The sequence below is a fragment of the Durio zibethinus genome, chromosome 12, assembly GCF_047325235.1.
Source record: "Durio zibethinus cultivar Kanyao isolate XHJ-2024 chromosome 12, ASM4732523v1, whole genome shotgun sequence".
NCBI classification, from domain to species: Eukaryota; Viridiplantae; Streptophyta; class Magnoliopsida; order Malvales; family Malvaceae; genus Durio; species Durio zibethinus.
Genome location: NC_143173.1, coordinates 14,050,471 through 14,171,060, shown reverse-complemented (window position 1 = coordinate 14,171,060; position 120,590 = coordinate 14,050,471). Strand labels below are relative to the sequence as shown.

Here is a 120,590-nt window from a genome sequence, read left to right as displayed (position 1 = left end):
ACAATTTTTACAAATATAAAAATATAAAAAACACTTTTTGAATTTATCAAAGTTAATAATTTTTGATAAAATTTTAATTCATATTATTTTTATTTTTGTATCATCGCATTATTTTATGTCGTGTTTTAAATTATAAGATCTATTCAAAATTACGAGAGAGTGCATTGAGTCGAATCTCAAAACTTAGAGGGAAAAATATACAATCTCAAAAACAACTAAGAAATATTTCCCTTCAGCTGTGGGATATCATGAGGCCCAAACTACAGCATGAATTTTGGGCAGGAACTAATTGGAGTTGAAATAAATGGTGAATCAAGGAAATATCTTAAAAACCAACGAAAAAAAAATGTGGGAGAATATACAGGCATTAATCACTGTCACCTTCATAACAAAATTGGGATGTTAAATCCACAGTGTAATTAGATTCAAAAGACCATGCTCAATAAGTCAGTGACACCATTTCCAACTCAAAACAGAAGCAGCCAATATACCTAGACAAAGAGTAATTGCACAAGCAAATAGCAGGAGAAAACATCATTTAATTTGTGTAGCTTCTAAGTGGTACCTATCCAACTCAGCATCAAGATCTTCTGCAGATAGTTTTTTACCAATCTGTCCACGCGGTCGATTTCCCCTAGCAAAACCACGGCCAGCACCACTGGTGTTAGGTCCGTTACCACCACCACCACCACCACCACCACCATCACTGTGAATCCATGCCCTACCACCAAAGGACAAAGAAAATCATGTTAGTTTGAATTGGAAGTATCAGTCGACTGCAGCCTGCACCCAGGAATGAAGTTGAAGCTGAGAATAATATATGAAAGCATGCTTTCCGAAATGAGCATCTGATGCCCATCTCCTCTCTCTTGATTGTTGCCTAAATGAAATCAAAAGGGTCAAACAGAATATTCAAGTTATCATTCATCAGATTTACGATTTTTGTTGAACCAGCAGAAATAAGTTACATGAACACTTGAATCAGAATCAAGAGATGGGAAAAATGATTATCATGCAAATAACTAGGAATAACTCAGACCTTTTAGAGGCCACATTGGGGTTTCCCATAATGCCGCTTTTGGTTGGAGGGACAGGAGCAGAAGACATAAGAACATTTGCTCCCACAAGCTCAATTGTCATTGGTTTCCCATCAAGTTGAACATTGTTGTATCGCTTGATAGCTGCCAAAGCATCTGTCTGTCGGAAAAAGACTACTTCCGCCGTTCCCTAAAATATATTAACATTTTCAGCAGCATAAAAAAAAACCATTTCAAATTGGCTTCAAACTTGAATAAGGGTAGATACCTTTGATCTTCCACTCTTATCATAATTAATAGAGTACCTCTTCAAGTCACCAACCTCAGAGAATAGCACCTAGCAATCAAGATGTTGACAAAAGGTAAAAAATAACTCTATATTCTCTAATTTGTTACAGACAGAAGAGTAATAATGGTACCGCCACGAAAGGCTGATCAGCAAGAAGAATGAGCCTTGAAATTAGTTATATTACAGAAAGGAGAGACAAAAAATGGATACATAACACATTTAAAGGAGCATTGAAGTTTCTAGCACAACTTCCACTAAGATATGGCATTGATAGGCTTTTAACAGAATTTCAATCAATTCACATTCCTATTATTCTATAAGGATCTCCAGAATTGCAACCGCCATATACTTCAGTCCCATGCATTATCATACTAAACCGTCACAGATCGTTGACATTACAACCGATTAGTAATATTAGTATCATAACCAGTAATCAACTTCCACAAAAGACTGTCCACCTTTCATTCCACCAAAACTACATTATTGTTCATATAGAAATACAAGCAGAACTTCCACTAAGATACGGCATTGATAGGCTTTTAACAGACAATTTCAGTCAATTCAAATTCATATTATCATAATGATCTCCAGAATCACAACTGCCATATACTTCAGTCCCATGCATTACTAAACTAAACTGTCACAAGTTGTTGACAAATACAACTGATCAGCAATATTCATATCATAATCAGTACCCAACTTTCATAAAAAAGACTGACCGCCTTTCATTCCACAAAAACCACATTATTGTTCATATAGAGATGCACTCTTCGTCTGATAGTTAGACAGAAGAGCTAGAGTACTAAATGCTTAAGGAAAAAAACATTTGGAATGTGCCAAATGCATATAAAGACATGCTCATAAATGTAAAGTAAAGTAGATGGGGAGGAACAACAGCTCATTACAAACATAACTACAGAAATGTAATTCAACCAGTCAACTACCAAAGACAAACTTTTAATCGTGATCACACTTTTATGCTTACACTGTTCTAGGCAAGTTAGTCAAAAATCATTCAATCGCATACAAGAACACCAAAACTAATTTGATCGCATACAAGAAAACCCACATTACAGATTCTCTGCCACCTCAAAATCGACCTCTATTGTTTCTTATGGCCAAACAACTAATCCATTCGAACCCAGAGTTTAACTCAATTGGTTCATATCTGGGGTTCGAATCCTAACACCTGCAACCCCTTCCCTTATCCCCAAGCTACGGCCTCCTATGTACCAAAAAAAAATCTATTCCAAATCCAATGTCATATAAATCATGTTCTTCTAGCAGCTTTAAACAAACAAATCCACATATTTTCTTCAGTAAACAACGTGATTCAAGATTACTCATTCGTCCTTTACTAATGAAACAAAATCAAGATTATAACAACAAATGAATCAGCATACAAAGAATTGAAAAAAGAACAACCTTAATATCCTCATTAGAAACACCGTAATCCAAGTTCGATACATACAGCTTCCCCTCCATGTCAGATCCTCCACTCGAAACCAACTGTCCCTGAAATGCTGGTACCTGTATTTGCATCTGCGTTTGCTGCATTAACACGCGCGTGAACAACACGTTCACAAGCGCGTGGACAAAATAACCGCTTCAATAAATTTCCATGTAACAAAAATAAAATAATTAAATTAAATCATTAAATGTATATATCCATATATTTCAACGTCAAAATACTTTTAAAAAAATTATTTTTCTTTTTTTTATTTATTTAAAAAGTTAATAGTAAAAACTCAGTCTTTCATTTCCCTTTTTCTGTTGGAGCAAAGGAGCTTACAGGTCTAACCGGGTACGGGTTGGTTCTGAGCGGGCCGCGAGTGGGGGCACGACGATCAGGGCCAGGACCGGAGAGACGGGGTTTGCGTCTGGAATCACGGGAATGCCCTTCGGATCGGCTTTTATTACGGATGATATCGTCGAGTGACATGTCCAGTGAGCCGGACATTTTCGGAAATTCACGTCAGTTCTTGATTTTTCCTTTTTTTTTAGGGTGAAATGCTCTTAGGTTTTCTTGAGGTTTTTTGAGAGTGAAGCCGGAGAGTTAAGATTTGTGCAGGTAGTGAGGAAAACGTGAATGGGTTTTATCAAGGCACGAAAATTTCGTTCAACTTAGCTATTTACGAGACACGTGGAATTAAGTGGGCTGGTGGGTTGAGCCCGGCTTTTTCTATAGTGTGCCCCTTGCAAAATGGAAATTTTAATTAATTGAGTACAGAAAAATGGAAATTTAACTAAAAAATTCAAAAAATACCAAGAATTTTATAAGCATTTTGGCCAAAATTTAATCATCAATAACAAAGGTATAGAGCATGATAATATATGATTTTATTTGGAAATTTGTAATATTTATTAATATTTATTATTTTTATTAAATAAAAAAATATACATAAAATTATAATTCATCTCAATTAAATAAAAAAAAGTAAGAAAACGGAATTGGAAGAATGCAAAACGATAAGGGTAAACACGTCAAACAACAAGAAATTACTCTAACTAGGTTTGGGTTGGGCTATAGTGAAAGATCCCTCCTTTTTGCAAAGCTTAACCCAGCAGCCCGCCTCCCCCCAAAACCCTAAATCCAGTTTATTACTCTTCAAATTTCCGTTTTAGGGTTTTTCTGGCAAAAATGAAAAACTTGAAGCTTTACTCTGAGATTACTTCTACTCTTCAGTTACAATCGGAAGGCGAAGTCTTACTGTTTTCTGCATATGATATCGAGAGAAATAGTTTCTTCTTTGCTTCTTCGGATAATCTCATTTATACCCTCTATCTTTCTTCTTTCGAAGTATGCCCCTTTTCATCTCCTTTTCTGTTTCTTTTTATTTTTTTAATGAGTTAAAATCAATAAATCATGTGTATATTTTTAATTAGGGATGTTTATGGTAACCGAGTCCTGTAAAGATTAATTTTTTTTTGGTCTCATGTGTGTTACATGTTAATTATTTGCTCATTTTTAATCAAATATGTAATTTTTTTTTTCATTTTCTTTTGCTTTTTAGTAGCTTTTTTTTTTTTCGGAAGTAAAAAGCAAGTAAGCAAAGGAAATAACAAAATTTTCATGAAGTGAAATGGGGATTTGTTATAATTCTATGTGAGCAATGCTGTTGCAATTTGGAATTTTTTTATTTAATTTTATTTTTAGCTGAGAGAAACTTTGATAAAATGTTTAGGAAGGAGGAAAGGAGTAATGATGTTTATGAAGGTGATTCTAAGAGACAATTATTGAGAAAATGAAGTATTTACTGTGACTGTAAATTTAAATGGGATTGTTAATTATGCAGTATTTTATCGCATGTATACTTGCTAACATGAGTAAAGGGATCTTTCAGAATGAAGAGGCATGGACCAAAGGTCCGTTACAAGCCGAAATTGATCCCTTGGGTTTGGAGCCTGAGGATGTCATTACTTCCTTTGATTATCTTATGGAGAAAGAAGCACTGATAGTGGGAACTTCTAGTGGGCTTTTACTGCTGCGTACTGTGGATGGAAAGGAAACGGAAGTTGTTGGTCGGGTGGAGGGTGGAGTCAAGTGCATTTCTCCCAGTCCAGATGGAGACCTGCTTGGTGTAACTACGGGTTTTGGGCAATTACTGGTGATGACTCATGATTGGGATTTGTTGTATGAGACTGCACTGGAGGACCATCCAGAAGGTGTTGACGTATGTAAGGACTTTTCTCCATTGTTCTCTGATTTTTTTTAATGCATTTTTCCATCTCCTATTAATTTCTTTGTCGAGTACCCTATCTTGCTATTGTGGGATAGGGAAAAGAAGAAAATTTCCAGTTATATACCTTAGTATTCTTGTCTGTTATGTTGGTTATTTATTGGCTGGATCCTGGGTTCAGGTGAACCAGATTTGTCATCCACAGAAATGTTTGGAAGCCCCATCTCTTGGAGGGGTGATGGAAAGTACTTCGCCACTCTAAGTGAGGTGTCAAATTCTTCTTCTTTGAAAAAGAGGCTTAAGGTCTGGGAACGGGATGCTGGAGCAGTACATGCTTCCTCAGAACCAAAGGAATTAATGGGGTCTATTCTAGAGTGGATGCCTAGTGGAGCGAAAATTGCAGCTGTTTGTGACAGGAAGGCAGAGGAGGAGGGTCCATCAATAGTTTTTTATGAAAGGAATGGATTAGAAAGAAGCTCATTTCACATTGATGAACCAACTCATGCAACTGTAGAACTTCTGAAGTGGAATTGCAGTTCTGATCTTCTTGCAGCCGTTGTCAGATCTGGAAATTATGACTCTGTTAAGATCTGGTTTTTCAACAACAATCATTGGTATCTAAAGCATGAAATCAAATACACTAGGAAAGATGGAGTTAGATTTATGTGGGATCCGACAAAGTCACAGCATTTAATAAGTTGGACTCTTGGTGGGCAGGTTACAGTTTACAAATTCATCTGGGTTACAGCTGTCATGGATGACTCAACGGCTTTAGTTATTGATGGGTCTAAGATACTTGTGACCCCCCTTTCTTTGTCCTTAATGCCGCCTACTATGTATTTATTCAGCCTTAGTTTTCCAACTGCTGTTCGGGAAATGGCTTTTCATTCCATAAATGGTAAGAATCGTTTGGCTGCATTATTATCAAATGGCTGTCTGTGTGTTGCAGAGCTTCCTATGCCTGATACTTGGGAAGAACTAGAGGGTAAAGAATTTAGTGTGGAACCATGTTTGTCTGCAACTTCATTGGGATCCTTTGTACATCTTATATGGCTGGACTCACATGTGCTTCTTGCTGTTTCTCATCATGGATTCAATCACAGCAATTGTTCCTTCCAAACCTCTTCAATGGAGGATAGGCTTCTTGGTTTCTATTTGCAGGAGATTGAGCTCACTTGTTCTGAGGATAATGCCCCAGGTTTACTGACATGCTCTGGCTGGCATGCAACAGTTTCCTATCAAAATTTGTTGGAAGGACTTGTAATGGGTATTGCTCCCAATCCTGCTAAAAAGTGCTCAGCTTTTGTTCAATTTGATGGTGGACAAGTTTTTGAATATACATCAAAGTTGGGAATTAACAGAAGAGATTTGAAACATGATGAGATAAGCTTTTCTTCATCCTGCCCTTGGATGAATGTGGTTCTGGTTGGTGTTACTGAACCATCAAAGCTTTTGTTTTTTGGTCTTGATGATATGGCTAGGTTGCATGTAGGTAGGAGAATGCTGTGCAGCAACTGCAGCAGTTTCTCATTTTACTGTAATTTAGCTAACAATGTAATCACACATCTGATTCTTGCAACAAAACAAGATTTGCTTTTTATTGTTGACATCAGTGATATATTGCACAAAGAATTAGAATTGACATATGAGAACTTTATCCATGTTGGTAGCAAACGAAGAGAAGAGGAAAATGTTAACTTTATAAATATTTGGGAAAGAGGGGCCAAACTTGTTGGTGTCCTTCATGGAGAAGAAGCTGCTGTCATATTGCAAACAAATCGTGGAAATCTGGAATGCATCTATCCAAGAAAATTGGTTCTAGCCTCAATTGTCAATGCTTTGAACCAAAGGCGCTTTAGGGATGCACTTCTTATGGTGAGGCGACACAGGATTGATTTTAATGTGATTGTCGATTATTGTGGATTGCAAGTATTTATTCAATTAGCTTCAGAGTTTGTCAGGCAGGTGAATAATTTGAGTTACATAACGGAGTTTGTTTGTGCCATTAAAAGTGAAAATTTGACCCAGACACTTTACAAAAAGTTTCTCTCTCCACCTAGCTGCAAGGAGCACAATGATCTACAAGCTAATGATTTCAGGGGTTCTGATGCTAGTTTAGATTCTAATAACAAGGTGTCGTCTGTCCTTCTGGCCTTAAGGAGGGCGCTTGAGGAACAAATACCAGAAAGTCCTGCAAGGGTGCTCTGTATTTTGACCACTCTGGCTCGTAGTGACCCCCCTGCTCTTGAAGAGGCTTTGGAGAGGGTAAAAGTCATCCGAGAGATGGAGTTATTAGGTTCTGATGACTCAAGACGAAAGAATTGCCCTTCTGCTGAAGAAGCTCTGAAACATCTCTTGTGGTTATCAGATTCAGAGGCCGTCTTTGAAGCTGCTTTGGGCCTTTATGATTTGAACCTTGCAGCTATTGTGGCACTGAACTCCCATCGGGACCCTAAGGAATTTCTTCCCTTTCTCCAGGAATTGGAACGGATGCCTTTTCTCTTGATGTGCTATAGCATTGACCTTAGGCTGCACAGGTTTGAGAAAGCTCTCAAACACATTGTATCTGCAGGTGATGCCTATTTTGCTGATTGCATGAACCTTATGAAGAAAAATCCTCAACTTTTTCCTCTGGGACTTCAGCTGATAACTGATCCTACAAAAAGAGGGCAGGTCCTTGAGGCTTTGGGAGATCATCTTAGTGATGAAAAATGCTTTGAAGATGCTGCTGCAACTTACTTGTGTTGCTCCAGTTTGCAAAAGGCTTTGAAGGCATATCGTGAATGCGGTAATTGGAGTGGTGTTTTGACAGTTGCTGGGCTTTTAAAGCTGGAAAAAGATGAAGTATTGCAACTGGCTCATGATCTTTGTGAAGAACTCCAAGCTCTTGGTAAACCTGGAGAAGCTGCCAAGATTGCTTTGGATTATTGTGGAGATATTAATGTTGGGATTAATTTGCTAATTAGTGCAAGGGACTGGGAGGAGGCTTTGAGGGTTGCTTTTTTGCATGGCAGAGAGGATTTATTCTCAGAAGTAAAAAATGCATCGTTAGAATGTGCAATAAGTCTAATTGATGAATATAAGGAAGGGTTGGAGAAAGTGGGAAAATATTTGGCTCGCTATTTAGCTGTTCGACAAAGAAGATTGCTGCTTGCAGCAAAGCTGCAGTCAGAGGAAAGGTTGATAAATGATCTTGATGATGATACTGCTTCTGAAGCTAGTAGTACATTCAGTGGAATGAGTGTCTACACCACAGGGTACGTGTTTTGGTAGTCTAAGTTAAATATGTAGCTCTATAGCTTGTTGTGTTTCATCATATCTCTCGGTTATATTTTACCTATGGCATTGGAAGTTAGCTATTTAACATATTATATCCACTTATACATGTGCATCAATTCCTTAGGTTGTTTACATATTCTTGCTATTCATTGATTCTTTTTTTTTTCTGTTCTTTCTGGATAAATGAAGTTTCATATTTGATTGAGACTTTACCCATTTATTGTATCCTTTGATGAGTGAACTCTATGTAGTTCATAACAAGTACAAATTACAATTATTCGTAACTGTAAAAAGCCACATAAGAGGACAATTTGTGCTTGTTGAATGTTTATCATTATTCCAACTTTTAATTCTTTGGAGATTCAAGATAAACCTTTGCCCATATATGGTCATTTCTTTACTTAAATCATAGTCATAAGTTGCATACATTTGTATGCCACTACAAACTATATAGATTTATTTTCTACATTTGTTTGATGGCCTTGCCTAATGTGCTGCAAGGTGCATGATTAATAAATGGGGTCAGAACATTTGTTCTGACTTCAAACAACAAATACAGATGGTCTTTTTTTAGTCTCATTCATGTCTGAATGTGCTGTTTCCTTCTTGCATGAACAGGACAAGAAAAAGCTCTGCTGCTTCAACTGGCTCAACTTTGGCTAGCAAGGCTAGAGATACAAGACGTCAGCGAAGCAGAGGAAAAATTCGTCCTGGCAGGTATGTGTTCATTCGAGTATCAGGATCTCTCTTCTTTCCTCCTTGCTATATCTACAGGGACATATTTTACTGAGACCATATCTTGATATTGTAGCCCTGGTGAGGAGATGGCTCTTGTAGAACATTTGAAAGGCATGTCTCTGACAGCTGGGGCAAAGCGGGAACTTAAGTCCCTGTTGGTTTCTCTTGTAATGATTGGCAATGAAGAAACTGCACGGAAGTTGCAACATGTGGGAGAGAACTTTCAACTATCTCACATGGCTGCAGTCAGACTAGCTGAAGATACAATGTCAAATGATAGCATAAATGAGCATGCACATACTTTGGAGCGTTATTTACAGAAAGTAAAAACTGAACAGCAGGATTTGGATGCTTTTTCATGGCGCTGTAGAGTATTCCTTTCTCATTGACAGGTTAGCTCATTTCTTACAAAATGACCCCTTACAGTTCAAACTTCTGGGTTGTTGAACTGTATCATATATTATTTGATTTTTCATCGATTACTTCTAACATCAAGAAGATTAAATTGGCGTGGAGTTTGTACCTGAAGCTTCCTGATAATTTATGCTTGTTTTAACTTTCCAATATTTATGGCACCTGTGGTTTGCACATGGCTTAATATAAGGTTCATAGCATCATGCGTGCGCTATATCTCCTCTCTTGCGAACATGCATTCCTTGTTATCCACAGACATGCATAAAACAAAAATGTGTTACATTACTTTTGCTTGTCTACATGATTAGTTCTTTAAAAATATAGCTTCTGAATCCATGGCATGAGTTACTATTGTGCTTAACCTCTTCAAATTCATTGTCCTTGAAACTTATGTTTGAATTTTCATTGTTGCATGTTGCCAGGCATCAAATGTCATAAACACAATAGCTGGTGAAGCATCTGTGTCCATTTTGAGATTAAGGAGACATAGGAGGAATTATTCTGTCAAAGTAGCTTTAGGAATCTCCAGTTCTTATGTCTTTTAACATAAATAGGTTTCATTGATTTTTTTCCAGCTTTTCCATTATGTGTTTAGATCATGGTTTTATACTTTAAGTCTCTTTTGAATCATTGGCTGCTAAAATTCACGTGTTTTTGGAAGGAAATAGAATAATTACTTCTAAAACCTCAATTAAATTGTCAAATTTGTATGTGACACTAAAGTCACATCATTGCATTCAAATACAAGAACCAATCTTAGCTTCTTTTTTTGATTGAATACTACAAGGCAAAAAATTTGGTACTTGTTTGAAGCAAGGCAGGAGAAAATAGAATAGAAGCTTAAAACTGACAACAGCCAACTAATGAAATTACAGGAAAGAATTGTGGCAGGGATTGGAGTTTTGATTTGGTTAATACAATTGGACTTAGGGTTGTATATAATTCAGTTTTAATAGAATTAACCAATCGAATCAATTTGATTTGATTAATCGGTTGATCATCGAATTAATTTTAGTCAGTTAATGAAAATGATTTTAAATGAATTTTGATTTTTAATTAATTTGGTTTGAAAATTGAATTAATTGAAATTTTAATCAAAATATAACTAATTCAAATATAAAATAAAATATATATGAAATGGATCATTTAATTTCATAAGTTGTTAGAATTTTTAACATAATATTTTAGTATTTGAATATTTTGTTGGATAATTTTATTTAATTTGTTTAAAATATCAAAAATTAGGAGTTTAAAATATAATTTAATTTAAATATATTTATTATTCAATTAACCAAAAAATTAATTAAATTAATTGAATTTAATTCGATTAATTTTTAAATTTCATAAATTTAATTCAATTAACAAAAATAAAATAATTTAATTTGAAATTAATTGGACCAACTGAATAAACATTCCTAATTGAATCAAGTGATGGTCTTAAAACTAAAAGTTTGAAGAATTTACGAAAATCAAACAGAAAAAAAAAAGTTCTCTATTCTCTTAAAAGGGCCCAACCGGGTTCGAACCGGTGACCTCTTGATCTGCAGTCAAATGCTCTACCACTGAGCTATGGACCCTTTTGCTGAGGATGGGGTGACAGTTATTATTTCATCTTTATTCATTTAAACAAGGAACCAACCGTCATTCCTAAGTGCCACCCTTTCTTCTTATCATCCAGTTTTACAGTACAAGCTCAATGTATGAGTTAAATCAATAGCTTCAGCAAAATCATCATGCATACAAGATATTGTTATGAGAAGAAAAACTGAAAGAACTAAATTTGAGGAAGATGATGCTTGATGAACTAAGGCTCAGATTTCTTCTCTCCTAGCTTTTCTTGGTAGGAAAGAGTTAAATCTTACATCAGTAAAAGCTGGTGTCATTGTTTTTTAACAAACAAAGCCATGAGAAAGGGATTTAAGTGTTGGGATTTGAATTTTAAACTTGTTCGATGCCATCTTTTTAGATGACTACATAAACCAAGCTAAAGCTTCAGGTTCGACGTGTCCCAATCTTTGCTTTTGAAGAAGTTTGAATCCAGACAAACATACTAGGATACCATGGTAGTTTAGACATCAATTGGCAATAAGAGCAAACATGGCAGGAATTATTCAAACAGAAAGTTAAGCAAGTGCCAAAGATGAATAAAGTAAAGGTACAGTAAGCCATAGAACAAAAGCTTCTTTTCATTAATCCAATTACCAATCCACAATGACTAAACTGTAAAGAAACTGATGCCATTATTGTTCATGAAGATTATATATTGGAACTGACTAAAGGAGATAATAGCATTTTATCTGTATTTTCTACTCTAACTGGGGCATCAGCTTGCCCCCAGCACTGTGAATTTGTAAAATATAACTGCAATCAGTTCTTCCTGGGGACGCCAAGCCTCTGACGGAAATCCTCTTCCATAAGAGGAAGTCCATGGCGCAATTTGACTGTTGGTTCCCATCCTAGCAGCTCCTTTGCTTTGGTTATGTCTGGCTTCCTTTGACGAGGATCATCAGGAGTGTTTTCAACCATTGATATTTGCACCTCAGGATTGATAAGCTGCACCACACATGGCCAAGAATTTGATTGATCAGTTTCCTGAATATATCTATGAATAGTTTCCAGCCGGAAAGTATTCATGTTGAATTCGGTTCCATATTGACTTGCCTCAGGAAAAGAGAACTACATTATAATACAGTTGAGAGCAGAGACGGATCTATATGTTGAAGTAGGATGTTCATGGACATTTCCAAAGATTGAAAAAAAAAGAAAATTTTCCCATGGACATCCCCAAAATTTTTCTGAGGACACTCTTTCCATTGACAAAAATGGTAAATCTGAGGACAATTTTTTATATATATGTATATTATAAGTGAAAATCCCGAGAAAAAATCTTGAATCTGCAACTGGTTGAAAGGACAAAAATGAACGAAAAACTGACCTCTTTCACAGCCTCTGCAAGTTCAAGCATTGTAAATTCACCTAAAACATAGAAAAAGGAAATCTACGTTAATATTGGACAAAAAGGAGCTTCTAATAAGATAGAAAATCAAGAGAAAGGCCTGCATAATCACCTGGATTCCCAATGTTGATTGGCCCGGTGTTCTCTCCCTCCATAAGTCGAATAAGGCCATCAACCTTCATCGGTTAAAATGAAAAAAGATGAGCAGCAGACACGTTAATACATTGTAAAACAGCTTGATATTAACAAGATTTCCAGCATACCATATCTGAGACATAACAGAAACTCCTTGTCTGTGTTCCGGGTAATTGAACAGTCAAAGGCTCATTACTGCACAATGAAACAGTTAAAAGGAAAAGGGTGTAAGTATAGGGAAGGAAACAAGGAAGAAAACGAATCATCATACACTGGAACCATCACTTACCGGATTGCTTGGGCAATGAAATTGCTGACAACACGACCATCATCTATATTCATGCGTGGTCCATAAGTGTTGAAAATTCTAGCAATCCGAATCTCTGTTATCATGAAAAAGAGTAAGAATCCTCAAATAATGAGCAGTAAACGCTGCATTCTTTACCTATGCCATGCTGCCTGTGGTAATCAAACATCAACGTTTCAGCTACTCTTTTTCCCTCATCATAGCAGCTCCTAACTCCTGTAGCATGTAGAAAAACAAATTAATAGAAAGTCATATGCGGGCAAATTTCTACTTAGAACTGTGCCAGCCATCAATGAATGATAGATGCTAAGAGGAGTAAAACCATAGATATATACAGCAAGAGAGGGGCCAAAGACTGTCAGGGTTTCTACATATCCACACGACAATAACTGAAAACCATTCTCAACTATCAAAGTAGAAAAGAAAACATACCAATAGGGTTAACATTTCCCCAATAGCTCTCATTCTGGGGATGCTCAAGAGGATCTCCATACACCTCTGAAGTCGAGGTAAGCAAAATCCTGTTGTCGACAATCATACAATGAGAATGCAGGAATATATTTATAAAAACTATATCATAGAGATAAGTAACAGTCTCATACCTCGCTCCAACACGCTTTGCAAGTCCCAACATATTCAATGTACCAATCACATTTGTCTTTATTGTCTGTTTTATGTCATAGCAACATAGTCTTCAGATAGAGGTTAAAAGAAAAACAAAATAAAGAGTCTTTACAACTGATATCTCATCCAAGATATAGCGTTCTGCTGCGGAGGAATCATACCTTCACAGGATTGTATTTGTAGAAAATCGGAGAAGCTGGGCAAGCAAGATGGTATATCTGATCAACTTCAACTAGCAACGGCTTAGTGACATCTGCATGAAAAATAAAGAAAACATTAATATTCCAACAAAAATTCGACATTCTTAGCTTGCCTTACAGAACATAAAAAAGTAAAGAAGAATACCATGACGAATAAGTTCAAATCTTGGGTGACCAATCCATTTCTTCAAGTTGTCCTTGGAGCCAGTAAAGTAGTTATCAACAACAATAACCTGCAGCATCAAAACCAAAGACTGTTAAAACGCAAGCAAAGCACAAGTATCATTCAATGGACATAAGCATACCAATCCAAATATCTGACTTTGAAAAATATATAGGCCTCAGGTTTCACCATTCATACTTACCTCATTCTTTTCGTTCTCCATCAACTTGTCCACTAGGTGGGAGCCAATGAATCCAGCTCCTCCAGTAACCAGAATTCTCATGTTGGTCTGCGTTTAAAACAAAAATACGATATAACACAATCACATATTATAAGTAATTAAGATCATACAGAACTCTATTCAGCAGAAATTATAAGAAATATTTAATCCAAAGAAGAAAACTCGCCAACAAACGAAAAGGCAATCCAAGGTCAAGTACAATGAGGATTTGCATGAACTTGAATTAAGGGTAACAATGCATATATCATTCCCACTTTGCAAACAGCTTAGTTGTCACCATCTCATTCATTTTCACGCCAGATTCACCCATAACCAAGGTTTATGAGGCATTTAGGCTTGAATAAACAGAGATTGTTAGCAACAAAATCTATCCATAACCAAGATATTTACTCTTACTAATTGATTAATCTTACCTGAAAAAACTTGGAAAATCTCAAAGGAGATGGACTTGGAGGCTTCTTAGAAGCTGAGTTGTCAGTTCCATTTGCAGACATTTTTTGGGATCCTTTCTTGAAATCCTACAAATAAAAAAAATCGAAACAATCAAAATTCACCATCAAATCTTCCAAAACCAACCAGATACAAAACACTTAAAAAAAAAAAAAACTAACCAAACTCAAAATTCCAAAATTTTTCTATTTCTTCTATGCCTATGAAACGAAGAGATTACAGCCTAATATATGCAATGGAATATGATCTAAAAAGAATTAATTAAACACTTAAAAACTTAAATTAAAATCAAATAAAATCCACTGACCAACCAGAGAGAGAGAGACAAAGCAGATAGAAACTTAAAAAACAAGAAAAGTGAATAACAATCAAAACCTTCACATTAACAAAACTACAGCCCACACCAAACTAAAAAAAAAAAAAAAAAAGGTTTTTTTTTTTAGATCCCAATCTGAACCCAATGGCCTAAAAGACCACAGAATTAAAAAAGAAAAAATATACCTTGAGAATAACAAGGTGAAAATAAAATCTGGGGTTTGTTTAATTTAATGAAATCCTGCAGAAATTTAAGAACTTTAAGGATTTGAAGAATACTAGACCAAGATCCTTCAGGGACCGGACTTTACAACTGGTTTTTATAATGTGTTACTTTCAAGGTTGTTGAGTTGAATTTGTTAAAAGAAAACGAAACCTGACGTGGCAATGAGGTAGAAATTTGTCTTCCAATTATGGAGTGCCACGTGTACTTTTAAAAGGATATTTCTCATGAATCGGCCACGAGTTGACGTGTTCGGTTGGGTTACTTCGGGAGATTTTTGTTTGCTGCGATTAGATGTAGTGTAACCGTAGAATTCCTCTTGCAATAAAATTCTTTCACGTTTATCAACCATCTAATTGAGAGGAAAATCAAATTTTAAACGATTTAGGAGATTTTAAATTTTTTAATTAATAGTAGAATTATATATATATATATTATATTATAACATACATAATTATCAAATAATAATTATTGACGTGAACGTTTATGTGAACAATTTTTTTTTTACATATAAAATAAATTTTAAAATTTTTTATTATGATGACATATAAAATATTTATTAATTTTAAATTATTTATAATAAATATTTTTTAAAAATTATTAAATTATTTAAAATTTTAAAATTTAATAAAAAATTAATTTAAATTTTAATAAAAGTATTTTATCTGTATATCATTTTATCTTAATTTAAAATTAATTTTAAAATAATTTATCACTATTAGATGCACGATATTGGTATATAATAATAGATTTGGTGCATGATACAATCTATTATTTTTCTGATTTTATCTGTTGAATGAAGTCTTATCATTTTCTGATTTTGTGAATCGAAAATGTAACTGCAATTTTTTCTTTTGTGACTTTCATGTTTGTCTTTATTTTTTATCATAATTAATCTATTTCATGATCTGTCTCTATTTTTGATAATTTCGCCTATTTTTCATAGATGATAAGGAATTTCATGGATGCAAGAAAGATCTTTCCGGAGAGGCGTTGCTTATGTGATTGCAATGGTTGCTGAATTTGACGAGTACACAAATGATTGGCTCTATCTTAGAGAGGGGACAATCTTCCCAAGGTAATCAGCTTTCTGATCTTTTGGAATTCTGGCTCTGGCGGAGCATTATGTTAGCATATTTTTGTAGTTTGAAATTTTCTTTTTTTTTTTTTTTCACAGCCAGGCCCTCTTATCGCAAGAAAAGTGGTTCTGAACCAGAGTACTCTGTTGGAGGACTTGGTGGCAAATTCAATTCTACTTCTGGTGAAGTACCTGCAATGCTTGTGCCAAGCTTGGTTCATTCGGTATCAGTTAGAGAGGCAATAAATGAAGTGAAAACGGTTCAGGTTGGTTTCAATTATGCAACAGGTTTTGGTCTCTCTGCAACTGATTGCTTTTTTGGTTTTATTAATACTGGAATATGGTTTGATCGGTAGTATTAACAAAAAGAGTTCCTACCATGAAACAGACCATACACTAAAAGAGTTGTAAGGAAATGAACATTGACAAATACATCTTTCTGATCTTTTACTGGTTACGGGTAATTGGCCTGAAATGTAACAGATTTGGACGAATATGATGAAAACTTGTGAAATAAGTGGCAAAGAACTATTGGATGCTGATGTAATAACTGCAGTGGACCTCTGTGAATGGTTGAAGGCAAAAAGTGGTAATGAAGCAGCCATTATTGTTGTTGGCTTACCATGTTATTGTTTCTTGCAGAGTCTCCTCAACTCTATCAGATCAGGTTCTAATGGTTTGTTATTGCCCGATGGCGTTGAAATAAACCATTTGATTAGGCCAAAAGACAAACTGTTAGATTGGTTCTTTAATCCTATAATGGTCCTGAAGAAACAGATCAAGGTTATATAAAACTAGGAGACAGTGAAGTTAGGCTGTTGGAGAAGTTGGTTCTTTTTGGCAACAATACAGAACGAATTGATGCTTGGGACAATGGCAGTTCAATCCCTCAAGATTCTCTCAGAGCTGCTCAAATTGAAGGCATAAGTAGAAGATTTGAATTTCCTTTATTTTATGCTTAATACTGAACTACAGATTGCAAATTATTTGAGTAAATTTTACCATAATATGATCTTTGTTCAATATTTCATTTCATCCATAAACTTTGAAAGATAACTTAAAAAATCGAGTTCCATGAATTAAAATGAAATATTATACAAAAACCACATATGACAAAAATAATTATTAATTTTAATTATTTAAATATTGATTCTTGATTTTTTATCAAACAAGAAAAAAGTAATAGCAAAATTTTTAGTATTTAGCAAATAAATTAAAAAAATATATTTTTTAATGAAAAAAACTATTATAATTCTTGAAAATTTACAAAAGTTTAGATTTCTTTTAGATGAACAATATCATATATATATATATATTATATTACAATATACATAATTATCAGATTATAATTGTTGACATTGACGCTTATGCAGATTTTTTTTTTTTTTCGACACGTAAGATAAATTTTAAAACTTTTTATTATGATGACACATAAGATATTTATTAATTTTAAATTATTTATAAAAAATATATATTTTAAAAATTATTAAATTATCTAAAATTTTAAATTTTAATCAAAAATTAATTTAAATTTTAATGAAATTCTTTTATCATGTATATCACTTTATCTTAATTTAAAATCAATTTTAAAATAATTTATCTTTTCTAATTTATTTACAATTAACATGAGTATTTAATTACTATAACAAACTTAAATTAAATTGTGAAATATTAATGCATGTAAATTTAGGGACAATTAATCTTAATATGTATTATATATGTTTTCATCTTGCATGTACCCATGAAAAGATATTTTATATGTTTTATTATGTCAAAAATAAAATAAAATTTATGTTTTTCATGTTAAACAAATAATAAATCTTTAATCATATTATTCATGAGCTGCTTAAATAAAAAATATATATTTTATTGTGATAACTTTTAAAAATAATACACTTACTTCTAAAAAAAAAATAAAAATAATGGGCAAAGTATGAACTTGTGTCGAGGCATAGTCATTTTGTCAATAGAAAAGTAAGTGTATTATTTCTAAAAGTTATCACAATTAAGTAAGACAAATATTTTTTGTCATAAAAAAAGGCTTAAAGAAAAGAAGATAATAGTGAGCATTGTAACTTATTATTTTTAAATGGTTATATGTGATAATGACTAATGTAATATAAGATAAAAGTATCAAGATATAAAACATCAAAAAAACTTTCAGATAAAGATATAAAATACTAAAATTTAAATATTATTATTTGATTAAATATTAGATAAATTTATTATTTAAATAAAATATATTTATTATATAACTTGATTATTTACTGTCTTCTCATTCAATTTATTTTTTAAGCAATACTCTATCTTCTCACAAATTTTAACATTATTCTTTTATTGCTCTTTCATTTTAGGTGAATTTATTTATTTTTTTCATAGGCTTTGTATTATTGTTATTTATTATTTTTACATTATGTTATTAAAATGCACATTGCTTTCTTTCCATGGGAATGAAGGTTACAAATTTTCTTATGTTCTAAATAAATTAATATTTACTGTTTACTTGACAATTTTGGCAAAAAAAAATTGTAATTTTGAGACAACGACTAGAGAAGTTACAGGAAAATCAAATAAAACTTATTTTAAAATTACATAAATTTACAAGTGTACAAAAATGATAAAAGAAGCTAGAGATCATGCAAATTAAATAAAGTTTATTTGAAATAATAAGACTTTTAGTTTCTATTTTAATATTTTGTTGGCATAATTAATAATATTTTTTATAATATCTTCTGGATATTTTTTCTTCATCTAATATTATTTACCATATATTTTAAATTTTATTAATTTGTTAATTAAAATTTTTATTTTTATTATGATTTGATATTTTAATTATAATATTTATATTATATATATATATTTTAAACATGTTAATAATTTAATAATATTAATTTTTATTTTTATTTAAATTTAAATAAAATAAAAATAATCCATGCATCGCACGGGTAGCAAGCTAATTTACTTATATATATATATATATATATAGTAGGGGTAAGAAAAAAAGTTTAAAATTTAATTTAAAATTATAATAATTGATTCATTTGAATCAATTTTTTAATTTAATTTAAATTAAATTCAAATATTAAATATATATCATGTTTAGATTAAAAATTGAAAAACAAAAAAATTTAAATCGACTTAAATTATATATTTTTATTAATTTTTTAAATTTTTATAAAATAAAAACAATAATTTTATATTAAAATTTATTTAAATATATTAAAATAATATATATAATTAAAAATTAAAATTAATAAACTAAATTAAATGGATAAAATTTTATTCACTTCTTAAATTTAATTATATAAAAGATCCGTTTAAATTCAATAAAATTTTAAAAAATTCATAATATTATATAATATCTAAAAAAAATTATATTAAATCCGATTCATTTGAACCGATATCATTTATAATACATATTTCTTTAGCACATGAAAAATTATTTTTTATCATAGATAATAAAAATAATTATTTTTAAACAGAGCCACGTCAATGGTGATATTTATCAGAGCGTTCTTTAGAAATACAAGTCGCATGCTGATTGGTTGATGTCATTTTTTACTGGTCCTCCGCGGACCATCTGATAACAAGCGGCCACGTCGGAAGCAGCTAATGTCTAGTTTGAAGGGAAATTGATAGGTTCATGTGGAGTGCATGATAGTCTACGCTGCATCATTATCCTGCCGCGTCAGATCCAAACCATCAACTTTGACCTTATCATCCAAAAACGCAGTCGTTTGGCTTATGAAAACCGTACCTACAACAATACAACTATAATGCAAAGACTTCGAGTCAATAGAAACGTAGGCTTTCACTTTTCAGTTCCAGATCTCCTCGTCGGCTCATTTCTTTGGCTCTTTGGCCTCTCCTGGCTCCGGAAAGGTACGCCGTTTCTTCTTGGATCCCTCCCTCTTCTTGCCTCTGTTTTTCTCTCTTAATCATTGTAGCAAACATCACGATCTTAAAGCAGATCGACGATTTCTTTTAGATTCACAGTCTACATGTTGATTTAAATTTTTTCCCTATTTTTTTGTTTGTTGATTGGGATATTTTAGTTTCCGGTTCTTGAATTGTGAGTGCTAGAATTGAATAGTTGTTAGTAAAAAGCAATCGCATAGCGGAGTGGATATCGCTTTAGACTCCGGATCTAAAGGTCGTGGGTTCGAATCCCACTGCGATCGCCATCCAATCAATTCCTTTTGCATTTTGAGCCTAGTGAATTTTTTACTAGTAATTTAGGGGTTTTTTTTTTAATAAAATTTGATGAGGAAGGTATGTTGAATTGAAGCCCAAGGTATGTTGAATTGAAGCCCAATGAGGTGCCTATCGATGACTTAAAGTATTTGGAACATTTTCTTTGTGCGAGCCTATGGTGGTTCGATTTTTGAGATTTTATGTGTATAGAGTATATTTGGTATGAAGAAGGTCGTGGTGCAGATGTTGAGATTTGAACCCGGGATGTCACCTCTTAAAGGTGGCTGCATGAACCTCTTGACGGTGGATTTGAATTTTGATCGTATGAAAAATTGGCTGAAAACCTTAGCGACTGGAATATTGTCGGTTAATGAACTACATTATACAGATTAGTCACTTCATCTTAACGTGAACGTATCCATGCCCAATACTTCTTTGAGCACTTTAAACTTATCTTTGTATGATGATTGATTAGATTATCAACATTAACATACAAATTGCCACAAACATGACATTCCCATGTCAGATACATACTAGCATGACATTGGATGATCTTGAGTCCATGTAACATAGGTAATGAATGTCTATTGTTAATGTTAGGGTTGGAGAGTAGAACGCTTAATTGTGATTGAATTAGATTCTTTTTATAGAGATATATGCAAACGTCCTCTCAGTTTACTGAATGCTGCTAATAGCGATGCATAAAGCAGTGTGTAACTAATTCACGAAGTAATAGAATTAGATGAATTGAAGTAACTATAGTGTGGAAGAAATGACTGGCCTTTCAGCCATTCTGCATCGATTGTTTATAGCAACCGTTCATACAGAAGAAATGAAGTAATTTTAGTCCGTGGTTGTTTCGAATAATCGTCCACATGTAGATTACTTTATGCAGGTGTTAAAACTGTCAATAGTAACTTGTAATTACTGCCAGATGCCATTGTTGCTTTTATTAAGATTAGAGTCAATAAGTTTTATTAACGTTAGTTTGCCATGTGTTTTGTCAGCTGTTTGGCTTGCCTTAGGGATAGAACTTATCACCAACAATTTATGCATTTATTCTACCATTGAAGGATAGCTACTGGTTGAAGTTGAGGTAGAATGAACACGAGTTAATGTCACCAAATGTCTGGAAAATACTTCATAGTATTTGGAGTTTGAAACTTTCTCATAGGTTATATCACCTATACTTGTTAAAATCATAGCACAATAAGTTTGTGATGAGCTACTGATTTGTGGGGATTTTATGTGTTCATGCAGATGATTGACGATGAACAGCTGGGATTTCTTGCCAATTTTCTAGGCATTTTTATATTTGCACTGGTAATTGCTTACCATTACGTGATGGCTGATCCAAAATATGAAGGAAACTGAAAGGATATGCTGAGCTAATGTATGCACTTTTAGATGTGAACCTAGATTATATTTGTACCATGTTAGTTTTGTTTGCACAACTGTTGTTTTCATCAATCTTGGTATTTCTACTAATGATTGACCTATAATTCAATTTTCTTAAGATTTGATGCATATAACATTGTTCTTCGATGCATTTAGTGATACTTCATTAAGCAACCCTTATACATGCATGCACATACATGACATGTTCCCTGAAATTCTTCCTGTTGTTAACATCTTTAACAATACTATGGACAAATTAAACATTGAAGATTCATTCATTTCCTTCCAAGGGAAAAAAAAAAAAGGCTCCCAACTTCTTAGAATACTTGTGCTGGTGATGTTGAAATGCTGACTTTCAGTACATGGCTACCATACACACACATGCACCGACATGACATGTTCCTTGCAAGTGGTAGTATCATATCCGCTGCGTTTCATTGCTTTCATTCATTCCTTGCAAAGCAAAAACAAAGGCACCCACCTTGTCAAAGCTGCTGTTCTTCTAATGTGAAATGCCTGATTATTAGTACAGGACTACCATGATTTGCTCTTTTTGTCCATTATGCTTTGGACTGTTCACCACTTTGTAAAGCCTTTTGGTGGCCGCATATTTATGATCTGCTTTCATCAAACCCACCAATCTACATATTTTGCATTAGCAGAAGTTATTGTGTGGTTAGGGCCCCACCTGATATGATTATGCAACTACTTCTAGTGCTTATTCAATAATTATGCATAGCATGGAGTTTTTTTGTTTTGTTTATTCATTTATTGGTTGATTTGAGATGAGCATAAAACTTAAATGGAGAAATTAGCTACCATTTGCTGTTCCTTGAAGAAATAATTGAGTAAAAAATTTATAATATCTTTCACTATGAACTATTTTCTTCAATGATAACTTTGCTAGAGCCCAAAAACCTACGAGCAAATATGCCTTTCAACTTCAAAATAGATCTAACAATTTAAAATATGATGATATGATGCAAATATAATATGAATAAAAGATTCAAAAAATATATTTTATATTTTTATGTTGATATAAATAATAACATAATTTACGTATAAAATATAATGAAATACATTAATTTTAATATTTGGCATGTATCATTGGATCTAAACAAAAATTTGGCTTTCATATTTTAGTATTAGGATTGGATTCTAATTTTATAAGATAAGATATAATTTTTGAAAAAAAAATTGATTCGAATTTTAATTTTTATCAAAAATACCCAAAGCCGACAAAAACTTGTGTTAAGATTACAAATTTTGTTTAATTAATTTAAATTTTAATTCAATTAATTTATTTAATTATTGTTATTAAATAATATTTAACAAATTTAAAATTTAAATTTCAACAAAATCTTCCATCTTTCTTCTTTGTATAAAAAAATAATTTATTTAATTGATTTATAGAAGATACATAGGAATGGCATGCCACATTTACATACTGCTACAAAAGGAAATAATTTCATTCAAAGCTTGGTTAGCAATAAATAAATAAAGAATACAACAACTCTCATGTATACATCAGTCCATTAGCCACGTCATCAAGGTAAAATAAACACAAATCAGTAAATCACCTATTATCATCATTACATCAATTAAAAAGAAAATATCACAGCGTACGGTGCATAGTAAAAGGCCTAAACCTTCACACACCCAAAAATATTCTCTCTTCCTTCTAAAATCTACAGATGAAAACGAGAACCGTTTATTATATAACAGGCGACCCGAAAACCCGACAGCAGAGACGATAACCCGAGAAACAGAAATCCGGCGAAACCCAATGCCACGGAAATATCTGATTGTACGCAGAACGAGTTCGACGTCGTACACGTGGCTGTCCCTTTTAACGCTTTCGCCAACGCCGTTCCGGCCGAGTCCGCCGATAATAACAAATATGCGAACACCTGGTCGTGGCCAAAGTCGAACCAAACTTGGAGGATTTCGGGGAAGAGAGTGGCTCCGGTGGAGATCTCCCAAATAGAAACGCCCATTTCGAAAAGCGAATACAAAGCCACGATTGCGTTTGCGGCGAACACGAATCTGCGGTGAGATTTCCCGTTTTGCTTTTAATTTTCAAGCTTTTATTTTTTTTGAATTTCATAAAATAAAAATAAAATTTTATCTTTATTTGAAAAACAAACAAAATAACCGCGCGTTTTCAACTGACTTGAAAGCGTCAAATTCAAAATTTAAAGCATTTTAGGTTAAATTCAATATTAAAAAAAAGGAAAATTAAAATTAAAAGTTTTTTTAAAACTAACCTGAAAGCGTCAAAATCGAACCAATGAGGGGAATCGGAGCCGCGAGAGTTAGTGACCATGAAAACGGAGGAAGCGAGAGAGAAAGTGAAAGCGGCGAGTCGGAAGACGAGAATCAGTGAATGGAATCGTCTGAGTTTACGGAGAGTTACAGTGGAGTGAAAGCGAGGGGTAGGGATTCGGTGGTGAGGGGAAGGGGTCTCGCCATTGTGAACAGCCTGTGGGGACCTCATGATGAACGACTGTAATTATGGTGATGGTGGAGATGGCTGTGATTTTGAGATGGAGGCAAGGAAAAGAAGGGAAAGAGAGAATCATGAGTGAAATGGGGAGGGATTTGGGAGGAGGAGGAGAAGAAGAAGAAGAAGAAGAAGAGGTAGAAGGGAAGGGGAGTCACGGGGGAGAGATATGAGAACCATGGGATAAGGGAGGAAATGAGAGGGAAAGTTATGTGAAAAGAAACTAAAAAGAGAGGAAAAGTGGAAAAAGATAGAGAGAAAGAAAGAGTATAAACACTATTTATACAAATATTGAAGATACGACTTATAAATAGAAATTTCAATTATTAAGACAATTCTTTTATTATTTGGAGAAATGAAAATTTAAACTTGATTTTTAATAAAAAAAATTATACATCAAATATTAAAATTATAAAACTATTGATCTACTGTAGATTTTTTATTAAGACAACTATAAAGATTATAAAGATTAACGGGGTCATTGAAGAATCGAATCAATATAATATGAAATTTAAATTTAAATTTAATTTAAAATTCGTCATTTGAAACTTGATTTATATTTGATTAAGTTTTAATTAATCGAATTCATTTGATTAGATTCGTATATTAAATAAAAAATTTTAATTATCATATTCAATTTTAAATTTAATTATCTATATTCAAATTTAAATTGATAAATATATGTAAAAATTAAAATAATAATTTTTAATTAAAATATAAAAATTTGATTAAATTTATGAATTATTTAAATTAAATATTATGATTTTTGAATTGGATTCGATGATTTGAATTATATTTAATAATGATCAAATTAAATTTAAAATTTATTTTAATTGAATCAAAATAATTTATGAGTATATCATTTACGTCTTTAATTAAGAGAATTAATAGGGTCTATTATAGAGTGGATACGTAGAGGAGTGAAAATTGCAGCTGTTTATGACAGGAAGGCAGAGGAGGAGGGTCCATCAATAGATTTTTATGAAAGGAATGGGTTAGAAAGAAGCTCATTTCACATTGATGAATCAATTGATATAACCGTAGAACTTCTGAAGTGGAATTGCAGTTGTCAGATCTGGAAAATTTGACTATGGTAAGGTCTGGTTTTTCAACAACAATCATTTGCATCTAAAGCATGAACTCAAATACACAAGGCAAGATGGAGTAAATTCATGTGGGATCCGACTAAGTCACAGCAATTAATCTGTTGGACTCTTGGTAGCCAGGTTATAGTCTACAAACTCATCTGGGTTACAGCTGTCATGGCTCCAAGGTACTTATGAACCCCCTTTCTTTGTTCTTAATGCCGCCTCCTATGTACTTGGGAGGAGGAGGAGGAGTGATCTGAAAAGAAACTAAAATGTAGGGGTGAAAAAAATATTAATAAAACAAAAAATCAATTTAAAACTATAATGTTCCGTTCGTTTTAATCTTAATCGATTTTTTTATTTTGTTTAAATCAAATTTAAATATTAAATACATATAAACTCAGATTGAATTTTAAATTAAAATAATTTTTAAAAATCGAATTAAATTGAATTATATATATTTTTAATTTTTATAAAATAAAATTAATAATTTTACATCAAAATTTATTTAAATATATTAAAATTTTATATTATAGTTTGGTTTGATTTGAATTTGAATTGAATTTTAAATTTTTATAATATTTTATAACATTAAAAAAATAAAATTATATCTGATTCGATCACGCCGTTATCACTATTGTTAAAAAAATGAAAAAAAAAGATAAAAAAAAAAAGAAAGATAAATAATATAAATACTATTGAAAATTGTTGAAAAAACAAGTAGAGAGATACTATATATAGAAATATATTGAAAATATGACTTATGAAGATATGACTAAATCCCGAATTATTGGAAGCAATAAAGCAACCTTCAGTTTAATTATTTTATGAAAACAATTTCATGATTTGTTCTGAATTACTGTTATTAGTGCATATGATTTGCAACCCTTCACACATGTATGCTTGATTTGTTTGATCTCAACTGTTAGTTAATAGCTGAGTTTACCATCAGCAAGCTTTGATAAATCAACTAAATGTTAAAGTGATCGATAATGAATCTATGTAGAAGAAAATTTATAGAAATATTGCTCAACATTGTAAGGATCGATCCCAACAATGTTTTTTAGCTATTCTATAATCACAAGGTAATACTCTTTTACTATGGCACACAAACAGTGAGATGTTAGTGACTTTTTGGTCAAGAGTGTTTATTCATCAATTTGGTTAATTTTGAATCGAATTATTTTAAATTAAATTAATTAAATTATTTTATTTTATTTTCATTAATCGAATAAAATTTATTAATTTTAAAAATTAACTAATTAAATTTAATTCAATCGATTCGATTAATATTTTCGGTTAACCGAAAATAAATATATTTAAATTAAATTATATTTTAAACTCTTAATTTCTCATATTTAATACAAACTAAATAAAATTATCTAATAAAATATTTGAATATCAAAGTATTATGTTAAAAACTATAATGATTTATGAAATAAATGATCAATTTCATGTATTTATCATTTTATATTTGAATTATTTTATATTTCAATTAAAGTTTTGATTAATTCAATTAATTCGGTTTTTGAATTGAATTAATCGAAATTTGAAATTCTTTTAAAAAAATTTTTGTAACCGATTGAAATTAATTCGATAACCAAACAATTAATTTGGTTGAAATCGAATTATAAACACCCTGCTTGTGGTGTATTTCTGCTGCCATTATTCATTTACTGCCTTTAGTTAACACAACAAGCAGATTTACTGCCTTCCATGCATTTGATCATGTTTCAACCAGCCAACTTCTAGAATATATAACATTCCCACAACTTTGAGCCATGAATCACCTGAATGGAAAGAAACCTTTCCTATAATCTATAAACCTTCAGCCCTAAAGTAATGCATCTCATACATTTTTTTTTGTTTTTATTAAATTTATATATAATTTTTTATTAAAATTTTAAATCATATTATCTTTATTTTTTTTAATTTTATTTTCATGTTGTATCATTATATCATATTTTAAATTATCATAGAATAATCTTCACATTTACAATTACACCCCTAAAAGTTAATACCCTAGCAAGTTGCTAGCTTACTACTTCAGCACAAGCTTTCCTTACTTTTTTCTTTCAAATATATGCCATTTGTTGGTGTTAAAATTAAACCATTGAAAGGGAAATTTAAATAAAATTATCATATGAAAAATATATGGGATTTTTAATTAAAGGACCCATATTACATTTTTAAGAAAATAAAATAAAATTTATGAGATGATCATATATTACTTATAATTTTCTCTTTTTTTTTTCTAATTAAGGATACTTTATAGTATTAATTAATCATTTATTTGTTTTTCCTTTTTGTTAACCAATTAAGGGAAGAGTTCAAATCATCAAACATTGAAAATGACCCTTTCAACTTTCACATAAGCAACAAAATCTAGTTCAAATATTCTCATGTCTCTTCACAATTGTGGTTAAAAAAGCTCCCCTTTTTATTCCTCAAATAACACTCTTTTTTATATCAAGAACTTGGATATGTGCCATACAATATGCTAAGGCTAAGCCCTTAGCTAGGGTTGTTGGATCCTAAGCTTGAAATATGGAATAAGAGGCAAAAAGATTCTCATCAAGACGCTGAAGATTTGGTTTAGATTTGATCATTTCTCTTGCTTTGCTAGAGTTCTAAGGTAAGGGTCACCTTTATTCTTCCTTTAAATCCACATTGTTTTGCCCTTAACATGGGCACAAATAGCATAAGAAGATTTGGAGATTTAGTTTTTTAATTAAAAAAATGTATTAATCATCGAATCAAACATTTTAATATTATTTAACTTATTTAATTTTGTATAAAAGTAATGTATTTTGATAATAAATGCATGTTATCGTAAAAAAAAAGATACATTTAATGATTTATTTATTTATATTGTGCAAGATATAAAAATTTTATATTCATATCGTATTTTATATAAAATTTACTTGTGACAATTACATTAAGAACTGATGAATTAAAAGGAAAAGAAAACAGTTTATCAACCAATTGAAGCCAATACCCACCTGGTTTCATGACTTTTCCAATCCCCAGTGGCAATGTAATAAGGCAATTCACACAATGAAAAACGAAATTTTTTGGTAATTTTTTCCTGCTCATGGAACTTGACTTTCTTCTTCTTGGAATCCCTTTCAATTTCAGATTTTATTGTGGATTTCGTGAAAGGAATAACAACAACAAAAATATATAACATTTTTTTTTATCTTAGATTGATGTGCTTAATTTCTCCTTTATTGTCAAAAAGATTAAAAAATTAAAAATAAAGGCATACATGCCAAAAATTAAAAAAATAATTGGGTCATCTTTTATAGTAGAACTGTTTAAAAATCAAGTTATCTGTTAAAATTTAAAAATTCATTCAAATTTTAAAAAAATTTAAATAAAAAAATTAAAACTTATTAAGCGAATTTTAACATAACTTTTAAATTTATTTAAATTTTGAATCGAACTTTAAATAAAAAAATTAAAACTTCAGCTTGGTCCGACTTTATTCGAATAAATTATATAATTAAAATATTATAATTATATAAATATATTTTTTTGATTTTGATTTTTTATATTTTATTTAAAATTTTTAAAAAATTATATTATATAAATTAAATTTAATGAATAAACTTAAATTTTATTTTTTTTAATTTAGATTAAACTTGAAAAAAGTTTAAGATCCAAAATATCGTGTTGAATCAAATTTAAATAAACATATAAATTATTTATATTAAAAATGAATCCAACCCGAACTTTAACGCAGCTCGTAAACATTTCTACCTAACAGCTACTCCTTCTTGGGTCCTGAATGAAAAAGCCTGAAAATAGGAAGGGGCATAACAGTTAAAAAGAAAATGAAAAGTTAATAGTGGGGCACTCCGAGAATTGAACTCGGGACCTCTCGCACCCTAAGCGAGAATCATACCACTAGACCAAGTGCCATGTGATGGAAAATTATTAACAATTATTCTATAAGTTTATTAAAATGAAAACTTAGGAGAAATTTTATGTTACTAAAAGGGATCCAGCATTTGCAAATGTTGAACATGATTGAATCTTACAGCTATGAAAAAACCATATGAAACTACCAAAATTGACTCTCCAATTGCCATATTCAACAATGGAGGTCCAACAACAAGGTTAGCACAAAAAGAGCCACAAGCATAATAGGAAAATCAGAAGAAGCCAAAGCGACTTTACTTTGAAAAGCCCTATAAATGAGATTGCAATCAATTGCCTGGAAACCTACAAATTTCCAGACAGAAAATTCCATAGTAACAAGTGGTAAATGCTATCATTACAACTTGTCTCATTGGAAGGCCAATGAGGCATGAAGAATAATTATAGATCCTGGTTTCAAGAGGCCTTTTCTTTCTTTTTCCCCTTTGCCAAGTGGTGTCCCACTCTTTAGCAACTTTTTCTTAATGATTTTGCAATGAAAATTTAGAATGATAATAGTTAACGTCGGATTAGATTTGATTCAATTGTTTTTTTAATAATATATAATATTATAAATTTTTAAAATTCAATATAAATTCACACCAATATTTTTCTGAAACTAATACAATCCAAATCAAATTTTATTAGTTTGATTCGATTTATCAATTTTTAAAATTTATTTATTTTTTATCTATTATTTTAATAAGATTTTAATATATTTAAATAAATTTATATGTAATAATTATTTTTATTTTATCAAAATTTAAAATATATAAAAACTAATAAAAATACATAATTTAATTTGATTCGTTTTTTTTTTTTTTTTTTACATCTTGATCCAAAATCTGATCTAAACTTAATTTATACATTTAATTAATATCTGAACTAGATAAAAAAAACTAATTCGAATCAAATCAAATACTATAATTTCGAATCAATTTTTAATTTTTTTAATTTTTTTCTCATCCTCATAAAGACCCCATTAAGCTTTTGCCTAAACACTGTAGTTCTTGTAAGAGCTGCAAAAGCTTTACAAATGCTGATATTACTATGTTCTAGTGCAAGCAATGAAGCAAATTTACCAGGCAAAATGTTAAGGCCAGAGAAGTTCAGCTGAGGAACATACATTTTAACGACAAAGACTGTTACTCTCGTTGAAGTTTGATCTTTCTATCTTTTGTGTATACAATAGAAAACTTTTGCTGACTTATTAAGTTGGGGGCAGAAACCTGATTTGCCTTGTCTGTTAATGAGAAATGAGGTGTGTTCAACAGTTATAGCCCCGTTAAGAGTCTGCATATGTCAAGTGGCTATTACACTTTTCCTGCAAAATTGGATTATTTTCATTTGATGTCTTTGAGTATTTGATGTGATTAGGGATGTCGATCGAGTTCAAATCGATATAATATTAAGTTTAAGCTCGAGTTTGATTTCAAATTCAAAGTTCGAAACTCAACTCGAATTCGATCAAATTTTATTTTTTTAATTTGAGTTTAACCCAAGATAAAAATCGAGTTACTCGAACTCACTTAATTAAACTCAATTAATATGTAAAAATAAGCTCGATTCTTATATTCGATAAAAGTTTGATTATTTATACTCGAATTCGAGATATTTTATCAATTAAAATAATTAAAATTTATTAAAATATAAAAACTTAATAAGACTCACGAGCTACTCGAGTCGGGTATAAAAATATTCGAACTCGACTCGATCGAATAAGTCGAGTTATTCGACCTCGTGCTTAACTCGATAATAATTGAGTCAAATTCGAATTTTATTTAAGTCGAACCTAATAACTTGCGAATATTAATATATCATTGATACTCCTAGACATAACATTTTTTTCTATCTAATTCGGTGATGCCTTCGTCACAACTGCAACCTTATTTACTGTCATTTTGAGTGTTAGATGTAATTAGACTTTACCACCATATCTTACCCGAACACCTTGTTAATTGGCTAAATTGGCCCATCTTACCTAACCCAACTAGAAGGTTTGGTGTAAAGTTAAATGAATCAAAAAGTTGGTTCTGATACCATTTGTCACATGATCATTACTCTCTTTCTATAAAATTGATTTCTTGAAATATATAACATTAATGCTTATACATTCAACGACCTTCTTTTTTCTATCTAACATGAGATTAATGTATCCTACCTACTTTCTTTGAGCATTTGGTGTGACACATAATCATGATAATTTGAATATTCATGTTTATTTATTTATAATATAAAAATTATCATATTATAATTTGTATCAATATTTTTTTATTAAATTCATATAAAATTTTTATTAAAATTTAAATCATATCATTTTCACATATTTTTTATCGTTTTCGTATCATATCACGTCACTATATTATATTTAAAATTACGTAAATATAATCTCGAAGTAACCATTAAAGGCAAAAGGCTTTGAGATTAGAACACTTGAACATTTGGTCACGGATGGTACAATCTTCAACTTTAAGATCTAACTTAACAGGTTCTTTTCCTGCAAACACATGTTTAAGAGCTCTTACAAACAAATTTTCACCCAACAACAAATCAGGTACTTTGGATTTGCATTTTCACGTTGCAAGCAATGATTTTGGACTTTTCTATTACATGATTAGAAAATCAACAAAACATTCCCAGGCACCATACACCAGCTGTTGTAATCAACTTTAGGCTGGAGAGACAGACAGTGGGATAGCTCAATCATATGGTTTGCCTATCAGCTCAAGTCAACGTGAAATGCCAAGAAAAACCCCACACGTTAGCCTTATATTAATCCGAATCTGTAAAAGGCATTGGATTCCCAGACAGCTTTAACAAGAAATCACCTTGTTTTCAAACCAAGTCATGATGAAGTAGTCAAATTGTCCATCATAAATATGAAGCTCTCCTTCTTCATTTTCATTAAGATCACCAGCCCCAAGATGAAGAGAATCGAAGTTTCAGCCCATCTGATCATTGCATTTCTCCTTCTTACAACTTCACAATCTCAGTTCTCAATGGCCATAAGGATTGGTCAAGCCATGGAAACAGGTAATGATATAAAAACCATTCTAGTTTTTTATTAAAACAAGACAAATTCCATTGAGTTTCGGATTCTTTTTCTGCAGTTGGTGATGACATAAAGATGATCACAACTGCAAAACCAAAACCAAATTCTGCCAACAGGCTCTTGTTAGCTACTTGGGTGAGTTTTGCTTATTGCATATGATTTGATGCTACACTTTGTTTGATCATATGATGAAATGGCTGACATGAAATATTGCCTCTGTCTTCAATTCTCTTGTGAAAAAGGAGCCTGGAACACAGTTCAAAGGTAGCGTGAGAAAAGCTCCATCTGCCCCAAATCCCATTGGAAACAAGCATCCACCATCCAAGCCATGAAAATCAAGGAAAAAAAAAGCAAGGGTTTCTCATGTGCTGCAACTAAAGAAGATTGAGCTGTGATTTGTTTTCTCCTGTTTGTTGAGTTCAATCAAAAGTTTTGCATCTGTAATATTATTCAGTGCTTCCTATTTGTAAGAAGGGCTTCATTATTTCAGGAATTCAATAGCTTCAGTCAGTTCTAAAATCAGTATTTATGTTTTATACATATATATATATATACATATATATACATATATATATATTTGTTTTAAGTACTTTTTGAAAATTGTGTGAATTACTAAAATTATCTTCCTGTTAGGGCAATATTAATTCAATATTTTCATCCTTGATATCATAAATTATACCAAAAATAAAAATAAAAATAAAAATTTCCAACTTCCTGGATTTTGCTTAATCTGTCCCATTAGAATCTCCTTAAACCATTTCTTTGACATTGCAATTGGAACTATTATAATCAATGTTTAGGAAAAAAGACAAAAACTTGAGTGGGCAAAATTTAGATAAAGTTTTTCAAGTGAAGTTTGTGAAATTTTTTATTAAAAAGATTTAATGAAAACTTTAATAAAAAAATTCAAATTGATAAATTGATAAAGTTCAACAAAAATATCAATAATATGAAAAGGAATTATTGAAAATATTATTTATAATTCAAATTTGACTAGTAATTATTCAACCATAAAAAATTTATGAAAATTTTAAATAAAAATGATTATTAAAAAATTTACTAAAATTTATTAAAATATTATCAAATTTTACATATTTGATTTATATAATAAGACATTTCAATATATGGGTTTTAATTTTAATTTAATTTAATTGTTTTTAATAATTTTTTAATTTATGGTTTTTTATTTTTAATTTTAATTTAATTATTTCTAATAAATATTTTCCCAGTTTTGACCTAAAAATTTTCGTCTAAATTTTTTCCTAAATTTTTTTTTCATAGCCAAAATTGACTTTGGCAAGTTATTTATTTAGATTGGATTGTGATTCTCCTTTATCATTTGGGCTCCCAGTTTTGGGCATCAATCTTAAACTCAAAGCCTCTAGTAATGGGCTTTTTCTTTTGAATTTGGGCTTCAATTTTTTTGTCCCACCAAAAAAATTTACTTTTACAATACCTTCATGAATTTTTTTTATTTTTTATTATTAAAAAGTTTAGGTGAAAAAAATCAAAAAAATTGAAAAATAATTTAAAATTATATTATTTGATTCAATTTATATTGATTTTTTAAAATTAAATTCAGATATTAAATATATATGTATATTAAATTTGAATTGAATTTCAAATCAAAAAATGAAAAATTGAAAAAAATGAATTGAATCGAATTATATATTTTTATTTATTTTTAAATTTTTATAAAATAAAAATTAATTATTTTTCATCTAAATTAATTTAAATATATTAAATTTTATATTAAAATAATATAAAAATAAAATAAATTTTAAAAAGTTGATAAATCAAACCAATAGAATTTAACTCAAATCAAATTAAATTTTATAAAAATTCATTTCTAATTCTAATTAAATTTTAAAAAATTATAATTTTATGTATTATAAAAAAATTTTAATCTAATCCAAATCGAATAATTATAATTATGATGCTAAGTAATATGACATATATATATTATATTACTAGGTATAAAGTTATTGGATAAGATATGCTAACATGAACACCAATGTGAATAATCTTTCTTCATGACACGTAGGATAATATTTATATTATATTATTTATCAAGTAACTCTATTTAATAAATTATTTAAATTTTAATATGTTTGGATAATTATGTAAATTTAATATGTTTCAATAATTATTTAAATTCAAATCAAAATCTATAAAATATTAAAAATTTTACATAAATTTTAAATTTAAATATATTAAATTATAAATTATCTTTTTTTAATTTAATCATAATTCCTAATATATAGGCTTAATAAACTTTTATTTGCTTTCAAATAATTTTATTTAATAAATTATATAAATTACATATTTTTGGATAACTATTTAAATTCAAATAAAACTTTATCAAAAATTAAAAATTTTATATAAATTTTGCATTTAAATATATTAAATCATAACTTATATTTTCTTTTCGAATTTAATCATAGCTTTACATATATATATATATATATATTATGTGTATGTGCAAGGTTAATAAATTTTTATTTGTTGAAATCAAAATATCAAAATAAAAACAAAGAGCTCATAAAACTATAGTATCACTCCCTAACTAATGTTATGTTATTCGTTATTATTAAAATTAAAAATTGAAGAGTACAATCTTTTTTTTATTTGACGACAATGGTTTATGAGTTTTGATAATAATGATTAAAAATTAGAAATAATAATAATCATATCATACTCATGAACAAGTAAATTCATTTTATGTCTTTATTTATTTTTATTTATTTTATTGTTTTTTTTTTGTTTTAAAAATAAGTTTGTGACGGTGTTGGATTGTTTTTTCTTTATTTTTATAATATTTATTTATTTATTTTTAGATTTCAATAATGAAAAAAGAAATGAGCACACATTTAGATTAGTTTCAACTAAGTAAGTGGTATAGTTCATTATTTTTTTTTCTATTCTATTTCTTTTTTTTTATTTTTTCCTTTATTTGTTTGTTTCTTCCAACTTTTTATTTGGTTATATTTTATTTACTTTATATGATATATACATTTAGATTTCATTTATTCTAAAAAAAATTAGTTCATATATATATATAGTTAAACTGAATATTTACTATGCACAAGTATAAGATATTTAAATTATATATACATTCTCAATTTGTATATTTAGTCAAATCAAAATTTATAAAATATTAAAAATTTTACATAAATTTTAAATTTAAATACATTAAATTATAAATTACCTTTCTTTTTTAATTTAATTATAATTTCAAATATATATAGACTTAATAAATTTTTATCTGTTATCAAATAATTTTATTTAATAAATTATATAAATTAAAATTTTTTGGGTAACTATTTAAATTCAAATTAAACTCTATCAAAATTATAAATTTTACATAAAATTTGGATTTAAATAGATTAAATCATAATTTATTTATTTTTTTAAAATTTAATCATAACTCTATGTGTATATATATATATATATATATATATATATATATTTGTGTGTGTGTGAGCTTAATAAATTTTTATTTGTTGAAATCAAAATCTCAAAATAATAATAAAAAAATGCTCATAAAGTGAGTGCATAATTTTTTAAGCAATGTTATTTTATTTGTTATTATTAGAATTAAAATTTGAAGAATACAATCTTTTTTTTTATTTGATGATTGTAATTTATGAGTTTTGATAAAACTTGACAAAAGGTAGAAAGAATAAAAACCATATCATACTCATAAATAAATAAATTCGTTTTATGCCATTATTATTCTTTTATTTTTATTTTTTAGTTTTAAAAATAAGTTTGTGATGGTGTTGGATTGTTTTTTTTATAATATTGATTTTTGTTTTTGATTTTTTGATTTTAGATTTCAATAATGAAAAGAAAATGAAAGCATTTTTGGTTGGGTTTCAACTAGGTAATAGGTATAGTTCATTACTTTTTTTATATTATATATATATATTTATTATTTTCCTTTATTTGTTTGTTTCTTTAAACTTATTATTTGGTTTTATTTGGAATATACGATATATGCATCTAGAATTGATTTGTTCTAAAATAAATTAGTTCATATGTATATATATATATATATATAGTTAATTTGGATATTTGTTATGTATAAATACAATGGATCTAAATTATTTATAATTTTCAATTAATATTTTGGTTTATGTTCTAACAAAAAAACAACTATGTATGTTAAAGTATATATGTAAAAAATATAAAAAATTAATAAAAAGCAAATGGTTATGAGCAAATTAATAATTATGTTTTGTAGTTCAATCATATATTATTATTATTATTATTATTATTATTATTATTATTATTATTATTATTATTATTATTTGATGTTTTATTTTTGGTTTAGCTTCATAAGATTTAATAATTTAAGAGTATTTTGCTAATATAAATGTCTTTTACAATTTAATCCAATGATATATTTTTATATATTCATATAAACATACAAATAATTATTAATTTTGACTATTTTCTTTTTAATAAGCTAAAGTAAAATTTTATTAAGAGTAGTGAAATGGTTATAAATATCCAACCACAATTAAAAGTACAATAAGCACAAAAAGAATATAAACCCTAAAAAAATTATACCAACTTCACGTGAAAAATTTAAAAGCATAGATAACAACATTTTTAACACTAAAAAAACATATAAACCAATAATAAAAATCTTGATTATTTAAAACTAAACTTTATTTTTTTAATCAAATAAAAAAAATTAGTAAAATTTTCGTTGTTTTGAAAAATGAATTGAAAAAATAATTTTTATGAAAAAGAAAATACTTTTACAATTCTTTTAAATTTTACAAAAACCTTTGACTTTGAAAAAAATATTACAATATATATAAACTCTTATTTAGTTTTATCGTAATATTTATGAATGTATGATTATATATAATAAATTAATAAATGTTTATTTTTTATTAAAATAATATAAAAAAATTAAATTAATAAAAAAGTTTTAATTATTAAAAATAATTTTTAAAAAATCCCGTGCATGGCACGGGTTATAAAACTAGTGGATTAATGTAACTACACCCATTTTGTTGGACTGGAATATTTTTTAATAAATAAATAAAAAGAAAAGGAAATTCTCAGAACCAACCAGAACCCAGATGTTTTAGTCAAATCTGACGGCTAAAAATTCGCTTATCGAACTTTCTAGAATTCAAACCCTTTAATACAATTTCTTTATAAAATCCCTCTTCCCTCTCATTGTCTCTTCATTCGAAAGAAGAAACCCTAACAATTTTCTTTATCTCTCGGCCGTCTTTCTATTTTATTATTTTTGATTTTTCAAAGTAATTCATATCAATGGCCGGAAAAGGAGAAGGACCAGCCATCGGGATTGACCTAGGGACGACCTACTCCTGCGTCGGAGTATGGCAACATGACAGAGTCGAAATCATCGCCAACGACCAAGGCAACCGAACGACGCCCTCTTATGTCGCTTTCACAGATTCCGAGCGTTTAATCGGCGACGCTGCTAAAAACCAAGTCGCAATGAACCCCATCAATACCGTCTTCGGTAATCCCTACTTCCCCCTCATTACAATTTTTTTTTCCAAAAAAGTAACATTTTAGTTTAGATCTGAACGTTGCATGTGATTAGATTTAGATCTGATGATTTTCGCTTGGTGTAAAATATTAAAATTTATATGTTTATGTCGTATTTTATATAAATTTACGTGTTATAATTCGTGTCTATACAAAAATAAGAAATGTGTTTTTTTTTGTTAAATTCATATATCTTAGATTGTCTAATTGTTTAATTAGATCTGAAAAAAATCTAATTTTCTCGTTTTATTTTTTTATTTATGACGTCATTATATTATTGCGAGAATTTAGGAGAGTTGACTGAAACCTCTTCTTATTAATAATAATAAAACAGATGCAAAGCGGTTAATTGGGAGAAGATTTAGTGATTCATCGGTTCAAAGCGATATAAAACTTTGGCCTTTTAAGGTTATAGCCGGTCCTGGTGATAAGCCCATGATTGTTGTTGCTTACAAGGGTGAAGAAAAGCAATTTGCTGCTGAGGAAATTTCCTCCATGGTTTTAATCAAGATGCGTGAAATTGCTGAGGCTTACCTTGGTTCCACTGTCAAAAACGCAGTCGTTACGGTTCCTGCTTATTTCAATGATTCCCAAAGGCAGGCCACGAAGGATGCCGGAGTCATTGCTGGGCTTAATGTTATGAGAATCATTAATGAGCCAACGGCTGCTGCCATTGCTTATGGTCTTGATAAGAAAGCTACCAGTGTTGGTGAAAAGAATGTATTGATTTTTGATTTGGGTGGTGGTACTTTTGATGTCTCTTTGCTTACTATTGAAGAAGGGATTTTTGAAGTTAAGGCTACGGCCGGAGATACCCATTTGGGTGGTGAGGATTTTGATAATAGAATGGTCAATCATTTTGTTCAGGAGTTTAAGAGGAAGAATAAGAAGGATATTAGTGGGAATCCTAGAGCATTGAGGAGGTTGAGGACTGCTTGTGAGAGGGCTAAGAGGACTCTTTCGTCGACTGCTCAGACTACCATTGAAATTGATTCTTTGTACGAGGGTATTGATTTTTACTCCACCGTTACTCGTGCTAGGTTCGAGGAGCTTAACATGGATCTTTTTAGGAAATGCATGGAGCCTGTTGAGAAGTGTTTGAGGGATGCCAAGATGGATAAGAGCAGTGTCCATGATGCTGTCCTTGTTGGTGGTTCAACTAGGATTCCTAAGGTGCAGCAGTTGTTGCAAGACTTTTTCAATGGGAAGGAGCTTTGCAAGAGCATTAATCCTGATGAGGCTGTTGCATACGGTGCTGCTGTTCAAGCTGCCATCTTGAGTGGCGAAGGAAATGAGAAGGTTCAGGATCTATTGCTCCTTGATGTCACCCCTCTGTCCCTTGGGCTTGAAACTGCCGGTGGTGTTATGACTGTTTTGATTCCAAGGAACACCACGATTCCCACCAAGAAGGAGCAGGTGTTCTCTACCTACTCTGATAACCAGCCTGGTGTGTTGATCCAAGTTTACGAAGGTGAGAGAGCTAGAACGAGGGACAACAACTTGTTGGGTAAATTTGAGCTTTCCGGTATTCCTCCTGCACCCAGGGGTGTTCCTCAAATCACTGTTTGCTTTGATATTGATGCAAATGGTATCTTGAATGTCTCTGCTGAGGACAAGACTACCGGCCAGAAGAACAAGATTACTATCACAAATGACAAGGGCAGGTTATCCAAGGAAGAAATTGAGAAGATGGTTCAAGAGGCAGAGAAATACAAGTCTGAGGATGAGGAGCACAAAAAGAAGGTTGAGGCCAAGAATGCTTTAGAGAACTACGCGTATAACATGAGAAACACTGTTAAGGATGAGAAGATTGGTTCAAAGCTTTCCCCTGGTGACAAGAAGAAGATTGAGGATGCCATTGATGGGGCTATTCAATGGTTGGATGCCAACCAGCTTGCCGAGGCAGATGAGTTCGAGGACAAGATGAAGGAGCTTGAAAGCATTTGCAACCCCATCATAGCTAAGATGTACCAGGGAGCTGGCCCTGACATGGGCGGTGCTGGCATGGCTGATGATGTTCCTCCGGCGGGTGGCAGTGGTGCTGGTCCCAAAATTGAAGAAGTTGACTAGGCTGCTTAGTTCTTAGTTTATATGCTATTTATGCATTTATGTTGTTTTTCTTCTTTTTGAGCCTAGGCTCTCACCCAAAATGTTTGTTGTGATCGATACAATCTCCAATGTTTTCTAATGACGATTAAGAGAAAGAACATTAATAATTACTAGTTATTTCTTAACTAATTGTTTTTTCTTTTTTTTTTCAAATCTGCGGATACAAATGTTTTTGAAAATAATATTGAAAATCATAAACTATTAATGTTATAAAAAAATTTAAAATTTAACATTAAATATATTAAAGTTAAATTTTATTTAAAATTTCGTGAAAATTAATATATGAAACATTTTAAGATAGATGGAGTATCAAAATAAATTTTTTATAATAAAATATATGATTATTATATATGATTTGGAAAATTATATGAGAGTAGGGAGTTAAGAGTTAAAAAGGATGTTACATGTTTTATTGAAATATATTTAGAAAAATAAACAATTTAATATAATAAATTAATAAATCGTTCACATTTCACTTTGGATTTTTTTTTATTATTGGTTTTTTATATAATTGGTATAAATGACCATTAGCTACAATTTGCTATAAGAAATGGAGTGCAAGAAACTTGCTTTTCTCTCCGTTGCCATGGCGGTGGTACTACTTGTAGCCACGGTAACTCTTAGCAGCATTCGTCACTCGTAATGAGATTAAGCCTTTCTTTGTCGACGGCAATGCCGTGACTTAAAATATTTGAAACCATTTCGCCAACATTTTCATGGTCGGTTAAAGCGGTGAAGACTGCCTCGCTGCTTGTGGTGAGGCCTGCTTGTATTGCTGAGGCAATTGCAAAATGTCTTTTACCCCGAGATTTGCCATGGGAGATGCTGATGTTGTTTTTGTTATTAAATACTACTATTACTGCTCTAATATTATTAAATTATAAATAAAAGCATACTTATCACTCCTTTTTTGTCAAACAAAACCCCAAATTATCCATTATTTATCATTATTGCCTCATATATAATTCTAGATTTAGCCGAGCCATTTATATAACGTTAGATTTTGCCGACAATGGCGTAATATGTTAATAAATTATTAAAATTTTAATTTCAATAATCATTATTTAAATCTTGTCAATTTTAAATGTAAAAAAATTTGATTTTGACTTCATATTAAGCTTAAAAAATTTTAAATTGAATTTTAATTTTCATTGATTATAAAATTTTGAATTAATATCATATATGATTCTTAAATTATAATAAAATATTTAATATAATACTTGAACTTTAAAAAATTTTAATGTAATATACGAATTATAAGCTTGTTAACTAAAGTAATATATAAAAAATTATTTGTTAGTTAAGTATTATAATTTAAAATTAATCATATTAAGAGTTAGTATCATATTAATTAATAAATTTATAATTTAAATATTATATTAAAAAATTTTAAAATTCAAGTACCATTGAACATTTCATTATAATTTTAAGATCATTCATGAAATTAACCTTAAAATTTTTTAAAAAATAATCTTTAACATGAAAAAGTAAAAAAAAAAAAATAGTGGTTATAGAATTAAAGGTAATAAAAGAAAGTAAAGATGATTTTTGTTTACATTTTCAAACAAGATATTATTTTAAAATAATTAAAATAGGCAAACAAAATAGTATTTATGAAAAAATTTGCCATTAAAGAAAAAGTTGAATATTTGAATATTGTCTTAAGCTTGGCAATCATTATCACCTGCAACATTCTTTCATACACTTCAAATGTTCACAGTTTTTTTTACCCTAATTTGGCATTTCCAAAGTTAATAACTGAAGTCCTAGGTCCCTTAAACTTGAGATTCTGGTCTGTCTTTCTCAACTCCAAGTGATGAGAACCAAATCCATATTTCATAATACTAATAGCATTCATTATTTATTGATCAATAGAAACTACAAGGTTTAAAATTTTCTCTTTTCATCCTTTCTCATTGTGATAAAAAGAAGAGGGTAAAATAAAGTAACATGATGACTATCATGGAGGAGGAACTTGATTCTATGATAACAAGAGTAGCTTTTACCTGGGGATAGTCCATTTACAGCCTGAACCAAGCTGGCTTCACCAAGTTAGGATCGATACCGTCGGATTCCGGCAGCTGGGAATCTTCATTGAACTTTCTATGACTCAATATCAAAATATTTAGTAAGGCAAAGGTAGATCCATTGCCAAGGGAGTGTCAGGGGAAGAAAAGTGATTCCAACATATAAAACAACCAAAACCATGCAGCTGCATTCATCTTGAACAAAACTATGGTTGCAATTACGAATGATATACATAAGAGCATGACTGATTCTTCTTATTTGCCTCATGCTCGAAAGGAGAAATACTATACTAGAAATTCTCATAGCATAGAGGTAGAAAAAGCGAAGACATAATCAATCAGCTCTAAAGGAAAAAAAAAAAAACCCTTAAAACCTTCAAGCCAAGTGAAAACCGAAAATGCCAATTTCACAATTCACAAATTGTGTTAAGATCAAGGAACCTACATGTACATAAAACAGTTATTAAGTCAATAAAGATGAATTGTCAATAACTATGATGAATCAACTACCCACATAGCATCATTGACTGATCTAAAGATAAATTGAAAATTATCAAAGGTAAGATAAAAAAACCATATAATCTAAAAAAATGCAGTTATAATTTCACAGATTTCCCCATGGAATGAGGTTAGTAAACAATGAAGCACCAAACAATAACATCCTTACATGTATCACACTATGGTTTCCTCCAGGTCCACAAATGCTCGTTCACTCCATGGGGAGGGGCGAAAGCATACACGGACCTCATGCTCTTCTGGTCCTACAAGATGCTTGGGCACAATAATCTCAAGCATTGTTCCTGTCTCATCACAGTATGCTTCCAGTTTAGCATTTTCTGGAATGCGGTTTGGAAGAGGAATTTCTCTAACAAATTCCCCTGGAGGGCAGTGCTCTGGTGCTGGATCTGTTAGCTTAAATATCCTATCATGTCTCTTAATGAATGGCATGCAGGCTGTACTCACACAAGATATCTTTACAATTCCATGTGAGGCAGTATTTCTCCAAGTAACTTTCACCTTTTGAAGATCTGAAAAGGGCAAGCTGACAATGATCAAAAAGCCTTCATCATCTTCATATATTGTTTTTGCTGCTGTAACGGGCCCATATACATTCTTCATCACCCCACTAAATTCATTCATCCATGTTGGCTCCACTGGTCGAATTTTCATCTCCAAAACTTGGTTAGAATGCAAATTATTAGGTAAACAAGGATCCTCATCATTTCCATGTCGGAAATAGTCCTTTTTCCGTTTATTGCAAACAGGTGATAAATCCATCCCATCACCATTGCTATGTTCCAATGACTGAGTTGATAAGTTCAAACCAGTACTGTTAAGCAGTTTTCTAGTGTGGGAATTTAGATTACTCTTTAAAGGAGCGGGAGGGCGCTCAAGCTCAATTTCTGTGTGTGTAAGGTTCCTCCAAGCTGCAAAATCACTTGCTTCAGGAGGAATAGAGAAGTTTATGTCCCTGCCAGTAAGTTCTCTCCACCTCCTCTTCTCTTCATCATCAAGACTGGAGAGATTTGGTGATGGAACAACTTCAATCCCATGTAAACATTGAGGATTAGAGAGACCCCTGTAGTGTTTTCTCTGCATTCTATGAGATCTAACAAAACCCTTATCGACACTAAATGGAAACGGTCGCTCCCCTTGCCGAGAGTGGCCATTCATGTAACTCCTCAACTGCATCTTACCAAGTGCATTTTCAGGCCTCTCCTTGAAAACCCACATATACATGTTCTCCATGTCATGCTGAACCAGGAATGAATCTAGCTCCAAGTCCGACTTGTCATACCCAGACAAACCATTGCTGTCCCTAATTACCTTAGACTTTGACTTCCCATTCAAAACAGGCTTAAAGTAGAAAGTAAAGAAAAACCAAGCACCCCATACACTATCAAGACGCTTGATACATTTCTTAGCCACTTTTGGGACGTTGACAACTGCCTCATAAATCTGAGGTGCAAGGCTAACATCCAAGATGTCACATGAATCATTCCATGCCAGTGGAGGTGGGCTCGGTTCGGATGATAGTGGGAGATTGATATCAGGTGGCCGACAAAGCAGCATAGACCGGTTCATCTCTCTCTCAAATTCATCTGATAGCAAAGAACCTGAATCCATTGACAAAAGTGTAGATGGGTGATCATTCTCCATTGAAAGGGTAGTGAGAAGAGCTTCCCCCATTCTCTTTTCCTTGCTCTTTTTACTATTTCCTCTCTTTTCGCTATATATAACCTACAAACCCTTAAGAGTCAACGAAACTCCTGATTGACATCTTCAGAAATCAAATGAAAAACCGAGCAGTGTCATAGATTCATAAATCAATCAATCCACAAAACCACAGGTGAACCTCATAAAAATCTTCATGGTTCAATTCCCAGAATAATAATATACATAAAGTTTCATCAATCAATCAAATTCACACTACAGCCGACACGAGCAAGGGCAATAGCATTGTTAACACCAAAAAAAACAACCTGAAAAACACCAACAAAAACAAATACCCAAATCAATCTCAATTTTTCTATATAAAAATGGATTCAAAATAAAGGAAAAAGATGCTTCCTTTACATGACAAAAAACACCCTAAATCAAGGCCAAGTCAAGCTAATGTTTTTATCATCTAAGATCTAAAATACCCTTAAAATAAAGATTCAAAATTTTCACTTTCTATTGATTTTTTTCCCCGCAACCAAACAGAATATAAACTCAAAAAAGAAGCAAACCCATGATTCTAAAAGAACCAGAATCAAATTAAAATATAAAAGAATACTAACAGTCGCAAAAAGGAGCAGATTTGAAAGTCAACCAAATTAATCACACAAAAAAAAAACCCTAACCCTAAAACAATAACAAAAAATTTTTTTTAAAAATGAAATTAATTTTGGAAAAAAAAATTAATTTTTGGTATTACCTAAAAGCACAGGTTTGAATCCAGAGAAAATTGAGAGCTTGAAAATTGATCCCTTTGAGAGAGAGAAAAACCGGAGTCTGTTTAAAGAGACGGAGTAGAATAAGATAAGGAAGGAGGAATCGGCCCCGTTAAGAACTGACGGCTTTATGTAACGTAGACAGTGACCGCGATTGTTTTTTTGATTGACTGAGAAGCGAAAAACGGGGTCAACGGGGCCTCTCTTTATCTATCTCGGTGATAAGTAACAGTGCGAAAATTAGTTGAGAACACGTGTCAGGCACGTGCTTTTTTTTTTTTTTTAACAATTAGAATTAAATTGCTAAAAGAGAAAAAGAAATCCATCAAATGATTCCAATTTTGATAACTTTTTTTTTTCTATTATCACATTGGATAATAAATGAAACAATTAATATGATTAAAGATTTATTTAAATCAATGTAAAATTAAAAAATTTTATACTTTTTAAATTTTTTAATCAAAATTAAATCTAATTTTGACAACTTAAAGTATGATATAATGAATGATATGAACATGACACCAAAAAAAAAAATCAAAAAGTGATATAATTTAAAATTATAATAATAATTATATATGGCTTTAATAAAATAAAAAAATATTATTTATTTTTGTATTGACATAGATTATAATTAGTAATTTTCATGTAAAATATAACATGAATATATAAATTTTAATTTTTTACATGATATAAATATACAAATTATTAAGTCTAATAAAATCCATAAAAAATTTAAATTTCAGTAATTAATCAATAAATTTTTGTAACATTTGAATGATATAAACAAATTGCAATGATCTCATCAATCCATGCAATTATCAAGTGCACATGCAATATTTGAAAAAAAAAAATTCAAAGTGACCTCATCAAATTTGGTGTGGCTTACATACTTATGTTCATGCTTAAAGACAACTTTAAAAAAATTTTGAAAAAATTAAGGAAGAAAATTTAAATAAATATATAGTTTTACTATTAACTTTGAAATTATATTATTCAAACAACAATAAAAATTTTATTAAGAATATCTAATAAGTTCATGAATGTTGAAACTAGTTTTATCTCTCCTCGTTTCATCATCATTTTTATTTTTATTGATGTAATTTTTAATTCCCTCATAGTTGAAGGGTTTTTTTTTTTTTTTTTTAATTTCTTCTTTAGTGACATTTTCTTTCCACTCCTTTTTGTGTGTTTCCATTATTCTTTTCACTAGTAAAAGTACATTGAATCTAAAGAATAAAATGTGTATAAATTTTGCCTTCAATTAAATATTTAATTCAATAAATTTTTTATCAGAAAAAAACATGTTCTTTATTAAAATCATAACAATTTCAACAAGCCAAAAAAATATATGATTAATATTTACACACCCTAATTGTTTCATGCAAAAGATTTGATTCATGTATGTTTTTTTATGTTTAAAAAATCACGTGATCTGTTGGTAAAATAATAAATTTTTAATTTTAATAATTAAAATTTAAATTATAATAGTTTCAAATAAAAAGTAGAATTAAAAATCCTCATATCCCATACATGTACAGATAAAATGAAATATATGTATTTTAATTGACAATTTAAAATACGATAGTGATACAATGCAAAAAAAAATGAATATGATACGATTTAAAATCTCAACAAAATTTGAATATAGGTTTAACAAAATAAAAAAATATAAATTTAATATTTTCGTATCAAATATAAATTATAACATAATTTTTATATGAAATATAATATAAATGCATAAAATATTAATATTTTATGTTATATATAAAAATACGAATTAACGAAACTGCTCATTTCTTTAAAAAAAAAATTTTCCCAGATAATACCTTGTTGATCTAATTCTGAGATTCAGGTTTTTTCTGTTTGGATTTGGACACCTTCCATGTCTGGTCCATGGAAGTGATAAGTGGTTGGTGATTGTAAATCAAATAATGTTCAATAATTTAAAAGAAGCATCATTGAAGATTCCCCCATTTTTCACTTTTATAAGTTGTGCCCAAATTCAATGAAAAGCATTCAAAAGGACCAATTCCCTTTTCTTTTTTTTTTTTTTTTCTTCCACCTTCAAGTCCCAACAAAATGGTTGAATTTTTTTTTTTCATTGTTTAGCTTCAATGGAACATTGAAGAACCAATCCTCTTTCATTTTTAAGTCAATCTTTTGATTTCTTATTTTTAATCCGTGAAGAGTATTTGGGATAGACCTGTCTAAGTGGGTCTGGCCAAAAATTTTATTTTATTAATAAATTTTATTTTTATTTTAAAATATATTTAAAATAATAGTATTTTAATATATTTTTTAAACAAGGACCGACAGGTGGAGCTTTAGATATACCTTTTGGAAGGATTTGATCAGGTTTGATCCGGTCATGAATAATTTTATTTGTAATTGATTTCAATTATTAAAATATTTTCTCAATTGGTTTCTCAAATGATTTTTTTTTAAAGAAAAAAGACTTCTTGTAAAGTCATGGAACCTACAATTAATTTGGACTCTTATTGGTCTATCAACTACCCAAATGAAAAAAAATAAGTTATAGGATAATATGGTTTATGGATAAGAGAGAGTTGCCGCCCTTTGTGTTGTTTAAATTCAACAAAAAAAATTAATATAAAGTTGTTAGTCAAATTCTTTTTCTTTTGAAAGTTTTTTCTTGATTAGTGTGAAATTTTGATTATCTTATTAAATAATTATCATGTTTTTCAAATATTTAGCTTAAAAATTGTTGAATGTGAATTAGAAAGTGATACTTCATCAAATGTTGAGAAAATAATTTAAATATTCTCAAGGGATTATATCAATTTCAATTTAGGAATGTTAATTTTGCTCAAATGAAAAACTAGATATTTTTACTCGAGATCAATATCAGTATCAAAATTTAGGGATGAATATTAGAATAAGTATGATTTTGAATTACTTATATAAATATAATATATATATGTTATATTATATTAATTAATATATAAAATTTATATTTGATACATTATCAATATATAAATTTTATGTACTATCAGTAAATCAGATAATGTTATCTCATTAATGATCAAATATAATCCCTTAAAATAGATGTACAAAAAGTTAATATTTTTTAAAAAACTTTTTTATTAATGAGATAATTTTATTTGATTCATTAATAGTGAATCATTAGATTTATTGATATTGTATAAAATATATATACTGATAGTTCATCAAAAATAAATTTTTAATATATATAAGTTTATATTTATTTTAAATTATTGTTATTTAAATTTGTTTTTAATTTGCGTATACTATTTGTACGTTTTTTATTTATTGTAATAAATATTGAATATTTTAATTTTAATTTTTTAAAAAAGAATCACGAATTAATGTTAAATTTTCACGAGAATAAAAATGGGCAAAAATTTTTACCCTAAAACAAATGAGCATATAAGAATAGAAATATTATAAAAAAGAACAAAAATGATGAATATTCTACTCGTCTCGTATTTACCGGTTGATATCCCTATTTCAATAATTCCCTTGACATCTTTGTAAAAAAAAAATAATAAAAAGGTTAATGCCATGTTCACTAATCTTTATAATATTCTTCCTAGGACAATGCTAATCTTGCAATAATCGCCAAAACTCAGAACATTTTCATGGTCAATCTCTGCCATGGGAGACGACGATTTCCAACACGAAAATGGCAAATTATCCATCGTTTTAGTCTGCGTCGGATCGGTAGCCTTCGTGCTAATAATCTACCATTGCCTCACTATGCGATGGTGCCACCCCCACGGTGACAGCCATGGTCAAGGAGCACAAGAAGCACAACAACAACATTCCTTCAGACAAGAAATGTTAGAGATTGAAGCAAGCTTAGAGAATTCAACAGCCCAACTCATCCCAGCCCATAAGTACCAAAAGGGCGTGGGCTTGGTGGATGACGATGGGATGTGTGTAGTGTGCTTGTCTCAATTTGAAGATGGTGAAGAGCTGAGGACATTACCACAATGCCTGCATTCATATCATGCACCATGTATTGATATGTGGCTTTATTCACATTCAAGCTGCCCCATGTGCCGCACAGATGCCACACCATCACCTCAAATATTTCACCATCAATCGGATTCAGGTTCCGGTCCACCGGGTTCCGATTCTGTGCATCTAGATTCAGGTATGTTGCATATTGTTGTACAATCACAGACAATGTGATCACAAAGATTGGAACTAGGGTTTTAGGTTGTGCCAATTTCCATTCCACAATGACAGGTGCCACCTAACTTTCAAGTCATGATCACAGCCTTGGACTAGGGCACTCAGCTTTCATGTAATGGTCTGCTTCCTTCTGGTATTTCAAAATTCAAATTCACCAAAAACTGCAATTCACTTGAAGTATGAATTTGAAGGAGGATAATATACCAAAGGTTTCAGGAGATTTTTCTAGAAAACTTGGGTGCAAAGCTCTATGACACATTGACATATGAATCAAGCCAACCATATGATTGTTTTGTAGATCAAATTATAGCCTTGATATAGTGGAATTACTCACCATATATACGATTGTAGAAATGAAGTTGTTAATTGAGTGTCAGTTCTTATCAAAATAACAAAAATTTCCATTCTGAGGTTACCAGGCAACCATGAATCACAAAAATGAACACATAATTTGGATATGAACATAGGAATGTAACTATTTCTAAACATGAGAAAATTGATATGGCAAGATACAATAATAAAAAATATTTTTTATATAGTGTAATCATCATTTAAAAATATATGTTATACTTTGAATTAATTTTCAAAAGACATACTTTTATGAAGAAAAACTGATAGTAGACACGATAATAAAAGAACATGAAATGTCATTACCTGCACGAAAATTGTTTTTTTTTTTTTACCGTATTTAATCAAATTTGATATATATTTCGATATGTCAAAAGCATTAAAATGTGAAGTCACATATACGACATGAGTACGAGTATGCAAGTGACCTGTCAATGCTTTATGGCCAAGCAACGTAACAATGTTTTGACACTAGGCTTTATAATCAACTCTGCTGAACTAGTTTATGTATCCTCTATTAAGTTCATAGCATGAGAAATTACTATATATGATCGCATATTCCTTGAGTAGCATGAATACAATACCGAACTGTCAGATATGGGTTCCCCATCTCTGCAGCACTTGTTCCACCCTCCTGACGAGTCAAATACTCGAACACAGGTTAAAGCAAATATTGAAAGGCCTGGATTGTGATATTGTAGCAGAAGCTCACACTTGAATGTGATGTGATAAAAATGCTGCTTACATCCCATTTAAAGTTGATAATTCGCATATTCGTATATCATATAAAATATTAATAATTCATACATTTATATTATATTTTATATAAATATTATGTATTTACATAAAAATATGTATATATTTTTAATTTTATTAAATTTATATATAATTTTTATTAAAATTTTAAATTATATCATTTTTATATTTTTTATTCGTCTCATTTTATGTTGTTTCACTATATTATATTTTATATTATCAAATTTATATTTTCTGAGTTAATTTAGTACTACCAATGACTGGAGGGTCTATTTTTTTTTTCCTAACCTAGGGCAATGACAAGTGCAGCAAAGCTTCTGAAAATATCCCTTCAACTTACCTCACCTTTTTCATTTTCATTTTTAGTTTAAATTCCAAAACAAGTGAAAGAAAAATAGGAGATTGTTTCATATAAGATCTCAATAATGAAAGCCTAAAAATAGGGGATGCTTAATTGGTTCACAAGAAAGGACTTTGTGCAAGATTTGTTTCATGTAAATTCAATGGTGGAATGATTGGGAAATGGAAAGTTGATACTACTTTTTGTCGAATCTTAATATACATCCAACCCAAACCTCCACCTAGTGCAAAAATACCACAACATTTTTAGTTATAAAAAATTATAATTTTTTTATTAAAAAAAACTGTAGTGTAGAATAGAAAAAGAAGTGATAGGTGGCAATATTCGAACTCTAAACTTATTATTAGATATTAATTTTTTAAAATAATTATATAAATTAATTAAATTAAATTTTAAAATTTTATTTCTGTGTTTATTGATTGAGTTAAATATGATATTTCCTTAATTCTTTAATCTTTCCAATTTACTAACTAAAAGTATACTTAAAATTTTAAATTTTTTTATTTAAAATTGTCTGATTTTAAATAATTCATTTGAATTAAGAATTTAATATTGTAATTTCATTTTTTTCCTTTAAAGCCAAAAGTAGTGTAAAAGTAATATAAAAAGTATCATTAAAGTAATGTGTTTACAAGGGTCTAATTCCATTATACAATGATGATAACAACTCCATTGATGTTTTATGCCACCAAATTCTATAGAAGAGCTTTTTCTTTTTTTTTTTGTTATTATTAATTTTATTAAATTTGTTAAAACAAATTTTTTTTTTTTTTTTATAAAAAAACCTTTTTTCCAACAGAAAAAGGCCATTCAAATCTCAAAATTTCTTTTAATACATCCGCCTATACTCAAATCTTACACAATAAAAGCCACATTATCTAAAAAAAAATAGAAATTATGAGTTTCACCTAAGAAAATGCTGGGGCTATGATTATAATTAATCCAATACCTATAACTAAAAAGGAGTTATAAATTCTCTGTTTTTATATATCGTTTGTTAGTGTCAAGCTGTCTTAAGAATGACAAAAACCTAAAATTAATAAAGTGAAAGGTTGGTTAATAATAAAGGTCATTCAGACACTCAAATCAATATTTAAAAAGAGAAAAAAAAGAGAAAATTTGAAAAAAAAAAACAAAGAATTGAATGAATAAGAGACTATTTATACCTGTAGATGAGATTGTGAGACCAGAATGGCCTGAATTATAAGAAGCTGGTTTAGGGTTGACAATATAAATTCTCTGTTTTTGATATATCTTTCACCAATAAATCAATGTCTTCCTCATTTATTCATATATATATATATATATATGTATATATGTGTGTATATTCTAATTTCATTGTTCTTTTTTTCTTGGATTTGAGAATCATCCAATGTGAAGTTGTGAACCACCATAAAACAAACAGAAGTTACCATATCAGCTTTAACCAAGATTATTTTGATTAAAAAAAAAAACCCTTAAAAAAGTAAGATCAAGTTGTGGTTTTCACTGCTGTGACATATGGGAAAAGTGAGATCAGAATCTGATTTTTCACTGTGAAGCCTTATATGGCTTCTATAGAAACTTGTGCTATGTTATATATAGATGCCCTCATCCTAATATTTTTTTATGAATTTTATTTTAAAATTAATTAATATATTATTTATAATAATAAGTTTTTAATAAATATGATAATTAATATATTAAAAAATGTATTATTTAAAATAATAATTTTAAAAAATTTAACCGTTTGAAATTTAGTAAACAATTAATTTTCATCCCTATGACAAGTCAAAAAATAATTACTCAAGTTAACAAAGGAATTTATTACCTATAATAAATTTTACAAACTTTTAGGTCTATTTCTTTCTTCCCAAATTACCCTTGTCGAAAAAATAATCCAATCCTCAAGAATAAGTTCTTTAAGGGTATTAGAGTAAAGTGAAAAACGAATTATAGCCCCAATGACACATCACTTTCCTTCTATTTGTGATCCCATGTGATTATCCCTTGAAACCAGCGACCTCCCAACCATAAAATACAAAGGCATGTGCCTTACTCTTTTTATTTAATAATCTCAATTATCCCAATGATTTAAAGCTAAAATTACAGTTTTTTAAGATTAAATTTTTTGTATGTTTTAGAAAAATTGTTTAAAAAAAATTGTAACTTTTTTTAAGGAGAAATTTTATAGTAAATAAATTATTTAAGCCATTATATCAGAATAATATGTGTAGTATCTGATAATTCAAAAAATAATAATTTAAATTGTACATTTGATATAATTTCAATAATTATTGGTTAGAATCAAACTCATAATCATTTAAATTAAAAAGAATGATCTTATCAATTGAGCCGACCTCTTATTGATAAAATTTGTAATTATTTACAATTATGGGATACTCTAATTCATGTGTTTTTATTTTTAATAGTCTTTATAGGTTTTACAAACAGAAAGATTTGTCATAATCATGCTTAATGATTAATATAGTGTTTCTTCATAGAAAATAGAGCTTTTTAGAAGATTTTTGTTAGCACAGAGGTTTTAAATAGCAACTATATTTTATATATTTATAATATATTTATTTTGTGTTAATTATATGTAAAATATAAAAATTATCGTATTATAATTTATGTTTATAACTGAATTATAAAATATATATTTTTTATTTTTATAAAACTCATACGATTTTTATTAAAATTTAAATTATATTATTTTTATATTATGTTATTGTATATCTTTTAAAATTATGATTTGAGGGACACATGATACTTTTATTTTTGCAGGTAAAGCTGAAGGGTATATGTTTCTAACGCTTTAGAGAAAAAGAATAAGTGAAAGAGAGCTTGATATAACTATATTTGGGGTCGGGATTCTAGTCAAAGTTCTTTGTGTTCTTCCTTGTGAGCATTTGGTTTTGTGTTTTGTGAAGATTGATACTTCTCAGTCAGCTTTTTTTATTTTTTATTTTTGGTTATTTTTTCTTGAATTTTTCACTTGTTTCTTTTACAGATGAAGGGGTATCTCCAAGAAAGTTTTTAAGTATTTTTTAGTTGTTTTTCTGATATAACTTGGATTTGGGGAATTGAAAATGAAATCTTTGAGCAGTGTAGGACTTGGTTTGAGCATAGTTTTTGGTTGTCTCTTGTTAGCTTTGGTAGCTGAGTTGTATTACTTGTTATGGTGGAAGAACAGGTTAACCAGCAGAAATTTGGATAATGGTTACAGCAATCCAGCTAGAGATTTCTTTGTCATGTTTTGTTGGAAAAGGTCATCTTCCATGGCTCACTCAGCTTTGAATCCTCAAGAACAACAATCTCATCTTCACCATTTGAACTCAAACAAAGATTTGTTGCTCAAACCTTTTGGTCACCATCATCATCAGGATGATCATGGTGTTTCAGGGCCACCAAGATTTCTCTTCACAATTGTTGAAGAAACAACGGAGGATTTGGAGGCAGAGAGTAGAGTAGGGTCAAGAGGGAGGAGCTTGAGTGATATACTTGTCACTGTTGAAACCCCATTTTTAACCCCTCTTTCTTCTCCACCATTTTTCACTCCTCCTCTTACTCCAATGGATGCCTGTTACAGTCACCATGGATTCAACCCCTTGTTTGAATCTGCAACTGATGCAGAGTTCAATAGGATAAGGTCTTCACCTCCTCCAAAGTTCAGGTTCTTGCAAGAAGCAGAGCAGAAGCTTCATATGGAAAGATTAATGGAAGAAGATCATAGTAATGATGGACTTGATCAAGAAAATGGTGACATGACTCCTTCAAAGCATCTCAAAGATGAGGAAGATGGATCTTTTATTACAATCATCGTTGATGGGAACAACGAAGGAGGGTTTAATCACAATCATCAACAGCAATCTCATTCAAGTACTACTTCTCAGACAAAGGCGGATCCAAACCATGAAGTAAGGTGCCCATGAATTTCCTTGGAAAATAAGAAAATTTGAAGGATAATTTTTTATGAATATCCCAAAAATTTTCTTTAAACATATTTTTCGTCGATAGTTTTTGTATATATATTATAAATGAATAGTTTCGAAACAAAAAACCTGAATCCGACATTGTTCTCAGGTACTTCCTCTTAGTTCATCACCTTCAACATTCATGTCACCAGCCAGGGCTATTCCCATCTAAAAAGGTTTTTAGAGTTTCATGACCAACCAAAAGTAAAATGAAAATTCCTTTTCTTCTTTGTACTTTTAGGTTTTGATTTATTATTATTATTATTATTTGCTTAATTTGCTATGTGATCTTTTAAGGGAGAAAGACAACATTTTATGCAAGAGGGAGGGGACTAGTGGGATTAATTGTTTTATTTCTATCTCCATGTCTCCTCGGCTGTTTGATAACTGTAATCATTCTACAAGTGAATTGATTTATTAATGTTCTTTCTTCACAGAGCACTGTAATTTTTTTTTTTTATCAAAATTAATGGTAAAAGTTGTCCAATTTTCTAGATCAAACTAAAATGCATCATTTATCAGATTTCATAAATATCATGCATTCGAAATTACCATTAACGAAAAGTTCAAATAAAATTCAAATTCACAAGACTAAAAGTTTAGATGAAATTTGAATTCAATGCTCGCCCAGTGGAAGAATTTAGCAATTGAGCTAACCCTTACAAATTATTCACGTTAAGTTCAAGATTTAATTCAATTAATTCATGCAACAATATTGAAAAGATGATATCCAATAGACTTAAGATTTAGATCCGGACATACGCAATCTCATTCCTTATTTTTAGGTATCTTTGTAAGAAAACTTGTCGATGTTAGCACGCTGGTATTCTTCTTCCGCTTGATGATTATAGTTTAGTTTTTACTCCACTGAAAATTTTTGGAACATAATGTGATGCGGACCATCTGATGAGCACCTGACAAAGGTAGATGGAAGTGGGGTTTTTGGTGGGCCAAAATGGGCTACAGTTTTATCTATAAAATCTACATGTGCATGAAAAAAGTGTACATCATGCTTCAATAAAATGACAAAATTGGTAGTGACTTGTAAGATGGCTTTAGGCCTTTTCCAAAACAACAAAATGATGCAATTGCCTGTTAAAGTGTGTCATAATGCTTTACCCACCTTGAAAAATCATTACAATGGACAGTGCTACAGCAGTTTGATCTGTCTGGAAGAGAAACTAATGAAATACAAGATCATACTTGCTTCAGATTCAAAATTTAACTATGGAAGAAAGCAACAGCACCTTGAGCTTGATAAGGTTAACTGGTTAAGCAACATGCTCAAGTTATTCCTGAATGCGTAAATTTACTTCACCAAACCATACAAAACTCAAATTGTTAATGAAAGATGCATTCATTGACAACATAAGACATGATAGAGGACGAGCAATTTGATTAATCGAACAAATTTGAGGTTTCCTGTCATTCACAGTTAACAATCTTTATTACATTGATCCTGTCATCCTCATCCTAGGTTATGCATAAAAAATTGTTAGTAAAACACAAGCTGAACTTTCTTAATTGCATATATTTTCACATCTGGGATGCAAATCAATGGGTTTAGAATCGAAAAACAAGAAAAGACGAGTACAATTACAAGTAAGATATGTGAAGAGTGTGGTCCAATCAGCATGGCAGTGTGGCGGAATTCAAGTTGAATAAATTACAAACCTAATGAGGTGAAGAGTGATATTGGTGTCAAATGATTCCCAAGGCAGCAAGATCAGTCATTCCAAGTTCAGCACAGAGTGGGTTAAAGCCAGGTTCTTCCAAAAGGCTGAATGCAGTATACCCATAGTAGGAATGATATATATCTGGCAGCCCACCGGGATACTTACTGAAACCTCCAAACTGGTAAAATAGGATTAATATAATTATCCCCCAAAAAAAGGAATATAATTGACAGTCTCAGAGATAAGAATATCAACCTCACTAGCATTAGATAAATGGAATATTCATGCAGAGATAAGGGTGAATATATTGGTATTAGATTACATACACGTACATGATGCAAGGCCAACTGGTTGGACATATTAAGCTTCACATTCACTCCCCTGATTGCCTTAATCACATTTTCCATTGCTCTTAGTATCATACCCTTTTGCAAAGGCATTTTATATAGGAATTTCAACAATCCTCCCTCCCTCCCTCTAAAATTGCTTCCAGATAATAAGTCATTGGTTCAATTAGGAAATGGTGATTACCATAAAAAGACCATGTTTTGAAAATTTCAGGCATTGGTGCCAGCTTTAAGCACCCAAGCAACTAGTTTTTTCTTCCACAGATCATGGATGGCTGTTCCATTTACTTTATTTTTTAAATGCAAAGGGTGTGTTATGACAAACTACTGATGAACAATTCGAGAAACCCAATCTATGTGAGGGTGTTTTTGAATGCATGATGAATTTAGATCAAGTGCCAAGAAGCAAGTAGCAGCACCTCAGACTGACAAGTCAGCAAAAATTTGCGTAAAGCAATCTTGTCAATGAATTTGTAGGCCCCTAAGATCCTCAAAACTGCCCCAACCCTACACGAGAACATCATCTCATCAACAAAAAGCAGCTTATGCCATGTAATAAGCAAAGGTTTTTCTTATGCTTACCAAAATGCATAGCATGTATCACTAGATTTATTGGCTCTGCCTTGAAATCCACCATCAGTTGCCTGCCTCTGTTTGAGAGGAGAGGAGAGAGGATGAAATCATTCTTGGGAAAATGGAAATGCAAAAGTTACCTAAAACTCAACTCAAAAATTGAGTTTGCACAAAGAGATAACAACATTAAACCATCTATTACAAAGCATTTGCTTTATTAGCACTTTTTAGTTCTTAATGGTCCTTAAGAGATCCATTGTCCATTTCTAGATATTAAGCTAAAATCTAGATATTCCTGGAATAGTAAGTGATGCTTCTAGATATTAAATGACAAAAGTAAACCTGCATACTCCAATCCAGCAATAACGGCACATTTATGATGGAAGATGATGTATTTTTTGACAGAAGATCATCTTCAATGTAGCCCATTAAACGAAGAGATGCCACAGCACAATAAGTACCACCCCCTGTGTCACTAAGACTAATGCTGTTGGTAAATATGATCAAAGTGAACAGAATCTGAAAACTAAAGAAATATAGCACGAAGCTGCTTCATGCAGAAACTTTTCCCACTACAAAATAGACCCACCAGCAAATGACATTGAAAAATGAGATCATTTGATGAAAGAAGTGATTGGAGAGAAACAAAAAATAAATGGCATCAGTTAAGTAGGACCAAACTCATGTTTATAAATTCATGACAACTAAGTGCAACGAGAAAATAGCAGAGAAACGGTGATTAGACCCTGCTCTAGATGCACAGAGTTGCTAGAACACATATCAGCAATTACATGAGATATTTTCCAACTCACCATGTGATTCTAAACCAGGTGACAAGCCAAAGCCACCGTCATACGACTGAAAGAATAGAACCACTTCTACTTCAGTATATATGCCATAATACAAACAGAAAATAAAGATAAAGTGGAAACATTGAGAATTGAGCACTGAAGTGCAGGCGTACCTGGCAATTTGAGATGTATTCCTTGGCTTTCTCGATATCCATGCCACTCCAATCCTCCAACATAAAACAGATAGCAGCTGATACATCAATTAGCTAAATCAACATTCCATTATGAAGAACCCCAATTAATAGAGCCTCCATTGTAACTGGGTAATGATTTCAGTTCTTACCAGCACAATATACAAAGCGAAGATCTGTCTCTGCCCCAACATGCAACGGCATAAAACTACAAGATTAAGATAAAAAAATAGTCAACTTGATGCAATAGTAATCAGTCTAGAAGATCTATAGCATAAATATCATCAGGATATAATTGATTGCACTTACAAACAATATGCATCACTGGACTTTTACGAAAAGAATCAATTAATATACATCTCTATGAAGCATCAAAAGCAAATTTCTTCTGTCATTAGTATTTAAGAACTACACTTTGAAGCATACCTTCCATCAGGCTGTTGAAGATTTCTCATGGATATCAATATTGATTCCTTGTCTAGAGTTGCGAGATCATATCCAACCATCTTTAGTATGGCTAGGGCGCAATACGTGCTTGCCAAGTGGCCAGCATTATAAGCTGAGACCTGTATGCAGAATAAACCAAAAAAATTATTAACAATTAAAATAATAACAAGAAAACAGATCATATACAATGATTTTCTCATGCCCCATTTTCATCTGGAGGGAACTGTGAAGTCCTAGAGCCATGGAAACCGTAAAATTGTCCTGCACAAAAAACCACAATACCCTTTTAGAATTTCTATTTTCTATATCAAAAGCACAATAGAGCATACAAACCCAAAAAATAAAGCAACATTTTCAGCAAAACCCAAACCATTTGTCACTTCAGCTCTACTTCTTGGATGAGCCTGAAAGGATAAAACCCAATTGGCAACTCTGTCCTTGTCAACCTACAAAACCAGAATCAAGATTTTAAAATTTTTTTTTTTTTCATGATATGATAAATTGGAATTTTTAAAAGAAATTGAACGATATTGGCAATCATAATAAAAATTGAAAATTTTAATGTTTATATTTCCTAATTCAGTCAAAATATGATAAATTTAATAACTTTGTTCGACGAATTCTCCAATAAATCAGTAAAAAATATAATACAAATTTAGATATTTATTTTATCTATTTTTTATCTAATTTTAGTTTTTAATTTCAAATTAACATTTCTAAATAAAAAATTAGTAAAAAAAAAAGGGAAAAATTGAAGGTTACGCGATCTAAGGCTTGGAGGAGGTGAAGGCCAGAGATAGTGAAAAATGCAAGAGTGAGGCGATTGATCTCCTGCGACTGGTAGTGGTAAGGCACCAAATTGTACATCATCTCTAAGAACGCCAAGTGTCGATCTATGTCGATGTACAGCAATGGCGATGATGGTGATGATATCGATGATGGCGACGACGACGGCGTTTCCTCTTCTTCTTCAACTTCGAAATCCGATGGGTTACACTCTCTCATCGCCATGCCGGTTCCGCTTTTGCGATTTTCTCTCGAAATTTCTGGTCCTTTTTTTTCCTGAATTCCGAGGTGGTTTTGTCCCAAGACTCTTTGCTTGAAGACGACTCAGTCTCTTGACTTTTTTTTTTCCCTTTTCTTTGTCTTTTGCCAAGAGAATAAATTAAAGTAATTAAATTAAATTTTTTTTTTTACCAATTAGATTTTTTAGTTTGACAATTACCGATAACAAAAAAAAAATATGTTTTATGTGGGCGAGTTAATGAAAATTTCAAATTTGATTTAAAATTTATTATTGAAAATTTGTTTCGAATTTGATGAAATATTAAATTTTAAATTTAAACAAAATTTAAAATTAAATTAATTTAAAACAAATATTAAAATATTAAAACTCATTCAATTAAATTTATATAATAAAAAACAAATTTAATTTTCATAATTAATTTTAAATTTAATTATATATTTAAATTTTAAATTTTTTATATATAAAATAATAAATAATAATTTTAATTAAAATAAAAATTTAAAATTTAATTAAATTCGTGAACGATTGGAATGAGAGATTCATATGCTTTAATTTTCATAAATCAAATTAACTAAAATTAAGTTAATAATAATCAAATTAAATTCAAATTTTATCTAATTGAATATGAATTATTTTCGAATAACGATGTATTATTTAACTCCCTAATTTTACTCATGTATATAATAAAATCAGAATTCCCCCAAAGAAAAGCCTCATTTGAAAGAGAAAAAAATAATAAAATGAGAAAAGAAATCCCTAAACCCCTCGTTCATGAAGCCCGTAAGGCATAAACCTCTTTTCTCCAAGCAGGCATCGGTTTGTTCCTAAAAACCCACCAAGAAAAATCCTTCCTTTTTTTTAATTCACATGCCAAAGCGCCTAGTTTTGAAAGAGTAATTTGATCGAGCACCTGGGGTATAATGAAAGCCAGCAACAGAGCAACTGTTTTAACTCTCGCTGAGAAATGCAAGGTTGCTTCTTTAAAACTCTCCACCATTTTTCCAAGCTTAAAGTTAGCTTCTTTACTCTCAGTTTTGAATTTAATATCTTCGCCTTTTCTTTTCTTTTTTTTTTTTATTTATGTTGCAGAATATATTGGCATCAAGTTGGCAAGGTCATCTTAATACCATCAAATCTGATGCCAAAGGAAGGTACCCTTTTAATATTTCCTTTCAAATAGTGTTTTTTTTTTCCTTTTATTCAATTGGGTTTGTTTTGTTTATCTATCAAAGCCTTCATCTTTATTTACTTGTTGAAAAAAGCTGAAATGTGAACAAAAAAAAAAGGAGAAAGAATTTGATATTTGGTTGGTGGAAATAGTTGATGTTAGCTGTATGCTTTTAGGAATTAAAACAGCTTAATACAACTAAGTCTTAGGTTTGGTTTTAGTTTCTTCTTCTTTTCTTGATAAAAATTTTATGTTTGTGTACTTGAGATATGATGTCAAACACGAGTACGTTAGGGTAAAGTGAAGAGTTTCAATAACATAGTCTTTATTTTGATGGTGTGGATTTGTTAAAGAATGGAAAAGAAGAGTTGGGAATCGATTTTGATGATTGTTTGTTGCTTTGAATGGTTGTATCACAGCAAAGAGAATATATACACTTCGAAGGTTAAGTACATTATAAAGAGAGGGAAACCTTATATCTGGGTACCAGAACATGACTTACATAATGTGGTATGTTTCTCTTTCTGCTATGCCTCTACTTTGTTTGTTTTGGACTTTTTTTTCCTTAATAGTCAAGTATCTTGTTGTTCCCATAATCTGCTATGGCTCTACTTTGTTTGAATATGTAATGTAAAACTGAATAATTCCAGGGCTAGTTTAGATGACATTTTTGAATTGTTATATTCTTTTGGTTGATCAACTATTTGCAGCAACTACACTTCCTTTTGCTTTTGTCAAATGTTTAAGCATATATGTTCTGTTTTTAGTTAAATTTTAGTCTTAATTTGATCCTTTCTACTTCCTCCTTGTTTAAGTTTATGGTTTATCTTCTCTATCAAGTTTTCAGCTTAAGTATTTTCATTTTATGTTTATCCTTTTTGGATAAACTTTAAATTCCTTTTAGAAAATCTTCTTTACTCTTGAAAGACTTCTATTAATTCAGAACTTTTTCTTTTAGTTTGCATGACTTATTATAACTTTGAGAAACTAGCTAGTCACTATGTGTACTGAATTTGTAATTATTTTATTATTTCCCTTTTGTATGCAGAACACTATAATTGATGAACGTGGTTCATTTTCTGTAGTCAGCCCCTTCCCAGGGCCTCTTGGAAAATTGCTTAGATCAGTGAACAAGGTTGGTATATTTTTGAACTTGCACTTGTCTTTTCTTGCAAGCAGCATGTTAGTTTCTCCACAGAGCATTTCCAATTGTGTTGAGCAAGTATTTTGGATGTGAAGCAATGGTGTAATTTGTTCTACTCTCATGCTGCAGTTTCCGGCACGGGTTGCTCTAACTGGAGATGTTGTGCCTCTCAAAGATAAAAAGGTAACTTTATTTAGAAACCCATCTATGGCTATTGGAATGTGGTACAGAAATGAGTAATATGTCCATTATTAGGCTGCCCCAAATCAGCACACTACTAGAATCCAACTGCGGTCTGCATGTATGTAATTTTAGATGGTAAATTTTGATTTACTGAGCTTCATATGCAGAAATCTTTTTATTCTTCGTGTCAAGTGTCCATTGTATGCAAAGAGAAACAAGGTATGCTGGTCTAATCAGCTATACTTCTCCAGGTTTTTGTAACTAGCACCGCTATTTATTCTTCCCTACTTTCCTGTGTTCCTATGCGTATAATATCAAAGCAACCAAGAAAAAACTTTCTGACATATAAGCTATAAATAAATTTTCAGGGATTCTAAATTATTGAACAGTCACCTGATACTTTAACAATATGAGGACTATCTTCTTGACTATTAGATTTGTTAAGCTTTGTTGATCCTCTTTAGGAAAAAAGCTTACTTGGAAGTAATAATCTTACGTGACTGTCGATCTCATTTTTTTCTTCTTTGTTTCCAGTATGGACATTGTAATCGTTATTAAATTTATAGTTTAAAGAGTCTTACAGCCTTTTTCTTTTTCATGTTATAGGCTCAATCAGCTGCTGAAAGCCTTAAAGAACTTATTCACTCTGAGGAGAAAGCAGTAAAAGAATTCAGTTATACAGTTTCTGGTGTATTAAGTTCTTCTAATCACTTTTCCACATCCCGGAGTGAAAACCTTAAGGAGCTGATTGATGGGGATGAAAAGTATGTGATTTATAAGTTCAATCTAAGGTATAAACTTCCACTCTGATTGTTAATTTGTCATTGTGTAATTGTAGACAATTACCATCACATTGACCTGGTGTCAATGATGCTTGGTTTGGCTTCTCTGCTGAATCTGGAAAAGGGTGATATCATACCATGTCATGAAAGAAGGTTCATAAATGAAGTTGTCTGTAGCATGTCATTTCCTGAAAAAAATTATACAGACAGGTTAAGAGGTAGAACCCACTATTAATATCTGCAAGAAACTGTTACTTAAGGATTATTAGATGTTATTTTTGCTGATTATGGATGGTTGAAGTTCTGTCTTAAAGGGAACCAACAAGGATCCTCATGTTATGTACTCGAGCCTTAATATTATGTTAATTTCCTGTTCAATGTGATTTTGATTGGGGAATATTAATGTATCCAAATAATATAATTTCTAGCTGATAGAGTTGGTATATGTGATGAGAATGAGGGATAGCTTGAGAGAGGGAAAACAAAAAGAAAAATCTGATATATAAACTTTCATCTGACTTGAAAAATCTACTATGCAGTTCTTGCATGTTTGTTAATGGCAATGGAGGAACTCATGAAGTAGACTTGGAAGATATTGAGAAGTGTAAAGCTGATTTGCTAGGTAAGACCTCACTGCAGAAAGAATGACTGTTCTATCTTAAGGATAGTAGCGGCATGAGTTGTGGCCATGGAAGTTGCATTTCATTTTTCTGACTGCTGATCAAATTATATCTTTAATTTGTTTCTTTATAGCGCCTTATTCTGCGAAGCTAATTGATGGTATTAATCAAAGTGAAGCAAGGCGCAGAGGACTGATCCTTTTTTGTTTCATATACTTGAATGTAAATGCAAGAGTAAGATTTACTATCCTTGTCCTGCTCTCAATGTGTAATTGTGAACGACTGGCAGATGTAAAAGTTCTAGTTATCTTCCTTGCTATACTCTCATTTTCTTACTTTTCAATTTCAAGTATGTACATGCTCCTGCTGCTTGTGCTTGTACTTTCTGTGTGTTTTTCTGAGTATTCGGTTTGAAAGATAATGATCGATTTGATGTCTTTATCTGCTTTATCATGTGCTCACGAAGCATGCTGATAATTGTTTATTGACTGGATGCATGAGACAATGGGGTTAGGGCTGTTAAAGTCACAGATCCTCACGAATAGTATTCAGTTAATTAAATTAGCTTCTTTAGCTTTTGAACCTGGACCTTAACTCAGTTAATTCTTGTTGTCACTCTTAAAAGGTGACATTTAATTCTTGTTGTCACTCTTAAAAGGTGACATCTAGCAAGTTTGGGATTAATCCCAGCGCCTTCTATCCCCAGGCTGCGGTTAGTTTCTATGGCTTTGGATTGCTGTCATCTGATACTTAACTAAATGTTGCTTCTAGGATGCATGCATTCTCTCTCTTGATCGTAACGGATTTGATGTCCTGGGAAAGGTTCGTAGCAAAGCAACCAATGATGAAGTCGATGAATACCAATGGAAGCAATTCAGGTTCACATTCAAGGAAGAGGCACGAGATGTTGAATCTTTTTGCTGTCAACTTGTGCAAATGGAAGAAGAGGCTGTCAAAAAGGTTTCAAGCTACAGTGGTCTGGGATAAAAAGTGAAATTGGTACTATAAATCAAGTGAATTTTGGTTTACTTTTGTTTCCTTGGTATGCATGAACTAAAATGAACAAGACTAACATATTTTCGTCCCTTGTTTGTAGGGATGTCAATCTTGCACATGTACAACGGGGAATCCGACTTTAGTCAAATGAAGATGGGAATTGATATAATTTTAAATTTTTATCACGGGATGAGGACGAGTAATATAACAACCGCTCTTTACCTGAACCCAAACCCTGTTGATTGACATCCTGTTTGCTCAGTCTCCATGTTTCTTTATTTGTTTCTTTATCATATTAAGATCAATCTAAAAAATAATTTTATTTCCATTTATGTATTATAAATGAATGAAATGCCCTTTTGCAATTTATTAAGGCACCATTTGGGTTCATTGCTATCTATACAATTTTGGTGGGATCATGATCATGACATCTTTTTTTGATATCTCCCCTTATGCTCCCAAATTCCTAAAAACTATGTTCTTTTAATTTTTCTTATTGAATTACATTTATCAATATAAATCACAAAACTAATCAAACAATCTTCAAACATATAAGAATTCTAAAAAAAAATGATACTTATTACATTACATTTCTAGTATGGTAAATCAATCAACAAACTTAATGAAAAATTGAATCTGGGTACCGTTCAAATGGTTCACTTATTATTATTTTTTAAATATATTCTTACAAAATTCAAATTTGATATTCAAAATTTTAGATTTTAACCTCGTTTATTAAAAAAAAAAAAAGTAATGAATAATATAAAATCGATCAAATTCATGCACGGTGAAATTTGAACTTGAGTTTTAATGGCCGGAAACATTTAAGATGTGTCATGTTTACGTAACATTATAAGCTATTGTTTTTTTTTTTTTTTAATTTTTTTAATTCAAGAAATTAGTTTGAAAAGGTTAGGTATTATTTGATCATAACTCACCAAAGATATGAAGTTGGATGCATTGAGACAAGTTTCACTATATATAACAAATCTTTTGGAACCATTAATCATTACTTGCAAGCATGATTAGAACTTTCACCAAACTTAAATAAGTCCAGAACTCAACTAAACTCCTTGGCCTTTGCTTGACAAATTCTCTTCAAAATTCAAGAAATATTTCAAGGTAGTTACCTCCATTTCTAATGTCACAACCAATTGGTCACTTTTAAAACCTTGCTTTGATGGATATGACTTTGAAAAACAAATTGAATTTTAGTTGAGTTAATGTATGTCAATTCTCAATCAATGCAAAATTGTCTCATGAGCTAATCAATATATAGCTCAATCAATGAATAGGAAAATGCCTTTTTTTGCACTGAAATTTATGACTTTTTATAGTTGTTATGATTGTCTTCATAATTAGAAAAATAGTTATTTATTTTTTTATTGATCGATAAAAAATTTTTAAATTTCGTTCAATACATTTTTTTTTCTTACTAATTCAAATAAATTTATCTAAAGATCAAAGTTTGAATTTGATTCTTCTCTCTCTTCTAGCATCTTTTATTATGTAAACCATTTTTGACATATCGATTGTTATCGTTTTTTTATTATTTTTTTAATCCAAGACAATAAAAAGATTGAAAAAAACAAAAAAACCAACAAAGCCACACTTTATATCTGTGGTGAGGAAGTTTTGATTTGTGGATTGAAATAATTATGAACCTAAGTGTCAATTTTTGAGTTTGGGGCTAACTGGTCCAATTTTGGAAGAAGCAAAGAGAAATTAAACGTAACCATTGCAATGCTATTGCAAAAAAAAAAAAAAAAATTGTGAATGGGTTGTAGGGTAGTGATTTGGACCACAATTTCTTTGCCAATGGAAGATTGGGACAGAGTCCTGAAATATGTTTCTTTTTTTTTTTTTTCAGCCTTTATGAATGACAATGACAATGTTTCTAACAATTTATCCATCAAACATTACCAGATTCTTTTTTTTTTTTTTAATAATTTGTGGAGTATAGTACATCAAACATTACTATGACTTTAAAGCTGAATTCCATCTTTCTCATGCATTGACGTTATATAAATAATATATAAAAATAAAAAAAATTAATTAAAAAATGAAATTTTTTTTTTTTTTATAAAATCCTACTTATAAAATTTTAAAAAAATACTAACAATATATAAAAATGAATTTTTTTAATCAAATTTGACTCAACAAGGCTATAATAATTATTTAATTTAAAACCTAAATTATATGTTATATAAGTAAAGATAATAATTTTTTATGATATAAGACCATGTCACAATGGTTTCTAATAATTTTTATAAAATAAAAGCTAAATATTGGTTGAATTTTAATATATATATATATGTATGCATGAATTTAATGTCAATCTCTTGGGTAAATTTCTCAACAATCTTACTTGACCAGAGGCCACGAGTTGATATTCTTAGATCCAGTGGGCCATATTGCATGAATGTGATTTACCAAAAATGAAATTGAAGGAGACACTCTTCAAATGTCATGTTTTGGGAATAAATGTACCTATCGTCCAAATTCATATCCCTTGACAAATTTCTTTTGAAAATATCCATCTCTTCAAAATTTTCATGAAGTATGTATTATTTTTTAACACATTTTCTTGAAAAGAAAAATGAATTCACAGCTTAATTGTGTTAATTTATGCAATTATCATTAAGCAATAATATCTAATAAACGTACAGTTTAAATCTCGATATTTATAATTTCTTTTATCTCCAGGCGATGACGTTCTTTATAAAAAAAAAAAAAATAAATGAATAAAGAGATGCTTTTTTATTTAACACAACTATCCCTTTCAATGTAGTTCCACATTTCTTTATTCCAAATCTTACATAAATAACTTGAATTTGATCCTCTGCAAGAAATCTTATTTTCGACAACATTTTTGGAGTAATTTGTATAAATTATTTTTGTCTTAAAAATAAAAGATCTTGAATTAAAATTAAATAATCATCAAAATCTATATCATTTTATCATAGTTAATTGAGTTTTTAAATATATATTTTCATTCAATTGAATCCTTAAACAATTATTTTTACTCAATTAGACCTTCAATTGAATGAAAATTGGTGATGATAGCTAACCAATTTTTTTTCAATAAAAATTCAATTGTGTTAAAATATATATTCGAGAGCTCAATTGATTGTGATAAAATGACAAAAGACTTGAATGATTATTTAATTTTAGTTTATCAGTTTTTTTACAATTAAGCCTTATTTTTTCAAATATTTTATACTTTTCCCAAAAAAAATTGCTTTTTCAAAATTTTCCTATCCAATAAAATATTTTTTGTTTGAACAAAAATACTTATGTAGATTAACATTTCCTTGTGATTTACTGAATAAAGAAAAACCTCGTTTCATTTACACGAATATAATTTAAAACAATTATTATGTTATTATATCATATATACATGAAATTTGAAAGGGTCCTTGATTTTGTGCCACCCACTTTAGGGCAACCGCGGATGTAAATAGTTAGTCAGGGTGTTCACGAATACATTTAAAAATTAAAAAAAAAAAATTGAAAGGAAAGTTTGTCTCGATAACCCCTAATATTTTTCTTTGGATTTCCCATAAATTTTCTCTGAATATATTTTTCTTAATTTCCTAATCCAATCAATCTATAGCCAATCAAGATCCAACACCGAGCAGACATCTACTACAATAAGTGAACACCCTCGAAAAAAAATTCTAGATTCGTGACTGCATGAGGGCCACAGCCAGTGTGCATGATTGGCAATTGTAGGAAACTGTTCACAATTTCAAGTAAAAAAGCAATTTCAGGGACCCCATTCCATGCAACATAATGCAACCAACCAAACCTTTTTTCTTTTCTTGCTTTTACTCCAAAAAAAATAAAAAAATCAAAACATTAAAACACACAAATGTTACTTGTCTCTTCTGAATATTGCAATAATCATACAAAAATTACTCATTAATTTATGAATCTATATTATCTCATATAATTAAACTTTCAACTTTTCACAGTTGTAAAGTAGTGATTATATTCATTATTGATTATTATTCTTGAACTTGTTTATAAATCGAGTCAGGACATATTAAGATTTTATTTTTTTATATATTTTAAAATTAAAATTAAATAAAAATAAATTTTATTAATAAAATAAAATTTTGGATCATATTGGTTCGGGTTTGAGCTCCACTCCAGCCCATATATGTTTTATACATAAGCATCAATGCATGGTTAAAACATGCTTTTGTATGTCCATCATTAAGTCTCTAATCACTAATTAAGACACAGTCAAATGTTATGATCTTGTACGTTGGATAAGAACATATTTGTTCTAAAATTTATAAAAAATTGGCAATTCAGTCTTAAATCTTTCATTATTTTCAATTGAGGCCTAAGTAATTTTTCACCGAACCAAAGCTAAGATAGACAAGGAGTTGAAGGATAGCATATATTACATTATTATATCAAAAATTTTATTAATTAATTTATAAATAGACTTTTATTTTATTTATACTATTTCTAAAGGTTGGCCCCAAAGACACCTAACCATAAGCAACTGATGAAGACTAATGAGAATTTTTGTTTTAATACAATCAAAGTTTTCAAACTTTGTTTGGATCTAATTTTCTTTTCGAACAATCTTAAAGGCACACTCCCCATATAACGTGATTTGTCATGATTTTATTTTTGAAATGCCCCGCACAGGTAAGTTTATCTGGTTGGATTACTTGCTCGGCCGTGAGCTTGGTTCGTCTCAGTCAAGTCTTGGATATGATTTTTGAAACTCGAATTTGGCTTGAAATAATATTTAATAAATAAAATATTTTATTTAATTTAATTTTAAAATATATTAAAATATTAAATTTTTAACATACCTGAATTTTCCTGAATTCATGAAAATTCAGGTATGATTCTTGGATTAATTATAGCTATTGTATTTCTTTTCATGAATAAGGATATATGGGTTAAATCTTATCCATAATAAAGTTTATCATGTTTAATGAGTAAATACATATGTCTGTCATGATTGGTGTAATATGCCTTTATCATTAGTCTTAATCTAAGAATTTAAAAAATTGTAAGATGTCGGCAACCACACTTAAATCAGACTTTTGTCGATAATCAGTCAACTTAAAAGCTTAACTTGTTAAAGAATGATTCAAGAATAATTTTATTCATTAACACATTCATCCATACTTAGGTTTGGTTTGAATTTCGTCACACTTTTGATGTGGTGGGATTGAGTTTATTGTATTACCAGTTGAATTCAAATGTCAACTCCGAAAATATTCATTCAACATAAATTTCTCACTAATTTTTTTTTTCAATTACAATTACAATTACAATAATTTTTTCAATCACAACTATAGTAACTTTTATTATTATTTTCAATCTCATCATCCATCTTATTAATGAAGCTTTAAATTGAAAGTTGGTAAGAAATGTGTTTAAATGTATATATATATATATATATATATATTAAATCAACTTCTTTGATCATAATAATAAAGAATTAATTATTTATCTTTTTTTTAGTATAAAGAGATTGTAGCTTAAAGACAGTGAAAAAGTTTACAGGTATTGAGATTTAAACTTTAAACATGTTAAATGTTATTTCTTAAAAATAATTACATGAATTAATTAAATTAAACTTAGGATTCAATTATTTATCCTATTAATTAAATGGTTCAATTTGCTAACCAAGCCTTTTCTTGGGTTCTTTTCCAATCAATCTCCTAATTCATTTTTGACTTAAAGCTCAAATCAATTTTGTATTGACTTAAAAAAAAAAAAGTCATGCAAACAAACAGTGTGAATAATTAATGGGGTGATTAAGAAAAAGTGACAACAATATGTTGAATATATCACCATAGGGTTTGCTTGATCTTTTCAAACTTTCTTGTCTCTCAACTCTCTTTGGAATTGAGAGAAAGATTGTAGTAGCTCATTTTGTCTTTCATGGTATGTATTAATTCTTTGCTAAAATCCCAAAGTGATAATTAAAAAAATACAATTAATTTATAGTAAAAGGGAATGTAAAACTTTACCTTAGAATAATCTACACAAAAAGACAACAAAAGAAGGAGAAAAAAAAAAGAAAAAATCCTTAAATTATTTTACATGCAACAAAAGAAATAAAATAAAAATCCTCATGGGGACAAACCCAAGAAAGAAAGGTGCATTCGATTGTGACTCATCCACCCACGAGACCCCCCACCAAGACCAACTTTTCTTTAAATTTCTTGCCTTAAATTCCATTATTATGTTCTTACTAAAAACTTATTTTTGTGCAAAATTTTTAAGTGGGAGGAGATAATTACTCCATTTTAAAATCAGGATATATCAAAAGCTTGATCGATAATCGATATTAAATTTACATAACATTAAATGAAAAAGATTATCGGCAACGAAAATTGAACTTAAGTTCTAAAAAAAAAAAATTTATATTTGATGTATTATCAGTATATAAATTTTATACATTATCAGTGAATCGGATGATACCACTTCATTAATGAGATAAATTAGATAATGCCACATCATTATTGAATACTTTTTTTTAAAAAATAAAATTTGGTATATTTATTTTAAGGGTTGATAGTCACTAATTAATAGAACGGTATTATTTAATTCATTGACAGTATATAAAATTTATATATTAATAGTATATAAAATACAAATTCTAAAAAAAAAAAAAACATAGTTAAGAAATTGCACCTAGCTAGGGTTGCTTTGCTTTTTTAAAAACATGCATGGCCACTAATATCTTTTTCGGGCATTGTAATAATTAAAAAAAAAAACAACATAAAAATTAAAAATTAAAGCTTACTTACCAAGAAAATTTTTTTTAAAAAAATGTTCTAACCCTAAAAAATTTAATAAAACAAAAAGATAAAGTGTGAGGTGAGAGAAGAGAGAACAAAATAAATAAACACTACTCGCCTAAGCTTTCCTTTTATCTTTATCTTTTTTTTTCTTTTTTTCCATTCTCTCCTTCTCTTTCTTTTTCTTTCTCTGCAAATCCCTTGTTTGGAAGTGATTCTCAACCATATCTCAAAAACCTTTACAAAAGATAGAAAGCTCAAGCATACACCATGGTTTTCTCATCTGTTCCAGTCTATCTAGATCCACCCAACTGGCAACAGGTAATGTTTTTTTTTTTACTAGTAAATTTTCCCAGATTTTCTTTTCTTTTCTTTTCCAGCTAGCTTCTTCTCCAAAAAAGCCAATTAAAGATAAATAATATTCTTATCCTTTTCTAATCTTCTCTTGAATATACCATTTATTTGATTGTCTATTCTTTTTTCTTTATGTATATTTATTTTTTTCATAATTTTTTTTTGAGTTCTGCAGCAACCAACTTATCAGCAACCTGGAGTTATTACTAGTGAGAATCATCGTAATCCTCAGCTTCCACCACCACCACCACCAGCAGATGGTGGTGGTGGTGGTGGTGCAGGCGCTATGAGGCCTGTTTCAATGGCGGAACGAGCTAGGCTAGTTAAGATACCACAGCCTGAGTCAGCTCTCAAGTGCCCTCGATGTGAATCAACAAATACTAAATTTTGTTACTACAACAATTACAGCCTTTCACAGCCTCGCCACTTTTGCAAGACTTGTAGACGATACTGGACTATAGGAGGTGCTTTAAGGAACGTGCCGGTTGGTGGTGGCTGTAGAAGAAACAAAAGAAGCAAAGGCGGTAAGAGATCAAAGTCTCCATCAGTAGTATCCGAACGCCATACAGGGTCAAGCTCATCTTCTAGTACACTTGCTTCTAATAGTTGCACTGATATGTTAGGCCACATGAACCCTGCAGCGCCGCAATTGCCTCTATTACCCCCTTTACAGCATCTTGGTGACTATAATTCTGATGATATCGGGATAAATTTTGGGGGAATCCAGGCTCAGGTGGCGGCCACAGGCTGTGGTGGTGGTGGATCAATGTTAACAAGTGGACTAGTAGAACAGTGGAGACTGCAACAAGTTCAACAATTTCCATTTTTAACCAATTTAGAGCCTCCAACAGGGTTATATCCATTTGAAGGTGAACGAGTGGAGCCACTAAGTTATGCTGGTCAGCTACGGTCTAAGCAATTGGAGAGTGCGATTACTCAGTTGGCAGCTGTTAAAATGGAAGAAACTCAAGGGTTGAATTTATCAAGGAATTTTTTGGGAATTCCAGGAAGTGATCAGTACTGGGGTGGTGGTGGTGGTGGTGGCAATGCATGGACTGATCTTTCTGGTTTCACCTCTTCTTCCACGACTCATTTCTTTTGATTTTTTTAGTATCTTTTTTACCCCCAAAACCCAATCCAATCTTTTTTTTCCCCTTTTGTTGGTTGAATTACTTTACAGGTTTCATCAAAGAGAATTCAACTCATAGATAAGGATTTTGAATGAACAGCTACTCTAACTTTTGCAAAATTTCAAGTTTCCAACCTGATGATGAGAAAGTGATGATCAATTGGAAAAGGAAGGGATGGAATGAATTTCTTGTCACTCCATATCTACTAAAAGAGAAGACTTTAGAAAATGGTAGATTTCTACTCTCTAAAATTTCTTGCTGTTGTATTTCTTTTGTGTTCTATGCGTCAGGCATATAGTTTAAATTTTAGTATCTACAATCTCTTCTAAAATCTTCAAACTCCAGTTTCATTTGTAAAAATATATTAAGTAGATCTTATATGTAATATTCAATGGAGAGAATTTCGGTATCTGACATGAAGAAGATAGATTGTTAATGTTAGAGTTGATCAAATGCTTTGTACTAAGTGATTTCCCTTGAAAAATGATATGTGAATGAAAATGTATGCATTATTATTTGTTGGTTTTCTTAATTCATTTTAATTCTCAGACTGCCACCTTTTCGAAGTTGAAGAGTTCTATCATTTGCCAAATTGAGAAAACAATGTGAAAAAATTGCATACAATATTAACCTACAATTTATTAGATTTCTCTTGAATCTTGAGACCATATCAAATCTTGGTCAGTTCTTCTCTTATTTTAAACTAAATTTAAAGTTAATTTAATTTATAATCAGTTTTATTTTGAGCTTAAAAAAGATTAGTGGTGGAGCGAGGTAAGTGTTTTCTAGCATAGCTTATTACATTTCATGAAATGGGATAGTTTCCTATCAAGAAAAAACTACTCTTTCCTTTTTTTTTTTGGGGGGGGGGGGGGGGGGGGGTTCTCTTCCTTGGGTAAGAATGGTTTTTTTTTTTTATTAAATATGATTAAATAAATATCAAAATAAAAAATTCAAATTGACAAATTGAAAAATCTAATTAAAAAGATCGATTGTATAAAATTTGAAAAAATTCAATAAATTTTAATATGATTTTCAAATAAATATTTTCATTAAAAATTTCGATAGAGTTTGATTAAATTTTAATTATAAACAGTACCTTTAGCAAATTTTTTTATATAGTAATCTTTTCATTAAACTCTATAAATTTTTATGTCATTATTTTTAACGAAAAATCTTAGAAATTTGACCCAAGAAACCCTATATAAGTTCTCTCTTTTTTTTACTTGTTTGCTTAGACATTATGGAGGTAACCCTGGGAAGCATGCATCATGAAATAACTAAATAGTTTCCAGTCACACACCTTTGCTTTTTAAGGCCAAAACAGTGAACAAATTCCTTTTTCTCTGGTGGAATAGTCTGAGAGGGGTTCAGTACTTTCTGTAACTCTCCATGTTGCTTTGCTTGATCAACATCAAGCCCTCCCCTTTCAAGCTCGAACCAAAGTCATTCATTACTGCTATAGGGTTCACTTAGTATCTCAGTTTCCCTTTAATCATTTTTCTTGGCAATTCCAATTTCCTAGATGTCTCATGGTCTCACATTTTTTAGGAATTTTAACCTGAGGTTAGTTATTTTCACCCTCCCAAGAAAAAAAAATAATTTTGTCTTGAATGCATCTAAGTCTGTGCCCATCCCATATTTCAATGCCTTTTAGATCAAAAGAAAAAAATTGGTTAATGTATGATTTAGTCTCTTAACTATATCACATTTTACTATCTGGTACCTATTAAAAAAATTTTCTGAAAATGATTTCCGTCAAACATTTTGTTCCACACATTAATTCTATTAATGGTAAGCTAATGTAATAAAAAAACAATTAATAATATCATAACACGTGACGTTTTTTTTTTTTTTTTGAAAAATGAATAAGAATTTTATTAAGAAGAAGCTGAATACAAACTATAGCCAAGCAATCAAGTCTTGTTCTCTGAACACAACTTGCTTAGCTAGGGAATCCGCGAAACTGTTTGCTTCCCTAAAATTGTGGACAAAAGAAAATTTTTCAATACATGCTTGAAGATTGGGAAATCTATTGATAATTGCATTGTATCGCCAAAGGCTTTCACTGATTTTCTTAAGCTATGATGTTGCAATGATTGAATCACTTTCAACAATTATAACTAGCAACGGATATGATTTTGCTTCAACAATGATCGATAAACATGCTTCAACACGTGGCATATTTTTATTAATCAATATTTGACACATCAACATTTTGATCAACGGTGTTAATTAATTGTGCAAAATATTTGATAGAAATAAATATCAAATACTTAATCGTTATTTTTTTTTTATAAACACTAAATCATTAAAATTAATATTATTCAAAAGTCAAATTACCGAGAAAGAGAAAGATCATAGAAAGGATTTGATAGTGATTTTATAATTATATAAGAAAAAATAATGTAAACAAACCTAAGGGAAGTACTTATTTGTTACTTTGTGGATTAAAAATGATTATGTAATTATAGGAAATTTGACTGACTTTTCTTTCTTTTGTTGTTTGTACAGTAATACAAACTGAGAGTTTGAAGTTTGGACAAAGGGAAAGTTGAAAAAGAAAAACGCCAAAATCCCACTCAAAACCATGCAAAGATATAGATTTATATCCATCTAGGATTCTCCAATTTTGTTACCAAATTTCTAACGTAAGACCAAAACCCGACACAGCAGATCAAGTCAAAAGTTAACAGGAAAAAAAAAACAACTAAATTCCCATGTCTGATAGGCTTTTCCTTTAACCTTTTGATTGGTTTTTGCCACATTTTTGTTTCAAATTTTATGTTAGTTTTTTATTTTTTATTTTTTATAATAATAAGATTTGAAAATTTTTGTATTTATATTTATCTATTTTGTATTTAACAGATATAAAATATAAAATTATTATGTTATAATTTATATTAATATGATAATTATAAATATTTTTTAAATTTTTTTTAAACTTATATATAATTTTTATTAAAATTTTAAATAACATCATTTCATATTTTTCGAGTTATCCTATTTAAAGACGGTGTTATTGATAGCATAATATTTTAAAATTTTAGCACTATATGTTTTATTTTTTTGGGTGTTTCTAATTCTATAAAGAGAACGGAATCTGAGTTTTGGATGTGCTTTTGCAATAACCAAGGCAGCTTACTAACATGGAATAAAGTCATCTATCAAAAAAGCAAATCTCTCCCTCTCTCTCTTTCTCTTTCTCTTTCTCTTTGAGAGCTTTTTTTTTTGGGATTGGTCGGCTGATGGGATTGAACTAATGAGATAGGGATCCAAAATTGTCAATGGAAATAGAGAAATGGGGTTATAAAGAAAGAATGAAAAAAAAAATCAATAAGTGATTTGTCCGATGTGTAAGAATTGTTCTCTTTGATGTAAAAGTTTTGTATTTAAATTCAGTTGATTATTGCTTGTTGGAATATATATCTTAAATGCATAATTTTAAATTATTTATTTTAAATTATTAGATACGACATATTTTATTTTAATATGAAAAATTTAATAATTTATGTACTTTTTAAATTTTATATAAAAAATAAATAAAAAAAGGAAGAAGAACGTTGGAATTCCAAAAGCAAAGGGTAGTTGGAGTTTGCTGTTGTAATGTCGATAGCCATACAATGAAAATGATTTTTTTTTTTTTTTTAATATGTAGGCGTGAGATGTTCTCTCTGTTTCCTATGGCAGCTTTCACTTTTGAAACGTCATCGTTATATTTCTTTCTCTTTACTTTTCTTCTGAGATTCCAATCTATGCTTCTTCTTTGTGTGTGCTTCTTCAGTCCCTCACGTTCTTTCACATGTGCTGATCAGTCATAGAAGTGTTGGATTCTTGTCTATCACTTCTAGAAATTCTTCATTCTATCACCATGTACCTCAATGAGAGTATAAGATTACCAGAATTCAAATAAAATAAGTGGGAAATGAGAAATAGAGAAAAAAAAGTTGTTAATAATTCATGTAGCCAAGTCGTGTGGCCTGTGTTAAACTTTTATAATTTTAATGATCCAAATTCAAATCTTGATAATTTTTAAGTATCTAAAAAAAAAAAATTCGTGTAATTCAAAGAGTATGACAATTTTTAAGAGTGAAACAACATCGTTTAAGGAAGGTATATAAGGTTTTTTTTTTTTTTTTTTTTTTTTTTTTTTTTTTTTTTTTTTTTTCTTTAGATTTCTCTTTCTAAGCCTTAAAATCTCCAACCTCTCTCTAAAAATTAGGGTCGCCAACCCAACGCGCTTCTTGCGGGTTTTGACCCGACTCAATCTCATAGGGTCAGTTTTTTTTTTTTTTGAAAATCAGGTTTTGGGTCAGGTTAGGTGTGGCTAAAAAAAATCGAGATCAGGTCGGGTTTGGATTTTAGGCAAACCCAACCCAACCTGATCCGATCTGATATTATATAAAAAATTATTTTTAATTATTTTTTTATATATATTAATATAATTATATATTTAAATATTTATATTTTAAAAAAATATTTATAATTTTAACAAATAATATTTTATTAATTTTGGGTTGAGTCGAGTACGATTTATATAGTATCAAGTCGCAATTGGGTTTAAGTATGAAAAAATAAAAAAAAATTTTGAGACGGGTTGAGCGTAGGTTTGATGAATATAAAATCAGGTCGGATTCAGAACGAACAAAAATCCATCCCGTCTCGACTCATTACTAACTCTACTAAAAATGTTTGAATACTAGCTGGTTTCCGATAACTTCAAGATTTGGTTGGAAATGTGATTAGAAACTCAAATTCTTGCCGAAATCTGAAAAAAGGTATCTTAGAAATTCAAATTAGCTTAACTATGTTCTCATGTGAACTGCCTCAATAGTCTAAAAAATTAAGAAAGATTTTGAATTTATTTCCTTTTATGGGTTTTGATTGAAAATTAATAGATTAAAACAGTTTGGCTAATTATAGATAAAATTATCATGATGATTTAATCATCAAAGTGATTTTGTTATTTCAAAATCACTTTATTTTATTAATAATTATTGATTCTTAAAAATTAAAGATCACTTGTATTGAAGATTATTGAAAGTTAAATATTATTTTATTTGAAAGTACTAAAATAATCATATTGTAATAGTAATACAATTTAATAATTAATTTCAATGTTGTTTTGACCTAACAATTTGGAAAATATTAATGATATTTTATTAACTTCATAATATGGTATAACAAAATTATTAAATTAACAAATAAATTTAATAATAGGTAAACTAATTTTTGTATAAATTATGTAAAATAACATTTAAATTAGAAAATAAAACTATATTTTTTAAAATTATAATAAAATAAAATAAAATTAAAAAATATATTATATTATATAACATAAAAATTAAAAGAAAGCATGTAATTTATTTTTGAATTTGATAAAATGAATATTATTTTGAAAAGATAAACACTTATAATATAAAATATTACAATTTTTTAGAAGCAAAATTTTAATTTATACATTAAATGTGTAACTATTGGCTATTATTAATTTAACAATTCATTCTATAATATAAAATTTTCATTTTGTTGATAAAAATTAGATCACTTTTTAAGACAATGATCTAATCATTTTCGATAATCTAAAATTATCATCATATATAAGATGATTTCATTCTAATTACTAAATGTGATAATTTAATCATTATATGTAAATCATTATTGTTTTTTAAGTGTTTATCACCTTATACCAAACACCGTAAAAAAGAAATCTTGCTTTTTTGATTATGTCATGCCATATTAAAGTTGCATAATTAGGTGATGACGTTGCATTCAGATCAACTTTATTCCACCTCCGACATGGAATCAACCATTTACATAATTGGAAGCTTGCGCAACTAAGCACTAATTAACTTTTGTTTGCAGTACATAATTGCTTTGGTTTAATTGATCTTTATTATTACATGTTTAGTCTGGATAATTACAAACAACAGTCGTAAAAGTGATCAGACTCTACGTTTGATTGTTTAATTTTGACTAAAACTGTTAACCCACATTCAAAACCTAGCCCTATGTATGACTAAAATAGTTAACCCACCTTCAAAGCCTGGACTAAGTGGACAGATCTCGATTTCTTCGTATAGAATACTAGCAAGCACATATGCTTTGTTGATGGTATTTTTGGTGAGGATAGCTGGTGCTTTAGGGACTGAATTGCATAACGGGAATGGTCAGGGAGTGTTGGAGATAAGACTTTAGGATGCATTTCGACACTTAAGTCAATTAAGATGATAGAAAATAGGAGATGAAGGAGAAATAGGAAAACTTGGAAAATATGTAGAGGGTTCAAATGATGTGCCTGTGTTTCTTCCTTACCTTTTATACATATCAGGCCTCAGCGGTCAGATGGTTGATGGATGCCGACTTGGCATTCCAAATGTTGAACTGACCACCAGGGTATAGCATGCCTAATTCTAGATCTCAAGCAAACAGGTCTCAGCTTCGTTGGAGGCCCCACCTAGTTCTCATTTTAAGGTTTAACTAATTTGATGGAGCCTTTGATAACAGGCTGCGGAGGAAGAGGAATCATCAGAGGGGATCATGAGGAACTTGTTTGGGCGCAGCAGCTTAATTTAGTCCATGGAGCTTGTGTTACAGAAGCTTTGGAGGTGACGCACACACCAGATAGCATGCAGGAAAATAATCTTGGAAACAGATGCTTTAGTGATAATTAATTAAGAAGCTATCGTCTTTTCATCATGATCTTTCAAACATTAGCAGATGCTTCGAGGAGTGTTTGTTTCAACACACCGTGAGACAAATTACAAAAATCAAGTACACATTACAGACGAACATTTAATTTAATAATTGACGCATGAGTTCTTCTTTGAACGGGATTTGTATCTCTTTTCTTAAATTAAAAAAAAGTACGAATTGATTGAAAAGACACAGAAACAAACAAGCAAATACTGACTAGTTCTGATAAATTTGAAATAAAGTAGAAATTAAAGTCAATTGCTCTCCAAATATAGCAGAGACGACCAATTTTAGATTTGATACCCATAACTGCTTTGGAGCTTTGTCCCCTCTCCTCGGAGAACTATTTCTTTAGGAGCAAGATTTCGCAATTCAAGGCTTTTACTCTCATCATGATCAGCAATAACATCATGTTAAAAATAACCCTTTTTCCAACTCTCAAACAAGGCTTGTTTCAAACAGGCCACATGGTAACAGAACTTGCTATCCGAATTAAGAAACATTGGACTTTGCCTGGTGATCTTTTCCTGCTTGTCTATAATCAACAACTAAAACTATTGTTACAAGAAATTATATATATATATATATATATATAAAATATATATGTAACCAATTAAAATCAAGATATAATTAACCTTCTATAAGCAGACCAACAAAGTTGGATATGATTTTAACCAAAGGAAAATCTTTTACACACAAGAGATATAATTAAACCTAGAATTTCAAACTCTTAGTTTCAATTACCGAATTCAATTCTTGACAGCTTCAAACGCAAAGTAGAAAATTGGAGTCTTGATGCAGGAATGTAGATGAAAAAGCCCTAAATGAGAGTATTTATACACAAATCTCTCTAGCAATCCTATCATCTTTTCATCTGTTATTTCTTCGTCAGTTTTGCGTTAATTTTTTCTCATTAAGTCCACGTAACAAAGATTAATAAACATAACTAGAAATTTCCTTGTTGAACCATTTTCTAAGTAATGTTGTTAAACCTTGATTTAGTTTTTGATTAGAATATAATAAATGATTTTGTTAGTTCTGTTCAATTTAATTGAAAATCTTAAGTTTGACTAAAGGTTTTTAAAATAATAGATTCTTATCTACTAATCAAAATAGAATTCTGAAATTCAATTATATATGGGAAGATTTTAGCACCTTATACGTCCATCTAAAAGATGGTATCACTTAATTTTAAATTATCCTAAAGGTATTGTATCTAACGGTCTTTTATTAAATTTTAACAATTAAATATTAAAAATAATTTTAAAGATTTTTTTATCAATTTGACGAAATTCCTAAAAGTACTTTCTCACCTTAAAAATATTAAAAAATCTCATTTATTTTTTTCAAAAGGTTCGATCATTGAAAAAACTTTTTTTTATTCAATCTTATTTTATTCAAAATATATCTATATTTTTCACAATTTGGCTAAATTTAAAAATATTCTCATTGAAAAATTTTTTAAATAATGATCCATTTGCGATTATTAAGAATTTCATATTCGAAATTTATTCTTTATTTTGGATACGTTTTCTAACTTCTATTGAATTGAAATATAACTAAATATTCTACCATTATGGCTAAATTTAAAAAAATCTTTTTTTTTTTAAATTTAGACTCTTATTGTTGAATTTTATGCATTATTTATTTTTTAATTTTAAGAATGAAAATAAAAAACAATTATTATTTGAAATCTCATTCAAAATTTTCCACCATATAGGTTGAATTTGGAAAAAATTTTTACCTAGAAATCTCCTAGAAATTCAACTAATTGTGATTTTCTTGGGATTTTATCCTTGGATAATTGTCATATTTTTTCAAACAAGCTTATAAGTTATAATTTATTTATTTATTGTTTGAAATGAATACAATTAGTTTTCTTAAAATTTTGTCTAAATCATTTCATTATTTGAGCTAAATTTAGAGAAAATTTTCACATAAAGATTTCTTAGATAATTGATCATTTAAAAATTTTAACAATCTAATCATCAGATAATTGTTAATTCATTCCCAAGATTTTATTAAATTTGTTTGGCTTTTTTATGTATTTTGAAAATAAATACTAATTATTATTTTTGAAATTTTATCTAAATTTTCCTTCTATTTGGGTTAAACTTAAAAAATCTCTCACCTAGAATTTTTTTAGAAAATTATCTATTTGTAATTTTTAAGAGTTTCATCATTGATTTTATTCAATTTATTTTATAAAGTGTATTAGTTTAACTTGAAACTAAATGTCAATTAGTAATATAGAAAATTTTATATAAAATTTTTTTACTTTATTAAAACCTATTTCAAAATTTATTATATTTTTTATGTATATATATATATATATATATAGAGAGAGAGAGAGCGAGAGAGAGAGAGAGAGAGAGAGTTTACGTTCAAATAGTTAAAACCTTATTTAAGACAATGCATGATAAAATATATGAATGAATACCTAAAATCAAATAAGGTTCCGTTTGTTTCATCAAAAATGACTTCTAAAAATTGATTTATGCATTTTCAGGTGTTTGTTTGATAGAAAACTAACTGATCAACAAAAAATACGATCATTTTTTTGAAAATTGTCTTACAGATTTGAAAAAAAAAAGAGCTGTTTATGAGTAGAACTATTTATCAATACTTTTGAATATAATTTTACTTATAAATAATATTATATTAATAAATAATATTATAATATATTTATAAATAATATAAAGAATAATAAATAGTTTTATTTTAAGTATTTTTTATATTAACATAATATTTTAATAATAAGTCATTTCAATTTACTTTAATAATAAATAATTTTTAATATTTTAATAGTTCTATTAATATTATTTAAAAAAATAAAAATTTCAAAAAATAATCAAATAATGAAAAATATTTTTTATTAACTCATCCAAACAACAAAAAATCTCTTTAAATTTTAAAAAATAAATATTTTCTAAAAATTATTTTCTGAAAGTCATTTTTTACGAAATAAACAGAATCTAAGAAAAAGAAATAGTAAAATAAATACCAAAGTTCAGATTAGGAGAGGAATCTAAACAAAGTGAGCTCATGGAATTAAAGGTAATAATAGTTCGAATCGAATTGGTTCAAATTTGATTCAATTTTTTTAGATAATACATAAAATTATGAATTTTAAAAATTTTATCTGAATCAACTTTTTTTCAAAACCGATTTAATCTAAACTGAATTCTATCGGTTTGATTCAATTTATTGATTTTTAAAATTTTTTTATATATTGTTATAATAGATTTTTTAAATATATTTAAATAGATTTATATATAAAATAGTTATTTATTTTATAAAAATTTAAAAATTATATAAAACTAATAAAAATATATAATTTAATTTAATTATTTTTTTAGTTTCATATCTTAATTCAAAATTTAATCCGAACTTAATATATATATATATATTTAATATTCAAACTTAATTTAAATCAACCAAAAAAAATTGATCTAAACTAAATACTATAATTTGGATTCGATTTTTTATTTTCTCATTTTATTTTCTTACTTGGAATAGAGTTGACCCAAGTCAATAGGTTGATTCTAAAAACCGGTCTCTTCACTTTCCAAGTCAAGTGGCCCAAGTAAATTGTCTCTAGCCACTCCCAATTTCTTAGTCTTTTTCCTTCCTAAGATGCAAACAAGGCCGGCCGCTCCTCCTCCCCAAAACTTGCGGTGTCTCGAATCTGCCAGCAGCAAATCTTCCACCATTCAAAGCAGTAGGGAACTCTTATTAGCCTCCTCCTCTTTTCTTTTCTGGCTTCTTCAACTCAACAGCCACTCTACCGTCAACACCTTCTTTCCACATTCGATCCAACACGTCGTCAGGTTTGGTCCTTCAAACAAAAAAATTCCCTTTCTCTCATTCTCTTACTAGCCGTGTATCTTCCTTTCTGTGCACGTCCGAGTAAATGCCGACCACCTCAAGACGCCAATGACCTCCATCCACCGTTCAGTGGTACGACCCAGAATTTAACTATTGCTTCTTGTGTGTTGATTTGTGATGTTTGCCCATGGCTGCTATGATTTTCGTGTTTATCCTTGTCTTTGTTTGTTGTTTGTTTGTGTTTGTTGTCTTTGTTTGTGTTAATTCAATTTGATTTCAAGCATAATCACTTAATCTGATTTATCACCAGCCGAATTTCAAACTCTTTTCGGTTAACCTTTCTTTTTTTCTTTGAAATAATTGGATAATATATTAAAAAAATGAAAATAAATATAACTAAAAAAAAATAGAAAGGATTGACAAAATGAGAACATAAAAATAAATAAAATAAATAAAAAAGGATAAAATTATAACAATAAAAATATAAAGTAAAAAGCAAAGTTCCTGGATAAGAGCCCACACACACAAACAAATATATAATTATTAATTTTGATAAATTTGGACCAAAGTAGAAATTACAGTCAGTGGGTCTCCAAATACTGCTGAAAAGACCACCTTGAGAAACATGATCAACTTTTTGAAACGCTTCATTGCTTTCGAGCTTTGGCCCCCATTTCCTACCGGAGCTACTTTTTTCGGAGCAAGATCTATCAAGGAAAGGGGCTTGTTCTCATTATCAGTAATAACATCAGGTTGACAATAGCTCTTTATCCAATTCTCAACGCCGACTTCTCTCAAGCAGGCTACATGATAACAGAACTCACCATCCGAAGAAGCATAGGACAAACCCTGGACTTTGTCTGCTGATCTTTTCTTGCTTCCGCATTTTAAGCATTCTGTTTTAATCTTATTACAAAGGTATATTTTCATGTCGGTATAAGGTGGGGAGATGATCACTGGAAGGTTTGCGCAACAGGGATGTAAATCATTGGGATTTTTGCGACGGGTGCTTTGGTACAAGAAGCCTTGTATATCCAAGGCACAGACGTCGTAGATTCTGTCTCCTCCAAGTGGATTTTTCTTGTGAAATTTGAACTCACATCCTTTGAAAAATTTCTGGCATGCTGGAGGCCGACGAATCCCACATTCCTTATGGAAAAAGAAATTGCAACCTTAGGTACATTGGTAGCAAAATCCTAATCCTTCCACTTTGCAACTATCGCAAATGAAAGGAGCTTTGCTCTTTTTCAACTTAAGCGGATGTGGGTGGTCATCTAGATCCCGTAACGTTTGCAGTGACGGCATCTTTTCTAATTGATTCTTGCTGGCGTTTCTGCAAAGACAAAGACAAAGATTGAATTGAATATAATATCATGTATGCTTTTATATGTTATATGAATTTTTTTATTTTTTTGATCGAGTGCTATGTTTTCTACGGTCTTAAAGTTTTTTTTTTTTTTTTTTTTTAAACTATTTGAATCTGTTATGAATTGAGTCGTGACATGGGAATTAATAATCTAGTTCAATATTAACAGATCATGTGACTGTTGTCAGTCCTAAACTCAGGGCAAACTCAAATTAAAAATAAACAATAAGCTCTTAATTTTAATCATTTCCTACACCTTTCATATATGTTAGATTTAGCATAAACTTAGCTATAATCAACAATTAAAACTATATTGTTACAAGAAATGTATATATATATATATATATATATAAATGGAAAATCTTTTCCACACAAGAGAGAATCAAAGCTAGAATCTTACCAACTGTCTGTGAGGTAGAATTGACTGCTTCACATAGAAAAAAGGAAAGTTGGAGTCTTAATGGAGGAATGGGAGTATTAATTTATGCACATTTATACACACTGCCCGACGTCTCAAGCAATGCTAGCCTCTTTCAACTTGTTTCTTCGCAAGTTCCAGTTCCGCGTTAATATTTTCTCATCAAGTTCGCGTAAACAAATTAGAAATTTCAAGTTGATGCGTTATATCAAGGAAAATGTAGTGTTCTTTCTTATCCACGTACAGATTGGAAAAAAACAGTAAACGATGTTTACAAAATTAAAGGACAATATGTAATTCTTTGAGGGGGCCAAAATTTTTAAATTCTAATATACGCAGATCTGATAATTTATATCATTGGAGGAATGGGAGTATTAATTTATGCACATTTATACACACTGCCCGACTTCTCAAGCAATTCTAGCCTCTGTTTCTTCCCAAGTTCCAGTTACGCGTTAATTTTTTCTCATCGAGTCCGCGTAAACATAACTAGAAATTTCAAGTTGATGCATTATATCAAGGAAAATGTAGTGTTCTTTCTTATCCATGTACGGATTGGAAAAAAACAGTAAACGATATGTTTACAAAATTAAAAGACAACATGTAATTCTTTCAGGGGGCCAAAATATTTAAATTTTAATTTACGTAGACCTGATAATTTATGTCATTATATCGTATAAAATATTTTATTCATGTCGTATTTTACACAAAATCGCGTGTCATAATTTATGTCGATATGAAAACATAAAATGTAATTTTGTGATTCTATTACATTTATTTATGGTTTTTTTTTTAATTTTAAGTTGTGTTATTTCTGTATTTCTTATTGTATCATTTTTGTATCGTGTTACCATATTATTAGGTCTAAATATATGTTATGATAAAATTAAATGGCCATTTAAAACTAAAATCATTAATTTTATTTGTTTTTATGTGATTTCATAATTTAATTTTATTCATTGAAATTAAGATGTATTTCAAAATCACATTATTTATTTATTTATTTATCAACAAATCATTATCTACAAAATTTTAAAACTAAATTATTTATCACAAGGGTTAAACTATAAATTTGTTTCCAGAATAATGAGAAAAAAATTATAGCAGTCACGCGGTTATGCAAAGATTTTTTGATATAAATACTTGGGCCTCTTTTATCCCAAATATTCCTTCGACTCTAGTTTTCATTATATCTCTTGCGTCTCATAGCCTTCACCAATCTCATATTTCTTTGTATCAAATTAATCAAGGTAATTTATTTATGGTTTTTCTGTAATATTTTATTTTCATTATTGATCTTTAATTCGACTAAACGAAATCCACTTCAATGTTATGTATGACAACAATAAGTGGATTCGGATATTTGGATGTTCATGTGGCAAAAAAAGTCGATAATTTTTTGATGGAATTTATGTCGTGTGACATTGAATTGACATATTTTGTTTTTTTCTTTTTACTGTAAATGACTAGAGAAGGCAATAATACCTAAAATCATAGGTTTCAACTCGATTCAATCCTATAAGATTATTATTATTTTTTTTTTAAATTGAGTTTTTGGTTGAGTTTGAATAAAAAAAAGTTGAGATTGGGTCAAAGTTGGATTTTAGACAAATCCATTTTGGCTCGACTTTATATATATAATTTTTTTATTATTTATTTAATTATATATTTATATTTTTTATATTTATATTTATATTAAAAATAAATTTTTATATTAAAAAATAATATTTTATTAATTTTCGATCATTTGTTGTTTTTTACATATACAGGTTAGGTCAGATCAAGTATGAAAAAACAATATTTTAATATCATATTTGAGTATATATTTTTTCAAATCAAGTCAAAATCGGAATGAGAAAAAACCCGATCGGACTTAACCCAACGTGACCCGTTGCAATCATTAAAAATGATAGATGAATTTGAAGCATTTTTTTATTGATTACAAATTCAAATTTTGAGTTTTATATACCGTGAATGCAAATGATATTATTTGCATATATTCTTCACATCTAGTTTATTAAATTAATGTATTCATGTAGCATATAAAAGTACAAATTATATATTCAAACTTATTTTTTAATAGATTATTCAAGTAAATCTTTGTCTTTGTAGAAACACCTACAATAAGATGCCAACACTGCTTAAACTAAACGATGATGGTCACCCACATTAGCTGGAGTGGAAAAAGAGTGAAGTTGCTTTCTTTTACGATGGTTGCAAAGAGCTAGGATTTGGACTTCGTTACCAATGTCCCGACAAGGATTGCAATTTCATTCTTCATGAGGAATGTGGGATATGTCGACCTCTACCATGCAAGAAATTTTCAAAGGATACGACTTCAAATTTCATAAGGAAAATCCACTAGGAGGAGCCAGAATCTGCAACGCCTATTCGTTGGATTTAGTGGCATATAATGGTAAAAAAGACCTAATGGTCTTTTTTCCTCTTTTAGTCTCTAGCAAACAATTAGGGGTATCTTGGTTATTTGTGCTGACTTGACATATCATGTCGGTTTGACATCTTCAATGTCACTTTAGCTCAACCTGTATTTGCACCCCATGCCTTTGTCTCTAATCGTTTCTTTCTTCTATCCTTACAAGATTGCCTTTAGGTCGGAGCTTGACACAATCATTTGGCATGCCAGGTAAAGGACTGACATTTTCATAATAGTCGAGTACATAATAATGCCACCTAGAAAAAGAACCTAGGAGGAAGGAAAGACAATCATTTTGGCTAGAACATAAACTCACTAAAGCCAAAATTTTATCTGTCCAGCTCAACCACAGGCTAAGCCAACCATAAAGCAATTTCAAGCCCTGACCGAGCAAATACAAGCCCTCAAACAGATGTTCCAAATTATAACCTTACCACAAGTCTCCAAATTTTCAGACTTAGTCACATCGGGCTAAGAAGCTATTGTTGGGCAGTCGAGCTACGAAGAGACGAAAGCCTCTTTGGCTTTCAAAGAAGAAAAGTATACCAATCTAACCCTCGCCGTCCAAACTACAATTCTACACATGCCACAATCTAAAAGTCTAAACAAACAGACTATGAACCTCAACCAAACAAATATCTGAAGGCTCAGATGTGAGCCATAAAGAAAGAACTAAAAATGAAACCAGTAACATTTAAGGATGAGCTTAAATTTTTAGAGACATCACCCTTTACCGAAAATATCAATAGAGCCATGCTTTTCAAAGGATTCAAAATGTCAACTTTAGAGACATATAATGGTATTTCTAACCCTTTTGATTATTTACAACTTTATAAAACTAACATGATGATACAAGAGGTAAATAAGGCTCCAATGTGCAACGGTATTCCTACTTTGAAAGGCATAGCTCAATCTTGGTATAGTAATCTTAAGCCATGGTCGATCACCACTTTTAAGGAGCTTAACCACTCATTTTTGTCTCGATTCATAAATAGCGAAAGAACTAAGAAAATAACCCTAAGCTTGATGTCAATTCATCAAGGGCAAAATGAAACTTTAAAATGTTATGTTATGCATTTTAACGTGGAAGCTTTATAGGTCAAAGACCTAAAATAGACGGTCACTGTTGTCGCATTGACCAGTGGACTTAATGATAACGAATACCACTTGAAGTTGACATTGTCAATGAAACCACTGAAAACTCTAGCTAACCTTCTGCTAATATCAAAAAAATATATCAACACTAAAGCTATAATGAAAACAAACTGAGATAAGAGAGGCTTATCCTCCATTCTCAATGATCGAGGTAAAAGAAGCTCATCCCTCATCTTATTAAAAAAGGTAAAGAATTTTACGATCTTTCTCCAAGAGAGAGACAACACAGGGTTAGAAGCCCCAACAGAGAAAGAAGCTACATTGCATTGAATACTTTCTGTGAGAGGATTCTGATGCAAATCGAAAGAAATCTCAACCTCAAATGGCCTAAGCCATTAAAACAGAATACAAGATAGGATCCAACCAAAACATGCACTTTCCATCGGGACATCAACCATAATACAGAAAACTGTATCGACCTAAAAAATGAGATTGAAGCTTTAATTAGGTGAGGTTAGCTAAAAAATTTTATCAAGCAGAAAAGACAAGATCAGTTTAGAAAAGACTACAGAAATGACCACGAAACATCTACTAGGAGCAAAAAAGAAAGATCAGATCATGGAAGAAAAGATGCCCAAGAGGAAGAGCTAAATCAAGAAAAGGGTTGAACTGACAATAACAGACCAATTACCGGGGTGATTAACGTGATCACAGGAGGTAGCTTCATCTTGACAAAAAGAAAGTTCAACCTAGGCTTCGTAATGGCAATAGGCGCTATGGCTAAGAAAGAAAAAAATTGGAAAGACAAGTTGATCTTCTTTAGCTTAAAAGATCTGAAGGGGATCTAACACTTACATGATGACATCATAGTGATCACAGCGCTAGTATATAATTATATGGTCAAAAAATCTTATTTGACAATAAGAGCGTAATTGACATTATGTACAATGGTTGTTTTAAAAAAATGAGAATCAAAGAATATCGATTAAAGTTGATCACTATAACATTAGTTGGGTTTAAAAATGAACAGGTTCTAGTAAAAAAAACCTTCAAACTCTAGATCTTTTTAAAAATAGAATCGAAGACAATCACCTTGATCGTAGAATTCATGATAGTAGATATCACTTTTGCTTACAACATGATATTAGGTTGACCTAGTCAGTCTATTATACAGCTTATAGGCTTAGTTTTCCACTTGAAAGAGAAATTCTTAACATCTACAAGGGTTAAAAAAGTTTGAAGGGACCAGTCCATAGCACGATAATGTTATGTTACAATGATGAAAGGAAGGATTGAGAAACAGACAGGTAGCTTGACCAATACTGAGGTGGAAGACAAAGAAGAATCGACACATAAAGCTGATAAGAAGCAGAAAACCAATAATGAGAGCACACGAGCTAACAAAAGTGTACTCTTAAGTTGCTTTGAGCTCTTAAGCTTTGCAAAAACTTGATTTTATTCTATTTTTTAAAATTTTCTAAGACAACAATAGAAGCAACAGAGCTTTTAAGCTAACGTAAAAAATTAATGCTGCTTGGACTGAGCTAACATGTTGGCCAAAACACAACATTAAATGAAAAATACACTTTACTTCTACTAACACGTTCAACAAGTTGTTCAATATACTAATCATCACATCGAGACCTATTTTCACAATAAATGATCTCGATCTAATATAACAAAAAGGGATAATTGATCAAAGACTGGACTTGAATGAAAATTGACCTAAGCTGACTGAAGACCTTATGATAATTTTATTTTGGAATAATAATCTTCAAAAACACATACAGATTGGAGCCAAGCTCTAGCATAAAGACCAATTGATTCAATTTATAAAAGATATTGTCAACCTATTTGCTTGGACACCATCTGATATGTCCGAGATTGATATTGAAGTAATGATCCACATACTACATACTAATCTAGAGGTTAAACCAATTTGAGAAAAAAAAAACTTTTACCCCAAAAAGGTAATAGGCTATCGAGGAAGATGTTGACAAATTATTACAAGTTAACTTTATTAGAGAGGTTTATTACCCTGAATAGATAACCAATATGGTCATGGTAAAAAAATACAATGAAAAATAAAGAATCTATGTAGACCTTATTAACCTAAATAAGGCTTATCCAACGAACAACTTCCCCCTCCCTAGCATAGATCAACTAGTGAATGATAGTGCCAAGCATGGCTTTCTCAGGTTCATGGATGCTTACTCCAGCTACAATTAAATCAAGATGTTAAAAGAAGATAAGGATAAAACAACCTTTATTACTAAGAAATACCTTTACTATTACAAGGTCATGCCATTCAGACTGAAAAATGAAAAAGCAACCTAACAAAGGTTGGTTAACAAAGTATTCAAAGACCAGATCAACTGTAACATGAAAGTGTACGTAGATAACATGATAGTTAAAAGTAAGAGTTTGATTAAGCACCTGAAAGACTTTAGAAAAACCTTTAACACTTTGAAAAAGTATAATATGAGACTCAACCTGAGTAAATGTACTTTTAAGGTTACATTGAGCAGGTTCTTTGGTTACATAATCAACTAAAAGAGAATAAAAGCAAACCTTAAGAAGGTTCAAGCAATTCTAGAAATGAAAGCACCGACCTCGGTGAAAGAGGTGCAGAGGCTGATAGGCAGAATAGCTGTGCTCAACCGATTCATGTCCAAATTGGTAAAACGATGTCTACCATTCTTCAAAACTTTAAAAAATGTCTCTAACTTCAGATGAACTCATTAATGCCAAAAAGCTTTTGATGAACTTAAAAAGTTCTTATCCTTCCTACTTATCTTATCAAAATTGAGGACTGGTGGAACACTACTATTGTATTTGGTCGATATGAATCAGGCATCAACTTGATCTTAGTCTAAAAAGATGAGGGGAAATAACAATCGATCTATTTTGTAAGTAAAATATTGATAGGGCTTGAAGTTAACTATAACAATATTAAAAAAATTGGCATATACCATGGTCACCTAGACAAGAAAACTTAGGCTATACTTTCATGCCTACATGATTCACATTTTTATGGATCAACCATGAGGTAGGTCCTATAAAAGCTTAAAATATTGAGAAGGCCAATCAAAAGAATAGTAAAGCTTAGTGAATTTGATCTACATTTTTTACCTAGATCGACATTAAAATTATAAGTAGTGACTGACTTCATAGTAAAGCGCATCTTGGCACAATCAAAAGGACAGTAAGAGAAAAAAAAAAAAAACCTTGGATAACGATGATTGAAAACTATTTATCAATGAATATGCTACAAGCTAGAAGAAAGAGTCAGCCTTATTCTGATTAGTCTAAAAGGGTTACAGTAACCATATTTATTAAGATTCAAGTTCAGAGCATCCAACAATGAAGCAAAATATGATGCCCTAATAGCCAACCTAAGGTTGGCAATCGAGCTGAATGTTCAATACATAACCACTTATAGTGACTCTCAACTGGTGGTCGATTAGGTAAATAGAGAGTTCGAAGCTCAGAAACATAAAATTCAAAGTACCTCGATAAAGCACTAACCTTGACAGCTAGCTTCAAGAAAGCTAAGGTAAAAAAGAAACTGAGGTAAAAAAACTCAATAACAAATTTCCTATCTAAGTTGGTTTTAAAAGTAGCAATGAAAAGCCTGGACCAAGTTTTAGTAGAAAAACTAGTGCATAAAAGCATTGAGGACATGCTTGTAGGATAGATCACAGAAAAAAACTTAGATGACACCAATCAAAGCATACTTGGCCACAAGAATGTTACCTGATAAGAGAGTCTAAGCTAAGGCACCTTGGTACATGATGATCGAGAAAAAGTTATACAGGAGATTCTTCAATCTATCTTACTTGAGATGTGTTGATAAAGAGGAGGTAAAATACATTCTGAGAGAAATCCGTGAAGGAATATGTAAAAATCACATCAAACCTTAACCTGTGGCCTATAAAATACTGAGACAAGGCTATTACCAGCCCATTATTAGGAGAGATGTGACCAAACTAGTGAAAAAATATGATAAATATCAAAGGTTTACCCATGTGCAACATCTCCCCTCAGCCAAGCTCACTCCTATCATCAGCTCATAGCTCTTCATGCAATAAAAAATGGATATTCTCGGACCATTCACCTCAGTCACAGGTCAGAGAAGATTTATCTTAGTAATAGTAGATTACTTCATAAAATGGTTAGAAGTTAAAGCCTTGGCCACTACCACGAAAGTGCAGTTGAAAAGTTTATATGAAAAAACATAGTCTGTAGATTTAGGCTACCTTGGCCCATTATAATAGACAATGGCAAACAATTTAATAATCTGAGGTTTACAGAATGGTGCTTAAATCTCCATATCGACCTTAGGTTTACGTCAGCTGTCCACCCTCAATCCAACAGACAAATCGAAGTTGTAAATAAGATAATACTAGAAGCTTCAAAAAAGAGGCTTGATGCAGTAATGAAAAATAAGTCGATGAGCTACCAAGAGTTCTGTAGGCCTTGCCCTGAGACAACCATGAAGGTCTCTACGAGTGAAACCTCATTTCCCTTAGTTTTTGGAATATAAGCCATAATGCCAGTTGAGATCATCTTACTAAGCTTAAGAGTTAAATTGGCATCAAAAGAGGCAAATGAAAAAATGATTAGGGCTAACCTAGACTTCATCAAAGAATAAAGGGACAGAGCTCTATCCTGAATTATAGCCTACTAGCAAAAGGTAGCCAATTATTCTAATAGGATGGTTTGATGTAAATATATCAAGAAAGGTGACCTGGTACTAAGAAAAATAAAAGCCTTAGGGTTAGATGACTGAAGTGGCAAGCTAGCCCCAACGTAGGAAAGATCGTATGTTGTTAAAGAGGTTATCCATGACACAACCTATAAATTACAAAGCCTAAATGGTGACGTTGTCATGAGAACATGGAATGCAGATAATCTAAAAGTCTATTATCAATAGCTTAGTATAAATAGAGCTTACACTTGTACTATTTTATGACTGGCACTGCCACCTAAGTATGTGAAATATAAATAAACTTGGTTAGTAGTAGATCAGAGCAAATTAAACTTATACTTGTGTTATTTTGTCTTGAGGATATAAAGTGCAATTAAAGATTTATTATCATTAGATCAATTTTAATCGAACTCACAATGGAATTATCTTCAGTTAGCTTGTCTATAAGTGATTTGAAGTCATTTGAAGAAATCTGACCTAAAACTCGTAGTTACATTAAACTAACCTAAAACAACTACACGGGTTTGTAGTCTAATTATTTACCTTTAGATTCGTAAACCTTTCTTTAACTAATGCAAATAAAAAAAGTAGTAAAATCGAGCTGAAACTTCAAAAAAAAGTTTTATTCTAACATAACTAAGTACATTAGTTGGAGTATGAAAAGTCTTCACAAAAAATCTAATCTTAAAGTCAAAAAATGTATAAAAAGTTTACCAAAACAAAAATAAAAATACATCAAATTCATTCATCAACATCAATGGGAGGAGTACCCTTGTCAACAATAGTTAGAAGAGCACTCTCATCAGCAACAACGGGAGGAATGACCTCAACTTCAATGACCTCCACCTTTTCCTTCTTTATCCCAATGATGGCCCTTAACTTTTCCTCTAAGGCTTGATCTTTATCCTCATCCTCTTTCTCATTCTCCTTGGGCTAATTCAGAATAGGCCTTGATCTAATATTATTGATATCAATATAAAAAAAGTCAAGGTTAAGAGAGAAGAATTTGAATTGCATCTCATCCTTGGCTAGCTGAAAGGCACTAAGAACTTTCTTCTTAGAGAACTCCACTTTCACTTAGAGACATTTATCGGAGGCCTTTATAGCCTTCACTCATAACTCATCTTCACACATGCGAGATCAGATAACTATCAGGTCAGACTATGGTTAAAAGCTAGTCATCATTTAGAATCGACCTCCCCCTACAATGTCAGCCTTCAATGAAATATGCAACCACTTGTCCTACATTGAGGATGTCGGTAATAAATTTGATAATTTAATACTCAGACCACTTGATAGAGGGACAAAGTGTTAGGGGATATAATGGTTAAAAGGGCATAATGGTTTTTTTCCTCTCTCAGTCTCTAGCAGACAACTATGGGTATCTTGTCATTTGTGTTAACCTAACATATCAGGTCAGTCTGACATCTCTAGTGCCACCTCAACTCTATCCTGTCCTAATTGTCTCCTTTTTGTCCCCATCACCTTGCCTATAAATATGGAGACTCAAGCACCATGAAGCTAGGTTCATTTAACTCATACCTTTCTCTTTTTTTTTTTACCCGATCATTACTAACTTGTGCATCGGAGTGCAACTGTAGGGAACACCCCTTGTCTTTACCTCTAATCGTTCCTCTCTTCTGTCTTTATAGGATTGCCTTCAGGTCAGAGCTTGGCATAACCAGTTGGATATTCAAGGCTTTTTGTACCAATGCTTCAATGTTAAAAATCCCTATGATTTAACTAGTAACCAATCTTTTTGTACTCCATATCGAAGTTTTTTTTTCAAGATTTCATAGTACCAACAGTACAAAAACCCTCAGACGAGTAAATAGTATGCGCCAATCAGGTACTACTGAAACTGCTCAAATTCCTATTTTTGCCGGAGATAATCCATCTCAGTAAGGTACAGTTGATAATCAAACCCATTATCATTCTGTTAATTCTGTGATTAATTCACATACTTTTTCTTCTAGAAAAACTAGAAATGAAGATATTAAAATGTTCCATTCTATAAATAATTTTTGTATTTCTCATGAGATAATATCATTTGCCAACAAGGTATGATATTATACTTATGTTGAAGGTTATTTTTATTTTCAAAACTATAAACCCTATAGTTTGAATATTCTGATTGACACAGGAGCAACAATCTCTAGCTGTCAACCTAATGCTTTGTCGTCAACCAAATGGCAACCCATGAAGCATCCTCTAATAATAGTAGGTATCGATGGTAAATAAACCATTATTAACCTAAAGGCAAAGAATATAGCTGTTGCCTTAAACGATATAAAGTTTATTATACCTAAAATATTATGTTTTCCCAATATGCATGGAGACATGTTATTAGGAAATAATTTTATACATAAATATTTACCTTTTTCAGTTTTTTCTGATTATCTTGTTTTTACTATTGATAAGAAATCAATAGATGTTCTTTTATTATCCAAGCACAATCATGTTTGTGATAATGGTTTTCAACCAGAAATAACACATATTTTTGAACTTAAAGCTATTAATGAAAAACATTGGCTTTATAGAATTTTACAGGAAAACTTCAGTGAAGACCCATTGAAGCTTTGAAAGCGCAGTCCAAGATACTGTGAACTTACTTTTCAGTCTCTAAAAGAGATTATTCGAGTAAAATCGATGATCTATACCAAATAAGATATAGATGAATTTGAAGTTCAAATTTCAAAATTGCTAGACAAAGGTCTGATAGAACCAACTACCAGTCCACACTTCAGTCCAGCATTCATGGTAAAAAACCATTCTGAGATTAAACGAGGTAAACCCTGTATGGTTATTAATTACAAGAAATTAAACCAAAATCTTGTTTTTGATGGCTATTTTATCCCTCGTAAAGATGTTTTAATCAATTTAGCAAAAAATGCTAAATATTTTTCTAAATTTGATTGTAAGTCAAGTTTTTGGCAAATCATGCTAAATGAAACCTCTAAACCTCTTACTATTTTTAGTGCACCAGCAGGCCATTACCAATGGACTGTTATGCCTTTCAGTCTATACAATGCACCTCAAATCTTTCAGCGTTGGATGGACAGTATTTTCAGCAAACATAAATAATTTTGCTGTGTATATATTGATGATATTTTGATATTTTCTAATACTCTAGATGAGCACAGGAAACACCTGAATATTATTGCTCAAGAATTTATTTTACACGGTATTATTTTAAGTCCCAAAAAGGTTGAACTTGAAAAAATTGAAATTGAATTTCTTGGTCTTAATCTTTTTGCACACAGACTAACCCTGCAGGATCACATTATTGCCAAGATTAGAGACTTTCCAGAAGAACTGGAAAATATCAAACAGCTACAGCAGTTGTTAGGTATACTTAATTATGGCAGGTAATTTTTTAAAAACCTTTCCAAAAAGGAAAGCTATTTTTTGCGTAAATTACGTAAAGATAATGATTTTGTCTGGACACCTCAAGATTATGATATTGTCAAACAAATCAAATTAGATTTAACCACTATACCTAAGGTCTATTTACCTAAACAAGGTGACCTGTTAATTTTAGAGACAGATGCCAGTGATGAACATTGGGGATGTGTCTTAAAAGCTAAAAATCTTCATCAAAAAGGTGAATTGATTTGTGGATATATTTCTAGTAAGTTTAAACCGAACGAAATAAATTATATTATTTTTGAAAAAAGAATTATTAGCCATAAAAAATGGTATACAGCGATTCCACTTCTATTTAGCCCCGGAGTTCTTTGTTATCCGAATAGATAACCAAGCAGTCAAAAACTTTCTCCAAAATAGAAAGCTTTTTGATAATCTCAGGTGAATTAGGTGGTACAATTTTCTTTGTTCTTATCATTTTCAGGTAGAGTTCATCAATAGAGACAAAAATCTCCTTGCAGACTTCCTAAGTAGACCTCATGGATCGAGAAAAACACCCTATCCATGGTACTGGTGGATGGAGAACCGTAAAGAAGAAATCAGGTAAAAAATCCTCTTCTTTTTCTTTCTCTTCTACTCCTTCTTCTTTAAGACCCCAGATCTCTACAAATCCTAACCAAGGATTTAACTTTTACAATAATCCTAACCAAGGATTATATCTCTACCAACAACCTCTTTATCGACCCCCTTTCATGAGGATTCAACCAGAATACTCACAGTTTGCTCAGGATCCAAACGACTGGACTCCTATAAGTTATTCTCAAATCGTTTCTTCCACAGAACAACTGTTGGAAAGAACAAAATTCTCATTCTCTAGCCAAGAGATAAAAGATTTTTACAATCCTGGACTTAAACCACAAGTCTATAATTTGTTAAACAAAGTATGGAAATCCCATCTCTCAGAAAACAAAACTAGCTTTCAAAAAGAGATGACCAACTTAGCTGAGTTCTTAGTCAAACAGGCTAAAGAATTTCAAAATTTTAAAGAATAGCTTTCCAAAGTCTTCTATCAACTAATCTGCTAAAACAGCAAGATATTAATTTCTTTGCTTTGAAAAAAAAATCAGTACAGTATTCAAGAGATAAACAATTTCTTGAATTTATGTGAATATTTTGAGAAAGATAATTTTATTTCTTCTAAGCTAAACAAGCTTAAAGAATTCTTCTCTTCGAAAAAGCTGCGGTATTCTTAACCCAAGAATTATTCCAGCAAATTAATTTTTTTATACAATTAACAACAAAAAAACTGTTGGTTGAAAAGTTTACAGATTATTATACTTATACTTATATGTATAATACATCTTTTGGTGAGTACATACCTAAACTAAAGTTTCAACTTGACCATGAAAGTTTTGATATAAAAAGTATTGAACTTGGTTTAGTTGGACAAATAACTGTACAAAATTATTCTTTTCATCTTTTAAAAGATTTTTCAGCCTTTATAAAGCACCGCTTTATTGAATGTATAAAATGGTCAAAACACATTTTTTACGTTCATTTTACTATATACAGTTTTTTTGGGTACCTTTCAACGAGAAAAATTTTACCAACCCTATCAAATATGGGAATTTGATACCATATCTGGTGGACACTTTCTTCAACCTTATGACATACTTGATCCACCTACAAACCACATCGAATTCTCTGATGATTTAAACAAAATCATTTCTAAATATTCCAATCCAAACTCTTATCACTTTCAAATAGGAACTGACCTTATGGATAAAGCAAAATTCTTTTTCCATTTAGCCACCAAACAAGACTATCTAAAAATAGCCTGTTGGACAGATGGCAGACGCATTTTTATTAAAAGATTCATTAAACCACATGAAGATCTTGATATCGAAAATGCACCAGAAGTAATTGAGCTTTTGGATAAATTATCTAAAATGGAAGATCTAGATCATCCAATTGATTTACTATACCAGTATCAAGAAGGATGGCAAATGTGAAACAAATCACACTCAGGATCTCCACACTCACCCCAGTCACTTAACGCATTGGATGAAGAATTCCATAACTTAACCAATGCTATGGAAGGATAAAACTGTGCAAATTCTAATCCAGAATAAGCCAGAATAGACAGCCAACATAAAAGGACAAAAATCCATTCGGCGCCAATGACTCGCAGATAGAAAACATTGTAGCAGTCAACTGTAGCAGTCACTATAGCAGAAGATAAAACGTCAATGTAACAGTCACTATAGTAGAAAAAGACAGAGACCTACTACGGAAGACACTGTAGCAAGTCACTGTAGTGGTACTATAGATAAAAATTCTGCTATACACTGTAGCGGATAACTGTACAAAGTTACTATTCATAGGTTAGAAATTTTCTATTTAAAGCCTCATTGTAACTCTTCAGAGGCAGAACTTCTAGGTAGCCAATTCTTTCTCTCTCTCTCTACATATTTTCTTTTTTCTTCCACCAATATAGATATATATAGATAAAGCTTTCGTAATCCTTTATACATAGATCCTTTCTGCACCCCTCTTCTTCTTTCTAATATCGACATGAAAATCTACCTTTGTTATGAGATTAAATCGACATGCTTAAAATGTCAAAGTCTAGGAAAAAATCAACAGAAAAAGTACGAATTGATTGAAAAGACACAGAAACAAACAAGCAAATACTGACTAGTTCTGATAAATTTGAAATAAAGTAGAAATTAAAGTCAATTGCTCTCCAAATATAGCAAAAACGACCAATTTTAGATTTGATACCCATAACTGCTTTGGAGCTTTGTCCCCTCTCCTCAAAGAACTATTTCTTTAGGAGCAAGATTTCGTAATTCAAAGCTTTTACTCTCATCATGATCAGCAATAACATCATGTTAAAAATAACCCTTTTTCCAACTCTCAAACAAGGCTTGTTTCAAACAGGCCACATGGTAACAGAACTTGCTCTCCGAATTAAGAAACATTGGACTTTGCTTGGTGATCTTTTCCTACTTATCTATAATCAACAACTAAAACTATTGTTACAAGAAATTATATATATAATATATGTAACCAATTAAAATCAAGATATAATTAACCTTCTATAAGCAGACCAACAAAGTTGGATATGATTTTAACCAAAGGAAAATCTTTTACACATAAGAGATATAATTAAACCTAGAATTTCAAACTCTTAGTTTCAATTACCGAATTCAATTCTTGACAGCTTCAAACGCAAAGTAGAAAATTGGAGTTTTGATGCAGGAATGTAGATGAAAAAGCCCTAAATGAGAGTATTTATATACAAATCTCTCTAGCAATCCTATCATCTTTTCATATGTTATTTCTTCCTCAGTTTTGCGTTAATTTTTTCTCATTAAGTCCACGTAACAAAGATTAATAAACATAACTAAAAATTTCCTTGTTGAACCATTTTCTAAGTAATGTTGTTAAACCTTGATTTAGTTTTTGATTAGAATATAATAAATGATTTTGTTAGTTCTGTTCAATTTAATTGGAAATCTTAAGTTTAACTAAGGGTTTTTAAAATAATAGATTCTTATCTACTAATCAAAATAAAATTCTGAAATTCAATTATATATGGGAAGATTCTAGCACCTTATACGTCCATCTAAAAGATGGTATCACTTAATTTTAAATTATCCTAAAGGTATTGTATCTAACGATCTTTTATTAAATTTTAACATTTAAATATTAAAAATAATTTTTAAGATTTTTTTATCAATTTGACAAAGTTTTTAAAAGTACTTTCTTACCTTAAGAATATTAAAGAATCTCTTTTATTTTTTTTCAAGAGGTTCGATCATTGAAAAAAACTTTTTTTTATTCAATCTTATTTTATTCAAAATATATCTATATTTTTCACCATTTGGCTAAATTTAAAAATATTGTCTCATCTAAAATTTTTTTAAATAATTATCCATTTGTGATTATTAAGAATTTCATATTCGAAATTTATCTTTATTTTGGATAAGTTTTTTAACTTCTATTGTATTGAAATATAACTAAATATTCTACCATTAGAGCTAAATTTAAAAATATCTTTTTTTTTTTTAATTTAGACTCTTATTGTTGAATTTTATGCATTATTTATTTTTTAATTTTAAGAATGAAAATAAAAAACAATTATTATTTGAAATCTCATTCAAATTTTTTTACCATTTAGGTTGAATTTGGAAAAAAATTTTACCTAGAAATCTCCTGGAAATTCAACCAATTGTGATTTTCTTGGGATTTTATCCTTGGATAATTGTCATATTTTTTCAAACAAGCTTATAAGTTATAATTTATTTATTTATTTATTTTTGTTTGAAATGAATACAATTAGTTTTCTTAAAATTTTGTCTAAATCATTTTATTATTTGAGCTAAATTTAGAGAAAATTTTCACATAAAGATTTCTTAGATAATTGATCATTTGAAAATTTTAACAATCTAATCATCAGATAATTGTTAACTCATTCCCAAGATTTTATTAAATTTTTTTAGCTTTTTTATGTATTTTAAAAATAAATACTAATTATTATTATTAAAATTTTATCTAAATTTTTCTTCTATTTGGGTTAAACTTAAAAAATCTCTCACCTCGAATTTTTTTAGGAAATTATCTATTTGTAATTTTTAAGAGTTTCATCATTGAATTTTATTCAATTTATTTTATAAAGTGTATTATTTTAACTTGAAACTAAATGTCAATTAGTACTATAGAAAATTTTATATAAATTTTTTTTACTTTAATAAAACCTATTTCAAATTTTATTATATTTTTTATGTGTATATATATATATAGAGAGAGAGAGAGAGAGAGAGAGAGAAAGAGAGTTTATGTTCAAATAGTTAAAACCTTATTTAAGTCAATGCATGATAAAATATATGAATGAATACCTAAAATCAAATAAGGCTCTGTTTGTTTCATCGAAAATTACTTTTAAAAATTGATTTCTGCATTTTCAGGTGTTTGTTTGATAGAAAACTAACTAATCAACAAAAAATAAGATCATTTTTTTGAAAATTGTCTTACAGATTTAAAAAAAAAAAATAAAAAGAGCTGTTTAAGAATAGAACTATTTATCAATACTTTTGAATATAATTTTACTTATAAATAATATTATATTAATAAATAATATTATAATATATTTATAAATAATATAAAGAATAATAAATAGTTTTATTTTAAGTATTTTTTATATTAACATAATATTTTAATAATAAATATTATTATTAAAATATAATTATTGTTTAATATTAATAATTTTAATAATAAGTCAATTCAATATACTTTAATAATAAATAATTTTTAATATTTTAATAGTTATATTAATATTATTTTAAAAAATAAAATTTTCAAAAAAAATCAAATAACGAAAAATATTTTTTATTAACTCATCTAAACAACAAAAAATCTCTTTAAAATTTAAAAAATAAATATTTTCTAAAAATTATTTTCTGAAAGTCATTTTTTACGAAATAAACAGAATCTAAGAAAAAGAAATAGAAAAATAAATACCAAAGTTCGAACTAAGAGAGAAATCTAAACAAAGTGAGCTCGTGGAATTAAAGGTATAACAGTTTGAATCGAATTGGATAAAATTCGATTCAATTTTTTTAGATAATACATAAAATTATGAATTTTTAAAATTTTAACTTAGTCAACTTTTTTTTAAAACCGATTTAATCTAAACTGAATTCTATCGGTTTGGTTCAATTTATTTTATTTTTAAATTTTTTTTATATATTGTTATAATAGATTTTTTAAATATATTTAAATAGATTTATATGTAAAATAATCATTTTATTTTATAAAAATTTAAAAATTATATAAAAACTAACAAAAATATATAATTTAATTTAATTCTTTTTTTTTAAATTTCATATCTTAATTCAAAATTTAATCCGAATTTAATATATATATTTAATATTCAAACTTAATTTAAACCAAACAAAAAAATTGATCTAAACTAAATACTATAATTTGGATTCGATTTTTTATTTTCTTATTTTATTTTCTTACTTGGAATAGAGTTGACCCAAGTCAATGGGTTGATTCTAAAAACCGGTCTCTTCACTTTCCAAGTCAAGTGGCCCAAGTAAATTGTCTCTAGCCACCCCCACTTCCTTACTCTTTTTCCTTCCTAAGATGCAAACAAGGCCGGCCGCTCCTCCTCCCCAAAACTTGCGGTGTCTCGAATCTGCCAGCAGCAAATCTTCCACCATTCAAAGCAGTAGGGAACTCTTTTTAGCCTCCTCCTCTTTTCTTTTCTGGCTTCTTCAACTCAACAGCCACTCTACCATCAACACCTTCTTTCCACATTCGATCCAACACGTCGTCAGGTTTGGTCCTTCAAACAAAAAAATTCCCTTTCTCTCATTCTCTTACTAGCCGTGTATCTTCCTTTCTGTGCACGTCCGAGAAAATGCCGACCACCTCAAGACGCCAATGACCTCCATCCACCGTTCAGTGGTACGACCCAGAATTTAACTATTGCTTCTTGTGTGATTTGTGATGTTTGCCCATGGCTGCTATGATTTTCGTGTTTATCCTTGTCTTTGTTTGTTGTTTTTTTGTGTTTGTTGTCTTTGTTTGTGTTAATTCAATTTGATTTCAAGCATAATCACTTAATCTGATTTATCACCAGCCGAATTTCAAACTCTTTTCGGTTAACCTTTCTTTTTTTCTTTTTCTTTTTTTTGAAATAATTGGATAATATATAAAAAAAAATGAAAATAAATATAACTAAAAAAAAATAGAAAGGATTGACAAAATGAAAACATAAAAATAAATAAAATAAATAAAAGAGGATAAAATTATAACAATAAAAATATAAAGTAAAAAGCAAAGTTCCTGGATAAGAGTCCACACACACAAACAAATATATAATTATTAATTTTGATAAATTTGGACCGAAGTAAAAATTAAAGTCAGTGGGTCTCCAAATACTGCTGAAAAGACCAGCTTGAGAAACATGATCAACTTTTTGAAACGCTTCATTGCTTTCGAGCTTTGGCCCCCATTCCTACCGGAGCTACTTTTTTCAGAGCAAGATCTATCAAGGAAAGGGGCTTGTTCTCATTATCAGCAATAACATCAGGTTGACAATAGCTCTTTATCCAATTCTCAACGCCGACTTCTCTCAAGCAGGCTACATGATAACAGAACTCACCATCCGAAGAAGCATAGGAAAAACCCTGGACTTTGTCTGCTGATCTTTTCTTGCTTCCGCATTTTAAGCATTCTGTTTTAATCTTATTACAAAGGTATATTTTCATGTCGGTATAAGGTGGGGAGATGATCATTGGAAGGTTTGCGCAACAGGGATGTAAAACATTGGGATTTTTGCGACAGGTGCTTTGGTACAAGAAGCCTTGTATATCCAAGGCACAGACGTCGCAGATTCTGTCTCCTCCGAGTGGATTTTTCTTGTGAAATTTGAACTCACATCCTTCGAAAAATTTCTGGCATGCTGGAGGCCGACGAATCCCACATTCCTTATGGAAAAAGAAATCGCAACCTTCGGTACATTGGTAGCAAAATCCAAATCCTTCCACTTTGCAACCATCGCAAATGAAAGGAGCTTTGCTCTTTTTCAACTTAAGCGGATGTGGGTGGTCATCTAGATCCCGTAACGTTTGCAGTGACGGCATCTTTTCTAATTGATTCTTGCTGGCGTTTCTGCAAAGACAAAGATTGAATTGAATATAATATCATGTATACTTTTATATGTTATACGAATTTTTTTATTTTTTTGATCGAGTGCTATGTTTTCTATAGTCTTAAAGTTTTTTTTTTTTTTTAAACTATTTGAATCTGTTATGAATTGAGTCATGACATGAGAATTAATAATCTAGTTCAATATTAACATATCATGTGACTGTTGTCAGTCCTAAACTCAGGGCAAACTCAAATTAAAAATAAATAATAAGCTCTTAATTTTAATCATTTCCTACACCTTTCATATATGTTAGATTTAGCATAAACTTAGCTATAATCAACAATTAAAACTATATTGTTACAAGAAATGTATATATATATATATATATATATAAATGGAAAATCTTTTCCACACAAGAGAGAATCAAAGCTAGAATCTTACCAACTGTCTGTGAGGTAGAATTGACTGCTTCAAATAAAAAAAAGGAAAGTTGGAGTCTTACTGGAGGAATGGGAGTATTAATTTATGCACATTTATACACACTGCCCGACGTCTCAAGCAATGCTAGCCTCTTTCAACTTGTTTCTTCGCAAGTTCCAGTTACGCGTTAATTTTTTCTCATCGAGTCCGCGTAAACATAACTAGAAATTTCAAGTTGATGCATTATATCAAGGAAAATGTAGTGTTCTTTCTTATCCATGTACGGATTGGAAAAAAACAGTAAACGATATGTTTACAAAATTAAAAGACAACATGTAATTCTTTCAGGGGGCCAAAATATTTAAATTTTAATTTACGTAGACCTGATAATTTATGTCATTGTATCATATAAAATATTTTATTCATGTCGTATTTTACACAAAATCGCGTGTTATAATTTATGTTGATATGAAAACATAAAATGTAATTTTGTGATTCTATTACATTTATTTATGGTTTTTTTTAAATTTTAAGTTGTGTTATTTTCGTATTTTTTATTGTATCATTTTTGTATCGTGTTACCATATTATCAGGTCTAAATATATGTTATGATAAAATTAAATGGCTATTTAAAACTAAAATCATTAATTTTATTTGTTTTTATGTGATTTCATAATTTAATTTTATTCATTGAAATTAAGATGTATTTCAAAATCACATTATTTATTTATTTATTTATCAACAAATCATTATCTACAAAATTTTAAAACTAAATTATTTATCACAAGGGTTAAACTATAAATTTGTTTCCAGAATAATGAGAAAAAAATTATAGCAGTCACGCGGTTATGCAAAGATTTTTTGATATAAATACTTGGGCCTCTTTTATCCCAAATATTCCTTCGACTCTAGTTTTCATTATATCTCTTGCGTCTCATAGCCTTCACCAATCTCATATTTCTTTGTATCAAATTAATCAAGGTAATTTATTTATGGTTTTTCTGTAATATTTTATTTTCATTATTGATCTTTAATTCGACTAAACGAAATCCACTTCAATGTTATGTATGACAACAATAAGTGGATTCGGATATTTGGATGTTCATGTGGCAAAAAAAGTCGATAATTTTTTGATGGAATTTATGTCGTGTGACATTGAATTGACATATTTTGTTTTTTTCTTTTTACTGTAAATGACTAGAGAAGGCAATAATACCTGAAATCATAGGTTTCAACTCGTTCAATCCTATAAGATTATTATTTTATTTTTTTTTGAAAATTGAGTTTTTGGTTGAGTTTGAATAAAAAAAAAATTGAGATTGGGTCAAAGTTGGGTTTTAGACAAATCCGTTTTGGCTCGACTTTATATATATAATTTTTTTTATTATTTATTTAATTATATATATTTATATTTTTTATATTTATATTTATATTAAAAATAAATTTTTATATTAAAAAATAATATTTTATTAATTTTCGATTATTTGCTGTTTTTTACATATACAGATTAGGTCAAATCAAGTATGAAAAAACAATATTTTAATATCATATTTGAGTATATATTTTTTCAAATCAAGTCAAAATCGGAATGAGAAAAAATCCGATTGGACTTAACCCAATGTGACCCTTTGCAATCATTACAAATGATAGATGAATTTCAAGCATTTTTTTTATTGATTACAAATTCAAATTTTGAGTTTTATATACCGTGAATGCAAATGATATTATTTGCATATATTTCTTCGCATCTAGTTGATTAAATTAATGTATTCATGTAGCATATAAAAGTACAAATTATATATTCAAACTTATTTTTTAATAGATTATTCAAGTAAATCTTTGTCTTTGTAGAAACGCCTACAATAAGATGCCAACAGAAATGCCTACAATAAGATGCCAACACTGCTTAAACTAAATGATGATGGTCACCCACATTAGCTTGAGTGGAAAAAGAGTGAAGTTGCTTTCTTTTACGACGGTTGCAAGAGCTAGGATTTGGACTTCGCTACCAATGTCCCGACAAGGATTGCAATTTCATTCTTCATGAAGAATGTGGGATTTGTCGACCTCCGCCATGCAAGAAATTTTCAAAGGATACGACTTCAAATTTCATAGGGAAAATCCACTAAGAGGAGCCAGAATCTGCAACACCTGTTCGTTAGATTTAGTGGCATATAATGTCAAAAGGACCTATGGTCTTTTTTCCTCTCTTAGTCTCTAGCAAACAATTAGAGGTATCTTGGTTATTTGTGCTGACCTAACATATCATGTTGGTTTGACATCTTCAATGTCACCTTAGCTCAACCTGTATTCGTAACCCATGCCTTTACCTCTAATCGTTTCTTTTTTCTATCTTTATAAAATTGCCTTTAGGTCGGAGCTCGGCACAATCATTTCGCACGTCAAGTAAAGAACCGACATTTTCATAACAGTCGAGTACATAACTATGCCACCTAGAAAAAGAACCTAAGAGGAAGAAGAGAGTCGTTTTGGCTAGAACATAAACTCACTAAAGCCAAAATTCTATCTGCCTAGCTCAACCACAGGCTAAGCCAACCATAAAGCAATTTCAAGCCCTGACCGAGCAAATACAAGCCCTCAAACAGATGTTCCAAATTATAACCCTACCACAAGTCTCAAAATTTACAGACTTAGTCACATAGGGCCAAGAAGCTAGTGTTGGGCAGCCAAGCTACGAAGAGACGGAAGCTTTTTCGGCCTTCAAAGAAGAAGAGCATACCAATCCAACCCTTCACCGCCCAAACTATAATTCTACAAATGCCACAACCTAAAAGTCTAAACAAACAGACTATGAACCCCAACCAAATAAAGATTTGAAGGCTCAGATGTGAGCCATAAAGAAAAACTTGAAAATGAAACCAGCAACATTTAAGGATGAGCTTAAATTTTTGGAGACATCACCTTTTACCGAAAATATCAATAGAGCCATGCTTCTCAAAGGATTCAAAATGTTGACCTTAGAGACATATGATGGCACTTTTGACCCTTTTGATATTTACAACTTTATAAAACTAACATGATGATACAAGGGGTAAATGAGGCTCTAATGTGCAATGGTCTATTCCTACTTTGAAAGGCATACCTCAATCTTGGTATAGTAGTCTTGAGCCAAGGTCGATCACCACTTTTAAAGAGCTTAACCACTTATTTTTATTTCGATTCATGAATAGCGAAAGAACTAAGAAAATAACCCTAAGCTTGATGTCAATTCATCAAGGGTGAAATGAAACTTTAAAATGTTATGTTAAGCATTTTAACGTGGAAGCTTTATAGGTCAAAGACCTAAAACAGATGGTCACTGTTGCCGCATTGACCAGCGGACTTAATGATAACGAATACCACTTGAAGTTGACATTGTCATTGGAACCACTGAAAAGTCTAGCCGACCTCATGCTAATATCAAAGAAATATATCAACACTAAAGCTATAATGAAAATAAACTGAGGTGAGAGAAGCTTATCCCACATTCTCAATGATCAAGGTAAGAGAAGCTCATCCCCTATCTTCGGTATTAAAAAAGGTAAAGAATTCTAGGATCCTCCTCCAAGAGAGAGACAACACAGGGCTAGAAGCCCCAACAGAGAAAGAAGCTACATTGCATTGAATATTTTTCGTGAAAAGATTCTGATGCAAATCGAAAGAAATCTCAACCTCAAATGGCCTAAGCCATCAAAACATAATACAATACAGGATTTGACCAAAACATGCACTTTCCATCGGGACATCGACCATAATACAAAAGACCATATCAACCTGAAAAATGAGATTGAAGCTCTGTTTAGGCGAAGTCAGTTAAAAATTTTTATCAAGTAGAAAAGACAAGATCAATTTAGAAAAGACTATAAAAATGACCACAAAACATCTACTAGAGGCAAAGAGGAAAGATCAGATCATGAAAGAAGAGATGCCCAAGGGAAAGAGCTAAATCAAAAAAAAGGTTGAACTAACAATAACAGACCAATTACCAGGGTGATTAACGTGATCACAAGAGGCAGCTTCATCTCGACAAAAAGAAAGTTCAACCTAGGCTCCGTAATATCAATAGGCACCATGGCTAAGACAAGTTGATCTTATTTAGCTTAAAAGATCTAAAGGGGATCCAACACCTACATGATGACATCATAGTGATCACAGCCCTGGTATATAACTATATAGTCAAAAAATCCTATTTGACAATGAGAGTTTGGCTGACATTATGTACAATGACTGTTTTTAAAAAAATGGGAATGAAAGAATATCAGTTAAAGTCGATCACTACAACACTAGTTGGGTTTAAAAATGAACAGGTGCCAGTAAGAAAAACCTTTAAACTCTCGATCTCCCTAGAAATAGAACTAAAGACAATCACCTTGGTCGTGGAATTCATGATAGTATATATTACTTTTGCTTACAACATGATATTAGGCTAACCCAGTCAGTCTATTATGCAGCTCATAGGCTTAGTTTCTCACTTAAAAGAGAAATTCTTAACACCTACAAGGGTTAAAAAAGTTTGAAGGGACCCTCCATAGCACGATAATGTTATGTTACAATGATGAAATGAAATATTGAGAAGCAGACAGGCAGCTTGACCAATATTAAGGTGGAATACAAAGAGGAATCAGCACAAAAAGTTGATAAAGAGCAGAAAACCAATAATGAGAGCACACAACCTGACAAAAGTGTACTCTTAAGCTGGCTTGACTCTTAAGCTCTACAAAAACTTGATTTTATTTTATTTTTTTAAATTTTCTAAGACAACAATAGAAGCGACAGAGCTTTTAAGCTAACGTAAAAAATTAATGCTACTTGGACTGAGCTAACATATCGGCCAAAACACAACATTAAATGAAAAATACATTTTACTTCTACTAACACGTTCAACAAGTTGTTCAATATACTAATCATCACATCGAGACCTATTTTCACAATAAATGATTCGATCTAATAGAATAAAAAGAGATAATTGATCAAACACTGGACTTGAATGAAAATCAACCCAAGCTGACTGAGGACCTCATGATAATTTTATTTTAGAATAATATTCTTCAAAAACACATATAGATTGGAGCCAAGCTCTAACATAAAGAGTAATTCATTCAATTTATAAAAGATAATGTTAACCTGTTTGCTTGGACACCATCTGATATGCCCAAGATTGATATTGATGTAATGATCCGTTGACTGCATACTAATCTAGAGGTCAAACCAGTTTGAGAAAAGAAACAAACTTTTACCTCAAAAAGGTAATAGGCTATCGAGGAAGATGTTGCCAAATTATTACGAGTTGACCTTATCAAGGAGGTTTGCTACCCTGAATCGATAGCCAATATGGTCATGGTAAAAAAACACAATGAAAAATAAAGAATCTATGTGGATTTTACTAACTTAAATAAGGCTTATCCAACAGACAACTTCTCCCTCCCTAGCATAGATCAGCTAGTGAATGATAGTGTCAAGTATGGTCTCCTCAGTTTCATGGATGCTTACTCCAGCTACAATTAGATCAAGATGTTAAAAGAAGATAAGGATAAAATAACTTTTATTACTAAGAAATACCTTTACTATTACAAGGTTATGCCCTTCGGACTGAAAAATGAAGAAGCGACCTAACAAAGGTTGGTTAACAAAGTATTCAAAGACTAGATCAACTATAACATGAAAGTGTATGTAGATGACATGATAGCTAAAAGCAAGAGTTTGATCAAGCACTTGAAAGACCTTAGAAAAACATTCAACACTCTGAAAAAGTATAACATGAGACTCAACCTGAGTAAATGTACTTTTAAGGTTACATCGAACAAGTTCTTTGGTTATATAATCAACTAAAAGAGAATAAAAGTGAACCTTAAGAAGGTTCAAGCAATCCTAGAAATGAAAGCACCGACCTCGATGAAAAAAGTGCAGAGGCTGATAAACAGAATAGCTGTGCTCAACCAATTCATGTCTAAATCGATAAAATGATGTCTACCATTCTTTAAAACTCTAAAAAATGTCTCTAACTTCAAACGTACTCCATAATGCCAAAAAGCTTTTGATGAACTTAAAAAGTTCTAATCCTTCCTACTTATCTTATCAAAATTGAGGACTGGTGAAACACTACACTTGTATTTGGTCGATACGAATCAGGCTATCAACTTGATCTTAATCTAAAAAGATAAAGGGAAACAACAACTGATCTATTTTGCAAGTAAAGTATTGACAGGGCCTGAAGTTAACTATAGCAATATTAAAAAATTGGCATATGCCATGGTCACCTAGACCAGAAAACTTAGGCTATACTTTCATGCCTACACGATCCACATTTTAATGGATCAGCCATGAGTTAGGTCTTATAAAAGCTTGAAATGTCGAGAAGGCCAATCAAATGGATAGTAAAGCTTAGTGAATTTGATCTACATTTTTTACCCAGATCGATATTAAAATTATAAGTGGTGACTGACTTTATAGTAAAGCGCATCTTGGCACAATCAAAAGGATAGTAAGAGAAAAAAAAAACCTTGGATAACGACGATTGAAAACTATTTATCGATGAATATGCTACAAGCCAGAAGAAGAAGTCGACCTCATTCTGATTAATCTAAAAGGGTTATAGTAACCATATTTATTGAGATTCAAGTTCAGAGTATCTAACAATGAAGTGAAATATGATGCCCTAATAGCCAATATAAGGTTGGCAATCGAGCTAAATGTTTAATACATAACCGCTTATAGTGATTCTTAACTGGTGGTCGATTAGGTAAATAGAGAGTTCGGAGCTCAGAAACATAAAATTCAAAGTACATTGACAAAGCACTAGCCTTGATAGCTAGCTTCAAGAAAGCCAAGGTAAAAAAGATACTGAGATTAAGAAACTCAATAACAAATTTTTTATCTAAGTTGGTTTTAAAAGTAGCAATAAAAAGCTCGGACCAAGTTTTAGTAAAAAAACTAGTGCATAAAAGCATCGAGGACATGCTTGTAGGATAGATCACAGAAAAAAACTTAGATGACACCAATCAAAGCATACTTGGTCACGAGAATGTTACCCGATGAGAGAGTCCAAGCTAAGGCATTAATGTGAAAGGCACCCTGGTACATGATGATCGAGAAAAAGTTATACAGGAGATCCTTCAATCTATCTTGCTTGAGATGTGTTGATAAAGAAGAGGCAAAATACGTTCTGAGAGAAATTCACAAAGGAATATGTAAAAATCACCTCAAACCTTGACCTTTGACCTATAAAATACTGAGGCAAAGCTATTACTAGCCTATTATTAGGAGAGATGTGACCAAACTAGTGAAGAAATATGATAAATATCAAAGGTTTGCCCATGTGCAACATCTTCCCTCAGCCAAGCTTACTCTTATCATCAGCTCATAGCTCTTCATGCAATAAAAAATGGACATTCTCGGACCATTCACCTCAGCCATAGGTCAGAGAAGATTTATCTTAGTAATAGTAGATTACTTCATAAAATGGTTAGAAGTTAAAGCCTTGGCCACTACCACGAAAGTGCAAGTTGAAAAGTTTGTGTGAAAAAATATAGTCTGTAAATTTAGGCTACCTTGGTCCATTATAATAGATAATTGCAAACAATTTAATAATCTGAGATTCAAGGAATGGTGCTTAAATCTCTATATCGACCTTAGGTTTACATCGTCTGTCCACCCTCAATCCAACCGACAAACCAAAGTTACAAATAAGATAATACTAGAAGCTTCAAAAAAGAGGCTCGATGTAGTAATGAAACATAAGTTGATGAGCTACCAAGAGTTCTGTAGGCCCTGCCCTGAAGACAACCATGAAGGTTTCTACGGATGAAACCTCATTTCATTTAATTTTTGGAATAAAAACCATAATGCTAGTTGAGATCATCTTACTAAGCTTAAGAGCTAAATTGGAATCAGAGGTAAATGAAAAAATGTTTAGGGCTAACCTAGACTTCATCGAAGAATAAAGGGAAAAAGCTTTGTCCTGAATTACAGCCTACTAGCAAAAGGTAGCCAATTATTCTAATATGAGGGTTTGATGTAAATATATCAAGAATGGTGACCTAGTATTAAGAAAAGTAGAAGCCTTAGGGGTAGATGACTGAAGTGGCAAGTTGGCCCCAACGTGAGAAGGATCGTATATTGTTAAAGAGGTTATCCACGACACGACCTATAAATTACAAAGCCTAAATGGTGACGTTGTCATGAGAACATGGAATGCAGATAATCTAAAAGTCTATTATCAGTAGCTCAGTATGAATTGAGCTCACTTGTATTATTTTATGAATGGCACTAGTACCCAAGTATGTGAAATACAAATCAACTTGGTTACTAGTAGATCAGAGCAAATTAAACTCGTACTTGTGTTATTTTATCCTGAGGATATAAAATGCAATTAAAGATTTATTATCATTAGATCAATTTTAATCGAACTCACAATGGAATTATCTTCAGTTAGCTTGTCTATAAGTGATTTCAGGTCATTTGAAGAAATCTGACCTAAAACTCATAGTTACATTAAACTAACCTAAAACTACTACACGAGTTTGTAGTCCAATTATTTACCTTTAGATTCGTAAACCTTTCTCGAACTAATGTAAATAAAAAAAATAGTAAAATTGAGTTGAAACTTTAAAAAAAAAATTATTCTAACATAACTAAGTACATTAGTTGGAGTATGAAAAGTCTTCACAAAAAATCTAACCTTAAAGTCAAAAAGTGTATAAAAAGTTTACAAAAACAAAAATAAAAATACATCAAATTCATTCATCAACAACAGTGGGAGGAGTACCCTTGTCAACAACAGTTGGAAGAGCACTCTCATCAGCAACAATGAAAAAAATAACCTCAATTTTAATGACCTCCACCTTTTTTTCCTCTGTCCCAATGATGGCCCTCAACTTTTCCTTTAAGGCTTGATCTTCATCCTTATCCTCTTTCTCATCCTCCTTGGGATAATTCAGAACGTGTCTTAATCAATATTATTGATATCAATATAAAAAAAGTCAAGGTTGAAAGAGAAAAATTTGAACTGCATCTCATTCTTGGTTAGCTGGAAGGGACCAAGAACGTTTTTCTTAGAGAACTCTACATTCACTTAGAGACATTTATCGGAGGCCTTGTATTTTTCTACAGCCTTCACTCATAGCTCCTCTTCTTTTTTATCTTGAGCTTTCAACTCAGACCTTAGCCTTATGATTTCAGCTTGAGAATTATTTAGTTTCAGATCGATCTATTTTTTCATTGATTTACCTAAGGTCTTGTCCACTAAGATGATATTTAACTTCGCTGCTAGGTCATCTACTTTCTTTCTCAACTTTACCTCTTTCTTGTGGGATACAGTAAAGCTCGATTTGACACTGCTTAATATTTTTTAGCTCTTTATGTGCTCTTTAGTAATGGCAATGACATCTTTGTTAACCTTTAACATATGCCCCATTGCAAGATAAGTGTAATGGAAAGCTCAGCCACTATTCTTCATAAGCTGAAGTGGGAACTTTTTTTAGATTGCAAAGAAAAACCTTAGACTTAGAAAAAGTAAAAATAAAAATAGTAAAAAAAATTGAGCTGGGGTTAGAAGGTATTTACTAAGAAAAGGAATTACGACCTTATAGAACCTCTTAGCAATATTAAGATTGGAGATGGGGTCATCTATTAGAGCAAATTCCAACCCCGCAGTTATCCTCTTTAAGCTAGGTTTTAGCATCCTAGCCTTAGGTCTCTTAGGAATAGTAGATAACACTTTCACCCGCAGTCTTTTGGTTAGGGGAGTGGTATTCATGTTGACATGAAGGACAAGTCGTAACCTACCTTAACTTTTAATTTTTGACCTGGGAAAATACGAGTTATGACTGTGTTGACCTCTTTATCCCTTCACGCGACAGGGTCTTGAGCTGAATTTTTTTCCTTTCTTGGGTTCGAGGCATATTGGTATAAGGCAATGTTGAAGTCTTCTTCAGCTTCAGTCATATCTATAAAATCAAGCTAACAGTTAGAGAAAATATCAACTCAAAATAAAACTTGATGAGATTACCTCAAACCTACCCTAATACTTTGTATTGTTTATTACTTCCGAAAAGGTCAGCCTATGAGTGTCGATAACGAGCTCTCTTCTATGTGTAAAATCTAAACTTTTATCCTAATCTGATAAATCAAGGATGAAAAAAGCCACCAACATGTCCATAAAAGAACTGGGTGTACTTCTTATTTTTAAGCCTCAAACTTAGACTCATCATCTTTATTAGGCTTTTATTTTTTAGGACATAGGAAGAGCAATTTTCAATTCTTTATTGAACTCAAACAATCAATGAAAATCTTTTTATTTGGCTGAGCTGTGATATAAAATCACCTACTATCACTACAATATTTTTTAAGAGAAAAAGAACTTCCTGAATAGAGAGAAAAATTGAATAATATTTAAATATTGACAAAAATTGATAAAAGAGACTATGTACCAAACAAAATTAATGGGAGCTAAGTGATTGTTAAATTATAAGAATTAAAAATTAAAATGAATAAAGCATGAAGTATAAACCTCAACTGGCATAAACAAATCCCAATATACATATAACCAATGTGACTCTAGTTTATCGGTAACTCGATCTGAAGAGTTATATGTTATTATATTATACCTCTCTCTAAAAAAAAATAGTACCAGAGCTCAAATGTGATAAGATGAGCACATGTTGGAATGGTTTTTGAGATTTGTTTTACCTTTTAGCTCATTCATCATGTCCTTAGGGATCGTGTTGAGATCACACAGAGTATATATAGGGACATCAATGAGTTTATCTTGCCTTATAAGACTCTCCCCTCATCATCACTTTTTTTGTCAATGTACTCCCTTTCTCTTACTCCTTGTCGAAACCCTCATTGTCAGAAGCATCTGACTTTGGAATGAGAGAGGGATCTCGAAGAATAACAGTGGAAAAAAGTAGCTCAATCTAGAAAAAAGAGGAACGAGGTGAAAACCCCTTAGAAGAGGATAAGATGTCAAGAAAAACTGATTAAAGAAAAGAGTAAAAATAACAGAAGGTGAAATAGATTGAACCCTAGAAGAAAAAATACCTAAAGAGGAATGAAGGTCAGCTATAGAATATGAATCGACTTGAGAGATAGAGAAAGCAAATGGATTTCAAAGTTTGAAGTCGATTTGAGCAAATAATTTTTTTTGCTCAAAACTTGCTCTCTTTTTACTTGAGCATTCTCTTCATTGCACTGCTACCTTTCTTCGAACATTGGATTAAACCAATAGGCCATGTTCATATAGTTATGACCTTTACTAATAGGAAAAATCAGGTCATCATCATGCTGCTCTTATTGACCTTCTATTGGCTCTACCTTATAACTCATAGCTCTTTCAGAACTCATACTAGAAGACATGGTTAGAAATACGTACCAAAGCGAAAGTAAAAAAAACTTTGAAGGTAAGAAAGTTATAGAGATAAAAAATTTTAGGTCCAGTCGAGAACAAAAAAAGTGAAATATGAAAAACTGAAGCCCTACTAGCCTCTTTATATAGACCCATTTTAGGTCAAAAGGATGGCATGATCCTTGCCACATGTTAAAAAATAGACGGCTAAACATCTTTTCATCTTTCTACTTTAAACCTCCCCGTTCAAATCGTCTTTCTTCTCATTTAATGTTGTCAGATCGACCTAACCGGACAAACCCTAGATCAGATTAATTGAATCGGACGACTGTCAAAGTTAAGCTGAGAGCCTCGTTCACTTTCAAGGTTTAAAACAAAGGCTCAAGCCTAAATTTTTGAAAAAAAACACAAGTTTCACCATGGCCATGCGAACTTCAACAATAATCTCGAATTATCCTAAACAGTTGTCACCTCGATAACCTTTAAATCGATTATGTACTCATCCTAAAATACACATGTGAGATCAAATAACTATCAGGTCAGACATGGCTCAAAGCTAGTTTTCAGTTAGAACCGACCTCCCTCTACAATGTCAGCCTTCAATGAAATATGCAACCACTTATCCCACACCGAAGATGTCGATAACAAATTTGATAATCCGATACTCAGACCGCTTGATTGGGGGACAAAGTGTTAGGGGATATAATGGTCAAAAAGGCATAATGGTTTTTTTTCTCTCTTAATCTCTAGCAGACAACTAGGGTATCTTGGTCATTTGTGTTAACCTAACATATCAAGTCAGTTTGACATCTTCAGTGCCACATCAGCTCCACCTCGTTCTAATTATCTCCTTTTTGTCCCTTTCACATTACTTATAAATATGAAAACTCAAGCACTATGAAGCTAGGTTCATTTAACTCATACATTTCTCATCTTCTTATTTTTTTACCTCTTTTTTGACTTGATCCTTATTGACTTGTGTATCGGAGTGTAAATGTAGGAAACACCCCTTGTCTTTACCTCTAATCGTTCCTCTTTTCTATCTTTACAGGATTGCCTTTAGGTCAGAGCTTGGCATAACCAGTTGGATATTCAAGGCTTTTTGTACCAATGCTCTAATGTTAAAAATCCCTATGATTTACATCCTTGTTGCGTAAACCTTCCATTGATATTCTCCTTCCTAACATCGACATGAAAATCTACCTTTGTAACGAGATTAAATCGACATGCTTAAAATGTCAAAGCAGGAAAAGATCAATAGGCAAAGTCTAGGGTTTGTCCTATGCTTCTCCGAATGTTAAGTTCTATTACCATGTAGCCTACTTAAGAGAAGCTTACCTAGAGAACTGGAAAAAAGGTTATTTTCAACCTGATGTTATTGTTGATGATAAGAACAAAAGCCTTGCATTGCAAAATCTTGCTTTAAAAGAAGTAGCTTTTGTCCAAGATAGGGGCCAAAGCTCAAATGTAATGAAGGGTATCAAATGGTTGATCATATTTCTCAAGCTGGTCATTTCAACTATATTTGGAAAGCCATTGACCTTAATTTCAACCTTGTTTCAAATTTATCAGAACTAGTTATTATATATTTGTTTGTTTGTGGGCTTTCCCCTGCTATCTTTCATATTGATTTGGGTACTTTTTTTATTTAAGAATAGGGAATGAAATCTTGCTCATGCACAAATAATTGAACTAAATCCTTGAGTAGAATTTTTACTTATTCCTTTGTTCTTTTTCTTAGTGTGTTTTCAATTAGGCCATAAAGCTTTGCTCTTGAAGTTTGTACTTTATTATTATAAATATATATATTTGGGTTAAATATAAAAATGGCCTTTAAATATGTATTTTCTATCAGTTTAGTATCTAAAGAAATAAAACTATTAAATTGGTACTTTAATTTTATTCCATTATCACGTTGGTACCTTTAACTAATGCTATTAGTACGAAATGTTAAAGTGGCATGAACATCTGATAAGATACTAACATGTGTAAAAAAAAATTCAATCAATGCCACATCATCAATGACATTTTAGCATAAAAAAAATTTTCAAAAAAAAAAGAAATTCAAAAATCTTTTAAAAAGTTCTAAAATTTTTTAAAATTCAAAAAATAAAAAATTCTATTCAAAAAAACAAAAAGCAACATTCATTCTATTCAGTTACATTACATTATATATATATATATATATATATACGTACTAGTTTTTGGCATGTACATTATGCATGTGTAATACTTATATCTAAGAATTTATTGTAAAAAATAATTTTTTATGCTATGATAATAATGATAAATATTAATAATTTAATTTTGATGTTGATATAATATAAGTAAAATTTGATAACTTTTGATATAATTTTGATTTTGATAACCTTCGATATAATTTTGGTAACTTATGATATAATTTTAGTAATTATTGATACAATTTTGATAATTTTTTATAAAATTTTAGTATCCTCTTAATGTAATTTTAATAAGCTTTTGATAATTTATGATATATTTTTTATAATTATTAATAAAATTTATGTCTTCATATATTTAATAATAGATTCTTATAGGAAAATGCAGGTTTAGTTTTAGTATAAGATACTTTTTTTATACAATAACATTATTATTTTATTCAAATTTATAATTTTTTTCACTAATTTTTTGTTGAATATGTTCATGATAAATTGATCCTAATCCCTAAAATGAAAGTTTTGACTTCATTTTTGCTACTATCGAGGGTTCAATCCCTAGTAACTTTAAGTTTAATAAAAGTTATCAATGATTAACAATTAAGTTATCAATTATTTACTATTAAGCTATCAATAATATACTACTAATTTATGAGTAATTTGCTATTAATTTATAAAAGATTTGTTGTTAAGTTATGAATGATTTACCAATCATTGTTGATGATTTACCATTAAGTTATTGATTATTTTTCATAAAATTATTATTGATTTATCACTAAATTATCTATGATTTACTACCAGGTTACTACTATTTTATATTAAATTATGTATAATTTATTATTAAGTTATCATTGATTAGTTATTATGTTATTGATAATTTACTACTAAGTTATACTGATTTAATTTTAAGTTTTCAATTAATAACTACTATCAATTAATTACTGTTAAACTGAAACTAATTTATTATTAAATTATCACTAATTTACTATTAAATTATCATTTATTTATTACTAAGTTATCAATAATTAACTATTAATTTGTCACTTATTTTTTGTTAAGTTATTCTTATTTTAATACTGTTATACATTTATAATTATATTATAATTGATTTAATTATGTATTTATTATTATATTATTATTGATTTACTAAAAAGTTATCAAGTATTAACTACTAAATTACTATTCATTTACTATTAAATTATTATTAATTTATTACTAAATTATCAATGATTACTACTAAGTTGTATTAATTACATTTAAGTTTTCAATGATTAATTACTAAGGTAAAAATTATTCATTATGATATTATCACTGATTTATATATATCCAAAAATAAAATAATCACAATGTATGTTAAATAATGAAGACACCCCATTTTGTTCGAGAACATTTTTTTGAAATTTAATCGTAGTTGAGAGATTTTTGGGATTTAATTCCAAAATCAATTGACATTTGATGTGGAGAGATTGTCAAAATTTAATTCCATAATCAATTCACATTAAAATGATAGAGAGAGATTTTTGGGATTTAATTCCAGAATCAGTTGACATTTGATGTGGAAAGATTGTCGGGATTTAATTCCATAATCAATTCACATTAAAATGATATGGAGAGATTTTTGGGATTTGATTTCAAAATTAATTCTCATTAAGACGAAAATCAAACAAAATCATGGATTTAAGGAGAATTAATTGAGCACGAACCTCTATATAAACCTGTGATCAAAGCAAGGGAGAAAAAAAAGATTATGCAAAAAAAAAAAAAAACTCTTGAGAGAGAAAAAAAAGTTAAAAAAAAAACTCTTGAGAAAAAAAAAAGATTATGCATAAACTTTGGAGAGAAAAAAAAAGTTTATTTAGCAACCAAGAAGTTTTAGGTCATGGGTTTGATTTGTCTAGATTTTCTATGATTAAGACTTGACGTTTTTTGGTTTGAATTTCTGTAGGATTTTGCATTCCAAGGATTTCTGGGTTTTGCTTTCTAGACAATTTGTTGGGTTTTCAAAAATTCCCTGTCAGCATCTGGGATTTATTCGTTAATTTTTGAAAATTACTTAGAGAGAAGACAAAAAAATAACCATTTTAAAAAGAGAGGCATAGTCAAATAATTCTAAAGAAAAGCTTAATGGTGTGGCTTTTATACTTCCTTAACACGATACCATTTTGGATAAGATAGGATTCGTGTGTTGACGCAAAGACTCGCGCATTGACCCACATCCTGATTTAACCCGATCACTGGTTTTTCCTTTTTCATTTTATTTTATGTTTTGATTTGATTTTATTTAATTTTATTTCTAACCCATTTTTTATTATTTTATTATTTTTTGGTTTTTATTTAAAAAGAAAAAAAAAATAGAA

General features: G+C 30.3%; 13 protein-coding genes, 1 long non-coding RNA gene, 3 other non-coding genes and 2 pseudogenes across 25 annotated transcripts; 10 read left to right on the top strand and 9 right to left on the bottom strand.

The window, feature by feature from the left end:
• Positions 1-349: 349 nt before the first annotated feature.
• On the bottom strand, positions 350-3,389 carry LOC111296595 (THO complex subunit 4A-like). Its single transcript, XM_022890986.2, has 5 exons — positions 3,119-3,389; positions 2,752-2,877; positions 1,306-1,374; positions 1,040-1,227; positions 350-721 (listed from the first exon to the last, which is right to left on the bottom strand). Exons 1-5 carry the CDS (start codon positions 3,284-3,286, stop codon positions 535-537), a joined length of 738 nt encoding a protein of 245 aa, XP_022746721.2. The 5' UTR covers positions 3,287-3,389; the 3' UTR covers positions 350-534.
• A 555-nt stretch (positions 3,390-3,944) lies between these two features.
• Positions 3,945-10,201, top strand: ABO1 (IKI3 family protein). Of its 2 annotated transcripts, none has more exons than XM_022890031.2 (6): positions 3,945-4,126; positions 4,671-5,000; positions 5,188-8,263; positions 8,904-9,002; positions 9,097-9,415; positions 9,860-10,201. In XM_022890031.2, exons 3-5 carry the CDS (start codon positions 5,214-5,216, stop codon positions 9,410-9,412), a joined length of 3,465 nt encoding a protein of 1,154 aa, XP_022745766.2. In that variant the 5' UTR covers positions 3,945-4,126; positions 4,671-5,000; positions 5,188-5,213; the 3' UTR covers positions 9,413-9,415; positions 9,860-10,201. The 2 variants fall into 2 exon arrangements, with proteins under 2 accessions (XP_022745766.2, XP_022745765.2); XM_022890030.2 differs by having other exon boundaries at positions 4,671-5,004.
• Positions 10,202-10,942: 741 nt separating this feature from the next.
• TRNAC-GCA (transfer RNA cysteine (anticodon GCA)) lies at positions 10,943-11,014 on the bottom strand. Its single transcript has one exon. It is a non-coding gene; the product is annotated as a tRNA-Cys (tRNA).
• A 591-nt stretch (positions 11,015-11,605) lies between these two features.
• On the bottom strand, positions 11,606-15,162 carry LOC111296655 (UDP-glucuronic acid decarboxylase 6-like). 2 transcript variants are annotated; one of them, XM_022891061.2, is made up of 13 exons: positions 15,015-15,162; positions 14,477-14,581; positions 14,025-14,111; positions 13,805-13,892; positions 13,621-13,712; positions 13,438-13,502; positions 13,268-13,356; positions 12,974-13,051; positions 12,818-12,911; positions 12,657-12,723; positions 12,506-12,569; positions 12,373-12,413; positions 11,606-11,990 (listed from the first exon to the last, which is right to left on the bottom strand). In XM_022891061.2, exons 2-13 carry the CDS (start codon positions 14,555-14,557, stop codon positions 11,805-11,807), a joined length of 1,032 nt encoding a protein of 343 aa, XP_022746796.2. In that variant the 5' UTR covers positions 14,558-14,581; positions 15,015-15,162; the 3' UTR covers positions 11,606-11,804. The 2 variants fall into 2 exon arrangements, with proteins under 2 accessions (XP_022746796.2, XP_022746797.2); XM_022891062.2 differs by lacking the exon at positions 15,015-15,162 and adding an exon at positions 14,675-14,710.
• Positions 15,163-15,812: 650 nt separating this feature from the next.
• LOC149515744 (putative membrane protein At3g27390) lies at positions 15,813-17,187 on the top strand (annotated as a pseudogene). The gene is made up of 4 exons (XR_016325936.1): positions 15,813-15,886; positions 15,998-16,129; positions 16,233-16,395; positions 16,613-17,187. The product of XR_016325936.1 is annotated as a putative membrane protein At3g27390 (transcript).
• A 2,484-nt stretch (positions 17,188-19,671) lies between these two features.
• LOC111297303 (dolichyl-diphosphooligosaccharide--protein glycosyltransferase subunit 4A pseudogene) lies at positions 19,672-21,855 on the top strand (annotated as a pseudogene). Of its 2 annotated transcripts, XR_016325935.1 has the most exons (3): positions 19,672-20,011; positions 21,331-21,497; positions 21,584-21,855. The product of XR_016325935.1 is annotated as a dolichyl-diphosphooligosaccharide--protein glycosyltransferase subunit 4A pseudogene, transcript variant X2 (transcript). The 2 variants fall into 2 exon arrangements; XR_016325934.1 differs by lacking the exon at positions 21,331-21,497 and having other exon boundaries at positions 19,940-20,011.
• On the top strand, positions 20,238-20,310 carry TRNAR-CCG (transfer RNA arginine (anticodon CCG)). The gene has a single exon. It is a non-coding gene; the product is annotated as a tRNA-Arg (tRNA).
• A 1,313-nt stretch (positions 21,856-23,168) lies between the features above and the next one.
• Positions 23,169-24,453, bottom strand: LOC111296395 (CASP-like protein 4C1). The gene is made up of 2 exons (XM_022890683.2): positions 23,989-24,453; positions 23,169-23,767 (listed from the first exon to the last, which is right to left on the bottom strand). Exons 1-2 carry the CDS (start codon positions 24,216-24,218, stop codon positions 23,410-23,412), a joined length of 588 nt encoding a protein of 195 aa, XP_022746418.1. The 5' UTR covers positions 24,219-24,453; the 3' UTR covers positions 23,169-23,409.
• A 4,711-nt stretch (positions 24,454-29,164) lies between these two features.
• On the bottom strand, positions 29,165-29,236 carry TRNAP-AGG (transfer RNA proline (anticodon AGG)). The gene has a single exon. It is a non-coding gene; the product is annotated as a tRNA-Pro (tRNA).
• A 2,530-nt stretch (positions 29,237-31,766) lies between these two features.
• LOC111298021 (uncharacterized) lies at positions 31,767-32,805 on the top strand. The gene is made up of 3 exons (XM_022892702.2): positions 31,767-32,266; positions 32,344-32,420; positions 32,528-32,805. Exons 1-3 carry the CDS (start codon positions 32,113-32,115, stop codon positions 32,615-32,617), a joined length of 321 nt encoding a protein of 106 aa, XP_022748437.1. The 5' UTR covers positions 31,767-32,112; the 3' UTR covers positions 32,618-32,805.
• Positions 32,806-37,494: 4,689 nt separating this feature from the next.
• On the top strand, positions 37,495-40,060 carry LOC111295975 (heat shock 70 kDa protein 4-like). Its single transcript, XM_022889899.2, has 2 exons — positions 37,495-37,797; positions 38,161-40,060. Exons 1-2 carry the CDS (start codon positions 37,584-37,586, stop codon positions 39,894-39,896), a joined length of 1,950 nt encoding a protein of 649 aa, XP_022745634.1. The 5' UTR covers positions 37,495-37,583; the 3' UTR covers positions 39,897-40,060.
• A 1,650-nt stretch (positions 40,061-41,710) lies between these two features.
• Positions 41,711-45,074, bottom strand: LOC111296573 (uncharacterized). 3 transcript variants are annotated; one of them, XM_089740662.1, is made up of 3 exons: positions 44,883-45,074; positions 42,630-44,445; positions 41,711-42,038 (listed from the first exon to the last, which is right to left on the bottom strand). In XM_089740662.1, exon 2 carries the CDS (start codon positions 44,150-44,152, stop codon positions 42,635-42,637), a length of 1,518 nt encoding a protein of 505 aa, XP_089596788.1. In that variant the 5' UTR covers positions 44,153-44,445; positions 44,883-45,074; the 3' UTR covers positions 41,711-42,038; positions 42,630-42,634. The 3 variants fall into 3 exon arrangements, with proteins under 3 accessions (XP_089596788.1, XP_022746688.2, XP_022746690.2); XM_022890953.2 differs by lacking the exon at positions 41,711-42,038 and adding an exon at positions 42,153-42,403; XM_022890955.2 differs by lacking the exon at positions 41,711-42,038 and having other exon boundaries at positions 42,523-44,203; positions 44,883-45,073.
• Positions 45,075-48,331: 3,257 nt separating this feature from the next.
• On the top strand, positions 48,332-49,347 carry LOC111297608 (RING-H2 finger protein ATL39-like). Its single transcript, XM_022892263.2, has one exon. It carries the CDS (start codon positions 48,535-48,537, stop codon positions 49,072-49,074), a length of 540 nt encoding a protein of 179 aa, XP_022747998.2. The 5' UTR covers positions 48,332-48,534; the 3' UTR covers positions 49,075-49,347.
• Positions 49,348-53,296: 3,949 nt separating this feature from the next.
• Positions 53,297-55,110, top strand: LOC111296772 (uncharacterized). Its single transcript, XM_089741786.1, has 2 exons — positions 53,297-54,448; positions 54,591-55,110. The coding sequence occupies exons 1-2, from the start codon at positions 53,614-53,616 to the stop codon at positions 54,668-54,670; spliced, it is 915 nt and encodes a 304-aa protein (XP_089597912.1). The 5' UTR covers positions 53,297-53,613; the 3' UTR covers positions 54,671-55,110.
• Positions 55,111-55,874: 764 nt separating this feature from the next.
• Positions 55,875-59,671, bottom strand: PGGT-I (Prenyltransferase family protein). 2 transcript variants are annotated; one of them, XM_022891213.2, is made up of 11 exons: positions 59,286-59,671; positions 58,894-58,969; positions 58,726-58,784; positions 58,503-58,642; positions 58,229-58,284; positions 58,059-58,135; positions 57,907-57,952; positions 57,437-57,561; positions 57,104-57,171; positions 56,941-57,028; positions 55,875-56,352 (listed from the first exon to the last, which is right to left on the bottom strand). In XM_022891213.2, exons 1-11 carry the CDS (start codon positions 59,532-59,534, stop codon positions 56,200-56,202), a joined length of 1,137 nt encoding a protein of 378 aa, XP_022746948.2. In that variant the 5' UTR covers positions 59,535-59,671; the 3' UTR covers positions 55,875-56,199. The 2 variants fall into 2 exon arrangements, with proteins under 2 accessions (XP_022746948.2, XP_089596786.1); XM_089740660.1 differs by lacking the exon at positions 56,941-57,028.
• A 586-nt stretch (positions 59,672-60,257) lies between these two features.
• On the top strand, positions 60,258-64,833 carry LOC111297274 (uncharacterized). Its single transcript, XM_022891946.2, has 10 exons — positions 60,258-60,521; positions 60,640-60,701; positions 61,138-61,228; positions 61,767-61,853; positions 61,992-62,045; positions 62,652-62,836; positions 63,367-63,449; positions 63,581-63,681; positions 64,219-64,446; positions 64,544-64,833. The coding sequence occupies exons 1-9, from the start codon at positions 60,471-60,473 to the stop codon at positions 64,432-64,434; spliced, it is 930 nt and encodes a 309-aa protein (XP_022747681.2). The 5' UTR covers positions 60,258-60,470; the 3' UTR covers positions 64,435-64,446; positions 64,544-64,833.
• A 6,433-nt stretch (positions 64,834-71,266) lies between these two features.
• On the top strand, positions 71,267-73,119 carry LOC111296855 (dof zinc finger protein DOF3.6-like). Its single transcript, XM_022891330.2, has 3 exons — positions 71,267-71,549; positions 71,758-72,649; positions 72,763-73,119. Exons 1-3 carry the CDS (start codon positions 71,499-71,501, stop codon positions 72,792-72,794), a joined length of 975 nt encoding a protein of 324 aa, XP_022747065.1. The 5' UTR covers positions 71,267-71,498; the 3' UTR covers positions 72,795-73,119.
• A 10,542-nt stretch (positions 73,120-83,661) lies between these two features.
• On the bottom strand, positions 83,662-85,449 carry LOC111297003 (uncharacterized). The gene is made up of 2 exons (XR_016326272.1): positions 85,003-85,449; positions 83,662-84,569 (listed from the first exon to the last, which is right to left on the bottom strand). It is a non-coding gene; the product is annotated as an uncharacterized LOC111297003 (long non-coding RNA).
• An 18,181-nt stretch (positions 85,450-103,630) lies between these two features.
• On the bottom strand, positions 103,631-104,287 carry LOC149515743 (uncharacterized). The gene has a single exon (XM_089741785.1). It carries the CDS (start codon positions 104,285-104,287, stop codon positions 103,631-103,633), a length of 657 nt encoding a protein of 218 aa, XP_089597911.1.
• Positions 104,288-120,590: the final 16,303 nt, after the last annotated feature.

Bases quoted from the DNA above. Each gene is read 5' to 3' on its own strand.
- LOC111296595 (XM_022890986.2), bottom strand. From the start codon at position 3,286: ATGTCCGGCTCACTGGACATGTCACTCGACGATATCATCCGTAATAAA. The intron at 2,878-3,118 runs GTAAGCTCCTTT...GTGTTAATGCAG, and splicing joins ACCCGTACCCGGTTAGACCT to CAAACGCAGATGCAAATACA. The intron at 1,228-1,305 runs GTATCTACCCTT...AATATATTTTAG, and splicing joins ATAAGAGTGGAAGATCAAAG to GGAACGGCGGAAGTAGTCTT.
- PGGT-I (XM_022891213.2), bottom strand. From the start codon at position 59,534: ATGGCGATGAGAGAGTGTAACCCATCGGATTTCGAAGTTGAAGAAGAA. The intron at 58,970-59,285 runs GTAACCTTCAAT...CTGGTTTTGTAG, and splicing joins TCCTCCAAGCCTTAGATCGC to GTTGACAAGGACAGAGTTGC. The intron at 57,029-57,103 runs GTAAGCATAAGA...GTTCTCGTGTAG, and splicing joins GATACATGCTATGCATTTTG to GGTTGGGGCAGTTTTGAGGA.
- LOC111296855 (XM_022891330.2), top strand. From the start codon at position 71,499: ATGGTTTTCTCATCTGTTCCAGTCTATCTAGATCCACCCAACTGGCAA. The intron at 71,550-71,757 runs GTAATGTTTTTT...TGAGTTCTGCAG, and splicing joins ATCCACCCAACTGGCAACAG to CAACCAACTTATCAGCAACC. The intron at 72,650-72,762 runs GTTTCACCTCTT...ATTACTTTACAG, and splicing joins TGCATGGACTGATCTTTCTG to GTTTCATCAAAGAGAATTCA.
- LOC111298021 (XM_022892702.2), top strand. From the start codon at position 32,113: ATGAAGCTCTCCTTCTTCATTTTCATTAAGATCACCAGCCCCAAGATG. The intron at 32,267-32,343 runs GTAATGATATAA...CTTTTTCTGCAG, and splicing joins TGGTCAAGCCATGGAAACAG to TTGGTGATGACATAAAGATG. The intron at 32,421-32,527 runs GTGAGTTTTGCT...CTTGTGAAAAAG, and splicing joins GGCTCTTGTTAGCTACTTGG to GAGCCTGGAACACAGTTCAA.
- LOC111296395 (XM_022890683.2), bottom strand. From the start codon at position 24,218: ATGAGGTCCCCACAGGCTGTTCACAATGGCGAGACCCCTTCCCCTCAC. The intron at 23,768-23,988 runs GTTAGTTTTAAA...ATCTCACCGCAG, and splicing joins TTCGATTTTGACGCTTTCAG to ATTCGTGTTCGCCGCAAACG.
- ABO1 (XM_022890030.2), top strand. From the start codon at position 3,968: ATGAAAAACTTGAAGCTTTACTCTGAGATTACTTCTACTCTTCAGTTA. The intron at 8,264-8,903 runs GTACGTGTTTTG...TTGCATGAACAG, and splicing joins ATGAGTGTCTACACCACAGG to GACAAGAAAAAGCTCTGCTG. The intron at 9,003-9,096 runs GTATGTGTTCAT...TTGATATTGTAG, and splicing joins GGAAAAATTCGTCCTGGCAG to CCCTGGTGAGGAGATGGCTC.
- LOC111296573 (XM_089740662.1), bottom strand. From the start codon at position 44,152: ATGGGGGAAGCTCTTCTCACTACCCTTTCAATGGAGAATGATCACCCA.
- LOC111297608 (XM_022892263.2), top strand. From the start codon at position 48,535: ATGGGAGACGACGATTTCCAACACGAAAATGGCAAATTATCCATCGTT.
- LOC111297274 (XM_022891946.2), top strand. From the start codon at position 60,471: ATGAAAGCCAGCAACAGAGCAACTGTTTTAACTCTCGCTGAGAAATGC. The intron at 60,702-61,137 runs GTACCCTTTTAA...GTTGTATCACAG, and splicing joins AAATCTGATGCCAAAGGAAG to CAAAGAGAATATATACACTT. The intron at 63,450-63,580 runs GTAAGACCTCAC...GTTTCTTTATAG, and splicing joins GTGTAAAGCTGATTTGCTAG to CGCCTTATTCTGCGAAGCTA.
- LOC111296655 (XM_022891061.2), bottom strand. From the start codon at position 14,557: ATGTCTGCAAATGGAACTGACAACTCAGCTTCTAAGAAGCCTCCAAGT. The intron at 12,724-12,817 runs GTAAGTGATGGT...TTCATTGTGCAG, and splicing joins TTCATTGCCCAAGCAATCCG to TAATGAGCCTTTGACTGTTC. The intron at 11,991-12,372 runs GTCAGTTTTTCG...TGTGTGGTGCAG, and splicing joins TTGCAGAGGCTGTGAAAGAG to CTTATCAATCCTGAGGTGCA.
- LOC149515743 (XM_089741785.1), bottom strand. From the start codon at position 104,287: ATGCCGTCACTGCAAACGTTACGGGATCTAGATGACCACCCACATCCG.
- LOC111295975 (XM_022889899.2), top strand. From the start codon at position 37,584: ATGGCCGGAAAAGGAGAAGGACCAGCCATCGGGATTGACCTAGGGACG. The intron at 37,798-38,160 runs GTAATCCCTACT...ATAATAAAACAG, and splicing joins CCCCATCAATACCGTCTTCG to ATGCAAAGCGGTTAATTGGG.
- LOC111296772 (XM_089741786.1), top strand. From the start codon at position 53,614: ATGAAATCTTTGAGCAGTGTAGGACTTGGTTTGAGCATAGTTTTTGGT. The intron at 54,449-54,590 runs GCCCATGAATTT...AAAAAACCTGAA, and splicing joins TCCAAACCATGAAGTAAGGT to TCCGACATTGTTCTCAGGTA.